Source organism: Cynocephalus volans, chromosome 4 (assembly GCF_027409185.1).
Source record: "Cynocephalus volans isolate mCynVol1 chromosome 4, mCynVol1.pri, whole genome shotgun sequence".
Lineage (NCBI taxonomy): Eukaryota > Metazoa > Chordata > Mammalia > Dermoptera > Cynocephalidae > Cynocephalus > Cynocephalus volans.
Window position 1 is genome coordinate 134,978,956 of NC_084463.1, and position 144,179 is coordinate 135,123,134.

The 144,179-nt window shown below is 38.6% G+C and overlaps 3 protein-coding genes across 11 annotated transcripts; 2 read left to right on the forward strand and 1 right to left on the reverse strand.

The window, feature by feature from the left end:
- The first annotated feature begins 5,158 nt into the window (after positions 1 to 5,158).
- RAG1 (recombination activating 1) lies at positions 5,159 to 8,290 on the forward strand. The gene has a single exon (XM_063094354.1). The coding sequence runs from the start codon at positions 5,159 to 5,161 to the stop codon at positions 8,288 to 8,290; it is 3,132 nt and encodes a 1,043-aa protein (XP_062950424.1).
- A 12,204-nt stretch (positions 8,291 to 20,494) lies between these two features.
- RAG2 (recombination activating 2) lies at positions 20,495 to 22,078 on the reverse strand. Its single transcript, XM_063094326.1, has one exon. The coding sequence runs from the start codon at positions 22,076 to 22,078 to the stop codon at positions 20,495 to 20,497; it is 1,584 nt and encodes a 527-aa protein (XP_062950396.1).
- A 355-nt stretch (positions 22,079 to 22,433) lies between these two features.
- Positions 22,434 to 84,772, forward strand: IFTAP (intraflagellar transport associated protein). Of its 9 annotated transcripts, none has more exons than XM_063095424.1 (9): positions 22,434 to 22,556; positions 24,163 to 24,258; positions 25,707 to 25,778; positions 37,705 to 37,860; positions 58,129 to 58,286; positions 59,409 to 59,480; positions 60,852 to 60,918; positions 74,003 to 74,187; positions 84,514 to 84,772. In XM_063095424.1, exons 4-9 carry the CDS (start codon positions 37,728 to 37,730, stop codon positions 84,676 to 84,678), a joined length of 780 nt encoding a protein of 259 aa, XP_062951494.1. In that variant the 5' UTR covers positions 22,434 to 22,556; positions 24,163 to 24,258; positions 25,707 to 25,778; positions 37,705 to 37,727; the 3' UTR covers positions 84,679 to 84,772. The 9 variants fall into 9 exon arrangements, with proteins under 9 accessions (XP_062951494.1, XP_062951495.1, XP_062951488.1 ...); XM_063095418.1 differs by lacking the exon at positions 22,434 to 22,556 and adding an exon at positions 22,587 to 22,674; XM_063095421.1 differs by lacking the exon at positions 22,434 to 22,556 and adding an exon at positions 22,678 to 22,753.
- The last annotated feature ends 59,407 nt before the right edge of the window (positions 84,773 to 144,179 follow it).

Consider the following 144,179-nt stretch of genomic DNA (forward strand, 5'->3'; position numbering starts at 1 on the left):
ATTTACAAAGAGGCATGCACTGTTCCAAGTATTTTTCTTTTGTAACTCTCACTATATATTTCATTGACTAAGGAATACACCACCAGTATTTCCATTTTACAGATGTGGAATGGAAACTGAGGTACAAAGCTATAGAACTCTGGTAGAAGCCAGATCTTATATTGGCAAGGTCATTTCCAATCCAGATATTCTTGGGGGGCGAACTGGCAGCCAGTGCTCCAGCACACACCTGTGCATGGCTCTACACCCAGGACCCCCAGCTAAGCTTCCTGAAGAGCCAGGTGCCAGCTGGAGCTGGGGGCTTCTTGCCTGTGATTGGCTGCCACCACTTGTGGTTAGCCTTCTGTGGTGGGGGAGGCTGGGAAGGACAGTGGAGGCTGATAAACGACACAGTGTATGCTCTGAGAACCAAGAGACCGAGGAGAGAGCAGAGAACACACTTTGCCTTCTCTTTGGTATCAAGTCATATCCACCAAATTGCAGACCTCCCAACACTTTGGCCAGGCAGCCTGCCAAGCAAGGTAACACTTGTACTTTAAATGCCTTGAGCCAAAATATTTATTGCCTTTCTATGTTTCGAATCAGAAGTACCTGGGCTTTTTTCCTTGCAGGAGGTGAGGGGAGGGAGTGAGGGAAGCTTAAATCATTTTTCTTTCTTTTTTTCTAATGTGTGAAAATAGGAAAGATAGAAGAGGCCAACTTTAGGGACACCAAAAGCTTATAGGAAAGATGCTAAATATCTGAATTACCGTAAATGAATGTTGTTGGCAGAGGAACAGTTGGAGGGGTACTTCTTAAATGAACATGCAAACAAATCGGCAGAAGAAAAGGTATGAGACTGTTGGAAAGAAATACTCTTAGTCCAGACATGAAGAATAATCAGGAGCAAACAAATTTCAGGGTGGGAAGAAATGGATAGTTTCCCAGGTACTGCCAAGTATTACCAGGCATTTCCTGAACTAGGTTGGACTAAGTAGGAGACCAATGTTTCTCAAAATGTGACCTGTGGGCCACTCCCATCAGCATCACTAGAACACTTGTTAAAAATTACTATTTCTAGACCCCATCCCAGATAAACAATCACACTGTCTGGGATCTGATGATCAGCATTTTGTTTTTTTTTTTTAAAAACAAAATTGCTAGTGACTCTGATTCATATTTATTTTGAGAATTACCATGGTAGAGATCCTGCTTTGAGGTTATGTTCTTGAGTCAGGATTCCTGACCAGAGATTGTGACAGTATGTACACTTCTCTTTCTGAAGTGCTTCATGCAAAAAGTTATTTGGAGAAGGCACAAGGATCTTAGGGTCATTTTGCAAATGCTTGAGACTTAAAAAGGCTTTTGATGCTGTCAACTTTTTGATGCATGGTGTTTGTTGAATAGTAGACAATGGTATTTGTGGAGTGAATGAATGAATGAGGGGGACAGGTGTAACAATGGGGGTCACACTTGCGTATGCAATGGTCACTTGCAAATCACGTACTGATCGAGTCAGAGATGTTTGGAGGGGAGATTGTGGGCCGAGTACTGGCGTGTCTGGGTGGGAGTGGGGGCGGTGCTGGTTCTCTAGCCCACCCCTTTGAAGTACCTAATGATATCACCAGAAACTACAGCTTCTGTCCTGTCCAAGCCACTGCAGACTGCTTTGTTAAAATGAATCCATGCCCTGTAGTGGAAGGGACCCCACTGCTGTGATGGCAGATGATGGCAATGCCAAGGTGGCAGTGCCCAGTGGGGACAGGGCTGAGCCAACACCAGCCCTTTAGTCTTTTAGATTCTGAAGCTGGTCTACTGCTGAGACTTTTCATTAGAAGAGAGGAGAGCAAGCCTTTGCAATATTTTTGAATGTCAAAAAATGACTACATGATAACTTTTTCATAATCCTAACTCCATGTTGTCTACAGGTTCATATTTTAATCCTTTTTCTACATGTTTACCAGAAAAGAAAGATAAGCTAAGGATGGAAATTTAGAAATTTAGAAAGAAATATGAAAAAATAACTATGGGTACATACAAATCTAGTCTTTACAACAGTTTATTCAAAATGAATTGATCACAAAATTAATAAAAATAATATGTGAATATTCAAATGATATAAAAATGAATAAAATAAAAAATAAAAGAGATCCTATTCCCAGTGACAATTCTATTTTCCAGAGATTAAACACTGTTAAGATTTCAGGGCATATCCTTCCAGAATTTCTGTACTTTTATGTGTACACAAATATGAACATATATGCATAAGTAGGGTCCTTCTACACTTGCTGTTGTGGTTCTGTTCTCTGCTTTTTCGTGTGGACATCTTTCCATGTCACTGATGCATACAGAATTTGCACATGTGCATAAATACGTAGAGAAAATCTAATTTTCTGCATGGTTTTCCATTGTATGTCTGGACCATAGTTTCATAATGCTTTTTTGGTAATTATATTGTTTCCAATTTTCAAAGTAACAATTTTTAAAACAAGTCTTCCTCTCTCTCCATATAAATACCATGGTATAACTGTGGGAATGTTTCTATAGAATAACTTTCTAAAAGGAGATTTATTGTAACAAAGATAATATATTTAAGTTTTTGGAAGACATTGCAAAATTGTTCACTAGACCTTTTATGCCAATTTGTACTCCTCCCAAGAATGTATGACAATATCTTAATTTTCCCATAAGTTTATTAATGCTGAGTATTAGCAATGGTTTTAATCTTTGCTAATCTAATAGATAAAAAAACTCACTAGATCTAGTTTTTAAAAGTTATGTCTTCTTCCAAAAGTAATACACGTTTATTTAAAAGAGTAAAAATCAGAGGTAAGGATAAAACATATAAAACATATATAGCTTCCACAGATAACCACCATTAACATCTTGGTGTACTCCCCTAAAAACAAGAGGAATAACACATCCCTCCCACTTCCTTCTTGCTTCTGGTTTGGATAAACTTTTAGCAGTTGAGTTGGAAAACAATCTAATAAATTCATCTGATTTGGATGTTAATGGCTAATAACTGCTTGGTGATGCCACTCTTTCCACGGGAGCATTCAAAATGTATTTTGGTAGATTTTGGCATAATATTTTAGGCCAGTGGGAGTAAGTGGAGAAATGTGTAGGAAGGGGAAAGAGTTCAAGGGGGTCTACCAACATGCCTGTGGTTGACTTACTCATTGTGAAAGGATGGTATTGAATTTGATGAGCTCCAGAGATGGTCATGCATTTTTTTTTTTTTTTTTTTTTTTTGTATAACTACTCAACATATTATCTCGGAATGCCAGAGAACAAGTGCTTTAAGAAAAAGGCTGGGAAATAAAATACCAAAGGGATGAAAAAGGCCCTTGGGGTTCAGTTCAAGCCACTGAGGCAGGAGAGACAGGGAAAGGCCTAGCACCTGCCACAGGAGAGAATTAGGAACTTAATTGAACTATAAGCAAATTTGATGTGTCTGTTGGGTCTGCAGTTGAAGTACTTTTTGAGGTTAATGAGACCTTTGAGATGATTTGGAACTGTTTGACTCTCATACTGTCCTGCATAAAGAACAATCTAACAGAATTTCCCTTTTAACCAAGTCTGGGAAATTTGCTTTTAATTGTTACGACAAACATCAATCTCTGAAGCACAATGCATACAAGATGGAACAAATCTCAGTAGTTTAAAGGAAATGCCTTAAAAGAAACTTGAGTAGCGGCAGTCAAGATTAGGATTTGCTGCCTTTACCTCTCCTCCACCCCCTATCACACCTCTGGTCAAAGTATGTTCATCTGAGCATTCGCCTCCATGAGTATATGACTATAAAAAATCCCATCAATTTGGTTGAATAATTTATTGAGGGAAAAACATATGTTGCTTGAATAACTAATGGGTCAAAAGAGTTAACACAGGCAAATTTGAGAGATGTGGATGAGATGATAATTGCTGTTTTCCCAATTATGCGTACTAAAGAATTTTGGGAAGATCGGGCTAATTGGGTCTAGAGAGTACTCAACTGGTGTTGTCAGACTTCTTTTACATCACTACTGATGTCTGCACTACAACTCAGATTGGAGGGTTTACTGACATCCCTAATTGCTAATATTTTTACCAGAAGAAAAACATTACTCCCACCTCTTTTTATTACAAACTATAGAGCTAATGACCATGACCAGTAGTGACTTTCAGGATAACCTGTGCAAGTTTTATCTAAAACCACTTGAATTTTTCATCTCAGAAGTCCTTCAGATTCTCAGTACAAGTCATGGTACACTATGGTTTATTGCAATTTGAGAGAATTCTGTGGTTTTTGTTACTAATGTAGACATGGCTTTACAATTTACACAGGATTCACTAATTAAAATTATAAGCATAATTACTATCCATGATACTTATTATTAGTTTGCATTCATAAAGCTCAAAATTTACTTCAACCTTTCAAGTAGTGAGTAATTAGTTTCTTTGGGTTTGTAGCTTTATCATCCCTTTATGACCCATTTGGAAGAAATAAACAACCAACCTCCTGGAAGACTGCTTTAAAAAGCTGGAAATATATTGTCCATCTAGTGCAATTAGGCTAATACAATGCAGAAAATATTACTTTTCTTTGGTTTTAGTAGCCAGTTTATCTTTGCATTTACTCAGCAAATAACTACTAAGCACCTAATGTGTACGAGGAAACTTGGGGAGACAAAAACAAAGCACTCAAACATTCTGTCTTCTGAGACAGTAAGGTTTTTGTGGGAAGGAATTCAGATTTTATATATACATGTTTGTATATATATTTTTTGTGACAAACATCAATCTCTGATGCATAATGCATATAAAATGGAAAAAAAAATCTCAGTAATTTAAAGGGAATGACTTAAAAGAAACTTTGGTAGCAGCAGTCAAGATTAGGATTTACTGCCTTTACCTCTCCCCTGCCCCCCATCCCATATATATGGTCATGTATGTACTAAGATACTAAGATGCAGGGTATAGATGACCATAAGAACTATCAGAACAGGGAATGGCTCTATTGTCTGTTGTCTGATGAGCACCTAACATAGTATATTAAAACAGGAAGTTTAACAAATCACTTTTTGAATGAATGAATGAATGTATTAATTTTTATTACTTCTAAGGTACATCAGTTGGATATGGAAGGTTTCCTAATCTGACTTTGTTTTCATTGTTCCCAGGTACTTCAGCTGCCATGGCTGTCCCTTTGCCACCCACCCTGGGGCTCAGTTCTGCCCCAGATGAAATTCAACACCCACATATTAAATTTTCAGAATGGAAATTTAAGCTGTTCAGAGTGAGATCCTTTGAAAAGGCACCTCAAGAAGCTCAAAAGGAAAAGAAGGATTCCCCCGAGGGGAAGCCCTCTCTAGAGCAATCTCCAGCGGTCCCGGACAAGGCTTGTGGTCAGCAGCCGGTCCTGACTCAAGCAGCCTTAAATTCCCATTCTAAGTTTTCCAAGAAGTCACACGATGATGGGAAAGCAAGAGACAAAGCTATTCACCAAGCCAATCTTCGCCATCTCTGCCGCATCTGTGGGAATCCTTTTAAAACTGTTGAGCACAACAGGAGATACCCAGTCCATGGGCCTGTGGATGGTAAAACCCAAGTCCTTCTACGTAAGAAGGAAAAGAGAGCCACTTCCTGGCCAGACCTCATTGCTAAGGTTTTCCGGATCGATGTGAAAGCAGATGTTGACTCGACTCACCCCACTGAGTTCTGCCATAACTGCTGGAGCATCATGCACAGGAAGTTTAGCAGTGCCCCATGTGAGGCTTACTTCCCAAAGTATGCAACAATGGAGTGGCATCCCCACACACCGTCCTGTGACATCTGCCACACTGCCCATCGGGGACTCAAGAGGAAGAGCCATCAGCCCAATGTGCACCTCAGCAAAAAACTCAAAACTGTGCTTGACCAAGCAAGACAAACCCATCAGCGCAAGAGAAGGGCACAGGCAAGGATCAGCCACAAGGAAGTCTTGAAGAAGATTGCCAGCTGTGGTAAGATACATCTTAGTACCAAGCTCCTCACAGTGGATTTCCCAGTGCATTTTGTGCAATCTATCTCTTGCCAGATTTGTGAACACATTCTGGCTGACCCTGTGGAGACCACCTGTAAGCATGTATTTTGCAGGATCTGCATTCTCAGATGCCTCAAAGTCATGGGCAGCTATTGTCCCTCTTGCCAACATCCATGCTTCCCTACTGACCTGGAGAGTCCGGTGAAGTCCTTTCTGAGCATCTTGAATTCCCTGATGATAAAATGCCCAGCAAAAGAGTGCAATGAGGAGATCAGCTTGGAAAAATATAATCACCACATCTCAAGCCACAAGGAATCAAAAGAGACCTTTGTGCATATTAATAAAGGTGGCCGGCCCCGCCAGCATCTGCTGTCATTGACCCGAAGAGCTCAGAAGCACCGGCTGAGGGAGCTTAAGATGCAAGTCAAGGCATTTGCTGACAAAGAAGAAGGTGGAGATGTAAAGTCAGTGTGCCTGACCTTGTTCCTGCTGGTGCTGAGGGCGAGGAATGAGCACAGACAAGCCGACGAGCTGGAGGCCATCATGCAGGGACGGGGCTCTGACCTGCAGCCAGCTGTCTGCTTGGCCATCCGCGTCAACACATTCCTCAGCTGCAGTCAGTACCACAAGATGTACAGGACCGTGAAAGCCATCACGGGGAGGCAGATTTTTCAGCCTTTGCATGCTCTACGGAATGCTGAGAAAGTCCTTCTGCCAGGCTACCACCCCTTTGAGTGGCAGCCACCTCTGAAGAACGTGTCTTCCAGCACCGATGTTGGTATTATTGATGGACTGTCTGGACTGTCGTCCTCTGTGGATGACTACCCAGTGGGTACCATTGCAAAGAGGTTCCGTTATGATGCAGCTTTGGTGTCTGCTTTGATGGACATGGAAGAAGAGCTCTTGGAAGGCCTGAGATCCCAAGACCTTGACGACTACCTGAATGGCCCCTTCACTGTAGTGGTGAAGGAGTCTTGTGATGGAATGGGAGATGTGAGTGAGAAGCATGGCAGCGGGCCAGCAGTTCCAGAAAAGGCGGTTCGTTTTTCATTTACTGTCATGAAAATCACTATAGCGCATGGCTCACAAAATGTGAAGGTGTTTGAGGAAATCAAGCCTAATTCTGAACTGTGTTGCAAGCCACTGTGCCTTATGCTGGCAGATGAGTCTGACCATGAGACCCTGACTGCCATCCTGAGCCCTCTCATTGCCGAGAGGGAGGCCATGAAGAGCAGTGAATTAATGCTTGAGATGGGAGGTATCCTCAGGACTTTCAAGTTCATCTTCAGAGGCACGGGATATGATGAAAAGCTCGTTCGGGAAGTGGAAGGCCTTGAGGCTTCTGGCTCAGTCTACATTTGTACTCTTTGTGATGCCACCCGCCTGGAAGCCTCTCAAAATCTTGTCTTCCACTCCATAACCAGGAGCCATGCTGAGAACCTGGAACGCTATGAGGTCTGGCGTTCCAACCCGTACCACGAGTCTGTGGAAGAACTTCGTGATCGGGTGAAAGGGGTCTCAGCAAAACCTTTCATTGAGACAGTCCCTTCCATAGATGCGCTCCATTGTGACATTGGCAATGCGGCTGAGTTCTACAAGATCTTCCAGCTAGAGATAGGGGAGGTGTACAAGAATTCCAATGCTTCCAAAGAGGAAAGGAAAAGATGGCAGGCCACACTGGACAAGCATCTCCGGAAGAAGATGAACCTAAAACCAATCATGAGGATGAATGGCAACTTTGCCAGGAAGCTCATGACCAAAGAGACTGTTGATGCTGTTTGCGAGTTAATTCCTTCTGAGGAGAGGCACGAAGCTCTCAGAGAGCTGATGGACCTTTACCTGAAGATGAAGCCTGTATGGCGATCATCATGCCCTGCAAAAGAGTGCCCAGAATCTCTCTGCCAGTACAGTTTCAATTCACAGCGTTTTGCTGAGCTCCTCTCTACCAAGTTCAAGTATAGATATGAGGGCAAAATCACCAATTATTTTCACAAAACCCTGGCACACGTCCCTGAAATTATCGAGAGGGATGGCTCTATTGGGGCGTGGGCAAGTGAAGGAAATGAATCTGGCAACAAACTGTTCAGGCGCTTCCGGAAAATGAATGCCAGGCAGTCCAAGTGCTATGAAATGGAAGATGTCTTGAAACACCACTGGTTGTATACCTCCAAATATCTCCAAAAGTTTATGAATGCTCATAATGCCTTAAAAAACTCTGGGTTTACCGTGAACTCTCAGACAAGCTTAGGGGACCCATTAGGCATAGAGGACTCTCTGGAAACCCAAGATTCAATGGAATTTTAAGTAGGGAAATTGCTTATGAGTTGGTTTTTGCAAATGAGTTTTCCCCTGGGTTGTATTGAGGTCTTCTCCTAGCACCCTTCACTACTGTGTGTGGGGCTTCACCACCCAAGAGATGTTAGGTTGGAGTGAGAGGATGCAGATGCTGAAACCATGTCAGGAATGAATAGCCATGAGCTGATTGCTGGAGCTGTTCAGTGAGTTCAGAAAAGCAACAGGAAAAATCAGTTATTTGAAAGCTCAGTAACTCAGAACAGCAGTAACTGCAGGGGACCAGAGATGAACAAAGATCTGTGTGTGTGCGTGACTGAATGAGTGACGTGAAATTCAAAGCCAAGGCTGTCAAAGAACAGCCAGTGAGACCAGGAAAGGAATTTGTCTTGTGGTTTTCATTTTTCCCCTTGATTTATTATATTTTGTATTGAGATATAAATGTTTTCTATTTCATTTTTGCATCATTCTTTATTTTATAACTTTCACATATTTTGGCTTATTTTACAAGGTTCAAAAGAGCTTTTTGGACTTTTCTAATAATATGTTACATTTGTATGGCACGGTGACCTTTACAAAGTGCTCTCAATGCATTTTCTTATTTGGTACGTTTATGCAGAAATATCCTACATCAAGAAAATTTTTTGGAAAATCAGTCTTTTTCTAGGTTTCAGTGGTATATCTGTTGTAACCATCAGAGTTTAGGAAATCATCTGCTGTCATAGATTTTTCAGTATTGAAGTTAGTTATTAAATCTTCTGACAATATATGCCTACTTAGCTAGTGTAGCCAAGTATGATTCTTCATTTTTACTTTTTAATTTCAAGTAATTTAGAGTTTCCAAATGCTTTTCCATCCAACCCGAAGGCCACAGAGGCTTTAAAAAATCTGGGTTTTCTCACTGTCTAAAAGTAGATTTAATGTCTTGCTGAAAATTTTGAAACCTGGGTCAATTTTACTAAATCCAGATTTTGTAGAGTCCTCCTCTCTTCAATGTGTTATTCTATTATGATCAGTTTACTTTCAGTGTATTCAGAATTTTGTAGCAGGATAACTTTGTACTTTTCCCACCTGCTAAGTTTAAATGGAGAGTACTCCTAGTACAGTGGAAGAGTTAGCATTTGTACAGTGGGTGTTTTGTTTGTTTGTTTTGCCACATTTGGAATGTTTCGCATTCAGTTTGCCTCACAACATCTCTGTGGGGTGGGCATTGTTATTATCCCCATCGATGGAGGGTTAAATGTTTTGCCCAAAGTTACAGGGATAATAAATACCTGATCTAGAATGTGAATGCAGGCCTTTTGTTTCCAAATTTCATGGTTTTTTTTAGCATAGAAATTAATCACTGTCTTTGTTTATAAGGTAGCATAAGAATTTGTGTAGTATTCACAACTAATCACTACAGTTCATAACCTTGGGATTAAATTTTGGGGGGGCAGGAGTGGGTGAGTTTTTAAGTTATTTGTGTGTTTTGGACTTTTTGATAGAAGATAGTAATGCTAAAGCTCCAAAGAGCCCCTAAAACCTCTGGTGGTTCCAGTTATTTGAAAACTAGTCTGCACCCTTAGGAATTTGGGATTTGCCAGTTGCTGGCAATTTAGAGCAGACATGGGATTTTATATGCTAGTGAGTCATAATGATATGTTAGTGTTAATTAGTTTTTTTCTTCCTTTGATTTTATTGGCCATAATTACCACTCTTCATACACAGTATATCAAAGAGCTTTGCAATTTAGTTGTCAAATGTGCATCAGTGACATTATCCTAGATGGTATGCAGTTGGTGCTTTTACAGGGATTGAACTCAGTATTTTCCATTAAAAAATGCAGCAGTTTTCCTTGCTTTTTATATGCAGAATGTCAAAGACATTGTAATTTAGTTATCAAATACACATACATATTTTAATATTATTTTTTTCTTGAAAACTATTAGTTTTGCATTCTGGAAGCTAATGGTCTTTTAAACCACCTCTTCTCTGCGTTCCACTTAATCCTTACGGTATGTCTCTGCACTAATAAACAGCAAAATTTACATAATTATCCTCCTCCTGAAGCATGCTGGTGCTGGTTTGTAGATATTTTCCCCCATTTCTTCTTGTTACTTGATTGGTGGCACTGTAAATACTTCCTAATATTAAATTCTCCTTTTCCAGTATTGTAGAAACTATTTTGAATGCATGTGACCAAGAGCATGATTTATAGTACAACCTTCTCTCAAGTCCCTTAATCAGATCACATTTTGATAAGCCTCAGCAACATCTGGCCACAGGAATTTCAAGATGTAGAAATGCTGCCTATGGTTGTTTTTTGCTCTCATTGTTGAGATTGCAATATCCTCGACCCTGGGTTTATGCTCAAGTTTCATTTTTAACAATGCCCTTTGCCGTTTTTTCGTGACCGGCACTCAGCCAGTGAGTGCACCGGTCAGTCCTATATAGGATCCGAACCCGCGGTGGGAGCGTCGCCGCGCTCCCAGCGCAGCACTCTACCAAGTGCGCCACGGGCTCGGCCCAACAATGCCCTTTGCAAATGAAGTCACACACTCCGGGGAAATTCACCACACTGAATGGAGCATTTTTTTTGAAGGATAGACTGGGACTTCAGAAGTGCAATGCATTTTTCTCCTGTGAAACCCGATTCTACAAGTTTTCCTGCCAACCCACTAAGGTATACTGCAGAGACCGGTGATAATGGCTAGTGAAAATTGATGAATGGTTGGTGAGGTCAAAAAGAGCCTTGGGATTAATAAACATGTACTGAGAAGTGAGAGCAGGAGGAAAAGATCCCTTTTCCTTCCAGGTGAAATGGAATTTAGTTTTGCCTCAATTTGTTTTCACAAAATTTAGATGAAGATAAATATTTTTTTGGTTGGGAGTATGGGTCTTGCATTACATCAAATAGAATTCAAATTCCACATAGCTAGGAAGCAGGATTTGTAAGTGCTAGTGGTGGTTGGGAGAACAAACCTTCATTTGGATTCAAGTGATTTTCGGTTGCTGATATAAGTGTGTCTTCAGTGATTGTATGACAGATGGTCTATTCTTTCAATGTGAAGATATTTTAAATAAGAGTAGATACTTGGTGTCCATTTTACTTTTTTTCTCTTTAACTACAGTAATTTACATAAATATACCTCAGAATTCATTTTTGGTAAAATTTTCTTTTTGTACAATTGCACTTCACTTTAGTTTCTTACAAATAATATTATATTTTGTTTTACAACTTTTGAGAGATCTTTTTTTTTTTTTTTCGTGTTTTAGGGAAAGTTCAGGTTCCAGAATGCAGTGAATTTATTTGATGCAGGGGACCTGTATTTTCATGTCAAATGTTTTCAAATTAAATGAAATATGGGTATCAATACTTTTATATTTTATTAGTTTCACTCTTTAATATTATGGTGATATTAACAATGTTATGTTTAAGTATTTCAAATAAAAATTTGAGATTTGAAAATAAAGTGTATTGTGATTTATATTAAAATAATGGTATTGAGTGCAGCATTTAAAAGTTAACAACTTTTTTCTTGAGGGAAATACAAAATAAATTTGGTGATCTTTGGAATAAAGGGCAATAGTATAATTCATCCTAAAGTAGGAAGACACAGTTTGGTTCTAGATACTTAAGGTAAATAGTAAAACTTTTGTTTTTAACTTTGAGAATCTGATGAAAATAAAGACCTGTTCTCCAGAAAATTCACATATTTATAAACTAAAAATTTTAGTCATGGTTATTGACTTGTCCTGGGCCATTCAGATAATGGCAGAACTAGAGCCCAGATTCCTTTGTCCAGTGCATTTCATAAAAAAAAATATATATATATAATAATAATAATAATAATAATAATAATAATAATAATAATAATAATAGCTACCACGTACCTAACTTTTAAAAATGGTAATCACTTTGCATATATTTTCTTATTTGATCCTTTTGAAGTGGGTGCTACTATTATCTCCATGTTATGCATGAGGTCACAGAAGCTTATCTCAGCCAGAAAATAGCAGAGCCACATCTTCACAATTTTCCCTCTAGCCTTGTCCAAATTCTCTTTGCACTACTCAGCCATCACCTTACCATCCCTTTTCAAGCATCTTAGCCCTCCCTTTGCTGGAGGCTTCCCGGCTCCCTTCCATTCAGGACTGAGATTCAGTCTGGTTGTCTTTGTAAAGCCGTAACAGTTTTTGAAATATTGAAATATGTCTAAACTGGTAAGTAAATAGCCTGTGCCCAAAGGTCCAAGTGCCCTTACACTACCCTAGCAGCCCTAGCCTATTCTTTAAGAATCCTGGGTTGTTCCATAATCCAGTAGGTAACAGGTTAACTTCCAGCACAGCTGGGGACCTTCTAGACCTGACTTTTTGAATATTGCTCCTGCCTTTGAGAATGTAGCATCCCTTTTCCTTCTAAGGCACAGCTAAGGTCTGCATCCTTCCTGATGCCCTTTCTAAATACTTTAGCCTATATTTTAAATAGTTATTGACAGGGTGTGTTCTATGAGCAGGCAATGTGTGCTTGGCACTGGAGATACAGTGGTGAACAACATAAACGGTTTCTGCTCACAAAGTGTTAGAAGGATGCAAACATTAAATCAACAATATGACTACAGTATAAAATGTGTGATGACACTTTCTAGTAGATATCATGAAGGAAAAGCACTAGATGTGACCAGAGTACAATAGGTGTATCGAGAAGTATAATACAATGATACAATTTAAACTGGGGAATCAGAGAAAGCATCTAGGAAATAGGAACATTTAAGTAGAGACTGGCAGAAGGGGTGGGTGAGGTCATGTGAGTTATCCAGGGTGGCAGACCTGGAGCAGGGTTAGTCTGTGAGAAGACTCTGGAAGACTCTAGGGGGAGAGCGATCAGCTGTGTTTAGAAACTGAAGGATGGTCAGTGGAGCAGGAGCAGCCTGAGACTGAGAGAGAGGCTGCACGAATCAGGCAGAGGCTTTATCATGCAGGGTAAATAGCTGGGGTAGCAGTTTCAAGCTTTCTTTGTTTACTTCAGTGATACACTGTCTACTAATTTCTACCTCTTGCTCTCTCAAATGACTTGTCCAACTCCAGGCAGGAGGAGGTGAAGGGAGGTTCCACAGTCCTTGATAGCCTCATCTTTTTATGAAGTCAGCATTTCTCCCCTTGGCTTTTTTTTTTATTTCTCATAGAAATTTCTCCCCACCCCTTCTCCTTTATATAAGCTTTTTACCCTCCCTTCTGATGATAACAACATATCACTACTTATTTTGCATGGCACTTCAAATGGTCTTTTCTACCAAAAGAAACAGAAATATTTTAGTCCAATTTCTTAATTTTACAATATATTCCATGTTGATAGTAGCAATCTGTTATTGCATAGATAGACTGAACTACACAGTTTCAATGTCACCAATTGCTTTGAGTCTATTATTTTATTTCCTATAAGTCTCCTGCCCTGCTCTTCCTCCTTGCCTTTTCTACAGTGAGACTGAAAGTTCCCTAAAGACAGGGCTCATGTTTTATATTTCTTTTGCTGATCCCATAATATTTAATGTGCATTTTGCATTTTCAATAAATGTTTGCTGATGGGTACCCTGAATAAGCCCACTGATAGAGAAACTGAACTGTGGATTCAGGGGATCTTCATTCTTAGTCTTTAAAAAGGAGTGTTATTTATAACTTTTCCTCAATATTCTCAGAAATTATTATGATTTAAATGAATATACATTTATTGAATTGATATCTGGAGACAGGATAAAGAATTAGTTCTCCTAGAAATAAGTGTGCAATGTTAGATGTTTCCTGACAGAATTAGGTCTGGGAAAATTTGATATCATCTACGGTAAATTCCAAGTCAAAAGCAATATTCTCTGCTAAAGTTTGGGAGCATATAAATGATTTGAAATTTTTGTCACTGTGTATTGAAATGGCTGCCTATTCTAAATTTACCATGATATCCATTCCAATCCTCTGTGAACTCTTTTCAACAAAAAAGAGAATAAATTTAATACAAGATCTCATCTTCTTCTGCAAATTTTGCTGTACTTTTATTTTCCAAGTTCTGTGAGATATTTTGATTGATCAAGATATTTAGAACACAAAGAATTTATTTCCACAGCTCATCCTTCATTTATTAAAGAATCATAAAGATAATAAGACAACAACTGCAAAAGTGAATACATTGCAGTCTGTATGTAGTGAACTTAATTCAATTCAGCGAACATTCATCGAGCAACTGTAATGTACTAGGAACTGTGCTTTCATGTTAATGACACGAAGTTAAAGAAGAAACTGTTCCTTCTTTTGAGGAGCCCACCATCAAGAGAGAAGGTAGCCACATAAATAAGTGTTCTATAAGTTGATAGGTGCTGTAAAGAGAAATGGCTTGGGCAGAAAGGCGAGTATTCCCCTCTGTGTAGACTGATGGCTTCAGAGAGAACAAGATTGAACTAAATCTTGAAGGATGATAGTTATTCACCAGGGAGAAGGATTTTTCAGATAGAGGATGTCTGGCATTGATGGAGAATCAAGAACAAGGGGGGATGGGGAAGAGAAGGATGGACCTAGAGAATCATGTCGTGCCATACTGAGGCATTTGGAATGTTTTCCCCATGGGAAATAGGGGATCACTGCAGAGTTGTCATCAATGAAACATCAGATTTTTACTTTTGAATGATTGCTGTGGTCTCAGATAGTCAGAGGATTGGGCAGGGACAGGATGGAGGCAGGGAGGCCAGTTAGGAAGCTGTCTAAATGGTCTAAGCACAAGGTGAAGAGGGCAGTGGCCATGGGTACACAGAGCATGCAGTTTTCTTTCTAGTTTAACAAGCTATGCTAGTACCTTTCACTACTACTTCAAGATAAATGAGCTATTTCATCTAGATGTTTAAATACAGACTGTATCTGATGCTAGCTAGATGCTCACCACATCCGTTTCCCATTTCTGGATACACAGCTAATGGACATTTCCCAGCCCCCTTGCATCTAGGTGTGGCCATCTGACTAGTTTTTGCCCATGGAATGTCAGAGGAAACGGTGTATCTCTTGCAGACTGAAACATGTACAAGTGGGTGTGCCTTCTCCATATCCTCTGTTTCTTTGCTTTGTATCTGAAGTCTTGAGGACACATATTGGACTTAATGATGGCAGAGTTGCCAAGTAGAAAAAAGCCTGGATTTCTGAGACACATTTTGGAGGACGGCCACTCAAGTGAATAACCAGATAAGAATACCTGCACTGGACTTTGCATGAGCAAGAAGTAAACTCTAATTGTGAGAATTAAATAATATAATGTAATTATATATGTAATTTAAAAATTTTTGAACACCAGACACTCTGCTAGACACTGGGGATTCAATAGTGAACAAACAGGTAAGAAGTCTGTCATTACGGAGTTAATAGTCTAGAGGTGAAAAAATAATAAATAAGTAATTATAACAAATTTAACAAAGTGTAACCAGTGTTATGCTAGACAAAGAATAGGTCACTTTGATTACCCAGAGTGGAAAACAGGTGCGGTTCACCAAGGAATTTAATGAAACTCAGTTCCAGGACACTTCGAATACCTACAATGTGCCAGACATTATGCTAAGTACTCAGTATATGGAAATTACAAAGACATCGTTCTAGTCCTCATAGAAATCATAGTTGGTTAGAAGAGTCAGACATTAGCATCCTCAGCAACTGGTACTTCACCGGTTTGTGTGTGACAACAGAAATCACTACAATGTGGTGAAGCAGCACTGAGGTGGGTGTAATAAACTCTCCGTAGCATAATACCGTGCGAAAGTACTTGACGTGTTTTCTTCCTGGTTCTTCCTTTTATCCTGGCTTTGGGTTTCAAAAGTCTGTGCTTCATGAGGGAATGGTAAAAACTGAAAATATTCACATGAAGTTTTAAAGAATGCCTGATGAGTAAGAGCTAGTCTATTATGCTCTCATTCATTCATTCATTCATTCAATATTTATTTGCTGTTTACTATGACCAGGAACTGTTTCCATGACTAGATAAGAATTTCTGAGAAGGGAGTTAGAGAGAATTATGGAGTGAATAGACAATGTAGGTCCCAGAAAAAAGGGATCTTTGAACCCTATACTTTGGGCTGAGCTGTGGAGTTAGGAAGAGCAATGGAAACCTCAGATAAGTCTGGGGGAGTCTGGAACAGACAGAATGTGCATCTTACTTCCCTGATAGAGCCCAGGGAGCCAGTAACATCCAGAAGTGAAATGGTAATGTGGTACGTTTAACCGGTGACAGGCAGGAAGAGAGTGTAATAAAGCAAACTGTGAGAGCAGCAGGATGTGCCTAAGAATGGTACAGAAATAGACAAGTCCTAGATGGTCTCATAGAGAGACGTGTGGTGAAGCTGGGAGAAGAAGAGGAAGAATGATCTTCTCATCATGTGAGCCCACCAGTGGCCTGAAAGCCACTTTAGAGCTAGACCTAATAAAGCCTTGTGGTTAAGACTGCGGAGCAATTCAGGAATCATCTTCAAAGACCGGTAACAGTAGGCTGGATGGGAGTGTGGATGTAGAAGCAGAAGCTAAAGAGGAGGAATGAGGACCGTAAAGGCCAGATATTTCACTCCTTCTCACTCTCACTCCTGACAGCACAGAATTATATTTCTTTCTGAAATTTTGATAAAAAGTTGGGTGAAAAAAGGGAGAGCCCTAAATGTATTGAAATTATATTTTCAACTCACAGGAAATGTAATGCAAAATATAATGTGAGTTATAGGAAAAAAACCAGACAGCTTTATTTCTTGCAACGCTAAATACGTAAACTGAGATTTGTAAGCACTCTAGCTCTCCAGGAGGTAGTGGGGTTCTGAGAAGCCTTCCTTGGGGAGGAAATATCTGAACTGGGATATAAAGACTGGATAGGAATGGGCTAGATGAACTAGGGAATTAGCAGGAGTTGCAAAGGAATGGGTTGCTCAAATCCTGGATTCTGAAACACCTGGGGGTGCTCCCTAGAAGAGTTATCAGTCTGGCATTTTTGGAGATTGTGAACAGAGTGTGAAGAGAGTAGTGAAACTGAGAGGTGAGCCAGAAGGGCACAGATCAAAATGGACCATTCATACTATGCTAAATGAAGGATACATCTTTTCACCAAACATCATGTATTTTGTTTTATCCATCTATATGGTTGATGGAGTTTGGATGTATTGTCCTCCCAGAACTCATGTGGAAAGCTGATCCCCAATGTGGCAGTGTTGGGAGCTGTCTGAGGCACGGGGGAAGATCCCTCATGAATGGATTAGTGCTTGGGGAGGCGGGGTAGCAGTGAGTAAGTTCTCACTCTATTAGTTCTAGTGGTCTTCGATGACGTCTGTTCTAAATTCTGTATTTGTCACTTGGAATTTGTAATTCGTTACAAATGTTTATCATCACAAAATCTCTGGCAAATCGCAAACACCATCGTCTTAAATAATTTTTACCAGAGCATCTGAATTTATTTTACAGTGGTAGAGTGTGGTGAAATCACTTTTTGAACACACAAATAACAGAATATGTTCAGATACGACTTTTCAGTTTATAATAACTTGTTTGACCCTTACAGGTGGAGCAGGATGTGATTTTATTTTGCTGATGAAAAATTGGGGTCCCTGACCTCTGCCTTCCTCTCCAGGCACATGCTACGCACACCCTGCATGTCGACCATGTTATGACCAGACTGATCTTCTTTTAGTTCCTCAAATATTACAAGCTTCATCTTGCCCCAGGGCCTTCAGACTAACTATTCCTCTTTAATTATGCTTTCTCTTCCCCTAACACATTGAACTAACCTGTACTTGTAGATGGGTATAGTCCCTTAAAGTGATCACCTTGGGAAGCCATATATTTATTTTTTGATAATACTCTAGATATTACTCTTGCACTCTTGTGCAAACAATTTCAGGATTTACTTTTAGAACTTATTAATGAGCCATATCAGAAAATCCATTTTTTTAGCTTGTACTAGCATTTTGTTTTTTGACTTAAAGTGGTAATGTAATACGAAGAGTTATACCCTGTTAGGCTTTGAATAACTTTGTGTGCTTCCAGAAATTAAATCCATCTCTAATGGAGGAAGGGCAGCTGTTGAACGTTTTCAAAAAAGTGAACCATAGATTCTGAAAGTGATTGAAATATGAACCTCTGAAATGTTTTAGGCAAAGGAAATATCGCTGAAATAAGTGTGCACTCTTCTGATGTGGCTTATTTGAATGTTTGTGTATGTTTATTAGAAAACAGCCTCATTATCTTAAAGTTACATCTGATGGACTCATTGGTGAGATGACTTAAACAAACCTATTTTTACTCAAATACATGGTCAGTAAAACCAAACCACTTGCTCTTGAAACACCCACAAACACAACAAAAACAGCTGTGCTGGTGAGATCTAAGTTTGCCTGTAGAACTCAGTGATTCAGGCTAGAATCTCTTAGATTATTATATTGTAAGCTCATTGACTACAAAACAAATATGGGACAATTATTCTTTTGCCAATGAGTCACTGTAGATAAATCAAGATAAAGGAATACATACATTCCTTGGGGAAAATCTCTCTTTTGGATTCTGTAAAGGATATTTTAGCTCCAACTTACACTGCTTTCATTTTTTTTTTTGACCAGTAAGGGGATCGCAACCCTTGGCATGGTGTTGTCTGCACCACGCTCAACCAGTGACTGCACCGGCCATCCCTATATAGGATCCGAACCTGCGGCGTTGGCGCTACCAGCGCCGCACTCTTCCGAGTGAGCCACAGGGCCGGCCCAACTTACACTGCTTTCTACTAACAAGTAGAAAAGAAATCAAAATAGAGTGATCCTGAGAAACTCAAACAGTTCAATTTTGCTTTTATTTGGGTAAACATGAATGTTAATAATTTGAATAAATCAATATAAACAAGACATTTTTTGTATTTTATTATTCTTATATAAGTGATAGAAACAACAAAAAAATCAAAATAATGGTACAATCATTTGTTCAAAAGGAATATTCATCAAGCAACATAATTGAAACAGAGTGAACATGATTTAGTTTATCCAAGTTAACTTCAGCGTCTAGGACATTGTACTACTAGCAGAAGAACTTGTGCTCCAGAGTTTCATCTCCTATGTGGTTCATCTTTCCCCTAAACATGGTAATAGGACTTTACACACATAGACTCTGAGTGAAGAATGAAGTATAAGAGGCTATTGCTGAAACTCTCAGGGTAAGGTAAAATGCTTTCCCAGAAAAATACTCCAGGAGGGAAGACATTTGTTTCTCAGGTCATCTAGTTATAAACTGAGGTCTTGAAGCCTCAAAATGAACAGTTCTTTTAACTGCTTTCATTCTAGCAAGTGCCTAATTGGACTTTAGCAAGTTCACTGATGTTGTAATAATTCACTGGCTGCAAACTCCACGTTAACTAGACACACACACACACACGCACACATTTCTTTTTACCCCATTTAAAATTTCCTGCCTGTTAACTTCATAAGATTCTTAAAACTTTAATGATTTGGGGAAATAATATTATTATTCTCCATGAGATTTATTTGGTGGCCCTTTCTTAGCGTATTCTTACTCATCTCCTTTTTTTCCAGAGTGCTAAGTAGCAATAGGCTTCAGTTTTTCATGAAAACTTTCTCAAATAATTGGTTCAAGCGACTGACTTTGGCTCATCATTTGTGCACGATATAATGGAGAGGTGGGATCCTTGAAGAAACTATCCTAGAGATAGTTTTGTTTATATATAACTTGCTCTGATCATGGGCCTAATCCAAGGGGCTGCTTAAAGAGTCCCTTGTGTGGGATACAATTGATCTCGGTTTTAATTTTTGGCCAACTACCAAATTGTTAAACTGCACAAAATAATTAATTTAATTCATTTGGGTGTTAGTTTCTTTATTGGTTAAATCTGTCTTAACTACTCTATAGGTTATTTGTTACCAAAAATCATATTAGGGATATAATCATATCTTGACTGTTATGACTGCTTCTATATTTAAGATTTCTTGAATGAAAAAATTCAGAACAGAAATTCTCATTTAAGATATCTTTGAGTAAAATATTTTCAAAATGTATAGCTTCTAGTATTTAATATCGCATTAAAACACTTTTTCCCAGCACTCAATTCATGTAACTAAAAGAAAACATAAGTATTTCCAACAAACGAAAATAGATATATAATTCTTATCATTGTTATGATTTTAAAAAATAGGTTTAAAAATAGAATGCATTTGATTCTTAAAGGCTTTTGCAAAACTAATCAAACAATCTTCTAAGAAAGGATTTCTTGGCAGGAGTCAAGATTTTCCCAGAACCTTTTTTGCGGAGGGATTTCATTGGAGGCTTTTTTAAGGGTAGGACTCTTTTGGGAGTTTGTAGTGCTCTTGCTATTTCCACATGCTCATTGCAATAATACTTGTTGCTTCCTTCTGACAGATGGATGAGCGTGCGTTCTGCCAGATCCATGCACTGGGCATGGACCCAGTGCCCATCTCCATGAGAGCAGTAGATCATGGCAGGTTTGTTGAGCTCAGTTGAATAGAATGGTACCCAAGTGTTGATATCCACATCACAAGTAGGGCAGCAAGTAATCCAGTAGCCTGTCTCAGACTCATCTTCCTCATCATCTTCATTATAGGTGTCAAATTCATCATTGCCATCAAAACTATTTGCTTCTGTACTGAAACAAAATTCTTCTGAGTCTTCAAAGGGAGTCGAGTCCCCTGGATCATCTGTTGATGTCTGACTGTTTGTAAATGTTTTCTGATTTTCATTCACATCATCTTCAGTGCATTTCAACATATAGAAATAGAATGCTTCTGAAACAGCCTGTTTGTTGTCTCCCGGTATGCCAAGAAAAACAATTCCATTTCCCATGTTGCTTCCAAACCATATCTTGCTGTGCTTAATATCTGGGGTCCAATCTGGGGTCTCCATCTCACGGATTTCTATCTTATTGTCCTCTAAACAGATGATGTTGCAGACCATTCTTTTTTGATTTTCATGCTGATAGCCACCAACAATAACAAATTCGTCATTATTAGTTTGAGTTAGGATTCCACTAGAGACAGAGATTCCCCCTGGCAAGACAGTGCAATTCACAGCTGGGCTACCCAGGGGGAGATCAACCCTTATTCTGTATAGATTGGCAGGGCGGATGTTGTTGGCAAGTGAATGTCCTCCTAAAATATAAATGGTATCATTCCTGGCAATGGAGACATGAAAAGATAGCCCATCTTGAAGTTCTGGAAGAATGTATGACGTAGCACACCCAAATTCAAAATCCACCAGGAAAACATGAGGCAGGCAGTCAGCTACACTATTCCATTTTTCTGTGGTTCTTTGGGTAGGAGGCATGTAAGACCGTCCTCCAAAGAGAACACCCATACTTTTCCCTCGACTATACACCACATCAATGGAATGACCATATCTGGCTTCAGGAACGTCTCCTACCAAGTCTTTCTCCGTGCACTGAAAAGTAACTTTTTTGTTGTTCTTGCAAACAACAGACATGACATAAATCTTATCTGAAAGCTCATTGTTTGGTGTTTTTCCTCCATGGATGATATACTGCTGCTTATCAGACTCCAAGCTGCTTTTGAATGTACAAGTGGCTGGGTAGCGAAGAGGAGGAAGGTAACAGGAATCCTTAGAGAAAGCTGCAGGCTTCAGTCTGAGATTGTTATGCTTTACATCAAAATGAAAAACTCCAGTAGGGCAGGATCTCCTGGGCCAGCCTTTTTGGCCAAAGAAGAAAACTTGCCCATCAAAATTCATCAATGAAAAGCCCGGTTGAATTAAGGCTATGTTATTATTGACTGTTATCATCTGCAGTGACATATTTTCTGATTGTGGGTAGATCTTTTATCTGAAAGAATTACAAAATAAAATAACTTAGATTATCTCGTCATATAAATCACTGTGTTTAGGTTCCCTCACGTGTAAAAAGCATATTAAAAAGTTCTTCTAAAAGTTTGTAGTGGGACCGAATGAGCAAAAGCCAGGGAGTCTGGTAAGCAAAGAGCCACAGAACCTTCTTGTTTAATACAATACAAACCACTGGGACATGTTTTAGACACGGACTGCCCTCCCTTAGATTTCTGGGAATTGTAGTCCTTTTTTTTCCTTAAAGCCTCACCACTCGTCAGCCGAAAGAACTACATTTTCCAGGAAACCGTTCTCTATGGGGATGTGTAGCTACGATAATTTGTCTCTGTTGCGCCAGGAGAAGAAACTCCTAGGATGTCCCTCTGAAAACAGACACCAAAAGTGCGAAGTGACTAGATGGGAGCCAAGGCGGAAGACTAGGGAATGGGAGGTGAGAGATGCTGACACAGACTCAACATCCGGTTTACGGAAGGCTGCAGCTCCGGGAGGGTGTCGGGCAAACCCCTTCCCGGGTATTGCCGGAATCCCGGCCGGGGATTCTTAAACAGGTGACCTCACGGGAAGCAGCCTGCTTCTGGCCAGGGAGTGGTAACCTGGAGACCGCAGTCCGAAGACGCCACGACGGAGGTGTCTTTATGGACTCCTCCCTGGACGCTTTGGAGCTTGGCTTATAATTGCATCTCTGAGGATTCTTGGGTTGCTGTGGCAGGGGATTGAAGGGGGCACCGAGGTTACAAAAGCTGTGACTATTTTACAGAACCAAAAGATGAGTCTCTGAATACCTAGAATGCCGGGGAGAAATCGCCTGTTAGTGATTTTCACCAATTAGTATTGGAAATACAATTGTTAGACGTCAGCGAGTGCCAGTTTAAAGGCCTTTTGTTTTCTTTATTGAGCTTACTCCTGTTTTTGGGGTTCTTTTAGGGAAAAGAAAGTTCCTAAACACATTTTCCCTCTCCCCTTCTGGGAAAATAGTTAGTGGCTGTTATTTCGGATCTCTTTCCAGCTCAGTCACTTTGAGGTAATTCTTTAGTAATTCTGTAGTAGCCGGCACTAAGCAAAGAGGTACTAGAATTATTCAGGATTATGTATCTGTATTATAACAAAAAGGGTGTTTGCCAGATGAAGTAAGCTTGATACATTTTAATTTTATTATTATTATCTGCCGTAGAGAGATAGGAAATACACTCCCTGTTTTGAGAGTGAAGTTTTAGGCACCAAATGTTAAAGGAAACACAATAGTACAGATCCCTTGACTTTCAAGAGTAAATTGTTGATATACTTCTAAAGCAGTATAAAACAGTGGCTAAGAGTATAGACTCTGGCTAGATTCAAATCCTGGCTCTGTCACTTGCTAACTATATGGCTTTGGGCAAGTTATTTAACTTCTCTGTGCTTCAGTTTCCTCATCTGTAAAATGGGTTAATAATAGGTTGTCAGTTATGATTAGTAATTTAATACATGTAAAGCACCTGGAACAGGGCTTTTCACACAGTAAATGATAGTTATTATCATGAATATTCTTATACTTAGCAAAAGTAGAGTTGGTAGTACACAATAACCTGCCAGGAATGGCAGCTGATATTTATAATATTGAAGATGACTAGAAGGGCCTTTAGGATCTGAGAATCTGGTCAGAGGGTTTAGATGGAAAAACTCTGAACTAATAAAAATTGTATATATACATATATATGAAGAAGGTGCTGGTAGTAAATTTAGTGTAATTAACAGGAGATATTTTATTATTCTTGTCACCCTTCCTCTAACCCTTAGTAAATTTGCAGGCTCTAAATTTGGATTCTCTAAATCCAGGTCCAGGCTCTAACACTTAGTTGCTTTGTAACCACCTTGGGCAAGTTATTTTCTCTCTGTTCTTTTTTATCTGCAGAATGGGGATGATATTATTACCTATTCATTGGGTTGTTTTGAGAAATAAATGGGCTAACATATATAAATCGTATAATACAATGCCTGGCACATAAGTACTCAATGAATATTAGTTGATACTATAATTTGTTTTTATCACTCCTGCAAAGGTTCCTTGGACCATTTAGAATCTAATGCCACTCTGATGAGATGTTGGTGGGGTTTTTGGCCTTGAAGCACTTCTGTGGAGCAGATGTAATTAATTGGTAAATAATATCTTGTATTTATGATTTTTAGTTTTCTTGGGGAAGTTCTCAAGGTGTGATCTTTTAATAATCATCTTATATGTTATTAAAACAAGTAAGATAATGGTAACTGAAAAGGATTATTACCAAAGTTAAGAAAGCAAGCCTTTCTCTTTCTCAGACCATGGTGGTTTGTAGATTCAGCAACTTGCCTTGGTTATGAAATAACCTGGACAATTGTTTTATTTATTCATATCCTATCCAAGTATATGTAAGAGAAGGCATCTGAGCAACTAAGAATGCTATCCAAGGGAACTAAAAAGAACTATTGTTGATCCTCAGTTCAGTAAATGAAAACAATTGGTGATTACACTCAGGGTGATGAGTGATTATTCTCAGAGAGTTGTCCCATTTTGGGTGGAGGGAGCACCAAAGCCAAAGCCTGCTTACTGCAAACACCCATGAAGACTGTTTTGGGGGTATGAAGCAAGCCATACAGGGGTCATGGGTTCCAGATTCAAAGGGGTTTTCCAAGAATGCTGCTTTTAAACAGCAAGCTTTTAAAATAACGTTTTCACTGTAGCCCATTAGCTTCATCTTAAGGTTGTTATGGGGATTTTTGCTTTTCATAAGTGAAAACATGATTATTATAGATTAAACAGAAACATTTTCATGAGCAAAACATGAGGAATATTGTCCATTTTTGAATCTAAGTCCAGGTCTCTAAAGATTTTTGAAATAGGGTTTTTGACCTGTTCTCCCTTTGGTGCTATGCTCTGGGCTCACTTCATAATTTCAGGGCCCTAAAAACAGTGGTAAAGTTTATTATTACTGAGATGAGTTACCTCCTCTTGTAACACAGTCCAAATGTGTGTATCTTTAATTTTTAGATTACTCATTTTAGCCAAATGATTTATACATTTAAAGAATAAACAGGAACATTGAAAGTGTTTTTACATTATTTTGCTATATTTATTTGGTTTTCGAAATTTTGCTTTACTGACTTGAACATGCTTTTACTGGAGTAGAATATTGTATCTCCTCCATGGTTTTAATATGACTATGCTAGTCACATCTTAGTTTTTTAAAAAAATTATACCAGATCTAAAATAACCTACCGAAGTGCTTTTCTTAAAATAGGCTAGATAAAAACAGGCAGAGTAAAGAAAATGAGACATTGTTCTTCAACTGAGGGGAGTTTCAAAGTCAACATATTAAAGATTTTTTTTAAAAGACAAATACAGGACCCATAAACATATGTTTTTTCCAACCTCATATTGACAATCCTCAGCAGAGACATTTTCATTTATTCACTCTGAAGCCAGGGCATAGTTAAGTAGCAGGAGAGGCCTAATGGTGTAAGAGGTCTAATTGTGTGAGAGGTCTAATGGTGTAAGAGGTCTAATTGTGTGAGAGGTCTGGGTTTGTAGTTTCCTGTGTCTGAACTGACTTTTTTTTTCTTTCCGAAGATGCTGTTCTCTGAAGTATTAAATCTTACTGATCAGTGTTGCCCCTGTTTCTTCATTGCTCCAGAATCACAGGTAACTGCAGGCATTTAGTGCGTGAATTAATATTATCTTGCATGGTTAAAAAGATTTTAGGCATACAGTATTTGATTTTTTGCTGACAGTAAAACCAGGATTAGATCTTTCTTCCTACACTTATGCCACAGAAGATATGCTAAGTTTAATGATAGTGCTCTGAAGGCATAGGAATTAAATTCTTGCAGCAGCCAGAGAACAGAAAGCCCCACATTTTCAAAATTCTACATCATCCCTTCCCCATCTAGATACCCAGTGCACTTGTAACTGATGTGCTGCCAAAGTATGGTATCATCCAATTCCCTTAATGTTTATAAACATAGGCTCCCATCTTTTAGCTTTGGTAGAAATGAAGGTTTTGGACCTACCTGAAGGCCAGAGGGGCTTCTCACCCCTCTCTGAATCTTTGCCGCTAACCCAGGTATTAAATGTCAGCACTTGGGGAAGATTCACTGACTTCCTGCTGTGACTCTGGTAAGCAGAAGGCTGACAGTAAAGAGAGTGTGTATGTGTGCCTACAGATGTTCTAATGAACGCTGATCTAACTGGGAGTAACTGACTGTGACCTTTTTTTTCCTCTTTGCTTTAGATGGTTGAGGGAGATACCCACCAGGGGGTAATCTCAAGATTTAACTATTTCATTAGTAGCAACAATAGAAACACACAATTTACTATATATTTTTAAAGACACACAAAAAAATCTGGTTGAAACCTGATTGATTAAAATTAAAAACATTTTAGAAAAATGGAAAAGAATGAATATAATTACTATGGTTTAATTAAATACTATTGTAAATCAAGTGGGAAATTATTTGTCCTAAAGCAGAAACCACTAACATCAGTGTTAGTAATTTTAACTTTGAATTGCTCTTCTGTGGTCTCATTTTCTCTAATGCAAGGCTCAGAGGAAGTAGTTCAAGTTATTGGAGGTCCTCTACCAACTTTATGTCAGGCAGCTACTGTGTAATATTGTAATGATTAAGAAACATTAACAGTGTAATGATTAAGAAAATGGGCTTTGGGGTCAAGGTGACCTGCTTTGCTCTGCCAGCTCTGCCATTTTTCCAGGTGGAGTCATCTTAACCTTTCAGCTTTTGCTTCTCCATCTCTGAAATGGGGATAATAGAAATATTTAGTTCAAAAGATTGTTGGGAAAAGAGTAAATGAGGTAATGTATGTAAAGTCCTCAGCCAAGGAAGATATTAAAATTCCACAATGACCTTGATAGTAAAAACCACCTTTATAATTTTCAATAGTTGCATAAAATTCCATTTAGTAAATGTAATATAATTCACCTAACCTCTCACTGCTATTGGTCATTTACTCAGTATCCATGTGCTTAGATGATAGAATGTACTGATCACAGGTAGGCAATATAGGTTTGAGTCTCAGCTCCGCCACTGACTAGCTGAGAGTCCTTTTTGAGCTTCAGTTTTCTTTTCTCTAAAATGGGGATGACACTTAATGTGAGACATTGGTACGTACTTTATAATAATTTGTTAGCCTGGACATCGATGTTTTATGCACTTTTCTGTACATGTGTTATTTTCTACAATTTAAAAACTTTTAAGAATATCATAAAAAAGTACAATAAAATGGGGACAATACCTACCTTGCTGTAAGGATTAATGGATATAAAATGTCTGGTATGTAGCGTGTACACTATAAATCTTACCTAATGATGATGATGCTATAAATATATTTGTATAAGTGATTAATTTTTTTTTTGCAAAATTTTAGGATATATTTTCAGAGTTGACTTTTTTTTAAAAAACAAATGTATAGCTCAGTTGCTTGGTTGGTTCTCGTCGTTTGAAATGTTAATCCATCTTTTGAAAAAGTATCATCTCTTCCAGTTACTTCCATGATGATTTTTTGTTTGTCTGCAAAAGGATATTGGATTATTTCCCTCATCTATTTATGGTGTTATACAATGATTATAATACTTGAAATTACAGCAACGTTAATTTACAGCTCTGGTAAAGTTGATGTATTGGATATCTCCATGGTAAATACAAAATAAGAAAGGTAAAATAAGCCATGGGTAGATTTAGGTAAGGGTTTTACCAACATCAAAAGACAGGCAATTTGTAGTATAACAATTAGTTACTGATTGGGTTAGTTGTCTCCTAAAGAGAGTGGAAATTGATAATGCATTTGGAAATGGGTTCTAAAACTCTGAGTCCTTGCCACACCACTAGGAGAGCATTAGACTTGCAGTGATCCCAGCCAAGGTCCCTGATCTACCAAAGTTCTCAGCACAAAAAACTAATATAAGATAGTATATGTATGAATTCTATGCCTATCCTAATGCTGTAAAAAGTTGCCACTGACCTTATTTCAAACACTCGTTAACTCATTGAGTAACAATGTAGTTTAAATTGTTTCTCCATTTATAAAATAGAGAATTTAGAAAAAAAAAAAATCACAGACACAGGTGTTGCCCATAAAGAACATACATGCTAATAGGATAAAGCAACTTTTGATTGTGCCTTCCATTCTTCCCACATGCAACCTTTCTTAAAAGTTCTTAAAAGTTCATCAAGACATCACAATTATAAGTTACTCAGCCCATTCTTAACCCTTTAGGCAGAATCAAATTCAAACTCCTAGTAGAATATATCGATTTATCTGTTCTTAAAGAAAATACAGTAGACAATCAAAGAATACAAGATAGTGTAATTACAGAATAAAATAAGCTTTATTTCACAGGAGAGGTAAAAGACTTAGTAACATGATGTACTGACATAGTAATTGGACAGAAATGGCAACATAACTGGAAAAATGAAGATGGAAGACAACTTCAAACCTGGACCCTTTGTTTTTACATTCAAACTACTGAAGCCCAGAAAAGTTAAATAACTTGATAAGGGTAACACAGCCTTAGGAGGGGGGATGCAGAGGAGAAACACTGTTTTGTGAACTTAAGACAGTGTGTTTCAAGAAATGCAGTATACCTCTCAAGCACTTCCATCCTCATTTTATAAATGGAGAAACAACTTAAACTACATTGTCGCTCAATAAATTAACAAGTGTTTGAAATAAGATCAGTGGCAACTTTTCATAGCATTAGGATATGCATAGGTAATTATTAGTCTCTTAACAAGTGGCTGACTTTTAAAGAAATAATATAAATAGTATTGGAAAGGGAGATGTTTGGCTTGTTGAATGGATTCCACAATAGGAGCCACAACTGAAATGCAAAGAAGAGAAAAGGGGAAGGAAAAGGAAATGTATAGAAGGAAGCAATCAATCTACATTTAGTATGATGAATTGTCAGGAGAAGAATATGACAAGTGACTTTACATTTTTTATTTAAAGCAATTAATTAAATATGGCCAACTGAATTAAATAGAATTAATTGGAACTTCCTATAGAAGTTCCATGCTCTGTGATTTAAGGTGGATTGTCGGCTTTAAAAAAAAATGAAGAAAAATTTCAGAGGAGTTTTGCAATATTGTGCTCGAAAAAGTTTACTTAAAATTTTAGTTTTGGAGAAGGAGGGAATTTGTGATTCTTAATTTTTACTTTTGAGTATAGGAACCATGTTGGCAGAAGTAAATTATTTATTTGTATGTGTGTGTATATGTTATGTTCTGTACATTGAGGCAAAATTGCAAATAACGTGTTAAGAGAAATGGGAAGCTGGGAAGTCACTGTGTTATCTCTTAAAACATATTATTCCACAGTCATAGGAATTTAGAATTAAAAATAGCTGGGAAACATATCTCTAAAATCTTATTTTGTTTAAGAGAACACCAAACGAAAAGGTCGATTTTATTTGCAAGATCTTGCATTTTGAAACACTTAGAAATGAATTTCTACAGGCAGAGTTGATTTAATTCAGTTGGTCTACACCTGCTCCTAACCAGCTGTGTGGGTTTTGCTTTGAAGTAGGCTTCCTGGTATTGTAAAAGTGCTGTGTGCACTGTGCAGGTGGCTGACAGGCTCAGGAAGTTGGAGAGAAGGGGATAAGTTTAATTAAGAGTGGATGCCTTTGTGTCATAGTTCTTATACAGTACAGATAAAATAAGCATTAATGACATTGTATCTCATGTGAAGGTGGAATTACATTTGAACTAATAAATCTTTTATGATTGAAATATTATTGCATGATTATAGATTTGTAAAAGTTGACTCAGAAACCCTACTGCCTTGTGGATTCACAGCCTTATCAGGGACCTTGAAAACAACATTCACCAAAACACTCACGTTATTGTCCATAACTCAGTAATGTAGTTAATAACATTTCTGATGCTAGTCCATCAGTTCTGAACATTGTTGAAATATGTGTATGGTAAATTTTTCCTATAAATGTACTAGGCTAGAGGTTGGTTAGTGAGTTTTGTTGGGGGGTGAAGGTAGGGTGTTTACATGTGATTACACACAACTCTAAATTTTTTAGAAAAGCAGATAAAGAAACAAAATGATATTGAAGAGACAGTCTTCCTGATTTCAAAAACAATGGATTTTCTGAGATTTGTCTTATGAATATACCCTACAGATTCCATGTATACAGTTAATCTGTTTTTAAAAATGATAGGGAGTGAGTGGGAGAGGAAGTTCAAATGCTTAACTGTTTGCATTTTTATTTGTTTAATGGAATTAGTAACTATGTAATTGGAAACAGTTTAATACTTAGTTGAGTGAGTCAATGCAGACATTTCTGGATTGATTTAAATAGCTGGGAGGAAGAATATATTTTGGGGAAATAAAATTGATTTTATACAATCTGCTGATGAACAGAAAGGCTTAATTTAATTTTTTTTTTCTAAATCTCTTTTGCCTTAATTGGCTTACCTTTTTTTCTCTGCTCCCCTCTCCCCTCTATTAAATGTTTACTTTTGAAATAGTTATAGAGTCACAAGAGGTTACAAAAACATGTACAGGGAGGTCCCATGCATCCTTGGTCTAGCCTTCTTCAGTGTTAACATCTTGCATAACTATAGTATAATATAAAAATTGGTAAATTGATATTGGCACAATCCACAGAGCTTATTCAGATTTTACCAGTTATATATACACTCATTTGTGTGTATGTATAGCCCAATTATATTACATGTGTAGCCTTGCATTACCACCACCACAGTCAAGATACTCAGCTCTACCACCCCTATGAGTCTAATGTTATTCCTTGATAGCCATCCCATCCCCTTCCCCATCCCTAACATCAGCAACCATTAATCTGTTCCCTATCTCTATAATTATGTTATTTCATGAGTAAATGGAATCATGTGGTATGTATGTAGCCAAAAGGTTGGCTTTTTTCACTGAGCATAATTTCGTTGAGAGTCTTCCAAGTTACTGAATAAATCAATAGTTTGCTCCTTTTTATTGCTTAGTAGTACTCCTGGATGTGGATATACCATAGTTTGTTTAACCATTCACCAATTAAAGGACATTTAGGTTGTTTCCAATTTTTGACTTTTACGAATAAAGCTGCTATGAACATTTGTATACAAGTTCTTGCATGAAAGTAAGTCTTTATTTCTCTGGGATAATTGCCCAAGAGTACAATTGCTAGTTTGTATGGTAAGTCCATTTTTAGTTTTGAAAGGAACTACCAAGCTATTTTCCAGAGTGGCTGAATCATTTTATATGGCTACCAGCAACATATAAGTTATCTAGTTTCTCTCCATCCTTGCCAGCATTTGATGTTATCACTGTTTTTCATTTTAGCCAATCTGATGGGCGTGTAGTGGTATGTCATTGTGGTTTTAGTTTGCATTTCTCTAGTGGCTAGTGATATTGAACATCTTTTCTTGAGATTATTTGCCATTTATATATCTTCTTTGGTGAAATGTCTGCATGTCTTTCGTCCTTTTTTAATTGGAGTTTTCAATGTTGAGTTTTGAGATATATATGTTAAATTTTGTATATTCTAGATACTAGTCATTTGTTGGGTATGTGATTTATAAATATTTTCTTCCAGTCTGTAATTTTTCTTTTCATCTTCTTAACAGGGTCTTTTGCAGAAGCAAAATTTTTAATTTTTATGAGGTTCAATTTATCAATAGTACTGCCTATGGACCACGCTTTTGGTGTCAAGTCTAAGAACTCTTTGCCTAGTTTTAGGTCCTAAAGATTTTCTGTGTTTTTTATGTTTCCTTTATAAAATCTGCCATTTTGCCTTGATATATTTTTTTCTTATTCCTATTTCCTTCATTTTAACATACTTTCTCTCAATTCTATATTGCTCTAATTTAAAAATAATCATGCAGTTTTTCATCAGAGTCATTCCTCTTATAAAAATGGAGTCCTGTATAGAATATGTCAGTTATAAACCTCTTTAGGGAAGGAACTAGATCTGTGTTTGTTAAGACAGCATTTGTGATATCTATATTCATGGTAAGCATGTACTGAACTCACATTTTTAAATTACATGAAGTTTTTTGTATGGATGTGTTCTCTTTCTCTTTTCCTTAAAGTGAGATTTTGTCAAAGAAAAATGTATAACTGTTAAGACATACCTTCTTCTAAGGCCTCTATGTGGATGACAATACATTTCTCTTCTGAGGCTTTGTGGTCAACAGTAATTGCAAAGCCTTTCCACCTCCCCCCAAATACTTCCTTTAATATTCATTTCAGAGGATTGTATATAGAAATCTAGATGCTTATGCCATCAAATTTTTTGGTGGTGAGGCTTATTGGTAGAAGTTTGTAACTTGAAGTACAGTGTATTGTTTGATGCTGTTTTTATCTCATCCTGATAAAAAACAGCAGAGGAGTCAAGGTACTTATTAAGTTTTCAAGATATGTTTTATTTTATATTTCTGACTTCATCTTTATTTCTTTTGTCTCTTCCTTTGTTTTCTTGTTTGTATTGGTAGGTCTCTAAAGTAATGGCATATGTATATGCTAAGCCTCAAGGTGTTTTGTATATTATTGCGGTACAGAATGTAGTTGGAGGCATTTATACACTCATCCAGGGTGAGCCTGCTGCTATGTGATTAATTTTCTGCTGGTTTCATGCATGCCTTAAAGTTCATAATCATGTGCATCTCATTGCTGTTTATGATATGAGAACCACATATATTGTTTATCATTAGTTGACAAAAACCCCACCTGAAGTTTCTTTCCCATATTCATTCATTTATTCTCTATGATCAGACTGTAAAAACTTCAGCTTTCTCTCAGAGAGTCTGAATTTCTGTCATTGAATTTCTTTCCGTCCTCTTAATGTGATCTGAAAGACACACACACACACACAAAATTAGAGAATGCAAAATTGTTGTAGTTCAGGCAAGGAAGAAGAAACCAGTTCACACCAGGTCTTTGCTGTCATTTCTGTGCAGTCATATCAAATCTGTGCAGTTAGAGTCTAATTTTGTCTTTTGGACATTTGACCATTTGCACAAATATAAAATGACACCCATCTTGTGAAGTACCCAGGTTGATGGTTTCATTTGCTTAGGCAAGGTGAATTATTTTGATAATATCCCGTCTTACCTTTCAGCACAGTCGTAGATTCTTATTTGAGCAGAGCTTTAAAAATTTAAGAAAGTGGTTTTTGATATATCCTGCATGACTCTTTAAAAATGTGTTATTAGTTTTTTCAAGTAGAAGTGGTAAACCTCACAATTTTTTAAAAACCTGTATGTTGCAGACATATAATCTTCTGTGCTGTTAAAAAAAGCAGTCAATGCACTTTGAGAGAAGACTAGCTTATGGTGATTTGCTTCTTAAAGTTTCACCACTCTTGTCTCAGAGAATTGCATTTTGTTTGGGTAAGTTCATTAACTAGGGATCTGAAGATAAACATTAAAGATATTCTAAGTCAGTGCTGATAATTTCATATACCATATTTTATAATACTATCCTTTCAGAGAGCACATAATATCAATTAGCTTAGGTGGTGGTTAGTTTCATTATTTGATAGTAGAAAACAGGACTTCAGGGAGATGATGTGATTTTTCTGACTCTCTCTCAGTGACTCAGTAACAAGAGAATCCTGTTCTTAACCGAGCCTGTGGTCTTCGAGTGAAATTTAGTAGTCCAAGCAGAGCAATGCATGCTCCCTGCATTTCCTTCTGTAGGCTATGATTGTGAAAGTGTTACTTTGTGATATATATACATTTACATATCATCACAATATGTTCTGGGTCTTTCATGTGGAGCTCAAAGCATGAAAACATAAAAACCAAACCAAAACAAAGACTCCTGTTATCCAGGAAAGTGTCTCTCTCTCTCTTTTTCTTTCAGAAAAATACTTCATGATAAAAACAAAAGTATTTGAATAGTAACTGCAAATGCATTGCTTCCTTCTAGAAAACCACTAGGATTTGCATAAACCACTTGACTGACTGGTAAATGATTATCTGCTCTGTCAGTCTCTGGGGACTTTTAACATTAGATTATTTGTATTTTTATAGATGAAGTTGTGAATTTGAAGATGGATATTGTTAAGCTCTTCAAATAATGACAGTCTGTGAAAATGGATATTCCCAAATTTTAAAAAGTCAATAAAAACATGAGATTGTAATAACCACATGAATAAAATTAAAGGGCTTGAAGAATTTTGAATTTGTGCTGTGTAAAGCCTGTTAATTACTTGCCTTTAGTACTACTGAGATCTTTTAAGGGGAAATACTTAAAACATACCAGTTTGAGAATTGGAAAGGAAGTCTAAAGGAATCTCTATTATCACTCTTAAAGCTTCCATGAGAAAACATTTGCAGCAATAGAAACCCCAACCTGGCTGCTTCTGTTTGGTATTTGTTCACTAATATAGATTACCACAGATGGTTTGAGAAAGAGAGTGAAATAATGCATTGTTGGAATTTTGCTGGGCTCCAATTCTGGGGAAAAGCAGGTTGATGTTGAAATTCTTGTAATTAAGTACATGTTCTACTGATAGTGAAATAATAGCGACCCTTGAGTTTATTTATCATTAGTTATTATCTAGGTACTGCAAGCATAATTTACTAAGCTTTGCATTGCTGAAGCCTGGCAGTGTTATAGATAAATTTGCATAAGCCATAACTGATATCTTTTTTCATATCTAATTTTTCTGGTACAAATGGCCAGAAACAGTTTCTTTCATTTTAAATTGGTATTCAGCTACACTTTTAATTTTTACTTAGTCCTCCACAACCCCAGATAAAATGATCTGGGGTTGCGATGCATGCGGAATTATCTTGATTTATCCTTAGGTAACATAAGTAGAGTGGTCAAAGTATAACAGGTCTTTGAGTAGGCAAAGGACTTCTAAGAGTAACCCATCATCATCATCATCATCATGGCTAACATTTCTTGAGGTGCCATCTATATTCATTTAATCCTCATAGCAATCCTGTGAAGTACGTATAGCTTCGCAATTTTTTATTTAAAACGCTTGGGGTCAGATGTGTTTCAGGATTCAGAAGTTTTTGGAGTTTAGGTAATGAGTGCATATGCGATATATTACATGAAATCGCCACAATGGGTCTTGGAAAGCACCTCATATGCAAGCCTATTAGTATTTCTAAAGGGAAACATATGAATAGTAACACTGAGTAGAAGAAATAAAAGCCAGAAATACTCTCATGTTCAGGCCTTGCCATTAAATGTATTTGGGCATCATCTTATGAAAACATTTTTGTTGTTTTCTGAGCTTTTTGGTATTTTGGAATTGAGGTTAAGGAAATATAGACTTGTACTATTATAATCCCTTTTTATAGATGAGGGGAAACTGAGGTCCAGAGAGGTCAAGTAACTTGTCCCATGTTACACAGTTAGTAAGTGGCAGACCTAGGCTGTGACTGTATAGCTGTTCGAAAGAACAGGCTAGATCTGTATATACTAAAGTCATGATATGTCCATAATAACTTTTAAAATTAAAGTTACAAAGAATAACGGATACAATACAGTCCCATTTTAAAAAAAATTCTGTCATTCTCTATAAACATTATAAAGGAAGATTTAGAAATATATTTACTAAATTCTTAGCAGAGTTTACCTCTGATAGGTGGGATTGACAGGATCAGGAGATCATTGAGTGTCTTTAATTTTACATTTCTATCTTAAAACACCGTGTTATTTGTATTTTTAAAATGAATAAATGGAAAGTGGGAGAAAAAATAAGAGATAACAGATTTTTACTCTGTTTCAGAAAGATAGAAGGTAGCTTAGTGCTGTTTCTTCCTATTATACAATATTGGATGGGAATCTTTCCTTTTTATTGTTCCCCTTGTGTTACACTGGCTACTGAGGTAGTGATTACTCCTCTGTTTTCTGTTGATAGTCAGTTTTCTCAAAACTACGTAAGAAAAATATTTAATACAGATCGAATGGAGTTTAACAAGACAAAATATCATAAGGGAAGACAAAGTTCACAGTGTGCAAGGACTGAGGCGTTGTGTCTTAGCTGACAGGCAAATGCAGTGTGCTAAATAACAGTGTGAAGCAGCCACCAGCAATGCACATGTGATCTTCAGCTCTGTAGCACGAGTGCAATATTTAGAATATTTAGGCGAGAGTTAGTCAAATCTCACCCTATATGGCTGTATCTGGAGTCCTGTCTTCAGTTCTGATTGGCATATTTTAAAGAGATTTGGACAATGTGCAGTCTTTTCCAGGCAGATTTTAAGGAGTTTTAAAGGACTTGAAACCATGTTATATGAGGCACAGGTGAAGTAATTAGGTAAGTTTAGCTGAGCAGTTTGCCATCTTCTAGCAATATTTGACAGAAATATTTTAGCTCAGTATTGATTGACCAGCTCTATGTGACATCCTGAGCTATTAGGCATTTGCGATACAAAGATGAGAAGCTGTAGACTCTGCTTTTCATGGGCTCTGAGTCTAGCAGAGGACACAGAAATGTCCACACCGTTTCCACAGCGTGATAAACGTTAATGGTAGACATTTAGTACAGAGGCAGCACAGAGGAATTATGATTAACTCTTCCTGTGGTCGTGGGAGACGGGAGGGCAAAGCCTTCAGAGAGAAACTGAATTCTCAGCTGGGTTTTGAAAAAGGAATTTGTTTCAATGAATGAAATGAGAAGTTTGAGAAAGAATGTTATGCCCTTGTTCAGATATTTGAAAGGATGTCATGTAAAAGAAAGATTGAAATTATTTTGTACAACCTCAGGGGCTCAGGGACATGTTGGGATAGGGCACAGGGAGACAGATTTAGGCTCAATTTTAGTACTTTTTAATAGATCTGTCCAGAAGCTTTTCTAGAATATTCAGCATTCCCAGTTCCTGGATGTTAAAAAGCACAGGCAAGTCAGTGGTTTGCCGGCAATCGTATGGGTGGGGAGGGTTATGTCACACAGTGGGTAGAGTGAGGCATAGTAATGTGCTTAAGGACATGGGTTCTAGGATCAAACTTCTAGAACTGGCACTTCTACCTACTGGCTCTGTGACCTTAGCTAGGATTGTCATGATAATTAACAGGACATAGTGCTTAGAACAGCATCTGGGGGCGGGCCCTGTGTCTCACTTGGGAAAGTGCGGCACTGGTAGTGCTGAGGCTGCGGGTTCGGATCCTATATAAGGATGGCCGATGCGCTCACTGGCTGAGCGTGGTGCGGATGACACCGTGCCGAGGGTTGCGATCTCCTTACCGGTCAAAAAAAAAAAAAAGAACAGCATCTGGTACATAGCAAGTGCCAAATAAGTCACAAATAAACATTAGCTATAATTGTTGAACTTTGAAGTTCCTCTTGCCTTGAAAGACTTTGAATTTCTAATTGTGTAATTGGGTGATGATATTCTTGTGAATTAAGACGATGATAATGAGGAAACTGAAGCAAAAAATAAAATTGTGATAGTTAACAATTCAACAGCAAAGATATCAATAAAACTCGGATCTCTTTTGAACTAGAGTTCATTGCTCTGGTAACTATCTTGATCTGTCCTTTTGGCCATAGCCCATCCAGAGCATTTTAAGAGCGGTTGGTACTACATGACTCTTTCTAGCTGGTGTTTTCCTTGTCTCATAGGTAAAGTGACCTCGTGAATAGGAATGCTTGCCCAAATATCAGGATTGAAGATAATGGATGAAGATCGATTAATCGAAGAAGTCTTGGATAAGTTTGTTAATTGTCATGAGCAAACATATGAAGAATTTCTGGGCACTTTTACTCATCTTTCTAAAGGTAAAACGGAGGAGTAAAACTTTCTACAGCCGTAGAGATAAAGAATTTTATTATAAGTTTATGTCTTTGCTGCCTTTTCAGAAAGAATATTTAATGAACATTCATTCCATTCTTTTGATTAGGTGGTTCTTAGTAGGGCATTTACAACAGATGCATATAAATGTCAGTGCCTTTATACATCCAAGAATTGTTATGGAGTCAGGGCCTCTGAATTTGATAACAACAAATGACCTGAGAAATCATTTAATGTAATCCCTTCATATTATTTGTGAAGAAAGGCAAGTGCACAGAATGGAGGTTGTTAAAAGTATACTTAAAACTTAGGAAATTCAGCATAGTATAGGCTGTGGAGTTAACGCTGCACGCATTTGGATCCTGGCATCACCACTTACTGGCTATGTGACCTTAGGTGGGGTGTTATTGAGTAAAGGGGGGATAATAATAGTACCTTCCTCAATGGCTGAGGAAAGCTGATTGAGATAATCCATGTAAAACTCTTAGCATAGTGGCTAACACATGATACTTGCTGAGTGCTGGATATTGTTGTTGTCATGCTGCTGCTGCAGTTTCTGTAGGTTGGAAACAACCCTTTAGACATGTTGGTGAAACCAAATGTGAAATCCAGCTTGCATTTTTCGTTATGTGTTTTGTTTGCCTCATACGATGTTGTTGTTTATTAATTGAGGCAACATTTAAAGTTGGATCATTTTACATGAAAATCTTGATTTGTGTTTTTTTCCGGGTCAAGTGAGAAGATCTGTTATCTGTTATTTCCCTCATGGCAATATCCGCTAGAGCTCAGGAGCCCTTACCCTGTGAGCTCCCTAGTTTGTCATGCTCTCTGGCACTCACACAGCCTAAAAATGTGTGCATACGGTCTGCTTTATTCACTTCAGTGGCTCCTGTAGGCAGCTGGGTTTAATCTTCATCCTAGGTTCTGCTTCACATTGCCATCAGTTTGCTCTTGACCTTGGTCCTTTGTGGGTCATCGGTCCACGTTTGTGAAACAATTGGTTCTTTACCTGGCGTTAGACTCACCTGAGGAGCTTTGAGAACATATTGATATCAAAGCCCACTCCAAAGCTCAGCTGGAGCCAAGGAATTAGTATTTTTTAAAAGCTCCTTGGTGATTCTAATGTGTACCCAAGGTTGAGAACAGAGAGTTTTGTAATCACCAAGTTTATGATACTCCTGATACTCTTAAAATACACAACTTCATGATTTTAAGTCATGATTCATGTATCCTAAACAAATGTAAAAGAAAGGTAGTTATAATGAACAAAAGGAAAAGTGATTCTTACCTACTTTTATTATGCAAAATAGAATATCGTGTATATCTGTTTTGTTTACAATGAAAAATGTGGACTTTAATTTTTGTTTACACTTAAGAGAATTTGAGAATTTAGGAAATATCTAGTAAACTTTGGGGCTGTCTGTGAATGATCTCTTTATATTTTGACGTGATATGTAGATCAAATTTATCTTGATAATGGCCAGATTATATTTTGGGTTTAGGAAGATACAGGCTTTCTTTTAGCCTGATGATTTAGTTCCTGCTTTCTGGACCCAAACATGGAAGCATAAATGGCTGGGGTGGGGGTGGTGATGGTAGAAACAAGGGTAAAACTGGCAGATTTAATAAATTTTGGTATCCTGTTTGCATTTTGATAATGCAGATTATATTCGATAATGCATTTGATAATGGAGATTATTTGTAAAGTTGATTTTATTTTTGTACCCTGAAAGAGTAAAAAACTTTTTGTAGGGACTTTGATATTTTCAGAGGGTTACAAGGTATTTTGGGGTGGGCGAGGTATAAGGGGTCTATTCTGTTTTCAGATTCTAGTATAATCATTGTATGCCAAGAAAAAACACTGTTGCAGTTGCGGTGACCTCACTTTGAGTTCAGTTTTGGGCCCCAAGTTGAGCTGAAATAAATGATGACGCAAGTCGCATAAACTGCATTTCCAAGCACACCCGTTTTTTCCTTTCAAAATATCCCTAGGCACTAATTCACATTATAAACTGATGACCTGAAAAAAATCCTGTTAAAGCACAAGGAGTTGTAAATGCAAAGATGTATCTTAAACCAGTAAGTGTCTTTTTTCCCTCTGAAACATTTAAATACCTTCTGAAAAACCAAACAGGACTTAAGGACGTGCCTAAGTGTTGAGTGATAGCCAGGAGAATTGATCAAGGTGAATATGGTTAGTTCTGTTTGAGAAAAGACATTAAAAAGCTGTTTCTGCAAAGTTCCTGTTTTTTCCTCTTCTTTTCAGGCTATAATTTGTCTCAGCGTGTTTGGTTGTTTTGCTGATATGTAGTGAATCTCTACTTTGGTAAAGTGGTTATCACTATGCATACTTATGTATATTTCTTGAGTAAGTTTAGTTTCTCAAGTCTATTACCATTTGCATGGACTGACTGTTCTATTTATTTTTATAATAGTTATATGCCAGAATGCTTACGGGATTCATTTTCTTTCCAAGAGTGTTAAAAGGGTCAGTAATCCTATTAAAAATATTTCCCTGGAAAAAATTAAATTATAGCCTTATTGAAAGAAATTCACATTACTGCTTCAGACTCTCGGAAAACAGTTGGAAACTGTTAATAGTGTAGCATAGTTCTCACTATGGTACATTTATGTTGATATGCTTTGCAGTTTTTTCTTTTTTAAAGTAAATCTAAATTTTTAAGCCATGGTACATATTTGATAATAAATACAATGTTCTATCAAAATGTTTAAAGAGACATTAATTATTAGTTTTAAACAGTTATAATTCAATTCTCAGTAGTGTCATCAGTTCAAGAGAGTAAATAAAGTTGTAAGCTATGTATTTGAAAATCAGCATGCAGATTTTCTTTTTCATTATTGATAAAGACATTATTATGTTGTTGACATTATTGTGGATAAAATAATCAGCTAAGTTTCAATCTTTTGTATCTGAGTTTCTTTGTAAACATAATTAATTTATAGGACTTTCTAGAATGTTTGTCTAGAAGAAAAAAAGGCTTCTTCCTCCTTGTTGGTCATATTTCTATTTTTTTTAGGTTACAAAAACACAGATGTGAATACTTATATTTGATTTTTTGTTAGTGTGTTTATTCATTTATTCATCCATTAATTCTGTGAGTGTCCTGTTATGGTTTAGGTATTATTTTAGGTGCTGAGGATTCAGAAGTAAATATGATATAGTTCGTGTCCTCAAGCACTCATAGTCCAGTGGGAGGGAGAAATAAGCAGGAAATTATACTAATGTATGAAGAAAAGCAGAGTGCTGTGAGAGGTCACAGGACGGCCACCCAGTCTATGGCTGGAGGAAGGGTGATAAAGTCTACCTGTCCGAGAGGATGCCTAGGGTGAGTCTGGAGTAACCACTGACCCAAAATGTGTCTTGGGTCCTAAGGCATTAAGTAGAGCTCAGGGAGGGTTGACAGATAAGAGCCAAAATCAACAGATGTTAAAATGCCTCCATTGGTGATGAAGTACCCTCATCCTTCAGACAATAATTCTTCAAGATGAAGATGTAGACTTGTTTTATAGTAAGGTTTAGAGTTACTTCTAAACTGCTGAGAGCAAAAGGCAATTTCTTTTAATTTCCTTCCACATCAAGATTACCACACGATCCAATTGGGGAAGCATTTGCTTCCGCCTTTTAGAGTGGTAGCTGAGTTACTACTCATGTTGCCGTCACACAGATATTAAGATAATTAAGAATTCAGTGACTCAGAAATTGACATTAAATCTTTTCAACTCCATTTTGTTGCATATGGTAGCCTTAGGGGATTACAGTAGTTATTTCCAATTCTCAATCTCTTTCTCTCATAGCACGCGCGCACACACACACACTCCATTATTGTTTTGTTTGTGTGCTTGTGGCTAATGATTAATTTCCGTGAAAGTTGCCTATTTTACCAACTGTTCAACATGAAATAGCTTGGAAATTGAAATGAATCTACTGTGATTTTATGATTGACTCTTAGATAAGTCTGTTTTTCATTCTCTGATTTCATTTTTGAAATACCTAGGATTCAGTTGCTATATTACCATATAATAACAGATTTCTATTCACTGCCATATTTGTCTACTTTAACCTATTTTAATCTGTGTAGATCAAAGGTTTTGTTTCAGATTTAGTTATGTAATTTGTAGTTTTGTTTATGCTATTCTCACTTCACTTGCAGTACTTTGTGCTTTTAGCATTTTATTGTTCTATTAACATATCTTTGAAAAAAATTCCTGCCAACTAAACCTCCCTTTTTTTCTTCATACTTGTTAATATTTTAATTAAATTCTCCATTAGTTAGAACGTTGTGTGTCTGAATGTTTAGGACAATTGGCCAGGCCTGTGACTTTATAAACTGGTGGTGTTCTGGCCTTTTGATAGTTCTAAACTCTTGGAGTTTCAAAACCACTAAATAGATTTTAATTTTTCTTAGATTTTAACAATCTTGTATAGTTATAGAGGGTTCAATCTATATTTACTTTATTCATATGTAGTTATTTAAGGAGCTATGAACTACCACCATTACAAATTTCAGGAATGTACAGTTACCATATGATTTGTGATCGTATAAGTCCACACTGTCCGATATGGTAGCTACTAGCCATATGTGACCATTGAGTACTTGAAGTGTGGCTAGTGCTACGCAAGAACTGAGTTTTAAATTTTATTTTTAACTAATTTAAATTTAAATTTAAAAACTAATATTAAGTTCAGTTACTGGAAAATTTTTAAAAGTGTTTGGGACAACTTGGGTGCCTGAATCAATGTTTTAAAATGTTAATTTTATGAAATATCATGTATTTCTGATGAACATTTGGCATCTGAATTGTGATATGCTATAAGTATAAAATATGTGGTGAATTTTGAAGACTTAGTATAAAAAAATGTAAATGTCTTAGTTCATTTTGTGCTGCTGTAACAAAATACCTGAGACTGTGTAATTTATAAAGAATAGAAATTTATTTCTCATAGTTCTGGAGGCTGGTGAGAGCCTTCTTGCTGCATCCTCATGGTGGAAGGTGAAAGGGCAAAAGAGCATGCACGAGTGAGGAAAAGAGGGAAGGGGGCTGAACTCATCTCCTTTCATGAGGAATTCACTCCTGTGATAATGGTATTGATTCATTCATGAGTGCAGAGCCCTCATGACCTAATCGCCTTTTAAATGTCCCACCTCTCAACACTGTTGCATTGGGAATTAAGTTTCTGATCTTGGGGGACACATTCAAACCATAGCAGCAAAATTCCCACTAGGGTGGTGGAGGAGGAAAAGGGAAGCAAATGAGATGCTGCAAGCGAAGGAATGAAAGATAGCATTTAGAAACAGTTGACTGACAGAGGGTTAGGGGGAAGAAAGAGACAGGGATGAGTCACGAGTACTTTGGCTGGGAGATACTGAGGCCTACAGAGACCAAGTTACTGGTTCAAAGTTTCACAGTTCTTATTTCAGGAGTTTTAACTTTTTTTCTTATTGAGTGTATGTTCTGTCAAAAGCTTAGAATCTTGGGTTGGGATTTGGTTTATACTTCTGGACTGATAAATTTTGAGTTGTCAGTTCAGCCAAAGGAATATCACTACTCATACTTGACAACTTCTAAAAAAAGTAATTAAAAAAGAAACTGGTGACAGGACATAAAACACGTTTCCAAAGTTGACATACCATTTTGGTCCCTGGAGCGATTTTGCATTTGAGTGTTAGAAATGCATCTTTAAAATTCCGTTGTGGTACAGAGAAAGGCTTTTCCCAATCAGAAGAATGGATTTAAAATCTACTGTAGAAAAACACCACAGAGAAAAATATAGAAAGCAGCTGGCCCTCTTACCAATTTCAGAGCAGGAAAAGAATTTCAGTAGAGCACAAAAACAGCTTTCTTTCATAAAAGAAAACACAACAAGAAAAATAATCCTTGCTGTGTAGCCTTTTGCAGTTATTTTCTGTCGAGTATTAGATAGAGACCAGAGGGCTCAACATTGTTTTGATACCCTTGCAACTGGCAGATTGCCTGCCAGAGGAAGTTGGAAACAAACTGACCAGTTTTGTTCTTCCAGGTGGCACTTAAGCCACATTTTCTGCACTGTTGTTATCATTTAATTCCCTACTGAATATTGAGTGGTGTTTTTAGTTTACAGGCCATTTGCAGTGTCTTTCTGTTTCCTTTTTTTCGTTAGCCACATTAAGAAAAAAAAAAGGCAACTTGGGAAGCACTTTTGCAAATGTGAATTTAACAGGAAAGAGCACAATTGAAAATAACACAGCAAATAGCAATAAACTTAACTTTACCCCAGAACATAGTCCACTGGGATGTTAACCTCAAGGGAAATTTGCAGAAGGCATCATATGAGGACTTGCTAATAAAAGTAACTAGGCAATTTGAAAAAAAACTTAATTAATCCAGCATTCCAAAGGAGAGAGTAAAGAAGCAGTGTTATCTTAAAGCTTTATATTGATGTGTTTTTGGTATTGCTGAAAAGAATAAAAGGGTAAGGAAAAAAGTTGGTACTTTCATATCGATCATAAATTCTGTATGTGACATCTTTATCACAGCCTAACATTAAATATCACATAGAACACTGAAGGAGAAAAACAAAAGTATTGAATGAAGTGAACTAACTTTTATAGCAGAGTCCTATGGAAGAAACAGCATCAGCAGCATTATTCTGTTTTTTCTCTTTGGGGGAATATCTGCAAACTTTAATTAAGCAATTTTCATTTCTTTCTCTATTTTTTTTTTTTTGTCATCACTAAATCATTACACTTAGGGAACAAATTGACAGATTATGAAACACAGAAAACTGCTGGTTCAGTTGCAGAAGGAAATTTCCCCCCCAAATTATGACAGATTTTAAGCTGATTGAGTCATTTTGTTTTAGAGATATTAGCATAAATCTTCAGCTGAGGTTGTTACAATTCGTATTCATTCCAAACACGAATATTTGGTCCATAGATAATCATTTGTTTTTTATGTCTACTGTAGTGTAGGTGTAATTGGATAAGGAAAGAAAATGTATTTAAATTTGTATGACATTTTGAATTATAATCATTATATTTATTTTTGGCGTTGTTTTTAATGCATAGTATTTTGTTACAGTAAATATCTTTTCTAGTGTGCTTTCTTAGTGAAGTAAGATATGAGAAATTTAAAAAATATTTGGTTTGTCTATAAATAAAATAATCATTTTCTTTGATTCTTTATATCTTTTCAATTTATATATATAATATATGGTATATATTATATGACTTATAAATTAGAGAGTTGAACCTCTATAGGCAAATGGGATTCACACTTTTATTAAACAGAAGCAGAGAACTACTAATAGCCAAATAAACTTTTAAGGTGGTCATTATAAACCTTTAAATAGCCGATTTAGTCAATAGTAAGTGGGTGTACGTTTGTTTTGAATGCATTTGTCTTTAACTGGAGACGTTATTTTTACTCATTGTTGTTAAATGTACTGTTACTTGAAGGAAAGGGGTAAATTACTCCACTTGAAACTGAGGCGGTCATAAGACTGTGTCCTTTGATTCAATTGAATGGGCATGTATTCAAATCTTAATGGTTTTAGCATAATGTTTGGTCAGCCATGGAACAATAATATTTTCTTTGAAATGGTCAGCTAAACCCAAAGGGATACAAACAGGAAACTTTATTTTAACCAAACCTGCATCTTATGTGAAAATCAAACCATGATCTGTCTAGTGAGTGATTTTTAGTGTCTTTTTTTTCCTGCTTGGATTTATTCCAGATGAGATAGACAAGTGACACCAGTCAGCTCACTCTTCTTGCAGCCCATTGCTCTCTTAGCACAGGGAAGAGATACCATTTTCATCTGTTTTCCTGATTTAGATTGCCTTGCATTAGATTTTGTAGTGTAAGAGCCACTGATTCGAGAAAAGGGATTGTAGCCAGTCACCTAATTCTGAGTATTAGGTTTAATCACTAATTATAGTGTCAATACAGTTCTTGCTAATATTGAGGTCATTTCAATATTTATTATTCCTGCTGTGTTTTAGGCATTCAGCTAGAATCTGGGAATACAAAGATGAAAGAAACAGAGTCCCTGCTCTAAAAAAACTTACTGGCTGATGTATTGTTTTCATTTATTGCTATCTTTTTATAAAGGACCACGTGATTCCTAAATGCTCTAGATGTGTGAAGGCCAAATAGCAAAATATATATGTTTATAGATTGTATAGTTAAAGGTTGATTCGTAAGGCAATATTAACTACTCTGCATAGTGCTCCTAAAGTAATATCCAGAATATTTCCTTTGGTTTTGGGGTCTCAGTTTTAGATTGAATAAACACTCTATGAGTTAAGAAAAGAGCAATAAGAATGATCAGAATGGTGGATTTTCAGACTGTTTTTGTTTTTTCTTCTTTTTTGACTTCAAGCCTTTTTTTTCCTTTTTTTAAAAAAAATGAGGGCTGTCTTGGAATTACCTGAAAAAATGAGAGAATGTGAAAGACATGTATAATTTAAGTCTACTCTTGAACTGCCCTAATTCCATATTTGAGTCCTTGATTATTATACATATTTACAAAAGATGTTATTTAACCTCAGAAAGTTTGCAAACTCATAAGAAGTATTTGTAAAGAAGAAGGGAAAAATTACTCCCTGTAACTTTCTCCAATCTAGGTGAGTTAAAGAGATTGTCTTAAGTAGATGTGCCTTTGTGCAGGTAGGCAGAAGGGCATGATCTCAGAGTGAAAGAAAATCTTCTGGGTTGAAGATATTTCATTTTATGAAGAACTTACTGTTGCTTTGTCTCCCACGGATTTGTCACCCCTTTTCCCCTGGGTGATGGAGCTGCCAAAGATTACTCAAAGCCCATCTCTTCTGAGCAGTGAGAAGCCCAGAAAAAGGGGTTAATCTCCCAGAACCCTCAAGAAAGAGGCATTCCTTCCATTTGGGAAATTAACCACGAATTGGGGTTCTCTTCCTGCATTTATTCTCCAGACCAAGAAGTTACAGGAAGAGAACATAGGTGAGGTTTTTTCTAAGTACAGTTTAACAAGTTTAACAGTAGAAGCTGGTAACATTCAGTAAGGTGACATTCTGTAATGCAATTTTCAAGAAGTTAAGTCAATCCACTAACAAAAGCTTGATTTTAGCAAATATTCTCTTCTTGCAGCAATTTCCCAGTATCTTTACATATCAATCAGTAACCTGTCTGTCTTTGAGCCAGCAACCTTGCTGTGTTACAATTCCTTATCTTACAACAGAGACTATAGCCTGGGGAAAATTTCCTGTCATTTGCAAGGTCAATATTTGAAACTGCAAGGCTTTGGAAAACCAGGCCCTGTGAAGTAACTTGCTTTATGCATACTCCACAGCTTACTGTACTACCCTTATAATTAAAAAGAAGAATCGATACCTTATCTTTATTTCTCATTTTGTTGTGGGCAGTGCTAGTGTAATGGAAAGGGTACTGTTCCATCTTTGGATTCAGAAGACCTGGGCACTAGTGCAGGCATATGCTAATTCCTTCAGACCACAGGCCTGCCACTTACTCTCTGAATCTGTAAACCAGGGATAATTCTTCTTGCTTGGTATGTCTCATATGGTTGCAGTGAGAATCAGATGAAATATAGGTGAAAGTACTGGATAAGTTTTAAAGACTCAAATGTAAAGTTTTATGATTAGGAGGACTATTTATGTTATAAAAGAGAAACATCAAGGTTAAATATTAAAGAAATCTTGAATCTACAGTATAAAAAAATGTAAAATATTGTCTGGTTAGTTGTTCACACTCTATTCCTTGAAGTAGTTAAAATCTACTGTATGTAGTTTATAGTGTATAGTATATATGTATAGGGTATATTGTGTAGTGTAAGACTACACATTTCAGGGAATTATCCTACACTGGCCTCTGGTGGATGGACTAAATACATGTCTACACATAACGATCAGCCAGGGTATTTACATGCTTTGACAAAGATAAGGTATCAGATTCTTCTTTTTAATTATCAATTTTTAGATTCTACTTTATGAAATTTTTACTTGGGAATCCTACCTTATGAATATGTAAAAATCACCTGGGAGATGCTTATTAAAATGCAGATTCTCAGGGATCTGTCCCCAAATTCTGATTCGGTGGTTCTAGAGTGCAGCCCAGGAACCTTGACTTTCAGACCAGCTTTGAAAAATAAGCCCTAAATGAGATTGAGGAGAGGTTTAGGGAGACATATGAATTACTCAAAATTCTGTGCTCTCTTTTGTATATACTGCATTCCAGGAATAAGGTCTACAGCTTTCATGAAATTGTGACAGCCCTCCTCCCCAAAGGGTAAGAATGATGATTTTAATTTAAATATGACTTTTATGTCACCATTTTATATTATTTAAAAGACATTTTGACTGTGAAAAAGTGACAGGTTATAGGAATAATTTTACTGTGATCTTGCAGATCTCTGACATAGAGGCTAAGATATAATAGTTTCCAGAATTTTAGGGTGGGCTTTGGTTCAGCATGCATCTGCCCCAAGTCTGAAGGATTATAGTGCATGTGTCTGTAGGCCAAAGCTACTGCATTAGAGAGAAATGACCTTTACACTTCTGTCTATTCTTGCCAGAAGAACTGTGTACTTTGTGAGTATTTTGCTATTAGCAAGTGAGTGCACACTCAAGAAAACAAGACCACACAAACTGTGGAGGCATCTTGTTGCCTGTACTTCTAGGAAATGCCCCTCCAATAATTTTGCTGCTTCTCATACTTTTTCTCATACCTTTTCATGTATTTCATACATGAGGGCACCTGGTAAGTTTTAAAGGCTTACTCAAGAGTAGAGTTTTATGATTAGGCTAACTATTTATGATTTAAAAGAGGACATCAAAAATATTAAAAGAATTTGACTTACAATATAAAAATCTAAAATATTATATATTTATATATAATATTTTTCCTTCTCCATTAATTCGAAGAAAGAGTTTTTAAGAAGGAAGAAAATGCATATAAATATTCTCCCTAGATTGAGAAGGAGCTTGGTTGGAGAAAATGCTTTTCATCTAAACCAAAAAATAAGCTTGTTTTTAAATTTTTTTTGTTTATGGTAGAAAAATTAGAAAATACCCAGAGGCCACACACATACAGCAAAATAAAAAACACACTCTTTCTATAGCAGTAGAATTTTTAGCTACTCTATGGCCACCTAGAATAAAGATTACATTTCCCGGTCTCTCTTGCAGCTGGGTATAGCCATTTGACGAAGTTTGTGTCAGGGAGATGTGAGGGGAACTGTTAGGTGCAACTGATGGGTCATATCCTTAAGTCACGTGCCCTGGATTCTTTTTAACCTTTTCTCCCTGGCTAAAAGTTGGCAATCATTAGAGCAACTCCCTTAGACCCATACATGGAATCCATGTGCTGAGGATGGCAGAGCATGCCACCAGCTTGGATCCCTGGATCATCAAGTTAATCAGAGCCTACCCATGTGCCCTAAACTGTTACATGACAGAGAAATAAAATTATTGTTTGAGCTGCTCTATTTTGGTGTTTCCTTGATATAGTAGCTTAAATCATGCCTTAACTAATAGCAGAGAAGTGATGTATGTGCGTTCTTTTTTCCTTTCTTCATCCTTTTGCTTGGAACAAGGGTGTGGTGGTGTGCCATCCTGGACCATGCAGAGAAGGGTGGTGCCCTGGGGATGGCAGACTAGTAGAATGATAAAAGGAGCCTAGGCTCTGAGATGAGTGTGGAAAAGAACAATCATATTCACCCTGGATTGTCTATATCTATACCGTCACATGAGAGAGAAATAAACTTTCATCTTGTTTAAGCTATTGTTACTTTAGGTGTCTCTTCTATGTAGGCAAACCTATAATCAATTAAGTAATAAAACAATAATATTTTGTCTTAGAGATAAATCATGGGTGTATGCATCCTTTCTGAATTTTTCTGTTTATTAATATGTACATATGTATGCAATTACTAGTTAAGAACACAGGAGTTGGAGACAACCAGGATTTGATTCAGCTCTGCTGCTAACTAGGTGGCCTTGGGAAAATTACTTAACATCTCTGAGCTTCAGTTTTAACATCTGTAAAATGGATATAATAACTTCTACCTCATAGACTTGTTATTAGGATTAAACAATTACATATATTTAAAACACACACTTGTACATGTATACTCATATACTTATTTATTTATATTTATAGCACTTGGTTTATAAATAGTAAGGGCTTAACCTAGTATTTTCATTCATTCATATATTCAGCAGATTTATTATAATTATTTTATAAAAGTGGGATTATACTATACATACTCTTTTTGTAACTTGCTTTTTCACATAATATTATATTATGATCTTCCCATGGCAATTAATATTATTATTTAACACTGTTTTTGATGACTGCATAGTAATCAGTTGTACGAATATGCCATAATTTATTTAACCATCCTCTTTTTGTTGGACATTTGAATTATTTTCAATTTATTCAATAAATGTTTATTGTACACTATGTGCTAAGTGCTATTCACATAAGTGAACAAAGTAGACAAAGATCATTGCCTTCAGAGAATTTGCATTCTAGAAGGGGTAACAGACAATAAGAAATAAATATAATAAATAAGAAAAATATCTGTTAGAAGATAGTAATTGCTCTGGGACAGAAAAAAACACAGAATAGCGTATAGGGGCTCATGTGTGCCGGCAGGAGGGTTGAGGGTTGCAGTTTTATGTAGGGTGATCTGGTTAGGCCTCCCTGGAAAGATACAGATGGGAAGAAGATGAGGGAGTTAAGCCTGCAGATATCTGAGGCCCAGGGAACAGCTGGTGCAGAAGCCTGGTAACAGCAGTGGCTGGTCTGGTTCAGGAGCAGTGAAGAGGCCACTGTGGCTGGAGTAGCCTGAGCAAAGGTAAGGAAAGAGGGAGCTGAGGTCAAGGGCATGGAAGTGGGGCAGACCAGGTACTGATAGCCTTCTAGGTCCTTATAAGGATTTTGGCTTTTATTTTTTTATTTTTTTGCACCCTTCGTGTTTATGGCCTTTGGATACATTTTTACACATGGAAGTGCTGGTTCAAAAATATGCAAAAGTGTGTGGCCTTGATTGAGTTAAAATTTTCAAGGGAATAGATTAGACATTTTTGGCTTTGTAGTAAAATCTTTGTCCACATACTTGATTATTTCTTTTGGACAAATTCTCAGATATGGAAATGCTAGCTTGATGATATGCAAAATGTTATGCCTCTGAGTGAGTAAAAGTTTTAAGGGAATAGATTGTATGTTTTTTATAGGCAGAGGCCATGTCATCTAACTTTCTAAACTCCTCTTCTAGGCTGGAAGACTGGTGTTAAGCACAGAGTGAATACTCGGTGCAGAACTTGCCGGTTAAAGGGTTGAGTATCAATCTACGTTCCAGTTCTAATTGTTATGTGTCCTTTGGAGCGTAGAATGAGTATTTTACCTTACAGGAACTGTGAGTGAGTTCTTGATGGTGAGGACCCGCTCTCCTTTGGCTTACATTTTAGTATGAAAAGATAGGCTACGAACAATTTAGAAAGGTAATTTCAGATGACTTCATATAAATATGAAGAAAACAGGGCCCTGAGAGACTGGCCTGATGCTATGTCTGTGAGAATACTGAGGAGATAAAGTGATAGTTGTATTTAGCCACAGTGAACACATGCATTTCTTCCATTGTCTGGGCATGGAGAGAAGCTGAAACTCTACAGTTATCCTTTGGTTTGTTTTCATCATGTTGTGGCACTGCATGGAATAGAATTAACGTTGATTGTCCTCGAATCAAACTAAATATTATAATCAAGGGGGTAAAAATGTGGAAACAATCTAAACGTCCATCAACTGGTGAATGAAAAAATAAAATGTGGTCTTATTCATACAGTGAAATATTATTTGACAATAAAAAAGAGGGAATACTAATATATACCACAGCATGGAGGAACCTCAGTAATGTTATGCTAAGTGAAAGGAGTCAGGTGCTAAAGACCACCTATCATATGATACCATTTATATGGAATATCTAGAAAAGACAAATATAGAGCAATGGAAAGTAGATTAGTGGTTGCCTGTAGTTGGGGGTAGGAGCAGGGAATAACAACTGCACGTGGGCACCAGGCACCTATTTGGGGAGACAGAAATGTTCTAAAAATTGATTTGTGGTGATGGTCATACAGCTCTGATTATTTACTATAAATCATTGAATTGTAGTACACTTAAAAATGAGTGAATTTTATGGTATGTAAATTATATCTCAATAGAGCTGTGGAGAGGTGGATACTTAGATTCTTGCACTGGGTCCTTCACCAGAGGAATGTGTGGCCTTGTGTCTGGGTTTGGCTCAAGAACTAGGAGCGTCCTGCTTGTTTGTAAATATTTCCTATTAAGAAAATAAATCAATTGTGCATAGACTTATGAGTTTTAAGTAGAAAAGGATCGTGGCGCAAATACAAATGAACTTCTTGGGTGCAATAGATTCTACCTTGTGTAGACATGTTGCCGGCAGCTATCACCCTGTTAGGGATTCTGGAGCTACAGGAAGCTGTGGTCACATATGCTGCATCTTCTTCCACCCTGGGCCACCTCCTTCTGTGGCCTGGACTAAATCATTTGGGGAGGTAAGTTCATCTTATGGGTAGATACGTGTGGCCTCTCTGCAACTAACTGTAATCCACTTGACTGGTTGCAAGTATGCTGTATTATCCACTTCCACCGCCACGGAGATTGTTAAAAAAGAAAAAAAGTTATCTAGGGCATGCCAAATTAAACATAAAAGAATGGTCCAAACTGCAGTGGAAAGATAAGGTGAATATTCCGTGATATCTAGAGGGAGAAAACAACCAGTTGGAAATAAGTGTCTTTATTTCTGTTCTTGAAACACACACAAAAAAACTTACTTTGTAAGTTCTTTTTTTCTTTTCTAAATCGCTTCTGTTCTTATCACTCCCATCATAGCTGCGGTTCCCTTTACTTCTCACCTGGATTACTACTGTTGCTCTGTACTTTCTGTCTCTAGTGCCTGAACCACTCTGCTGAATTCTATCCATTTCACCTCCTTAGAGCACTGCTCTGATTGTGACTTTCCAGGACCTAGCTCAAATACAGTTTTTGTCAAGCCCTCCAAATATACCCCATCCATTCTCTGACTTTGTACCTCCTTTATATCATCTACCATAGATACCTTGTATTTTGGTGGTTTGCATACACGACTTAACTTCTTAGTTTGTCAGCTTTGTAAGGGTAGTGACTGGGTCTTACCCATCTTTGTCACTTTGCACATAGTTGATTCCCAGAATATAAATTTTAGATTAAATGAGCTGTATAACTCAACCGTTGCACACATTTTCTTCCTGAAAATAATCTTCCAGCGATGTTACCCTCTTTTGACATTTTTGTCTCTGTAAGTGCCTAATGCTGGACATTTCAGAAATTTCAACCTACTGCTATTGTGTCCCTCACATTTTTCCAGGCCAGGGTTGTGCATTTGTGCCCTGTCAGGTTGATGGCTATGACTGTGAATAATGAGTCAATTATCATTCAACTTCGGGGAAAGCACAATTATTCCTGACCAGTCAGGCTGAGGTAATCCTCTCCTCCCTGTGCCCTTTCAAATGAAGAACATAAAACAGTTGGAATTCAGAGCACTGCAAAGGGAATTTAGACAAAACATTCACCTGCTGAATTTAGCTTCTTTGGATTTATTCTGATTTATGATTGATTGGTTTTTAAATTGCTTATTTAGTCCTAATGACTATTGCTCCAGGGGAGTCCAAGATACCAAGGAGCATGTGACCAAGAAGCAGTGGAATGAAGTAGTTTGACTGGACAAATCAAGAGCAAATATTATTGTCCAGAGAAACATTGCTTTAGGCAAGAAGTATAATATGAAAATCACCCCCTGACTTTCAAAGTACCCAGCCTTGTTATAAGCATGATTGCTTATCCCCTATTCTCTTTGTAGAAGGCTTTTTTGCAATTGCCCAGTGTTGCACAGAATTCTCCCCTCGTGAAGTTTTCTTTCCTTCTAGCAATATATTCAATATCTCATCGTGACTGAGAACGTGCTCTTGATTTATATTGCTATTGACTATAGTGCAGAAGAACAGACTCTCCAAGGTTGCTGGCAGGATTTGGTCATGAATTATCATGTTGGTTGTGCTGATCTGTGAAACCTCTACCACGAATGTGATAATACTTCTTAGCACACAGACATAGTCTGTCTTTTGTTTGGATGAAACTGAATTTTTGAAAACGTTTCTTCCAAAAATTGAATTCTCCAAAAACAATCATTTTTATCTGGAAGATTTATGACCAATATGTAGTGAGTGTCTAATTGATCAAGGCATCAAAAGTTTTAACCTTTTCAAGGAGGGTAACCTTTTTCTCTGGTCTGAAATTAGACACGATAGGTGTAGTGGGGGCCTTGTAAGGGTGATCTGTTGGAAGCTTGACTAGTATAAAAATGAAATTGAAGTTCCATTGTGATGGAGTTTGGATGTGTTGTCCCCTCCAAAACTCGTGGAAATTTGATCTCTAATGTGGCAATGTTGGAAACTAATTGAGTCATGGGGGCAGATCCCTCATGAATGGATTAATGCTCTCCCTGGGGGAGGGGATTAATGAGTGAATTCTCACTCGATTAGTTCCCGCGAGAGCTCGTTGCTTAAAAAAGACCCTGGCACCTTCTCTGTCTCTCTTGCTTCCTCTTGCCATGTGATCTGCTTGTACCTGCCAGCTGCCTGCCACTTTCCCACCATGAGTAGAAGCAGCCTGAGGCCCATGCCAGATGCAGCTGTCCCAGAATCATAAGCCAAATACACCTCTTTCCTTTATAAATTACCCAGTCTCAGGTATTTCTGTTATAGCAACACAAAACGGACTAAAACATGTTGCTTCAGAATAATGAAACCTCTAAAAATCTGAAGAAAAAAACTTTTGTCTCATCTGTATTGAAGTTTTGACTCAGAAATGCCCAAGGAAACATTCTTTCAGGTCTCAATAACCTACTTGTTCTCTGAAATTTTGCTGTTTGATTTCTAAACTGTATTATGTCTGACACTTATTTCAAAGCAAGAAACTTTGGGGATGAGATGAAAAGGTGGTAAGGACTCTGATGAAAAACAGAAACAGAAGAAGAGACGAATGCTCGGGTGGCACGATTGGATCGCCACCAGGATAGCTCTGGGAAGTAGCTCTGGCTCTCTAACCAGGCTTTTGGCCACTTCGGGTCCTGGGCTGTGCCAACATCTGCCATTCTGACATTATTATACTGAAAAATAACCTTTTTCCTATCTCATTGTGCCAAAAGACTTATTATTTGCAGGTTTAAAAAAATTTAAAAGCCTTTATAAGAAGCACTTCTGGGTCTTTGGAGGGATATAGTATGTATGCTTGTGAAACTAATTTCGAAGTTTGGAAAGGAGCTTTAAACTGTGGGTTTAATCAGAGAGGGATCAAGTTCTTTTCTTCATCTTCTGGCATTTTAAAAAATGAAAACTTTATGTTTACAAAGGGAGGGCATTTTAAGAGTGGACAAGGATTTTTGTTAGATCTGAGACCCCGATAATTGTTCAACATCAGCGTCAGAAGCTGGGACTTCATTGTATTTTGCTTTTTATTTCGAAGGAGCTTTATCTGGTTACCTGTGAAGTAACCTGGGTGTTTTATTGAAAATGATAAAGTACATCGAGTGATATTAGAGCAAATAGAACTTGTTCTTGTAGAACATCTGATATCTTCAGACATCACTGTGCTTTTCAAGAACTTAAGTCAATAGACTATTACAATAATGCTGAGCTGGGTACATAGGATTTTCTTAGTCAGTACTAGATTCAGGTTGTGCTTGACTTAAAGGGTAAGGAGGGAGAACTGAAACATTCTGCCTCTTATTAGAACAATGCACTGAGGAATGGTGGTAGCTGCAGGAAGTCTTTTTCCCTTCTAACTTTGATAAAGTTTGAGAAACCCTTTCATTCTCACTTAACTCCTGTTTCCAAGCATCTCTCTGCCTATCTTGCTCTGTCTTGCTACCACTACTTATTGTTGCCCTGGGTCTGATGCAGGACATCTTTGTGGCTATAAAAGAGGAAGAAGTTGGGGAGAGTGAGTCCTAAGACCATTTCTTCCTCACTTATCTGATCCTTCATAGTGCTGGTTACCCCAGCAGTCTTCTTAGCAACCCTCGAAATACCTTACTCAGTAACCCCTCTCCCTAGTCCCTCCACTCCCAGCAGCCAAGACTGGTATTTCACACCAAAGGTTCTAAGGATTTGTTTAGGCAAAAGGCAGGGACCACTTCTCCCTGTAGTAGCTCTTTAGGAGTTATTAGCACTGGTGCAGTAGGCAGTAGTAGAGAGCTGGCCTGAGTTTGCGTTTTTTATGGATATGACCTTTTTGAAGAGAAAGTGATGCATTCAGTATTTGTGTTTTTCTTCCCTGACTTATTAATGATGTATTGTAGACTAGGTCACCTTATCTCTGTTCCCTGATGGTATTTCTGTGTTAATGTCCTGAAGATACCTCCACAAGTCTTAATTCTACCAATGACGGGGTATTTGTAAGCAAACAAGGGATTCCAACTGGACTTGCACCAGGCTGTGATCATTGCTACAACATGAATCTCACTGATTTTGATGTCGTGTAACTGACAGCTCAAGAGAAACAAACATGACCACTTTGATGGATTAGGCTATCTCATAACCTCTTCAGTTAAAAACCTGCCTAAAGAGCCCACAGATTAAACAGTCTGTGCCTCTGGAACATTTTTATGGTGGAGTTTACTAAGGAAATGGAACACGATTCCCCAACTCAACAACTTCTTTCACTTGACTTTTGAATTCCTTTATCACTCTTCTAGTGATCATTGACATAGATTCTTGTATTTGCCATTGTCATTTACAGCAAGCAATTTCCAGTTTTAGAATGTACTCTGCACTTTAAGTTCTTCTGTGACTATTGTAAGCTTTTCTTCTTTGTCTCCTTTCTTTTTTCTTCTTCTAGTTTCTTTATTTGCTATATTTTTTTCTAAGTAGCAAAGAACAGTGATTAGGAGGATAGGTTCTACAGTCAGAAGGCCTGGGTTCAGGTCTCCACTGTGCTATTTAACAGCTCTGTAACCTTGAACAGGTTACTTAATCTCACTGTCGGCCTTGGTTTTCTTATCTATAAAGTGGGGATAGTAACAGTATCTACCTCTAGGGGTGTTGTGAGGCTTAAATGAGATGATTCATGAGATGCTAATAAGGGTTTCTGATACTCAATGAATGTTAACTCTTAATAATTTTAATTGTTACTACTAATATTAAAAGTAATTTTATGGCTTAAACCATTACCTCACAATCAGATGTTAACTTAAGGTGTGATATATCTCTCCCACATTTTAGCCTACATTTGCAGCTGCCTTTGGGTCATTTCCACGATGATTTCCATTGGCACCTCAAATGCAACATGGCCAAAGCTAGATTCATTATCTCTTACCAAATTCATTTCATTTTATTTTTCCCCACAATTCTGTTAATGGCATCACGATATCATAATTTTAATTTAATCTTAATTTAGTCTTAATTTAGGATGAATCTTAGACTCTTTTGTTAGCCTAAGGAGATAATTAAGAATGTGCATGAAATTAGTAGAAAGGTATTTATTGTTTATAATTTTAAATAATTATAATAAGTCAAGAATTAGTTAAATAAACTATTTTAGATTTATATAATGGAGTTTTCTATAGTTATTAAAATTACATAGAGGAATACTCAGTACCATGAAAAGAAAATTTGCTGGCAAGCTGAGTTATAATACATTATGTACAGTATGATTCTATTTTGATATTTAGAAGCACGTGGATGCACAAAAAAGATTAAAAAGATAGCTACTATAAAAATTTTGTTGTGGGTTTTCTGGCAGGTAGGATTATGAGTGGTTGTCACATTTTTCTCTTACAAATTTTCTAAAATTTATACATTGTTTCCATATAAGGAAAAAAAATCCTCAAATTTAGAAAAGCATGGGATAGGTAATATCTGAGAGACTTGCAAATACTATATTAACCTTTTAACAATGGCTAAGAACATAGCAGGCACTCAAATATTTGTTGATTGTTGAATAAAATATTGTTATCTTTCTGTGCATTTTTAGAAATAACTTTTTGAAGAGTGGTTAATGCCTCAAGCATTCAGTTTGCAGAGTTCTTTGAAAAGTAGTCTTTTTTTTTTTTTTTTTTTTTTTTGTGAAAGTTTCTCAATAAACACAAACCAGAATGGTAGTATGGTGGATATTTTCTAATACTATATGACTTATCATTTCAGAGGATGATGTGACCAAAATGGGAGCATTTGGAACCAATTCTTCAGGAAACATATTAACTTCAGCAAAATTTACTCATAAAAATGAATCTAATGACCGTTGTCTTAGAAATAAAACCATCTTTCTTCATACTTCATCACAATGTTCGGAAAAAGAACAGGTAACACTGTGGCACATTTATAGAAATAGTCTGAGGGAAAAAAGCATTCTTCATGAATTAAAAACAGGACAGACTATAAGAAACATTGGACAGTTATTGGATTGGTAACTCCTTATTCTAGGAGGAGTGCCATTGGGGCACTTTGTTGAAAATCACCATTACATTTCGTGATTTCAGCAGCCATTGTTTATGATGGTAACTGGTTTATCTTCAATTTTTGTTAAAAGCCTCTTAAGGATCTGCCATCTATAAATTCTTTTTGAAATTATTTGTATCTTTTAACTTACCCTCTGTTTGGGACCAAAGAGTTTCTTTTTATAATTCTTTGTGTAAAATGGCACTTTTCTTTTACCTGTCCTAGATTTCTTTCAAAGTTGAAGTAGAATCTGTTATCTTGTTTTCTCTAAGGTTTGGTCAGTAAATGTTGGATACTTTCTTCCTAATCTTCAAGATCGTATAGACTCTATTCACATTCTCCTTAGCTATGGTTTTAAATTATCAAGGAATCAGAGTTGAAGCTATTCTACTTTTAAGTCATTTGAGTTAATTTCTGCCTCATCATGTCTTCCCTGCAATATTGTTAACAGAATTGTATAAGAGATTGGGGTTTTATAAAAGGGAACAAAAATCTATATGTTAGAAATGTATTTATAGTAGAGGTCTTTAACTCTTTATTTCCAGAACTTGCTTCCAGTGAACTTTATTCCTAAAGGATTCACTCTTGCTGGCAATTATTGGCCACTGAGACTAGAGGCAAAGAATTGTTGAATGAAGTTGCTTTTCAGTAACTTGAAAACGTTGTATTAACATTCTCTGATTTGTCCATCAGAGGTTCATTGGGATGGGATAGGGGGTTGGAAGTGTTCCTATTTTACATATGAGAACACTGAGGTTTAGTAATGTACTCCAGGTTATACTGTGGATGAGTCTAGGGCATAGAAGTAGAAGTCAGACCTTCTGAAACCGATTCCCTGAGCACTGCTATGGTTTAGTGAATCTGATCTATCATGCATAGCTAATTAAAAACTGGAAGGGGGGTTGTATCATCTGAAGTGCTACAAGATCAGATCCTATTTTTGGTTATTTCATTTTCTCATCAATATGTCCTCACTGTATTTTCAGATAGTGGTGAATGAAGGCCAAAAAGTGGGCAGTTCCTTTCAAGGTGATCTGAATCGGGCAGGAAAAGTGAAGGTAAAGCACAATTCAATTTTCCTTCCGTGGTGAAAAACACAAAAAGACAAAAAAAACCCACAGGACTTATTTGCTGTCCTTTATACAAAGTTGGAGAATTCAGCAGATTTTGTCCTTACAAATTTTTTTTTTTTTAAGTTGATGTTTGGATATCTTAAATTGTTCTTGCTTGGCTGAGTTCTGGATATTTTTCCCTTAAAGCTTAAGAAATGAAAGGGGTGCTTTGATAGAGAAACGTGACTCCAGTCCCCCTTTGCATAAGGCTTTAGGAAAAATAACAATATAACAGATTCTCAAATTTTAGTTCTGAAACAATCACATGGAAGATAAATTTTTGCTGTCACTTTGATGCTAAGTAATAACTGCAGTTATATTCTTATAAGCAATGGAAGCTACCATTTAAAATTCCTATGTAGTAGCCATGGTCTGGGAAGTAGAGTTGGGGCGGGAGGAAGACCCAGCCTGTCTTTTGAATTCCAGTTATGAAATATAAATTTGTAATTTTAAGGTATTTTATTATGCATATGTTTAGATCATGAGCATAAAAGGCATTGCAACCTTATGCCTTTACTCTACCAGGTCTCATTTGTGCTAGTGGTAAAAATATTTTCTTATTTACACTCTGTAATATTCACCTGAGATGAATTAGTTCATGTATGAAATGTTACCATTTTGTTCATCTAAAATGTCTCATTGTCAGCTTGCAGTGGAAAGCAATATTCCACGTGGAATAGTTTTTCATTGAAATGCTGCTATTGTGTCTGTAAAGGTTATTTGCTCTGCTTTTTACCTTTGAAGTAATTTTCAGTTTTATTTGCTTGAAGAGAGAACACTTAATTTTTAGCCCTGCTCACCTCTATTGTGATTTACCCGGGGCAGGATGATTTTGTTTGGAACGAACCTTTCTCTCCTGCTTTTAGTTTCTTCTCTCTGGCTCTTGAGAATGCTATAAAAAAGCAGGCTGTTATGATAATAGCCAGACTTATCACCACCATTTGCTTGAGAAGCCAAGGCAATAAAGCAAAAACACAAAAAAGAGAAATACTATTTTGGATTGTTATGGTGGTGGTATATATTCTGGGATAGGATCTAGAACAAAGTCTCTTTTTGAAAACTCCCAAACCATTTTTTCTCTTTCAGTATAGAGATCAGACTATGGTGCCTACAGAATCTAGACCAACTTCCAAATTTACAACTCATTTCCAATGTCTCTGAGAAAGCACAGTAAACACAAAGGCCTTTGGGACTCAAGAGTTAATGAGAAAAGTGGATTTAGCTGCTCAGTTGAGTGTTGTGGAAGTGGATTCATTGACTCTTCATTGCATTTTTACTTTGTTTAATATGCATAAAATGATGTTAATCCTCTTCTAGGTAAACAATTTCCTAGATTTAGAAGATTTGGACATGGATGAAGAGATTAAGCCCCAAATGAGCAAGGGTATGCTTTCTGTTTCTATACTGCTTGTCCTCTTTCTAGAACTACAAATAAGGCTTTAGACAGCCTATCTTTTTTTTGGCAATCCTTACCTCTACCTCCCCTAAGATAGAAAAAACTAAAGTTGGGAAATTTCTTTTTCAGTAACAAAGATTTCAGCTGAAAGGTCAAAGCCTCTTGAAGATTGTAAAACCTTTGGCCTTAAATGAAATAGAGATGGCTCCTCCCGCCTTACAATTTACCACATGATTGATTCTTGGATAATTGTCTCAAGTAGAACTCTTGTAAACTTGACCCCTTATTTCCTAGAAGCACAATCTTGTAAATTAAGATTATTTTTGAGGGATTCATAAAATATCAATTGATTGTAAAAATTATAAAAATATCGGAATTGATTGCAAAAATAGAAAGAAAAGAAAATCCAAATGTTTACTTTTAAAAATATTTATTACATATGTAAATCAAACACTTAATATATATTGTAAATGTTTCTCCTGGGGCATTTTTTTCATGTGGTCTGGACTGAAAAAGGCTTAATGCTAGTCCATTGATGTTTACGTAGATGATGACTTTTACCTTTCTTGGTTAACATTTCTGTGTAAGCCTAGGTATCCTTTGTTGTTCAAAGGACTTTTGAAATACGTTCAAAAGTAGGGTTATTTATTTTGAGAACACTCATTCCTGATTTAATATTCAAGAATATCTCAAAGTCATTGTTAAATTTTAGGGAACGGAGGGCTGGCCCTGTGGCTCACTCGGGAGAGTGCAGCGCTGGTAGCGCTGAGGCCGCAGGTTGGGATCCTATATAGGGATGGCCGGTGCGCTCACTGGCTGAGTGTGGTGCAGACCACACCGTGCCGAGGGTTGCGATCCCCTTACCAGTCAAATAAAAAAGAAAAAACCAGTTTGTGATATTGTGTGGGTTGATTATAGGTTTGTGAGGATGAATTTGGAAAAAAAAAAAATTTAGGGAACGGACAGTTTCCCTGGAGGTTTCATTGTTGATATTTAGCAGTTGTTTACAGTCTTTTGGTAGTCATAAACATGAATTATGGTCGTTATTGTTGGGGGAGGATGGCTTATTTATAATCAGGCAGGAGTTAAAGTGACTGGGTGTAGTTGGTTAGGGGATGGTGACGATCTGTAAATTTGGTTGTGTAATCCTCTGCTCTAGCTTTTTTGACTGCTCGAATTTGAGAGGCTTTGGTAATAGGAAGCGATTAACCTTTTTATTCTGCTTTCAAACATCACACTACTCCATTAGAGAGATTGTTTCTCAAGCACTCTATCAACCAGTAGACTTTGTAGATTTTTTAGTTACTTGTTTGGTTTAATTGAGATTAGAGAGCTAAAGGAATCACATCCAGGGAGAGGTTCTCTAACTTTCATACCCTGGGTGGCTCTGAATATAATAAGAGCAGCTTTGGGTTCCAGTTGGATTCAAAAGAAGAGCTGAGGACTTGTCAGGAAGCTGTGTTTGTAGAGCAAGCACACAGTTTTGGGTTTTGGGTGATTTAGGGAAGGAAACTTGTTAAAATGCAGATTCCTGGGTCCTGTTCCCAAGAGAGAGTCTAATTTAGAATGTTTTTGGTGTCTAGTGATCTGCATTTTTAACCAATACCTCAGGTAATTCTGATATAGTTAGTGTGAGGATGACACAGGAGACATGGTTCTAGTCTGCAGGTAATATAAAATCAATTTTATAGGAGGGCACAGAAGTGTGTGTATTGAACATTTTTGTGATGGTTTAAATTTCTCACTTCCTGTCAGTAATGAGAAGGTCTGTACTAACATAAACCAACATAGCTAACAAATTTGATTTTTGTTATGTCATTTAAATTAGCGTTTTAATCTTTTGCATCATTTTGTTTTCTTTAAACATTTTTTCAAGTTATGTTTTTTAATTACCAGATTTATTTCTTTATTTTAAAAAACTGGATAAAAATATCTCACTGGTATGATTTTTCTGGAAATCAGATAACAGGCAGTCTTGCATTTGTGTATAAAAGGTTACTGAGGCTGAACCAAGTCTCAGTGGACTTGAATGAAGTAGTCAAGACCTTTCCACATGTAAAATAATGTGCAAAGCCTAGGCTGAAAATCGACCCAGGCTACAGCGATCTGTTCTAATTACTGAGAAGACCACCAGGGCTTCACAATTTTCATAATGCACAATCTGGGTCACTTGAAAGGAGAAAAGAAGTTAAATAGTTTGTGCCAAGGTGAATTTAAGTTTGGGCCTAATTTGTATTACACTTCAGGAATGTGAGCAGAAGGCAAATATTTATATCAGATGGGAAATGTGACAATTTAAATAGTCAAGTTGCTTGTATGATTTTGGCAGCTGGGAGGTTTAGTGATTAGATTCTGTTGCTATTGTTTAAGCAACAGATTTGCCTGGGGGCGATGCTGAAGTGGGTTGCATAGCATATTGTTTTTCTACCACTGACTTTATTTGTCCACCTTATTCACTCTCATAAATATTCTCCAAGATTCAGGAGCATGATTCTTCTCCAGTGTTTGGTTTATCATTTGGGCAGCCCAGGTAGAGAGAGAGTGGAGAGGTTTTTTTTCAGTGGAGCAAACTGTGCAGTGGTATCAAGAAAGTTATCTAAGGGTAACGTTTGCCACAAAATTTGGTGCCCTGTGTTTATTTGACATCAAGTTAGCTACTTTCTTTTCCTTTGAATTTGAGATAAGGTAGTTAACCTGGTGACTCATGCCTCAGACCAGCTGGCTCAAACTGTCATCCAGCAACATTATTATTTGGAGTAGCTATTACTTAATATGTGGAAGCCATCAGAGTAGGAAGGATCTTCTGTTCATCTTTATATTTTTGTCTCCTCAGTTAGCCCAACCTCTTCTCTGGCTGAGTGCAGTAGGCTGAAGAGACATTTTTTAAGGCCCAGTTCCCAGAATTATACTGTCTTACATAAGTCGCTTGGCCAATAGGTGTACTTATGCTGTGGTTGGTTGTCTTGAATGAGAATGGGCACGGATTCCTTCTCAAAAATTGGCAACCTTGTTTGGTTTTTATTTTCAAGTTCTCCAGTACTTCTAGTCATTTTTAGTCAATTAATTGGTGAGTGCATACAAATAAGGGCATCAATCACCTTTTTTGTTTTTAATACTTTCCTTATCTGCAACTTTGAAGCAGTGTTAGGCAGTCTATGAATGACCAAGGACACTTATTCAACAAATATTTAACCACTATGGATGGTGCCTGGAATATAATAAAGAACAAAGCAGACCGGGTTCCTGCCTTCATACAATTCATAATTTATCAGAAGAATCAGACACTAACCACATAAATATATCATTATAAGTTGTTTTAGATCTCATGAGAGCATATGGCAGGGGAACTTAAATTTTGTCTGTGGGATCACAGAAAGCTCTCTGAGAACACGAGATCCAAAGGATGAGTAATTATTAACTAGATGAAACGGTGGGCTGAGGGTCAGGGGCAGATAGAAGAGTATAGAGACAGCATATGTAAAGGTCCAGAATGGCATATGTAAAGGTCCAGAGCTAGGAGAAAATAGCACATTTGTAGGGAAAATATAAGAAAATGGTCAGGAGTCCCTCAGATGTTTAGATTCTTGTTGAGCATTTGATGTAAATATGCACGTGCACCCAGGTTTTCCTTGGCTATTGTCTGATGTACATGCGCATGGGCACCAACGTGTTCCTGGGTTGTCTGACTTGCACCCAGGTGTCCTGGGTTGTCAGACTTAAGTATAAGTGCTCTGATGCATGGGGGCCCCTGGCCCCTGGGATGCCCCAGGCAGGGGACCATGGGGAGGCCACTTCTGCTGCTGGAGGCTGTTGCTGCCGCTGCCAAAGCCCCTGGGATGTTCTGGGAGGCTGTCGCTGCCACCGCCGCTGCCGACTATTGCTGTATGCTGCTGCTGCTGTTGCTGTTGCTGAGGAAACTGAGGACTGAGCTTGTATCATCTGCCAACAGCTCCCAGAATCATTCCCAATTACCTAGTGTGGACTTGCGTGTGAAGAGTCTGGTGACCCAGCCAGGCGTGTGAGGGGTCTGTGACCCAGTCTGTACAATGGGTTTGAAGGGTCTTTGAGCCCAAGCCCTAGCAAGACAGTTGGCTACGTCAGCAGGATTCCGACAATTGCCTTTAGTTGCCTAATCAGGCAATTAGCATAACCATACAACATTTCAGCCAACTTACAGTTTAGATGTTTTGTTTGTTTTATACTTTGGACTGTTACAAATCATTCTTTCATTGCTTCAATGATCACTAAAAACACTGAGAGGGGAAAAAAAAAATCCTTGCTTCAAAATGTTCCTCTATTCCCACTCTTCCAATTTCTATATATGCTAATTTACCCATTTACTAATGTTCAACTGGAAAGCCATGTTAACTAGAGAGGCAAAGCTACTATCCCATGCTCATGTCCTCATGATTGCAGGAGGAGATTTCTATTCCATTCTTTTTTTTTTTAAGGGCACAATCAATAATTATAATTTATTTTAAATCAAGCACTCAGAGATTAAACACACATTTTCATGATATATTTTAGCCACAAGAATTAATCTCTTTCTCTCTTTATCCCTCTCCCTTCCTTTCTCTCTCTCCTCATTTCATTTTTTTAATTGGTTATGAATATTCATGGAGTACAAAGCTGACTGTCACCACTCGAGCCCAAGATCCATTCCATTCTTGAGAAGAGAACAGAATTGGGAAGATAATTCTGCCCTTTCACAATTTACACCTATTTCTCCCCAAGGGTAAGGACAGGTTTTGTCTAATTGGGGAGACTGGGAAAAGAAACTGTGTATATATGGGTCAGTCCCTTTGTTTTTGCTTTTAGGTTCATGCCATTTGCAAGTTGTGTGTCTTCTCTTCTGGGCCTGCACTTCCTTTCTCAGAGTACACACACTTTAGATAGGGCCCAGCCCTGCCTTAATAGAGTGGTTTTCAACCTTAGGGACACATTTTAATCACCTGAGGGGCTTTAAAAGTGTACTAATGTCTGGTCCTCTTTGGTGATTCTGTTTTAGTGGTCTGATGTGTGTCCTGGGCATTGGTGATTTTGAAAGCTCCCCAAGGGATTCTAATGTTCATTTGCGGCTGAGAACCATCTCCAGAGGGAAGACTGGAGGTACTGTTCTCTGAGCCCCTACTCTAAGGGCTCTAGGGGTGCAAAGCAGTTCTCATTACACCTGCTGGATAAATGGCAGCTGTGCAGACTTTCCCTCAGCTAGGATGGTCCAACAACTAGACTTGGAAGGAAGGCTACTAAATAGGAAGCCCAGTTGTGACTGTGGGGCAAGCCCTATTTTCATATTCACCTTTACCAGTGAGATGCTCATATTTTGATTCCCATCTTTCTGACTCCTGTATACATTTCTCTTTTATTTTATTTTTTACTTGGAGAGTGATATGATTTATTGTTGCTGCCAAATGCCTCATCCATGAAGCAAGTCTTCCCTGATCTTCCTCACCTTCTCCTTGGATGAGCAGTAACCTTTCTCCTTTTGCATTTCCACTTTCATTTATTCTGCATTTTTCCTCAAAGTGCTTTTTAGTTAATGTGTCTCTTGTAAGCAGCATGTAATTTATACATATGCATTTATACAAACATACACACACCTATATACATAACATATATATGAGAGTACTTCAAAGCGGTCACGGAAAATAGAATTAAAAGATAATACAAATATTTCCATGAACTTTTTGAAGACCCTTTGTGCATATATTCTAAAACCTTTGTCTTTAATTGAAGTGTGTTAGTCTATTTATATTTAATGTGGTTGCTGATACATTTGGCTTTAAATATCTTACTATTTTGTTTTCTACTTGTTCTTATGTTATTTCTGTTCTTTTCTGGTGTTTATTGTTGAAAGCTGTTGAAAATCATATATCTATCTGGTTGTTTTTCATTTGAAGATTACATATTTTCTTCCTTATTTGGCTGCTTTTAATGTTTTCTCATTGCTTTTCAGTAATTTCTTTCTTTTTTTTTTTTTTTCTGTCTTTTTCGTGACCTGGGTACTCAGCCAGTGAGCACACCGGCCATTCCTATATAGGATCCGAACCTGCAGCGGGAGTGTCGCTGCACTCCCAGCGCCGCACTCTCCCGAGTGCGCCACGGGATTGGCCCTTCAGTAATTTCATTATGATGTGCCTTGGTGGTTTTTGTTTGCAGTTCTGTTGCTCAGGGTTTGAAAAGATTCCTGTAAGTGTTAGGGAATTCTCAGCTAATTCAACATTACCTGTGCACGGATCTTTTCACAATGCCCTATACTTGTATATTTATCTCTCTTGCTCTTTTCTGTATTTTCCATAATTTTTTATTTCCTTTCTTGCTTTAGTCTAAATATTTTCCACTGTCTATATTCTAGCCCATTGATCCTTTGACTTATATCTAATTTGCTGTTAAAGTCATCAATATTTTAGTTGTAGTTTTAAAAAGAGAGCTGGAATATCTATTTTTATAGATGTCAATTCTCTGCTGAAAATCTCCATTTTTGTAATGTATTTTAAATATATTAATCAGTTATTTTAAAGTTCATGTGTCATAACTCAAATACCTGAGATCTCCTGTGGGTCATTTCTATTTTTAGTTTTCCCTTTTAATCTGATGTCTTTGTATACCTGGTAATTTTTGTTTGAACATTGTGTGTGACATATTGTTTATGCTCCAGATGATGTGATCTTCTAACACTTTCAGTATGCTTTCTTTGTCTTTGGTTTTTGATAATTAGATTATGATGTGCCTTGGAGTGCTCTTCTTTGGATTGAATTTGACTGGCAACCAGTGATCTTCCTGTACCTGGATGCTGTCATCTTTCTCCATATTGGGACATTTTCAGCCATAATTTCCTTGCATATGCTTGCTACATCTCTTCCTTTTTTTTCTCCTTTGGGTATGCCAAACCTGTGGAGGTTATTTCACTTGAAGGAGTCCCATGTTTGCTGTATTTCTGTTTTATTTTTTCTTATTCTTTTTGCCCCTCTGATTTGATTTTACATGTTTTATCTTCAAGCCCACTAATTCTTTCCTCAGTTTGATTAAGTCTCATGTTAGAGCTTTCTATCAAGTTTCTCAATTCAGAGAATGTATTCTTGGTTTCTAGACTTTTTTTTTTCTTTCTTTTTTAGTGGCTGGCTGCTATGGGGACCTGAACCCTTGACCTCGGTGTTATAACACCATGCTCTAATCAGCTGAGAAGTAGCATTTTTTTTTTCTTTTGCTGGCTAGACAGTATGGGTGAGTTTTTTTTTTTTTTAATTGATTAGAGTTTTTTTTGTCAAGTTTCTCATTCTGTTCCTCGCTGTTTTCCAAATATCATTTAGTTTTTTATCTGTATTTTCTTATGACACTCTTTGAACATCCTTAAGAAGGTTATTTTGAATTCTCTGTCAGACATTTCGTAAATCTGTTCCTTTGGATCCATTGCTGGGTTTGTTTCCTTTAATGGTGACATATTTCTCTGTTCTTACTCAATCTTTATTCTTTACATTGATGCCTGGGCATTGGAGGAGACTGTTATGCTTCTAGGTTACATAGGTGTTCTTTAGTGATGTTAGACCTTTACGGTTAATATCAGAGCTTTGTCTCTGATCTGTGTTGTTGTTGTTTTTTTTTTTTCCCCCCAGTTCTGTGTTCAATTGTTAGTTACCACCACCACTTAAACTCTGCAGTGGAACTAATATGTTATCCTTCAGTTAATTCCAAAATTGGGGGAAGCTTCCTATGGGGACCTGTAGTTGAGCTAAATTGCTGCTTTGCTGCTAATTCTCTGAGGAAGGCTTTTTGTGCGGCTCAGATTTAATTATTGGCCTTTTAATCACTTCTGGGTCTTGTGAAGTCAGATACACCTGGGCTGTGTAGGAATTCTGGCCTGGGACTGAGTCTTTACAGCGAACTGTACCTCCTGCAGTTCTTTCTCCCTGATCAGTCTCCACTGGGTGGGCCTGTGTCAGTTGGAAGGCAGATCAGCTACCCACACTATGCCCCAATGTTCCCCCAGTGGGCCAGCCTCCCACTGCACTCCAGGCACTTCAGATGCTTCCTGTGGAGTGGGCTGTGTGCCAGCCCCTTGTGATGACTTACTGGCCTCCGAGTGGCTCCTTTCTTCAGTCGGCTGCAGCCCTCACTATATGGGTTCACAGGAACCCTGTCAGTGGTCTCACTGGCATGGGGGCTGGTATGGTGTGCTCCAAGGTGCTTTTCTCCCCTGTGGACTCCAAACAACTTTACACAAAGGGCACAGCTGTGGCTCCTCTAGTCTCCTGCTCTGTGTGTGCTGCAGCTTCTTCCTGCCCCTTGCTGGGGCTGGTCCCTCTTTCTCTTGCTGTGGCTTTTCCTGCCTTCACAAACTCAGGGGGTCTCTCTTCCTCTTTGCCCAAGCTCCAGTGGTCCAAGGTTGGCAGTCTTTGCTTTTTAATAATTGTAGATTGATCAATTGTGGGAGAGACTGATGCTGGGTACTCTCTATTCTGCCATCTTGAGGATGTTCCCTAAGTAGTTGATTTTGTAATTTATCCAGCTTTTCTAGTTGTTCTTGGTTGGAGGGTTAGACTGTAATTAGCTAGACCAGCAGACTCCTGAGGATGCAGTCTGGAAACCCCTGGGAAGCCCTGAGGTCTGCAGGTCAAGTGTGTTGATGTGTGCACCGATGTTGCAAAGGCAGTGAGGGGTGAGGATGCTGGCACCTTAGTGTGAACCAAGGTAGTGGTACCAAACTATGCTAGTAGTTGCGATCTTCACTGTCATGAATTTATAGTCAAAACAATTGCCAGTTTTCATTAAAAATGTCCTTGAGGAAGTAGTTAAAATTATTAATTTTATTAAACCTGATCCTTGAATATACCTCTTTTTAATAATTTGCGCGCTGAAATAGTAAGTATTGATAAAGCGCTTCAGTTGCATGCTGAAATACAATGGCTGTCTTGTGGAAAAACACTTGGGCAATTGTTTGAGTATATGCTGAAGTAGTTTATTTTTCTTTCATGGATACCATTTTTACTTGAAATAATGACAGACAAACTGTAGTTCTCAAATGACAGACAAACTGTAGTTCTCAAAAATGAATGAAGTGACTGTGTCTCCTCGAGGCAGAAAACTGATAATATTCATTGCCAGTGATAAAGTTGGAAATGGATCAAGTGAAAATTAGATTTTTAGAAAACTTGTATCCAGTACTATGAGCTTGACAGCTTCTGAAAATTTAAAGGCTTTTCTGGTAAAATTGGTGATATTAACTAATGTGATTTATATACTGTATAATTAAATATGTCAGTGTTTGGAAGATCTGCATAACAAAGTGAACCAGTATTTTCCAAATGACACCAATTCATGGTGTTACAAAATTATGCATAGGAGAAAGATCCATTGAATGTGCAAGACAGACCAATGGATTTTAAATAACAGTATGAGAAATTCACTGATATGGTTTCAGATTGCTCATCGAAACTAACCTTTAAAAAACTTTATTATTTGTCAGGTTCTGGTGTAGTATCAAAGAAGGATATCCAGAATGAAATAAAAAGACTATTAAAATATTCCTCCCTTTTCCCACTACATATCTGTGTGAGACTAGATCTTCTTTATTCAATTGAAACAGCATATTTGAAAAATTGAATGCAGAAGAAAATATAGAATCCAGCTTTCTTCTATTAAGTCAGGCATTAAAACAGATTCAAAAAAATGTAAAACAATGGTTCTCACTATTTTCTTTGTTTTTAGAAAATAGACTTTTTATAAAAATATTTTAATAAGTAATGAGATTATTTTTAATGATTCAATAAATAAATATTGGAGTATTTGTCAGTTTTAATTTCTAACATGGTGAGTGTTGACAGCTATAGCCTTTATAAACAAAAGCTCTTTGGGGTATTGAATAATTTTTTTTTTTTTTAAGATGACCGGTAAGGGGATCTTAACCCTTGACTTGGTGTTGTCAGCACCACGCTCTCCCAAGTGAACCAACTGGCCATCCCTATATAGAGATCCGAACCCGTGGCCTTGGTGTTATCAGCACCACACTCTCCCAAGTGAGCCACGGGTCGGCCCGGTATTCAATAACTTTTAAAAACAAGAACCACTGACCTATACTATCATAGGTGGAAACTATGTATAGAAGAGGCCTGGATGGCTAAAGCATTTATCTATATCCTTTTTGGATGTAGATGCCCAAACTTTCAGAGAATTTTGGCCATTTTACATGGCAACATACGTTAATTTTATCAATATGCCAGGCAGATTAAATATTATTGTAGTCTGAATTACCAGATGTCAGGTAGAGTGTGTTCACTTTTTGATGTTGTATTAAATTGTATGGTTATAGCCTTTGACTTGCTGATCATTGACTAAATACAGAAAGACAAATGGCATGAGCTGATAGTTTATAAATATCAGAAATTCTTAACATGTAGTTGAGAAAGAGGAGATTAGAATGTTTCAACCAGTCTTGTCATACAGCCTCAAGATTCAGTTGCCCTAACTCTACAATCCACACCAGCCAGGATGGTGGCACTTAGTTACAATAAAAACAAGGCCTTTGGTTGTTTTAGAAACAATGGTTAATCAGATCAGATTAAGTCTCTTAAAACATTTCTGTTTTAGAAAGTTTTACAAAGAACTTCAGAAATTTCATTCCTCACCATCAGTGTGAATCCATTTCTCCCCCAAGAGAATATGAGTATATAAACAACCCACCCATGGTTGTAAATGGCTGAAAGATAGCAAGAGTCTTCTTCATACCATGTGCCTTACGAGGCTCTTCCCATCCATATTGGTTTCACTCTTTTATAAATCTGTTATCTTCAGAGTTAGAGCCATATAATTTTATTGTTCATTTTTCTCTGATTGATTTTATATGCGAAAGTCTTATCCCTGTAACTACATTTAATTTCTGAGGGTAAGGACTATACTTATTTTACATCACCACAATGTCCTATTGAGAGGTAGACTCTTGATACTTGCTGTTCATTTTAAAAGCTGAGGTGCAGGAAATTCATTTTCTAGCTCCATGTACTTGTTGAGAATTCGTTATATATAAGATACTGTGTTAGGCATCAGTAGATATTCATTGGTGCATTTTGCATTTACACTGAGGTAACAAAGGACAAGAAATTACGGTGTGGAGGATACTGAGTCTTGCTTTGAAAGAATTTTTTCCCTTAGCAGGAGAACGGTTATGAAAGAAACCACTTTTGTTGAAAATCTTATTCTCTTTGCCAACAGATTAGGGAATTGAAGAATTTCAGTAAAGTAATGGCAGAATTGTCCTTCTCGCTGCACAGTACTGTCAGTTAGAACTGACGTAGTCCTGAAAATTAGTCCTGAAAGCAGAACTGATTTTGATTTCACATTTGAACTGATATTTGCACTGGCAGCCAATGGGTCTGGTAGATGCTGGTTTTCACATTGAGAAGCCTAAAACTTTTCTCTTCTTGTTGCTGGCAGGTTCCTAACCCAGCTTGTACTAGTCCTAGGCTGTTATACTAGGGAGCTCAGTGAGGGATTTGGCTTTGAACTCTTAAATAGGTACATTAGAAAGCCAGTCTTTCCACCAACTGTACTGAGTTTAGAAATACTACTACTCTGGCTATAAAATGTTTGGGAAGTACATGCAATGCTGCCTAACCATACTAATGTGCTATAGTAGTAATGTTTCTTGGCCTTGAGTTTGTATGTATAATCTGATCAAGTTAATAAAATATGTAATGAAAATGCTTATTTAAGAGAAGGTCATAATGTGACATTGTGAGCTAAGAGCAGGGCCTTTAGACAGACTAACTGGCTCTGCCATTTCTAACTGTGGGATCTTGAAGGAGGTTGTTGTCAGTGTTTAGAACTCATGGCCTGTGAAATGGGAAATAATACAGCTCTTGGAAGAATTAACTGAGTTAATGCATATAAAATGCCGGGCACGTTAAATGTTGGCTGTTATTGCTTTTATATCTGTTAATTAATGAGATCGCATTCTAAGATTTTAATAATTATTCATAGGAGAACTACCTTCTTAATCATCTCCCTGCTTCAGTTCTCAGTTTTCAGGCTATGTTCTGTGTTGCTGGAGTCTTAAGATTTTCGTAGTTATATCCTTTGTGAAGGTGATAACTACAGTGGTGAGAGATGCATTTCAAATATGTTTCAGTCTTTGAATATCAATACTTGCTCAATTATCTCCCTATATATGCTGCCATTGGCAATAGCCAAGGCATGCCTGTTGTTAATTAATCACTTCCACTGGGAACTTAATTAGTGGCTTAATTAGGATCATCCTTGAGTAGCAGGCAGTCACCCTGAGCCAGCTCCAAGTTATTGGCTAGCTCTAGCAAGCCCTTCTGGTCATACGAAGACTTAGACAGAGGAGGAAACCTGCTGTGCTTCCATTTCATTTTTTTCCTCCTTAAAGAAGCCTGTGTAAGATCATCAGTTGTCTATGATGCATCCATGTACTATAATACATGCGAAAACAAGGGAACATATCCCTTATTTACTTATAATGGGTCGATCAGAAAACCAAAATTGGTTATTAAATTCTTATGGTTGTGCTAAACAAGCAGAAAACATGTTATTGTTGAAAATTAGAGCATGCATTCTGAATTTGACAGAGTATTTCATTTTTCTGCTGAAAGTTACTTTCCTTCTGGCATCATTGTTTTTTAATATGTTTTTTTTTGAAATATTGCCATATTGTTGTAGGACAAAATCATCACTCCATTTTCTTCCTCTTTACCCCCTCAGGAAAATATGGGAAAGTGAAGCAAAAGTAGCATCTTCTTGCCTTACTTTCGTATAAAAGTAGAAACGCTGGGGGTGAGAGGCCCAATCAAGTTACTGCAAAAACAGTATTTCCCCCAGACTTTTTGGATGGACTGTAACTTTGCAACAATAAGATAAAAATAAATGCACCGATAGCTTCTGTTTTATAGAAAGGGGAATCCGTTGAGTCAAATCCCCGAATGAGGACAGACATCTTGAAATGGACCTACTTTACCTGAGCATATTTGCTTAATTCTTTTGATTATTATAGGCTTTTAGAGGATTTAGGTTAATTGTGAACTTGGGGAAAGGGTCAGTTAAAATATTTTGTCTGCAACAGATTTGCTGCTGCTTCCAGGAGAAGTGGAACAGGACGTAAGCACCAGTGTTCCTTCTTATTTTCCTTCCATGGGCCAGCCTCTCGCCCCTGAAATGAAGCCAAAGCCCGCTGTAAAAGGAATGAACAAACCAATGGAAGAGGTCCTGCACTGGGAATTCAATCAGTCTCGACACTGCCTGGATTTGGTAATTTGTTCATTCAGAGAAATGCTACTATACCCGTGTGCTTTTGTATTTTTCTCAGATTTGGGAAAATTTAGAATTCAGGTTGATTAACTGGTCCCACTCACTGCCATCTATCTCTAATGTGTCTATTTCTTTTTAAACACATAGAGCAATTATGTTTTTATGGGGAAATTTTTTTGTTCTATAATGTATGAGTGCTATAGGACAATGCTACCTAGGGACTGTGGACAGTTTTCTTATCTCTTTTAATCTGGCCATTCTTCTTTTTATTATTGTTTGTAAGGTCCTATAAACCTTTTGTATTAGTTCAGGTAAAGCCACACTACTAAAACAGAGAATCCCAATAATAGTTCAGTGACGGAAAGGACATAGAAGTTTCTCTTTTTTAACAGTCTGTAGAAAGCCCTTAAAGTGAGCAGGAGGCTGTTCCCTGGGGTCATCAGGGATCCAGGTTCCTCCTCTCTGGATGTCTATTATCCTTAAGGGCATTGTCCTCATTTGCATGTTCCAAGTGAGATCACCATCATACCTGGAGGGGCAGGGGAGAGAGCTTGGGGGCAGCATGTTTCTCCAAGGCTTAGGACTCAGGGCCCTTCATTTCTGATCACATTCTATTGACAATCATTTAGTCACATGTTCATATCTAGCCATAAGGGAGGCTGGAAAATGTCACCTAGTCATGTACTTCAAAAGCAGGGCAAAGTGAAATCTCTGCCACACCTTTACTCTCCCAGACATATAACTTGAACGTCACCTTTTGCTATCACTTTGCAACTCTTCTACGTATACTTAACAAATGTTTACAATAGAGGCTGTTGGTAGTGTTGGGTAGTGACCTTTCTCAGATCAGGCACAAGAAGTTGTTAAGGGCTCTTTATTATTGCTTCCTAATAAAATCCCCAGGGTCCTTCTTGATCAATTGTTCAGGTCTTGTCATTTAATTGTTTAGGACTTGTCATTGGAAAAAAATTCTGTTATGGAATCAGTCTTTCAATCACAAATAATCCACACATCTTAATTCTAAATTGCCCTTTTCTCATGGTACTTTTATTTACTGACATGACAAAAGTATATCCAGGATGCTTGCAGGCTTATATTTAACCCCTAAATTGGTTATCAAATGAACTAGAAGGAACGGCTACTTTTCAATATGATTTTTAGTTATAGATTGCTTTCTCTGAGTTGTAAGAAGCTAAAATTGCAAGGTTATTTCTAACAGAAATCTGTTCCTTTTTAAGATTTGTTGATGTTCTGGACTTCAGTTGTGATCATACAAATTATTGAACCAGTCAGTGGGCACAGTGCCTAGTACCTTTATAGAAATAAAATTATGTTTCAATACAATTATAGAATATATATATTCTAATACAATTATAGGAATTGTTATGAAGTGGTTTTAGTTAATGGGTTTAAAAAAAGCTGGTATCTATCAAACAGCCAGTAAAATGCAAGTTAAAACTTCATATATGATTATACCTTTAAAAATAATATAAATTTCATACCAGAAAATATGAACATCTTTTAATGTAGCAATCAAAATGATTTAAACAGTTTTTGTGTTGGCAAATGCATGAGCCATGGATGAATAACTTTTGCTATTTTTTGAATATCCAGAGTAATATCTTGGTTGGGATTTTTATTTCTAACCACTCTTTGTTAGAGAAGCTTTTCAGGATTGTCTAGAATCACAATATTGCACCAACTCTGCCTCAGTTTCATAGTGTTAATCTTATTTTAAAGCATCCAATGCCAGTAAAAGAAAATAATCATCAATTTCTAGCAAATATGTCCTGTAAGCACATACCAAGAGGCAATTTTGGGGCTAGAGATGGTGGTTTCTTTCTGTGACTTAAATCTGAAAAGATGAAAATATATTCTGTATGTCCTGACTTCCACTTAATTGCCTATTAAGAATCCACCAACTTTCTGAATATGGAATGGACCAATTTAATTTTTTTCGCTAATTTTATCACTGATTTTATACATGTGCATTTTTCCCTTAGAATCAAACGGTTTCCAAGAACCTTCCACATTCTGTTTGTGAATAACTTCTTGCCTTGGTTATTCTATTTTTATGAATTTTGGAAGTTTTGAACAGCTTTGTAGAGCAAAAAGCGTTCACATTAGGAAGATGAAAAATTGTGGTTCCTCTGCCTCCTCCCTCCCCCCGACCCTAGAAGAAGTCATAAAAGAAACTTCTGTGGTATTTTAATAGGAGATACCCTGTTTTTCCTATTCATAATAGGACTCTAAAAATTTTCACCTATAAAGACAGTTTATTTACTGAATTACTTTGTATGATAGCCTATAGCTAAATGCTGCCATTATGGATTTGAGCAATAGTTTTGTTTTCCTAGGGCCGGCCCGTGGCTCACTTGGGAGAGTGTGGTGCTGATAACACCAAGGCCACGGGTTCGGATCCCTATATAGTAATGGCTGGTTAGCTCACTGGGTGAGCGTGGTGCTGACAACACCAAGTCAAGGGTTAAGATTCCCTTACCAGTCATCTTTTAAAAAAATAACAAAAAACGAAAAAAATGACTGAGCTACTGCTGGAAGCCCCCTTGTCTCCCCTTCAGGAATGAGGGGGGTGTCATGGGTCTAACCCTGCCCTCTCTCCCTCCTTCTCCCACCATATTTTCTTCCCCCTTTTTCTTTCCCCCTCCCCGCCAACTGCTCCGCAACATCTTAGAATGTAAAAAAAATACTATTATTAATAAATAAATAAAACTTAAAAAAAAAAGGTTAACCTATGAGCTAAGTTTTGAATCATGATGGGAAGGAGTCTTCTATGTATGAATGAGAGAATATTCCATGCAGTAAAAAGCAACAGCTTATATATAAGGGCAGAGACTAATGAAAAAAACACGACATAGCTTTATTTGGCTGGAACAGGGGTCCACAAATTATAGTTTGCCAAATCTGGCCTAGCCTATTTTTGTATGGCCCACAGCAAAGAATGTTCTTTTCATTTTTAAAGGGCTGGCCTGTGGCTCACTTGGGAGAGTGTGGTGCTGATAACACCAAGGCCATGGGTTCGGATCCCTATATAGGGATGGCCGGTTGGCTCACTTGGGAGAGCGTGGTGCTGACAACACTGAGTCAAGGGTTAAAATCCCCTTATTTAAAAAAAAAAAAATTATTTTCTTTATTTTTCCTATATGGTACTGTGAATGAAAATTATTCCTCCTTTAACAGTGTCTCTGTTAGAATAAGTCACATGAGCAATTTAAAGGAAACTAGAAGGGCCGACCCCGTGGCTCACTCAGGAGAGTGTGGCACTGGGAGCACAGCGGCGCTCCCGCCGCAGGTTCGGATCCTATATAGGGATGGCTGGTGTGCTCACTGGCTGAGCGCAGTGCGGACGACACCAAGCCAAGGGTTGCGATCCCCTTACCGGTCACCAAAAAAAAAAAAAAAAAGGAAACTAGAAGTTTTCTAATAGTGTACAAATTTTATTCTCTGAGAGGCTACAAAAAGATTTCAATTAGATTTGAAATTAGACACCTGAAATCCACATATTTCTCTCAGCTTCTTAGGCAAAAATAACAAGTTAATAACTTAATTCACAGTTGTTTTTTGTTTAACAGCAGGGGATTTGAAGTTCCCTTGCACAGATTCTTTTCTGGAATAAATCAGAATTTCAGTTTGCATTCTTAAAACCTTGGAGTCTTATAGCTTAGAACCCTAAAATGAACCTAACTTGAAAGAAGAAAATTCCCAAAGTGTGCCACAATAGCCAATAGCTTAAATACATACATAGAAATGCAGCCTTACTATTATATTTTAAAAGCTGTCATTTGGAAGATCACAGTGATGTCTTCTGAATTGCAGTGTACACCTAGCTTCACTTTGAATTTCTTATGTGTGCCTTGTCTTAGAAGACTCTAAATTCCCTCATGCATATCTTCATAAGCTTACTTAATTAAAATGCAGAAAGTCAGAACTAGTGCCAAGCTCAGTGCCATGCATATAGTAGATATACAATAAATACTATTGAATGAACAAATAAATAAAGACTTTACCACTTATTGGGAGTGATTTTTCTAATACAGTAACATGGTTGGGGTCCTCTTCTTCTCTCTTTTTTTAAAAAAATGTTTTGTTTTTATTGGTTATGAATATTCATGGATGCAAAGCAAATTGTCACTACTCATGCCTAAGATGTGATTGCCAGATCCATACTGGCAGCATGTCCATTACCACAAATTGTGATTGTACCCTGTGTCCCCCACCCAATTATCCTCTTCATTATCCCTGACCTTCCTCCCTATCTCCCTTTCCCCACTCCACTTTGTATCCCTAGGTATGTTCTCCCTCTGCAAGTCCAATGCACTACTGTGGTCTTTCTTTCCTTTCTTCTTTCTCTCTTAGCTCCCACATATGAGTGAGCACATACGGTATTTATCCCTCTGTGCTTTGCTTATTTCACTCAACATAAGTTTCTACAAGTTCATCCATGTTGTTGCAAGTAGGAGAATTTCATTCTTTTTTTATGGCAGAGTAGTATTCCATGGTGTATGTATACCACAGTTTCCTTATCCAGCCATCCATTGATGGACATTTAGGTTAGTTCCATATCTTGGCTATTGTAAACAGAGCTGTGATGAACATCAGAGTGCAGGTATCCCTTCGACATGATGTTTTCCATTCCTTTGGGTATATACCCAGAAGTGTAATCACTGGATCATATAGAAGATCTATCTGTATTTGTTTGAGAAACCTCCATACTGTTTTCCATAATGGTTGTACTAATTTACAGTCCCACCAACAGTGTAGGAGCATTCCCTTCTCTCCACATCCTCACCGGCATTTGTTATTCTTTTTGATTATAGCCAGTCTAATTGGGGTGAGATGATATCTCAGTGTGGTTTTAATTTGCATTTCCCTGATGACTAGTGATGTTGAGCATTTTTTCAAGTACTTATTGGCCATTTGTATGTCTTCCTTTGAAAAATGTCTATTCAGCTCCTTTGCCCATTTTTTAATTGGGTCATTTGTTTTTTTACCGTATAATTGCTTGAGTTCCTTGTATATTATGTATATTAATCCCTTTTCAGATGCATAGTTAGCAAAAATTTTCTCCCACTCTGTCCATTCCCTTCAACATATAAATATGTTCAAGTCTCTCCCATCCTTCACAAAATGAAACAAGCAAGGGAAAACAACCTGCCCTTCACCTTGGACCCCTCTCTGGCGACTGTCTATTCTTTTTCTTCTCCAGAATTCAGAAACCATTAGACTCAACTCTACTAGTTGACTCTGCTTCCTTTTCCTTCATTCCTCACTCAGTATACTGCAAAATGCCCTTGTCTCCAATCACCAGCCTGAATGTCTTCAGAATAAAGGCACCAGTTATTTTATAACTGCCAAATCCTGTGGACACTTTTCATTCTTTATTAATGGACCTCTCTACTGTGTTTGACACCACTGATCTTCCCCTGACACTCTTACTCCACTGGTTCTCACTATGCTGTTCTCTGCTGATTCTTTGTGTATTTCTCTAATTGTTCTTTCCCTGCCTTCTTTGGGGTTTTTCCCTCCATCCATCTTTTATGAGTTGGTGTCCCTTAGGGTTTCATGCTTAAACTATGGTTCTTCCCACCTTACATACTTGGATCCATTTTCATCTTTAAGTTACTACCTTTTATGATTATGTTTCCAAATTGGTATCTAGCTTCAGAGCCTTTTTTCTGAGCTTTAGTTTTGTATATTCAGTTGCCTGTTGATTTCTCCACCTGGATTCTTTCAAGTACCTTCAAATTCAACGTGTTAAAGGCTAAGCTTTTTTCTTTTTTTTAACCTGCTTCCCTTCCTTCATTCTCCCTCCTCTTCCCATTCCATATCCAATCAGCTGTTGAGCACTGCTGATTTTGTTTCCAAATTTTTTCAGATCTCTGTCACCACTGCCCTGTTCTCATTATCTCTCACCTGGACTGCTTCAGCAGGATACTGAATAGTCTTCTGACTCCAGGCTGATCCCCGTCAAATCCACCCTCTATTTAATCTTCAAAGTGACCTATCTAAATGTAATTTCCAAGAGGGCAGGGCATCCTTCTTTTTTTGCTCTAGCACCTGTTTCATTATTGAAGTGCTCAGTAAAAATTTCAGTGAATGAAGGAATTTATCTGAAATGCTTAGATGACCAAGCGTCTACTCTATTAAAAAAAAAATTCTTCGGTGATTATTCATCATCTCCAGGATGATTTGGGACCATCCTGGTCTCTAGTCCCTCTCTACCTTACACTTTATGGGCTGGCAATGCTGAGTTACTTTTAACTCACAAATGTGAAAATCTGTGTCTTAATTCTATGGCCTGCCCATGCAAACTCCCCCGGACTGCAAAGCTCTTCTTCCCTCAACCTTGTTAACTAATATTCACCGTTTAAAATTCTGGTTAAATATCATCTCTTCCAGGAAGCCTTCTCATTTTTTTTTTTTTCCCCAATCCCCTCCAACCTGGTCTGGGTTAGGTATCCCTTCCTTGTTCCTATCACCCCCTGACTATACTATTTATCCTTACCAGTTTTACTATAATGATTTGTTGGTGAGTTCATCTCATTTGTCTGTGATTTCATAGAGGTCTTTATCTTTGTATCCCCAGCAGCTAACACAATGCCTAGAATTTGATAGGAACCTAGAGTGGAAAGAATGGAAAATATTTGAATGATTGCATGAGGCTATTTCTCTGACATTTTGACTCAGGGATGTAATGGCCACATCGAACTATATTACCCAAATGGTTTTGTGTCCTCAGTATCATAATTTGGCATTGCAAATACTAAATTATTGTTATTCTTGGTTTCTTGCTTTTCTATTTCAGCATTTAACTGATTGCCTAGGAAATTAATCTAACAATAGCTGCTGTTAATAACTCTTAGTTTCTAAGTGAAGAAATTTATATCTTTAAGTATATTTTTATAACTTTAAATATATTATGAATTAATAATCCTTGTGTTGGCATTATATTTATTGACTTGCTGAAAACTTTAATCCTTACTATTATTTTGGTTAATGTCAAGTGACTGATAAAGAAAAGCATGCTCCATAACAAAGAAGAATTTAAACGTATGGAAAAAAAAAGTTATAGGAAAATAAGATTTTTCCTTTCAAGAACAAATTTGTGTATATCTAGTACTGTAACATTGGATATTATAGCCATAATGTATACTGGGACCTCAGGGAAGGGAGAGGAGTAATAATGCAATGGTTTGAGCCATATCTGGGAGAGCTAACTTGGCTGTGGGAGTTAGCCCTGATTGTCGAGTTTAGAACTCCAAAATGTAAGCCTTACTTTATCTGGGTTGTAAGACAAGGTGAGTAATAATGAAATGATGTGTGGGGAGGGTAGTAGGATTTTCTGGAGCATGGCAGTACTTGGGAGTAAGTTAAGCTTCTGCACTTTCCCCTCTATGCTTCTGCTTCCCTTTTTTGCATGCCTCTATTCAAGAGCATGGCCCTTGATACTTAAATCGTTCATTTACTTCTGTCTTCTCCTTGAAGTTGTGAAACCTTGTGGACACAGATTTTACAACATTCGTTTTGTGTTCCCAGTATTGAATACATAAGTGTTTACTGAATGAACAAGCAAAGGGGAGGGAGGTGGGAATGTGGAGGTTGTTTGTGTTGTGTAGAGGGAGGTGGGGCACAGTATGGTGTTGCTGGGATTTGAGCACAGCAGAGGGATTTGTCTAATTTGAAATTGCATTCTAGCCTCCCTGGGAGACAGGTGAAGGAAAAGCGACTGCATCTAGTGAGGATGGCTAGTAAGGTCTAGGCAGGTTTTAGAGGGCTCAGGGTGGGGCTCAAAGTCCTAGTGCAGTGAGCGCATTCAAGTGTGGGTGGCCTGAAGCTTGATGGACATGTGATGACAGGCCTTTAACCAGGCATAAAAGGGCAGCAAACATCGCACTGGACTGAATGCAGTGGTGGAGATGGGGGCCCCACCTCATACTCTGCCAGGATGGGTTAGAATCAGCTCAGCGTGGAGTCATGGCCAAGCCTGCTGGCCTCAGTACTTACTGCTGAGTAGAGATGGAGAGAGCAAGAGTGCTTATATTCCAGAAGTGAACATCTTATGTCATTGTCATTCATTTGAGCTGGTTTTAGCAATATTGCCCCTCTGTTACTTTGGCTGTGGTGATGATAAATTTAATCTCAGAAAGTGATCAAAATGAGCTGATCAGTCACTCTGCAGGCTGGTTTACTTCCTGTGTGCAGCTGCTCTTTCAGAGACAGTCATGGTCTTACTGTATCTTTGAGTACACTTTTTATGATAGGCTGTGGGAATTGTTCAGCTTATTCAGAAAAGGTCTTTTCTCCCATAGAGCTATGACTTGGTTTTGTGAAAGTTGTCAGAATCAAAATAGAGTCACATGTGTGAAACACCCTGACAAATAGTGCTGGGGAGGGCCATATACAAATGCCAGATCATTAGAACTACCAGAAAAGAATGCAAAAACCACAACCTTACACCAAGAAATACTTCTGCAAGGACATCTGCCCAGCAACTGCCTATCCAACCTTGGACTGGTGTCATGCAGTCCAAGAATAATTATCTCAAAACAATTATGTAATCATCCTCATTTTTCCTTTAAAAACCTTTCTCTTCCTTTACCTCCCTAAATCCACCCATAGTTTACTATGATACGTGTATTTCCATTGCAAGGCCCATTCACAAATAAATATCATTTTCTTTTAGAGAGCCCCTCTGTTATTTAGGTTGACAAATTAGTGAAAACTTCACAGGTGATTTTTGCTGGTGTTTTTGTTGAGCAAATGAAGCTTTGTCTGAAGCAGATTGCACTGGATTCAAATGTTAATTGTGTAGCCTTGGGCAAATTTCTTAACCTTTCAGAGCTTCATAAGATTGGGGGTAACAATGACTACTGGCAGGATTGCTTGAAGATTACTGCTAATGCCCACATCATTCCTGGGGCTGGCACATATGGGAATTCACTCAGGGCAGCTCTTATTGTGACCTGTGTCAGGAAATAATGCAGGTACTTTCTAATAAAGAGGAAATAAAAGAGTCTCTGGAATTTGTTCTTTGCTGGTTTTACTAAGAACTGATAATAAATGGCTGGGTGTTTGCTGTTAGCACTACACACCTAACTATGAGGCATATGGTACCAAACAGATAGGAGATAGCTACGTTTCATGATTTCTTTTCACCTTTAGTAACAGCACATAGTTTCTGAGCTGTATGCTCCATTTTTACGAACATTGCAAAAACCATTCAACGAGATTATCTGCCGTGCAAGAATATTTAAAGTTGGCTATAGCTTCAGGGCATTTTTTTCGTTTTTGCATAAACCATAGTTTTCAATTATTTCAGCATCATCGTACATATTATAGAGCTACACAGAGATGCTGAATGGTTTCATTGTATCACACACCATTTACTTTTGGAGAGGCTTTTTAGGGGATGATACAATGAGATTTAAGCCATTCTCTTTTTTTTTATTGGAAAATATGCTATTTATTGGAAAATAGGCTTCCTTTAGGAAGTCTTTAAAACTCACAAATTATGAATTGATACAAAATTATTACATCTCTTTGCAGCTACTGTTACTTATAAATAAAATTATAATATTTTAAAACTTCTTGGTAGAAAAAAGAGATCCTAGACTTTTTAAGATGATACTATTTGTTTTAATTCCTACTGTTATTGGCCAGAAGTTATTGGTATTATCTGAAGAAGTATATTAAGTGTAGGTATTTTTATCTTTGAAAATTATGTTTTATTAATATAGATCTTTTGTAGTAAATGGTGAAAATGGATTTAAGGTTGATCAAAATCTTAAGGTATCTTTTCTCACATTTTAATATAACTCTTAGTTTTCCCATATGTTCTAGCCCTGACACTACAAATGGTAAGAAATGTAATGAAAATGTGCAAGGGAGCCACAATTATTTGAAGTTGATACAACAAGCAAACAGAAAGGACATTGTTGGGGGGGGGGAGGGAGAAGGGAGGGAAGTTTTGGTGATGGGGAGCAATAATCAGCCACAATGTATATCGACAAAATAAAATTTAAAAAAAAAAAAATGTGCAAGGGAGACTTTCTGATTTTTGCTTTGGGTGGAATTAGTTAATGATATTCATTCAGATACAGCATGGTACAAATGGGGCGTATTAAGAGGCTTAAATTAGGTCAAATTGAGTAATTGAATTTACTCCTTTACTTAAAAACAGCTTAATCAGCTGAGTGTGCTGAAGTCTAAAATAGTTTAATTAAATATTAATCAGGAGTTTATGTTTTCAACTTCATCTTCATTTACAATGATTGTATATGTTTTTTCCTCTTTTTTTACCTTTTATAGATACCCAGAGATGAAGTTCAACCCTTCTCACTTGATGAAGAATTTGATTATGACAATGTGGCACTAACCCCCAAATTCACTGCTGCAGAGATAGAGACCATCAAAGAGCTTTGCAAGCAAGAAAGAAAGAACACCAACACAGATGTAGAGGAGCCCTGTGACTGATTTGCTAAGGCATCTCTGTGTTTATTTTTATTTTGCTCTTATTCAAGCAACATTAGAATAAAAGATTAACCTACTATAAGTCCCTTTATGGAAATGTGCGTATGTGCATTCATTTGTTGGAGTTGTCTGTCATTAGGGAGATAGAGCAACAAACAAGACTGAAGAGGCCATGGCCCTTACAGAACTCTCTCCCATCACGTTGTTGCTGCATCCTATGACTGGCTGGGGAGATGGGAGTGGGAAATGGTGACAGGAGGTCCCCCTACAGAAGGGTTCATTTTGATGAGAACACTGCACCAGGTGATGTAGGGTATTGGTAACAGATTGGAAACATGATCCCACCTTCTTACGGTGAAGGACAATTGAAACATGTAAAAGACGTAGCACATAGAGAAAAATTGCTTATGTGAGTAGGTCGCTGGTCCCAGCTATCCAGAGACAGTGGTATCAGCATGAGAGTTGAGAGATTAGGCTGCTGGGATTGATTGGGAAGGGCTTCACTGAAAAAGAAGGCATCCAAGAATTGATTATATGTCATCTATTGAATTCTTGCATTTTGGTGTTACCATTAAACCGTGATGATAGTTCTAAAGTACAAGGTATGATGTCTATCTCCAGAAGCTTAAAATTTGAAAAGAAAAGACAGCTAGAGAATGTAAAAACATATTATGGAGTGCTAATTTTGTAGAACACCCATAAATGCAATGAGGGAAGGAGAAAAGAGGGGTAAAGGCACAGAAAAAGGGGGAGTAATATGTACGAAGCAATTTATATCATTGAAGAAATCAGTAGCAAATCAAATGTATTCATTCTTAATAGCTTTTTTCCTTTTTTTCTTTTAAATAGACTATTTTTTAGATCTTAGGTTCACAGCAAAATTGAGGAAGAGGAAAGAGACTTCCCATATACTTCCTGCCTCCTCCCCCCAGACTCTCCTACTAGCAACATCCTACACCAAAGTAGTACAATTGGTTTTTTTTGTTTTGTTTTTTTGCTATCCTCTCTCTCTCTTTTTTTAATGTAAGAACACTTAACTAGATCTACCCTCTTAAATTTTTAAGTGCACAATGCAATATTGTTAATTATATGCACAATGGTGTACAGCAGATCTCTAGAACGTATTCATGTATAACTAAAGCTTTATACCCATTGAACAGTAACTCCCCATTTTCCTCTCTGTCCATCCCCTGGCAACCACTATTCTACTCTCTGCTGCTATGACTTTGACTCTCATAGATACCTTTTATAAGTGGACATCTAGTATTTCTCCTTCTGTCATTGGGTTATTTTACTTAGCATAATGTCCTCCAGGTTCATCTATGTTGTTGCATGTGGCAGGATTTCCACACTTGCATATGCCACATTTTCTTTATTCATCCTTCAATGGACATTTAGGTTGTTTCTATATCTTGGCTATTGTGAATAATTCTGCAGTCTTGTGCTTGTGATGGTGTGTGTATGAAGGATCTTGTGTGAGGGTGTGTATAAGTATTCATAAAAATACCATTTATATTCTTCATAAAAGAATGCTCTTGATTTGATGTTGCAGTAAAGTGATTTCTACATTTATTTTTATTCAACAAACTTTCATTAAACACTACTTATGTGTTAAGCTTTATGCTAGGTAATGGGAAGGATACAAATATATTAGAGATGGTTTAATTTAGTGGGGAAGAGAGATGTGTACACAAATAATTACAGAGAGGTGCACTGTCCAATATAATAGCCACAAGCCATGTTCTAGTGCACTAGAGCACATGAAATGTAGCCAGGATGAGTGAGGAAGTGATTTTTAAATGTTATTTACTTCTTAAAAATATATAAAATAAAAACTGATTTTTGATTCAGTTATTAGAAAACTTTCAAGTACAGGGTACTTCAAAAAGTTCATGGAAAAATACAATTAAAAGATAGTGCAAATCTTTCCATGAACTTTTTGAAGGCCCCTCGTACATTTAGAACAACTTGGGTATGTGAATTTACTTTTTAAACTAAATTCAGTTAAATGTAAACACAGTTCAATTATTTCTGATGACAGCTTCATGCCTAAATCTAAAATATGCTGTAAGTATATAATACACATTGGATTTTGAAGAGTTAATATGAAAAATGGTAAATATCTTGTTATATTTTTTGTATTGGCTACATGTTGTAATGATACTATTTTGGATTTACCTAGTTAAATAAAATATATTATTAAAATCCACCAATTTCTTTTTACCTTTTTATGAGGCTCCTAGGAAATTGAAATTTACATGTGTGGCATGCATCTTTTTGTTTGACAGCAGTGCAGGAGAGGGTAATCTATTGTAAGAGTGGTGTGTACCAAGAGCTCCTGGGACAAAGCAAATTGGAGTTATTTAATTATGCCTTGGAGAGCTTGGAAATCTTCACAGAGGAGGTGACAGTTGAGCTTGGTCATAAAGAATCAGTAGGAGTTTTTGAGGCAGAGAAAGGGGCAAAACATAATCAGAGGGACTAGCATGCAGAAGGCATAATGGCATATGATAAACTATGGCTTGTTTGAAGTAAAACCACGTTTTCTGTGGAATGTGTATGGGATCAACGGAATAACTGCCAGAGAGGAAGTTGGGAATGTAGACTGGGGCAAGATTTTGAAGTCCTTATGTGCTGTAGACTCCGTTCTCTAATTGATGGGGAGCTATTTAAGGTTGTTTAGCAGAGGAATCACAATATCTGAAGAGTGTTTTGGAAAGACACCTCTAGTGTGAGTGTGAAGAGTGATACTACACTCACACTAGAGGTGTGGAGGTGATACTACATCAAGTGGACAAGTTTAGAGGCCATTAGGATAGTTTGTGTGGGAGATGATCACAGCCTGGAGTAAGGCAGTGTGGGTGGAAGTGGAAGGCATGGATTTGATTAGAGATTTGGGAGCAGAACTAGCAATGATTGTTGGTTGATGCAAGGTGGGTATGAGAGAGCAATTGTGAGGTTAAGGCAAGATTTTAGTGTGCAATATGTGTACATGCTGACTTGAGAAAACCTTTTAATAGTTCACAGGATGGGGGACTCTCTTTTGACTCAATATATATAGCATTTTGGAACTTTAAATAAAGAAAATACTTCATTTAAAGACATCCCATGTTATAAACTTAGATAGTTTTATAGTAGAAGGAACAAAACCATGTTTTTAAGTGCTTTAAAAGAACTATATTTCAGTAGAGTCATCATTTAACCAGGCAGGGAAGATGGCAGGTGTATGTTACTATGGAACGTTCTATCTGTAGGGTTGGTATACTATGTTTTGGCTTCATTCCTCTTGGCAATTTTTGATCCCTGCATTATTTGGGACAATTATGCATTACAGCAATGGTGACACTGGAAGATGGGTTCCTCTTAAAACCTTTGAATGAGGTCATTTTGTCCCCTTCGTACCATTACATTTGCCCTACCTAGTAAATATTTTTCCATGACTGCCTTTCAGTTTTAGAGATCCCTTGTATGGATGGAAAGGGTGTGTTTGACATTGGCTGGCAAACCCTAACCAAGTAAGCCTGTGCTTGTATTGATGGATAATGGTTACCTGGCAGTGTCAACAGAAGTAAGACTTAATAAAGAGCAGAATATAAGGAGATGCCTCTAGGTGTGTACTCCAAAAAGAGAGGAAAGAACATGGACATTCTAAAAGTATCTTGAGATAATGTGACGGTTGCAACATACACTAGCTTGAAATGAAGATGTCACTTCAAGTCTGCAACACCAGTCTTAGCTTGTTTAGTGTGGTGGCACACTGAGTGATCTTACTATTTTCAGGATCCATCTCGTGTGTTGAAACACAAGAAAGAGAAAAAACATCCAGCTCTGATATTGAATTTCCTTGATTCCTTGGTTAAGAATCCTCTTTTCCCACAAATGAGATACAACTGCATCCTCATTTTAAACAAGAATTTTCTCCTATGTGTTAGGTGAGTGTATGGTTGGATTAAAATATGAAGAAGACAGTTAAAGAAAAAAATTTTCATTTCATTTGCTTGTTTTTTGGAAGTTGATTGTAAGTAGCATGGGAAGTGACATAAAAAAGAAAACCTTACTGAGAATTTTCTAGAAAGATATTTCTTCATATGTGGAAGAGTAATCCATACTCCTTTCCCTGGCTTAGCTTGCTTTTACATCATATGGCCCCTCTTATCTCTCTGATCCCATCTAGTACCATCTTAATTATTTCTTATTGTGTTCTGGCCAGTTCGTATTCTTTTTGGTTTTTTAAACACTCCACCTTTATATTACCTTTAGGGCCTTTACTGTTCTTCCTTCTAACTGGTCTTCCCTGGTCTTCATATGACTGGATTCTCCTCATTATTCTGGCTTCAGGTGAAATGTATCTTCCCAGAGTCTATCTCTGACAGCCCTATTTAAACTAATCTTTTTCTCAGAAAATTCTATTCCTGTCACTGTGCATCCTGTTACCCTACCTGATCTTGTTTATTGTTTGACTCTCTCTTACGTTAGAGTGTAAGCTACAAGAGGATATGGACTCAATCTGCCTTTTCATTTGCTGCATCTCCAACACCTGAAAAGAGTAAATGCCTGGAGTAAAGTAGATGTTAAATAAGTATTTGCTAAATGAATCAAAATTAAAAGTATAAGCTTATTAGTTTGAAGAACTTGAAGGTCTATTTCATCAGTTCAATTTGGTTAAACATATATTGAGCACTTTTTCTATTCAGGGCATATATAAGTTCTTATTTCCTAGACTGATGGTAATCTCACAGTCAATGCAAATTTGGGAAGCCTAGCTTGGTTGGATGAAATTATTCCACATTCAACAAGTTCCTTTTTTTCCTCACCTGACCCCACGGAGAATTGAGATTGTTGGTCTTGTGAGAACTTTACCCACTTCTCAATTGCTCTTTTGAAAACTTGGTATGACTCCTTACATTAAAAATCCTGTTTAAGAGCAATTCCTGGGATACAATACTGATGTTACCAGGATTCTGCATTAAATAAAGATCCTGTTAAATAAAAATCCTGTTTAAGAGCAATTCCTGGGATAAAATACTGATGTTACCAGCATTCTGCATTAAATAAAGAGTATTAACTGATGAAAAGAGAAAAACCAGAGAGGGAAAAGAAAACAATACATGAAGAGTGAAGCAGGCAGGAGGAAGAAAAATTCCATTTTGGTAGCTGTCTGTAAAGCAGAATCCTTTATCCATTCATTAAAAAATGTTAATGCTCATAAGAGTCATCAAACTTAAGAGGTGAACTTAAAGCTGAATTCCCCTGTTTTCTTTATATTTTATTTATTCTGAGTGCAGTGTAAGCCATGGGAGGATTTTAACAGAGGAGGGACGTGGTCTGACTTATATCTGAGGGGCGGTGGGTGGAAAGCGAGCAGGGCTATGCTGTACTGGGAGGAGGTGAAACGGGAGGGTGTGCAGGGCTAGACTGTGAAGGGCCTTTTTGTTTTTCCTCTCTGTAATTTTATATGATCTTCTTGTTATCGCCAGTATTTGGAAAATCTATGATGATATGTGTTGGTATACATCTATTTTCATCCTTCGTGCTGGGTACTCAGTAACCTTTTGTTCTGCAAACTTATGCTTTTCAATTTTGGAAAATTTTCTTGAACTTTTTTGATGTTTTTCTTCCTTCTGTTTCCTTTTTACTGTCTTTCCAGAATGTCTACGTTTTGGTTGTTGAATTCCTTGGATTACTACCCTAATGTTTTTGTGCTCTCTTCTCTCCTATTTTTGTCTCCATTTCGTCTATTTTCTGAGGGGTGTTCTTAACTTTATCTTCCACATTTTTATAGCATTGTGTGTATTATTTTTTAAATGTCTTATTTTTAAATTCACAAAAGAGTAAAGCCATTTTTACTTTAAAGAAGGAAAACAGCAAGAAAACACATCTCTGCCAGAGTCGCATCAGGACTAGAACATCAGAACTATGAGGGTGAACACAGCATCTGTCTCATCCTTTGTAATGCTGAGCACTGTGCCTCTGGATGCCCAACACCTGTGTTTACTGTGCTGAACAAATGAGCAATTGAAGTAGAGTGAGCTGAGAAAAGGGTCTAGGAGATTCTTACCGTGGTGGAGAAAGCCTTACGTGTGACCAAATTGTAGCTAGGTAGGTTCTAGGATCCCTGACACTGAGAAAAGGGATCCATGCATTATGGTGGTGAGTCATCTCTGGATAGGGTCACCTTTGGTATGTACAAGGCATTCATGTGATAGGAATACCATCCTTAAAGCAGCTCTTCTCTCTCTTCCTGATGCTCCTTTTTCTATTTATGACACCACATTGATTGCCAGAGTCTATTATTTTTGCCTCTGCTCTACGTCTTGATTCCTCTACCTCTGTATTCCTCCTGCCATTATTCAGGCCTTCATTTTTACTTATCTCCTTCTGGAAACCATCTTAATTTCCAATCAGTCTCTAAATGCCTCTATTCTCTCAATTCTAGCTTGTTTTACACATTGCTTCCATACTAATCTTCATGTTGCTATCATGTTTCAAAACTACCACTATTTGCTCAATGACTATTGAATTACAAAAAAGTTCCAAATCAGCATTCAAGGACTTTTTCTCATGCACCACACGATACAGACCAAACTGACTACATGTGGCTCCTGAGTGTTTCCTTCTACCTCCATGCTTTTGTTCTTAGTGTTCTTTCTTTCTGGATGGTCACCCCCTCAGTTCTGCCCAGTGAATTTCTAGTCGTCCCCTGAGATGCATCCCAGGAATCACCTCCTTCATGAAGCCTTTTCAGTTCTCCCAACCAGCTATAATTTCATCTTCCCCAGAAACCTGATGTGATTTTGTAACACTTGGTACTTGTCACATTCTGCTTTGTATTACAGTTATTTGTGTGCATGTTTTCCCCCAACCCCAAGAACAAGGACCAAATCTCATTCGTCTTTCATCTTTAGTGAGCACTATCCCTTGCACATTATGGTTCTCATCACTGACTTCATCTACTTATAAAATGCAAGTCGAGTGCCACAAAGATGGGTCACGTTGAGATTTATTCATTCAACAAACATTTATCTGATGTCCGGTTTCCTTGTTACATTTTGTTATAGAGACAAATAAGGTCATGATTTATTAATCCATTGAATATATGGTAACAAACTAATGAAAAATGTCTGCACAATCTGTACCAGAATGTTGATTTATTGAGATAACAATCAGAAAAAGTTATTCTATCTAGTACAAAAATGGGAGGAGAAAAAGACTCAACAGTATAATTCTAATGTAAGTACATTTTTCATGAAGGAATATAGGAAGACATTTTAGTAGCAAAATAATGGCAAGTCTGTAATAAAGATTATAGTACATGATATGTAATTATAATACTTTTTGTGTCTACAAAAATGTGCTGTGCATTCTTTCTAAAAGAGTTTTTTGTTGGTTCCACTTCAGATGGTAGTGGATTGTTATCTCTGTAGTGCACACTTAGAATATTGATATCCCCGTTAAGATTAAAAAAATAAATCCAATAACTCCAAATTGTGTTAATATTGGCTCTATTCTCGGAAAGAAATTAGCGTCAATTTTTATTTACATTGAAAGGTATTTTCCAAAGACAGTTTATGTGCAAGTGGCGGTAATGGTGCTTGAAGTAATTAGTGTGTTTAACAACCAGGCAGAAAAACCCCTTTAATTATTCAATTATTCTCATCTTCTCCCTGCCTCCCTCCCTTCCACCCCCTCTCTCCCCCAAGGACGAGAAAAACTGGAAAGGATTCAAATCATATACAGATTGTACAGATTGGGACTTTTTTATTTTTTAAATCACATTATCAGGTATCTTGGCAAAAATGGTTTCCTAAGTCCTTTGTGTTTAAGAGGGTCAGTGTCCCCGACTTGTAGAGGACTTTGCTTTGGAAAATTAAGGTCAACTGGTTTCTGCAGAGCCTTTAGTTTCTAAAGATATTTTATGCCTTTCTTTAAATATTTTGGTTATAGTGTCATCCTGTTATTGATGCATTGACTCTAATGAGTTTTGGTGACTCAGTGTTTTTGTATATATATATAATGTTTCTATTTTTTCCAGTCAATCCAACTTATTTTCAAATGTTTATAAATTCCACAGATTAGTCTGTGTAGCTTTTTTGTTTTTCTGAAATTGGCTTTGCTGACCTTTCTTAGGGATAAACATGCAGCATTTGTCTTTATTCAGCTCTTTCTTCCTTTTTCTTGTTCTGGCCTGTGGGCTTTGTCTGTAGCATCTGGGTTCTGCTTCCCCAAATATACCGAGTATACGTGTAGCACAGCATCTCTGTGTGTGTTGGTTGTTTTGTGTTTAAACAGCTGAACACCTGGCTGCTCATGTGCAGGTGCACAGAACTCAGAAGAAGGGGTTTTAATTTAAAACAAACAAAAATAAGAATATATGCAAGTTGCAGATGAGGGCTTGGGTGTTGGACTTAAGAAGCTTCTGAGATGAAAAACAAGCAAGGACAAGTGAGTCCCTTATGCGTCAGGAACAAAGTGCTTTTGTAGTATGTGTTTTCTGAAAAATGTCTTCACTGACATAATGGCTTCTGTATTCGTCCTCGTGAACAAATCTATTATATCTTATTTAGTATTGTCTTCAAGTTGCAAGGACCACAAAGAGTTTTACACAGATGGTACCCAAAGTGATCACTTCTCATTGTGCTGAAATTAAGCTCTAATATACTATACATCAAATAAATAACCTTTTCAATGCCATCATAAGAGTTTAGAATGAGATGAAATAAATTTTGCAAAATGTGTGCCCACATGTTTATTTTTTCCCAAATAGGACTGTCATTATATTTTAATACAATAATTGATCAAAATAGAAATTATTAAGAACATACTAAGTATAAATTGAATGTCTACCACATGTTCAGCATCCTCTTAGGTGAGATGTGGGAGGATAAAAGGAATGAGTAAATACTACATGACATCACAGAGAGGCAAATTTTGGTAAAGGAAAGAGAAGTTAATGCCAAATATCCCAAGAAACTTGGTGGCGAACTAGGAATACACTGGCTTGACCTACTGCTTCAAATAAAGTCTTCACTTTTTTAGCTAAAAGGAGAAGTAAATAGACTCTAGACTTTCTAAAAGTTGAGCTCAATGTTCCTTTGGAGAGAGATGGCTTGTTTTGATGAAGTCGCATCACTGGCCAGTCCCTATGTATGTGTGTATTTCCTAGGCCTGTCCTGCTCCCCTGTCAGACGCTTTGCTGAGCCACAGATGGCACAAGTTCATCTTGCGGTGGTGAAGGGTTGACATCAAAGGCAAAGAAACCCTTGGAACCCATCCCGCTCAGCCCACAAGAGCAGCTTCTCTCTGCCACGTTGATGAGAGCTGGAGATAACAGGGGCATTCCCACCGCCGCTCTCTCTTGTGGGCACCTGACAGTTAACGCAGGTGGGCGTAAGGTGCTGCCCGCCTTTTGAAGGCTGTCTGTTGAAGGGGAATGTCACCTCTCTGGGATCGCTCCTCTGCTCTGCCCTGTGGAGCTGCTTCTGAGAAGCAACCAGGTGATGAATACCTGCCCGGCTTTTCAGAAAATCAGAGGTGGCTGTCGAAAGACCCACTAGTGTTCAAAGGCTGCCGGGTAAGATAGTGGTGAGGTTTTGCGATATGTGGCCATTTGAGGGTCCGCCTTGATTCTTGTTTTCTTCAGAGGCCAAATGAGATTGCTGAGCAGCTGGGTCATCTATCTCCTCCCGTAAGCTAGAGGGGAGGGAGGCAGGGTCTGTTCGACTTGGGGTGTGCACAGCTAAATGCACAGGAAGAGAAGTGAATGTTAAATAAGTCTGCTATTCACCGAGCAAACATTATTCTGTTTAAATTACACCGTGCTATTTTATCTTGACCCACAACCAAATGAAACTCATCGTAATACTTTATCACATACAAGACAGTTGGTTCATTAATAAAACCCTAGGAAGGAGACGGGGGTAAACAATGAGAACTCCCACACACTAGCACCATAATGCCCTACGATATTTTTCCTTCTTTTCATCAAAATTCTCCATGGAACTAAACCTGCAGTAAGACAGCAAACAAATCCTCAGCTTTTTTCATTGTATTATTTTTTGAAGTGAATTAATTATTTTTCATCCTGCTAAGTAGCAACCAAGCACAAATTCCTGGGCAGTGCTGGGAGTTTTTCTTATAGACAGTAAATATTTATTGAATGCTAATGATATGCTGGGCACTGGCACTCAGGAGTTTCAGCAGTGAATGAGACAGAACACATCAGTGATAAATGCTACGATGAACATCAATCTGAGCAAAGTGAAAGAGCATTTGTGTTGATAAAGGAAAGCCTCATGAAGAAGATTACAGGTAAACTGAGACCAGAATGACAAGATAAAACCCTGCAATGACTTGGGGAAAGAATGTCCCTATTTGAGACAGAAGCTAGATTAGAGACCCTGCAGTGGGAACAAGTATGGTGGTCAGAGGATCATGAGGAAGCCCTGTGTGGCTGGAGTGTAATGACAAAAGACAAAGGTTATTGGAGACTAGGTTAGACAGGAGGAGGGTAGGTCCAGAGACTGTATGACATTGTAGACCATGGGAGAAAGTTGGATTTTAATCTCAGTGCCATGGGAAGCCATTGCATTGTTTTTCAAGCATTTGATGTGCTTTATGTTTTAAGAGACCACCTCTGCTTCATGGGGTTAAGTTGGAGTCAAGAGAGGAAGGAGGGAGACCAGCTCAGAGGCTGGCATTGCAGCACCAGGTATGAGAGGATGGGGCTTGGGTTGGATGTTAATGGTGCAGGTGGAGAGAAGTGGTTGGATTCCGGACTTGCCCTGGACATAGAGCCGATGGGACTTAGCAAAGGGTTGGATGTGGGGAGGGTGAGTTGATGAGAGGAGGTGTGGCTGAATCCCAGGCTTCTGTTTTACAGGCTTCTCTTCCAACCTCCAAGGGTTAAAGGCAGGGTAAAGACAAACAAAACAAAACAACAAAGAAAACATGTTGATATGGGATTGGGATTTGTCTGAAACTTCCAAAAATAGCACTGTTGATGACCTATGAGGTTTCCTTCTCTGTTAAACATCATATTCTCTGACTTGGATGTTACGCCTCTCAAGCCAGGTACCACAATCTTCCCTCTTTCCAAGTTAAAGTCTGTGGATTATTTAATAATGCTATTACTTTGCAATAGCCTGGCTTCATTCTCATTCATCTCAGCATCCGAAAGAGGTTTTGAGCCAGTCACGTAAATATCATCATCTATAGACATAGAGATTGCCTAATAAATGTCTGGAAATTAAACTGAATAGGGATTTAGGGCAATAGTACTCAAGGTGGTCTGCAGTCCTGTGTGGTTCTGTGAACTCTTTCTTATGAACTGGTTCTTGCTGGTCCAAGGCAAGAGAACTTTGGAGATGAAGAGCAAGCGTTTAGAAACTTTATAGCAATTTGAAATTGCTGTGACATCCAAGCAGCATTTCATTTTTCCAGTAATTTACTTTTATTGTATTTAATGAAATATCTGTCTGAGACGGACTGGACATTAAAAACAACACAAAACAAACGGATCTTTTACCCCAAATAGTCTGAGAAGCACTTGTTGAGCACAGTAGACAATGTTATCGCCTTTCTAGGTGAGAAAGGTGTGTGTGGTGGCATCCCATGACAGGTCAAAGGCATTTGGGGGAAATCGAGCTGGTTCTTTCTCATTGCTTCTTTGGCTTGTTCCAAATATGAGGTGGTCATGAGGAATCTAGGGCTGTCCTGGCATGTGTCACCTCTGTGGGTATCTGAAGAGTGGAAATGAGAAGCGAGTGGAGGAATTGCAGGAGTCCACACTATGAAAAAGGACACAACTGAGCTCGAACAGGCAACAGAAGACATGTGTGGAGAGAACCAATGCTGTCTATGTCTCCTTCCCAGGAATATAAGCTGCTCCCAAATGGTGATTTGGAATTGTTTTGCCATTTCAGGAAGCCAAACAATTTGAAGTTGGAAGGCACTTCTGAAACTTTCGTTTCATTCCCTCATTTTACAGACAAAGTCACCGATAACCAAAAGATAGCCTTTGAGAGGACAAAGTCCCATAGGGTCCATAAGCTCAGGATAAAGGGCACTTGCTGATGACTTTTTTCCACTAACAAAACCAGCTGAAGTCATGGGTGTTTTTTTTCAGTGCTGTGATTTTGATCAACTTTCTTCATAATTCCACATCTCTGTGAAATTGGAGTTTGTGAACCCATTTTTTAGCATCTTGTTTTAACGTAAACTGAAGTCCTGTTTAGTTGCATAGGCTGGACAAATATAATTGTACGCTATAGCTACTTTCCTCAGTTTGCACATCTGTCACTGGAAATATTTGCCAAGAAACCTCCGTGCAGTGCCTTTCCTGAGGAGAGCAGGCAACAAGTGTGACTGGTCTGCACCCCCCTCTTTATTCACTTCCATAAGGATTTTGTGAGCATTTAATTGTTTTATTGAGAGTTTTCAGGGCTTAGTAAGAGGATGAGTTTTTTTTTTTTGGCTCCAGATTTTGTTAATTTTTAATTTTCGATTAGATTTGTCTTAAAGACATATATACAGTAATCCTAAATTCATACCATATGCTCAATGTCATTTGAAGCAGTTTTTCCAAAGGCAGCTTAATGAGAAGAAATATTTAACTTTCCCCTTCCTTCCTTCCTTCCTTCCTTCCTTTTCTTTATTATATTTTATTTTGTCAATATACAATGTGGTTGATTATTGTGGCCCATTACCGAAACCTCCCTCCCTCCTCCCTCTCCTCCTTTCCTCCCAACAATGTCCTTTCTGTTTGCTTGTCATATCAACTTCAAGGAATTGTAATTGTTATGTCCTCTTCCCTCCCCCCCCCAGTTTCTTTGTGTATTTATTAATTTATTTTTAGCTCCCACCAATAAGTGAGAACATGTAGTATTTCTCTTTCTGTGCCTGACTCATTTCACTTAATATAATTCTCTCTAGGTCCATCCATGTCATAGCAAATGGCAGTATTTCATTCTTTTTTATAGCAGAGTAGTATTCCATTGTGTAGATATACCACATTCTCTGTATTCAGTCATCTGATGATGGACATTTGCGCTGGTTCCAACCCTTAGCTATTGTAAAGAGTGCTGCAATGAACAATGCAGAACAGGTATACCTTCGACTTGATGATTTCCATTCATCTGAGTATATTCCCAGCCGTGGGATAGCTGGGTCATGTGGTAGGTCTATCTGCAATTGTTTGAGGAACCTCCATACCATTTTCCATAGAGGTTGCACCATTTTTCAGTCCCACCAACAATGTATGAGACTTCCTTTTTCTCTGCAACCAAGCCAGCATTTATCATTCACAGTCTTTTGGATATTAGCCATCCTAACTGGGGTGAGATGGTATCTCAGTGTGGTTTTGATTTGAATTTCCCAAATGCTGAGTGATGTTGAGCATTTTTTCATGTGTCTGTTGGCCATTCATAGATTTTCCTTTGAGAAATGCCTGTTTAGCTCCTTTGCTCATTTTTCAATTGGGTTACTTTTTTTTTGTTTTAAAGTTGCTTGAGTTCCTTGTATATTCTGGATATTACACCTTTGTCAGATGTATATTTTGCAAATATTTTTTGCCACTCTGTTGATTGTCTTTTAACTCTGTTAATTGTTTCTTTTGCTGTACAGAAGCTTTTTAGTTTGATATAATCCCATTAGTTTATTTTTCCTTTGGTTGCCTGTGCTTTTGGGGTCGTATTCATGAAGTCTGTGCCCAGTCCTACTTCCTGAAGTGTTTCTCCTATGTTTTCTTTAAGAAGTTTTATTGTTTCAGGGTGTATATTTAATTCTTTAATCCATTTTGAGTTGACTTTGGTATATGGTGAGAGGTATGGATCTAGTTTCATTCTCCTACATATGGATATCCAGTTATCCCAGTACCATTTGCTGAAGAGGCAGTCTCTTCCCCAGTGTACAGGCTTGGTGCCTTTGTCAAAGATCAGATGACTGTAGGTGTGTGGGTTGATTTCTGGGTTCTCTATTCTATTCCATTGATCAGTGTGTCTGTTTTTATGCCAGTACCATGCTGTTTTGGTTATTATAGCTTTGTAGTATAGTTTAAAGTCAGGTAGTGTTACGCCTCCATCTTTATTTTTTTTGCTCAGAATTGCTTTGGCTATTTGTGGTCTTTTGTTATTCCATATAAATGTCTGGATAGTTCTTTCCATTTCTGAGAAAAATGTCAGTGGAATTTTGATGGGGATTGCATTAAATTTGTATATCACTTTAGGTAGTATGGACATTTTCACAATGTTGATTCTTCCAATCCAAGAGCATGGGATATCTTTCCATCTTCTTGTGTCCTCTTTAATTTCTCTCAGCAGTGGCTTGTCATTCTTGTAGAGATTTTTCACATCCTTGGTTAACTCAATTCCTAAGTATTTTATTTTTTTGGTTGTTATTTAAATGTGCAAGCTTTCTTGATTTCTCATTCTGCATGTTCACTATTGGAGAAAAGAAATGCTACTGATTTTTGTGTGTTGATTTTGTATCCTGCAATTTTGCTGAAATCATTTATCAACTCCAAGAGTTTTTTGTACAGGCTTTAGGCTGTTGGATTTATAGGATCATGTCATCTGCAAAGAGGAAGAGTTTGACTTCATCTTTTCCAATCTGGATGCCCTTTATTTCCTTCTCTTCTCTGATTGCTCTGGCTAGTACTTCCAACACTATGTTGAATAGGAGTGGTGAGAGTGGGCATCCTTGTCTAGTTCCTGTTCTTACAGGAAAAGCTTTCAGCTTTTCCCCATTCAGGATGATATTGACAGTGGGTTTATCATATATGGCTTTAATAATATTGAGACACTTTCCATCTATACCTAACTTGTAGAGAGTCTTTATCATGAATGGGTGTTGAATTTTATCAAATGCTTTTTCAGCATCTATAGAGATGATCATATGGTCCTTGTGTTTGATTTTATTGAGATGGTGTATCACATTTATTGATTTGCATACATTGAACCAACCTTGCATCCCCAGGATGAATCTCATTTGATCATGGTGTATAATTTTGCATATATGTTGCTGTATTCTGTTAGTTGGTATTTTATTGAGGATTTTTGCATCTATATTCATCAAGAATATTGGCCTGTAGTTTTCTTTTTTAGTTGTATCTTTACCTGGTTTTGGTATCAGGGTGATGTTTGCTTCATAGAATAAGTTTGGGAGAATTGCCTCTGTTTCAATCTTTTGGAATAGTTTGTAGAGAATTGGTGTCAATTCCTCTTTGAATGTTTGGTAAAATTCTGCTGTGAATCCATCTGATCCTGGGCTTTTCTTTGTTGGGAGCCTTCTGATGACAGCTTCAGTCTCTTTTATTGTTATTGGCCTGTTCAGATTTTCTACATCTTCTTGGCTCAGTTTTGTTAGCTTGTGTGTCCAGAAATTTATCCATTTCCTCCAGATTTTCAAATTTGTTAGCATATTGTTGTTTATAGTAGTCTCAAATGATTCCTTGTATTTCAGAGGTAATATCAGTTGTAATATCACCTTTTTCATTTCTAATTTTTGGTATTTGGTTCTTCTCTCTTCCTTTTTTAGTTAGCCATGCTAATGGTTTGTCAATTTTATTTATCTTTTCAAAAAAACAACTTTTTGATTCATTGATCTTTTGTATCATTTTTTGGGTTTCAATTTCATTAATCTCTGCTCTGATCTTAATGATTTCTTTTCATCTGCTAACTTTGGGTTTGGATTGTTCTTGTTTTTCTAGTTCTTTAAAGTGAAGTATTAGGTTGTTCAATTGCCATGTTTTCATTCTTCTGAAGTAAGCATTTAATGTGATAAATTTCCCCCTTAGTACTGCTTTTGCAGTATCCCACAGGTTTTGGTATGATGTATCATTGTTTTCATTAGTTTCAGGAAATTTTTTGATTTCCTGTTTGATTTCTTCTTGGACCCATATGTTATTAAGTGGAATGCTGTTTAATTTCCATGTGTTTGTATAGTTCCCAGAATTTCGTTTGTTATTGATTTCTAATTTTATTCCATTGTGGTCTGAAAAAATACATGGGATAATTCCAATTTTTTTGAATTTGTTGAGACTTGGTTTGTGACCTAATATGTGATCTATCCTGGAGAATAATCCATGTGCTGATGAGAAGAATGAATATTCTGAGGTTGTTGGATGGAGTGTTCTGTAGATATCTGCCAAGTCCAATTGGTCTGGAGTGTTGTTTAGACCTTGGGTTTCTCTGCTTATTCTTTGCCTAGATGATCTGTCCAATATTGATAGTGGGGTGTTCAGGTCCCCTGCTATTATGGTATTAGTGTCTATTTCCTTCTTTAGGTCTAATAGAGTTTTCTTTATAAATCTGGCTCCTCCAACATTGGGTGCATATATATTTATGATTGTTATGTCTTCTTGATGGGTCAATCCTTTTATCATTATGTAGTGGCCTTCCTTATCTCTTTTTATGGTTTTTAGTTTAAATTCTATTTTATCAGATATAAGAATAGCTACTCCAGCTCATTTTTCATTTCTGTTTGCATGGTAAATCTTTTTCCATCCTTTTACTCTTAGTCTATGTGAGTCTTTATAGGTGAGGTGGGTCTCTTGAAGGCAGCATATAGTTGGGTCCTCCTTTTTAATCCAGTCAGTCAGTCTGTGTCTTTTGATTGGGAAATTTAATCTTTTTACATTAAGAGTTGTTATTAAAAAGTGTTGATTTACTCCTAGCATTTTATTGATTTTTGTTTGGATGTCTTAAGTGTCTTTTGATTTACTGTTTGTCTTCTGTATTTGTTGGTTCCTTGGGTTGTAGATAAACTTTTTTTTCCCTCTTCATTGTTGGTATTTTTATTTTACTAGTGGGTTTTGATTTTTTTTGAGTTTTTATGGCAGTGGTAGTTATTTTTCAGGTACCAAATCCAGTACTCCCTTGAGAATTTCTTGTAAGCGTGGTCATGTGGAAGTGAACTCCCACAGTTTTTGTTTATCTGAGAAATATACTATTTGCCCTTCATTTTGGAAGGATAGCCTTGTGGGGTAGAGTATTCTTGGCTGGCAATCTGTCTTTTAGTGTTTTGAATATGTCATTCTATTCCTTTCTGGCTTTTAGGGTTTGTGATGAAAAGTCTGATGTTAGGTGATTTGATGCTTCTCTCTTGAAGCTTTTAAGATTCTCTCTTTGTCTTTGAGTTTTGCCAATTTAACTCTAACATGTCTTGGAGGAGATCTTTTTGGGTTGAATACGTTTGGGGATCTTTGAGCTTCCTAAATCTGAAGATCTGTGTCTTTTCCTATACCTGGGAACTTTTCTGCCACTATTTTGTTGAATATGTTTTCAATGCAATCTCCTTTTTCCTCCCCTTCTGGAATACCTACGACTCGGATATTTGAGTGCTTAAGGTTATCTGATATCTCTCTTAGATTTTCTTCAATGTTTTTAATTCTATTTTCTTTTTTAATGTCTGCCTGTGTTATTTCAAACAGACCATCTTCAAGGTCAGAAATTCTCTCTTCTGTTTCTGCAAGCCTTCTGGTTAAACTCTCTGTTGTGTTTTTTATTTCATTGAATGAATTCTTCAGCTCGGCAAGCTCTGCTACATTCTTTTTCAGGGCATTGATTTCCTTGTACATTTCTTGTTTCAGGTCCTGTATACTTTTCCTTGTTTCATCATGTTGTCTAGCTGAGTTTTCTTGTATCTCATTTAGTTTCCTTAGAATTATCACTTGAAATTCCTTGTCAGGCATTTCAGGGATTCTTGTTCTATAGGATCTAGAGCTTGAGGGTTATTACCCTTTGGTGGTGTACTTTTTTGGTTTTTCATATTTCTGGTATCTTTCCTTTGATGTTTAGTCATTGTGGCAGTGGATTTCAACATCCACTGGTTTGACACTATTGTCTGGCTAGGATGCTGCTGGGGCTGCCAATTTGGCACAGCTGCCTCAGTTTCTGCTCAGCTGCCCACTGGTACCTTGGGTGCATGATCACCTTGGGTCCTGGGCCTCTCCGGGGAGGTGCCTCTCTGGTCAGTGCGCACTCAGCTGGGCTGGGGATGGAGTCAGGCGGTGGCAGCGAAGCCTACCTGCTGTGTTGCATGCGGGCACCACAGGGCGTGTGGTCTCTGCAGATCTTGGGCCTCTCTGGCTGGATGCCTCTCTGATTGGCACACACTCAGCCAGGCTGGGGATGGAGTCAAGAGCATGGTTTTGAGCAAATTTCTTAGCCTCTCCATGTCTCACTTTTCTAAGGTGTAAATTAGGTTAATTCCTACCTTGCAGGACTGTGGTAAAGGTAAGATAAAGTGCGTATTCAGTGTCTAGCACAGTGTCTGGTACATGTGCTAGATGGTAGAAATATTAGTGGCTCTTTTTACTTATCAGTGCCTCTTCTGGTTCCTAAGGGATACAAAGTCCCTTGAGGTTGAGTAGTCCAGAGAGATGTAGGCATGACAGTCCATTCAAAGCTCAAGTAAATAGAATGGTTTACGTAGATCAGCATTTCCAGAGGTGAGTTTAGAAAAGTAAGGCCTTGAGATGCTCTAGAATAAAAAGCCACTATGATCAAACATTTGAAATATCTCCTTTTGGAATTTCAAAGTACATATTAGAACATTAAAGCTTCTGAGAAGTCCTGTAGTAAAGAAAGATCTTTTTGCTTAACTTAGTATGGAGCATTCTCCAAACTCACAGTCTCTCTTTAGTTTTCTTTTTCATTCCCTCCTTCCTCCTTCCCTCCCTCCCTTCCTTTCTTCCTTTTTTCTGTTCCCAGAACACCCTAAGATTTTGCTGGTTTTGACTAAGGGACACTAAGGCCTACTTTGAATGTCTGAATAATCCAACCCAGGAACTCATCTAATAAAATCCCCATAGTTCTCCAACATACTTAAGTGGAAAAAAAATGCCTAGAGAATGTTCAGTCTTACTCTTTGTCAATTTTTCTGAAAGATAGCTTTCTCTTCTGTGGCATAGCTCCAACTTGATTGGATTTTCTGGAGTAGAGTTTCTTAGACTTTAATATGCATGCAAATCCCCTAGGGAACTTGTTAAAATACAGATTCTGATCCAGCAGTTCTGGGGTGGGACCTGAGATTACTCTAACAAGTTCCTTCATGATGTCTGTCAGAAAAGGAGGCTCTCAGACCTCACCCTAGATCTACCAAGTCAAAATGTACACTTCAACAGGATCCCCCAGGTGGTTTGTATGCACATGAAAGTTTGAGAAGCACTGGTTAGATGGGGGTTCCTCAGACTCAGCTCCTTGACGTTTGGCCTGATAACTCATTGTGGGGCTGTCCTGTGCTCTGTAGGATGTTAAACAGCATCTCCGGATTCTTACTCACTAGATGTCAGTAGCATCCCCTTTCCAGTTGTGACAAACAAAAATCTATCCAGAAATCGACAAGTGTGCCTTGGGGGGAGGGGCAAAATTGACCCCAGTTGAGAACCACTGGTCTAGATCCATCAAACTATCTCCTCTTTCTTTTCTTGGGTCATTCAGAGATATTTTAAACGAGATAACCAATTGACTATTGCCCATCCATAGCTCCCAAAGCTGTTGTGCATCAGAATCATCTGGGGAGATTTGCAGATTGCGGCTCACTAGGTTTGGGGAGAAGCTTAGGAAACTGTATTTTTTTTTTAATAAAGGTAATAATAACAATCTGTGTCAGGCACTGTTCTAGGAGCTTAACATACATTAACTCATTTAATTCTCATGAAACCCTGTAAGGTAGGTACAGGTATTATTTCTATTTCGTAGATTAAGAAATTGAGCCACAGAGCTACTTCTTAAGATTACAGAACCACTACTGGAAACTGGCTTGGGGAAGGAGGCACCTGTCTTCAGAGCTACAACATGGGAACAGTGTCACAGTGTTGGAGGCCTGAAGGGTGGACGGGATGGGGACATATAGCCCCACTCTCTCATCCTCTGGATAACTATCCATTTCAGCACTCAGAAAGATGGGGCTACTGTCATTTTCAGAATTGTGTCCTTAGGCCAAGATTATTGCATTCTTCATTTCATCTGGGCATAGGGATATATTTTGCCATTTAGGGCATTTTGACCTATTCCCTCCAGAAATCTGATAGAATTTGATTGACTTCTTTTAACCCTATATTACCCCCCACTTTCAAAAGTGTTTGGTTTCTATTAGATAAAAACTCATATCTTGAGTTTCCAAATAAAATGGGGGAAGTTTCCAAATAAAATGGAAACAATATTTACTTCCTAGTGATACTTTATGAATGAAGAAACAGTCATTTAAAAAGATCTAGGGTTTAAATGATCATCATTAGTGTTACTAACGTCTTTAGTCTATTATGGATAATTATTTATTTTCACCTAGCCTGGTACAGAATGATAGTGTTAAAAGCTATGATTAATTACAGTGATGAGAGCTGAATTGTGGGCCACATGAAAACAAGATAAAATTTTAAAAGGCATTAGTGCAAGATCCCTCACTTAAGTTCAGAACATCCAGGGACACCAGGAATATTTCCTGGAATTATTTCCAGGATTAAAGCTGTTAAAAATAATAAGAGCTAGCATAAATAAACATTAACTATATTTCAATCATTGATATAAGGTTTTTAGATTTTTTTTTTTTTTTGGCAGCTAGCTGCTATGGGGATTCAAACCCTTGACCTTGGTGTTATCAGCACCACACTCTCCCAAGTGAGCTAACCAGCCAACCCCTCTTTAGTTAGATACACTAACTCACTTAGTCCCTCCAACAACCTGATGGGATAGTAGTATTATTACTAGTATCTTAACATATGAGAAAACTGAAGCACAGGAAGGTTTTGTGACTTGTCCAAAGTCACACAGCCATCAAGTGGCAGAGCTGGGATTCCAACCCAGGTGTTCTGGTTCTGGAGATGAGGCTCTGAGCCACTCTTACTAGTTTTTGGTTGGGATTATATCAATTCACTCTAGTGATGTCTGTGCTGACATTTTCTATGTCCTACATTAATGTTTAAAATGTGGAACAAAGGAGTGATAATAATCATCATTTGTTTTATTGACAAAATCTTTCAACACACTGGTTCATGGAGGTGTGGGGAAGCGAATGACAAAAGGGACCCTTAATTGTGAAGATATCAGGCAAATGTGAGTAACGACTGCTCGTGGCACGGTAACGTTGCTCTCCTGCAGTACCTCCACGTCAGAGGGGGGATTCACAGGAGTGAGGCAGGAGCACATTTTAGGGGTCATAGAAGTGCTGGAGCAGAGATTTGGGAGCAGGGAACCCCTTTTATCATCCCTGTTTGCAACAGTCTATCTATTGTCTAAATAAGGCTCTTATTTGGCTCTCAAAAGAGGGTACCGATCCTTGTCGTGGAGGTAAATATCGCCAGTGAATGCCTTTGGTTTGAGATAGTCGGAAATGAACAAACATCACTAGCAGGTTTCCCTTTCTACTGCTTTCTCGTTCTAAGGACTGCTAATAATCTTGTCCCTACCTGAACTATTGAAATGCATGACTCCGAGATGTACTTAAAGAAAGAACATGTCCTCGTCATTCTTTTTGCCCTCTTCTGAGTATTCAGAAGGCGCTCTGGCCAAGGATTCCAGGAACTCTGAATGTAGCTGCTGGCAGCCCTATAATAAATTCACTACCTAAGTGCCCCTAAGTTTTCCATAGCCTGAGAGCTTTTTTGATGGAAAGTGTGATCTCCACTGGAGAATTATTTCAAAACTCTGCTGAGTTGAGATATTTTGGAAAATCCAGTCTTTTAAAATCCTCATTTAAAACCTAAAAAAAGATACAAAAATCAATTAACTTCACACATGAAAAAATTCCTCATATGGTTAATCTTCCTTTATATAATTTCTTGATTATGTTTGGAAGTAAATTGCCTTGATTATACCTTGGATGGAAAGGAATGTCTTTTAATTAATTTGAAACATGCTGTAGTGATGCTGATTTGTACCATAGAATGATAAATTGGATTGAGAGCAATAAGTCTCTCTGATAGAAATGAGCTGCAGTTAAATTTTTATTTTATTTTTGGCTGAGTGATGGATTCAGAACTCTGCTTTCTTAAAGGGACGAACCAAAGAATTTGTGCCTTATTTGAAAGTCAGGCTGGGTTATATTGGCTTTTGGTTACATGATAATGTTAGGGTGCAGAAAGATGTTTCCCCAAAATATGGTGCTTTGACATGCTGGAATAAAGAAGCAGCTTCCAGGTCTCTCTGATTGCCCCACCCCCACTTCTCTGTCACTCTCAAAGCACAGGATGAAGCTGTTCCCTTATCTGCCTGAAGTCCAGACCCAACAAGGAAGATGACGATTACCTCTGGTTCTTTATCTGAATTTTCATTACCTTCACTCCTACCGCAGGAAGGAAGACTGGAGTCTGTCTATGCACCAGGACCAGCCTTGGTCACAGACCATTGCCTTTTATTCCAGCACCATTCAGTATTTTGAAGAGAATCATTTATCAGTCATTGTCTGCTCTAGGTTGTAAGTAGACTTTGTCCCAGACCATGGTATGTTCTCCAAGCCCACTGAACCCCCCTAAAAATCATTTATTCCTACATCCTACACCCCTACACATCTCTCCTTTTTTCTATGAAGAGGAGTATGTAAGCTTTGTACCCCACTGGAAAATTGGGAAATTATTCTTTTGTGATTTCCCCATGCATTGCCCCATCTCTGCACATTAAAGTAATAAAATTTGTTATGCTTTTTCTTCATATTAATCTCTGTTTACTTGATTTTTCAGATCCCCTTCAGGGAATTGAAGAGGAAGTTTTCCCTTGGTCTCTGCAATAATTTGTGAGATCATTTTACTAGCTTTTCCCATTTTCTTTTCTTTCTTTCTTTTCTCCTTCCTTCCTTCCTTCCTTCCTTCCTTCCTTCCTTCCTTCCTTCCTTCCTTCCTTCCTTCCTTCCTTCCTTCCTTCCTTCCTTCCTTCCTTCCTTCCTTCCTTCCTTCCTTCCTTCCTTCCTTCCTTCCTTCCTTCCTTCCTTCCTTCCTTCCTACTTTCCTTACTCACTGCCTCCCTGCCTCCCTCCCTCTTTCCTTCCTTCTATCTTTTTACGACAGTCATAAGCTGAGGCACTGGCATGCATATACAAAACTAAGAACTCTGATATATTTTTTTATTTCTGATTTGTATTTGTCCTTACACCAGCAGCATCAGCATCATCTAGGAACTTTAGGTAGACAAGCAACTTCTCAGATCTTAACCCAGACTTACTGAAGCAGAAACTGAGGACAGGGCCCAGCAATCTGTGTGTTAGTAAGCTTCCCAGGTGATGCTGATGCTCCTGAAAGTTCTGGAATCCTTGCAGAGGACCATTTATAGCAGGCCATGTGAAAGGAACACAGGAAGGCAAGGTTTTTATCTTACTCGAATTAAAAGTTATCTGTAGTTTGCATTAGATAGGTAGTCAGGAGTTCTGCTAGTACATGTTACCCTCAATTAATTGGCAGGAAATTAAGATACGTGACATAAAGATATCAGATAAGCTTCAGTTTAGCCCAGATAGTAAAATCTTAATGACATGAATAATAGAAGGAAACAAAAGCAAGAGTATTATATATATGTGTGTGTGTGTATATATATATATATATAAATAACATTTATGTTCATTTCTCTCTGGGGTGCATTCTCTAATATATGAGGACTTGCCTGGCTTTCTGGCAAATCACAAAACACCCAAATTTATTAAAGCTATAAAAGCCAAACTCGAGAGAAAGGAGACGTAGTGCAATTTGCCTGTGTGACCCGCTTCTTATGCTGGCCTCTACGGGACCAACTTTATTTTTTTGTCAGTGCTTTGCAATTTTGGATGCAAATTGGAATTACCTGAGGATATATTAAAGCGATATCTATTGCGACAGAGACTTGGAGACCAGCAGGTGTGAGTTCACCTGAGAGTCTGCACTGTGAGCCAGTGGCTCCCCACTCTTCAGCAGGGGCCAGAATCTGCCATGGACCCCAAAGGGGAGAGAGCTTCAGAGATCTAGCTGATGTTTTAGTCATGGGGATTCTAGGTGGATTATTTGAAGCAGTTTGGAACTTTCTCATTTAGGAAGTCTTCCCTAAGTTTTTAAAAAAAATATATAAATATTTTAAAATTTTGACCCTTACTTGTACATATTTTTAGGGTACAGCGTGTTGTTTCAATACATGCATATATGCACAAGGATTCACTTAGGGTAGACAGCATAGTTTTGTGCCCTTTAGTCCACCACTTCTCCTCCCCCCAACCTCCTCCTCTCCTGGCCTCTAGTAATCATTGTTCTACTCTCTACTTCTATGAGAACCACTTTTTTTTTTTTAGATTCCACATGAATGAGTGAGACCATGTAGTATTTGTCTTCCTGTGCCTGACTTACTTTGCATAACATGATCATTTCCAGTTCCATACTTGTTGCTGCAAATGATGGAATATCATTTCTGTTTATAGCTGAATAATATTCCATTGTGTATATAAACCACAGTTTTTGTTATCCATTTATCTGTTGATGGGCATTTAGGTTGATTCCATCTCTTGGCTATTGTGAATAGCGTAGCAAATATACCTTAAATTTGGCCCGTTCCTGAAAGACAGCTCTAATAAGTTGGTTCCCCTGGTTACTGAGACAAACAGCATTTGTGATGCAAATAAGCCTCCCTCTGGAAGTCTGCCTGAAAAGAAGCTGGTGGAATTTGATTTCTTAAGGGCTCTAATTCTTTCTGGGGTGGGCCCTTCCTGATGTCTTCTGGGGCCAAGAGCCCATCTCTGCTCATTGTCCCTCCCCAGGAGGACTTGCTGCCGTACAGTCAGAAGGACCAAGTCAAGCAAAGCAAGAAACCGGACTAGAAAAGCAAGTTTGAGGAGCTCCAGGTGAAATGCCTGGCAATGGGGAAAATCATGGGTGCTGTTAAAGAGATCATAACGCAGGCTCAGAAACAGAAGGAGCTTGACAGAGTTGAAATTACCTGGGGCAGATTCTGAAAGAAAAAGATCAACTTCTTACAGACCTGCACTCCATGAACAAATCTGTCTTTGATCTTTTCAAGGAATTTGAGCAATAGAAGGTAATTAAGGGCTATGGAGTTCAAGAGGAATCACTGAGGCGGTGTGTTGAGGATTACAGATGGAGGATCTAAGAGGAAGGCCGAGATGCCAAGTACTGAATATCTGCACAGAGGAGAAACTCAATCTAGCAAGGGAGAAAGTGGCAGAGGTCGGAGGGAGGCCTGGGTGGAGGCAGTGCCTTCCAGGGCAGCCTGCTCAAGGAGCAGTACTGGATCCGTTCGCTGGAGAAGGCCATCGAGCAGAAAACTAAAGAAAACCACGACAGTCTGTGATGACCTGATTTCAGAGGTGGAAAAACTTTGTGAAGTCACTGACCAGTGACCTTCTCTCCCTCCTCCTCTCTGTCCATCTGTTCACCTGACCCTGTCTGCGAGGAGATCTCTTGTATTTTCTTCTCTCTTTTATTTTCTTTTGGTGGAAATCTAAGTGATCATCAAAAAGACGAGATCTATAGAAAATTAAGTATAACATTTTGATTTCGTGATCTATTTGGCTTATTCTATGTTGATGCCAATCTTTTTTTTCTTTTAAAAAGCACAATGGAAAAAAGACACAGAATCCAGAATAACACTGGCAACGTTTAGTCCTGTGTCCTCTAAGTCTCTGTATGTAAGAAGACTTTTTGTTCTTAAATTAACATCTACCACTCTCTTAAGGACATGTAATTAAAACAGACATGTAAAAATCATTTGAAGTAAGATTTATTTTTTAGTACAATATACTTCATATACACATTCCTTGCTCAGGAACAAGACATTTTGCATACAATTTAATTAGAGGGTGTTTGCTTGGTAAAGCCTTAGGTGACCCATGAAGTAATCAAAATAATTATGAGCACAAATTGCAGATGCAAATTGAGACCCGGTAGGTGTCCTCCTCCACTCTGCTGATACCCCAGGGAATTGCTGGTTCCTGACAATAGGTTGTCTGCGGCCATGAGTGCCACGGGGGTGCAGCGGTCGCTTGCTTTCTCTTTGCTTCAGTGCTTTCTTTTCAAGCAGCAGAGACTAAAAAAATAAAGAACTACACAATAGCAGAGGAGGAAGGGAAATCAGGAGTCAGCGGAGTGCCTTTTGAACTACCAGCTGGAGCATTTATTGCCATCACCCCTCATTTGTGCAAGTCAGATCTTGCCCATTATTATTCAAGAATAGTCTCTCTTCCCATCAGACTGGAGTTACTCAAGGCCACAAACCAAGTCCCATCTCTCCTGCACCTCCTGTAGTACTCCGATGTTGAGCATGTGGTGAGTACTCGTGAGGATCTAGATTATTTCATGGAGGAGCTGTGATAGTACAACAGGGTGATATTTTTGAAAAAAAATTTTTTTTTTTTGCACTTTCCTACATATCATCTTCTCTCTAGTTGACTTGAAGCATCCTCCTACCTGTTAGGATGGTTACAAGAGGGATGCAAAGAGAAAGTTAACATCCCGGTTTTGATATTTAAAGTAGTGCTTTTGATTCTGAAGTAAGACTAAAGTTCCTTATCAAGAGAGAAAAGGGTGACCCTTTCCTTTTACTGTCCCCTTTCTTTATCATAGCAAGAAGTAGGTCTCAGTGGATTAAAGTATAAAGATTTTCCACACATGGTAGCTGCTCCCCCTGCTGGGGACAGGTAGGGCACATAACTTGATGCCCAGGAGGAGGAGAACTTGCAGAGGAAGCAGCAAAGCCAGTCTACCCCTTCTGGCACGGGGGGATTGGGAGAAGAAGAGGGAGCAGGGAGGTGAGGAAGGGGTGAGACTCGTGGGTTTTGATTTTTTTTTTCCTGGGCCTGAACCCCGGAGATGGGCAGTGTGCGTGTGTGCGTGCGTGCACGCTCATGTGTGCGTAACACCAGCAGCACATCTAGGATTCTGGGTGTGGATTTGTTTCACAGGTTGCCCTTGTAGCATCCCGTGGGCAGCTTCATCAAAAGACACTGGTTAGCACAGCCTGCTTAGGCCCAGGAGGGCCTGGGTTTGGCTTTCCTAAATCTCCCTTAATTCTCAAGTGACTGAAAGGGACCCAGGAGTTCCTCCTGTCCCCAGGGCCAGCTGCTGAATTTTGCAGAGCCAGACTGAGGAACCGGGCAGAAAGGGGTTGCTTCAGTGGGCAAAGGAGCCATGTTGCTGAGGACAGCAGGGCAGGGATTCCTGGCCAGGCCTTGGGTATGTCCACTTTGCCAGAAAGAGTTGAGGTTGGGCTAGTCTCACATACCCTGAGTTACACCAGCCACAGGTTTTACAGAGGCACCAGGATACACAGTCATGTCTTGGTGGCCTCCAGGGGTCAGCCTGGCCCGGGTCCTCTGCAGCCAGAAATCCCCTCTGCCCTCCTGAGGTCACATGAGCCACACCCTTCCTCCTGTACTCCAAGGTGCCATCGTAGCAGGAGCAGGAGGAGGGGGACTCATTTCTGAAACATCGTACATTTATCCAGGTCATCCAAGCAGAGTGTGATACCCACCAAGACTAAATTACTAGGCTGGACAAACATTTCTCTTTTTTCTCCTGCCATCAACTGGGTGAAAGCCTTTGAGGAAGACCAGATCAATCACAGAAGGATAAAAAGGCTATTTGTTTTTGTACATCTGAGTACAGTGTAAGTGAATATTGATCCTGCTGCAGTGTGTGTGCTTTTCATGTTTCTTAAAATTCTCTAGGAATGAACATTTCCTAGCCTTCTCTGCAAGCTCCAAAGTTAGACCCCAGTTTATAAAGGCATCAGCAGAAGGCAGTGCCTTCCATGGTGGAGGGAATGTGGGAGAAAAGCTCTTTCCTGGCTGATCCAGAGGAGCTGAAAAGGGAGCATGAGAGAATTGGCATGATGGTTTGACCGAAGCTGCTAGCAAGTAGATTCACACAAACGAACGTACTTATTCTCTTAGAAAATCTCCTACTGTGCCTTCGAATGGTCAGCCCAAATGTTTACACAAAGTGCCAGCTTGTCTCCAGGGATGAGGACAAAAGCCGTTTTGAATTGAACTTCTTAATTAGGAAAGACCAAAGCTGTCATCTATATACTACGGAAGTAAAAGAGGGTCTCCATCTCCTGCTGCAAATAATGAGCTTTTGCAGACACTTAGAGTGTGTGTGCATTTAGCTTTGAAATGCAGCATTAAAAAAAGCAGTGTTTTGAAAATTAGAAAGAGCATAGACATATAGACATAGAGGATATAGCCAAGCCCTGTCATGCCGAAGGGCCAAATATGGGGATAACTATAAAAAATAGGGTAACTAGATTTTTCTTGGATGGATATTAAATCCAGTTTTCAGTCTTAAAGCATACAACAGCTGTCAGGTAAAGTTGTGTGAGGGGAGCTATCATATGACTAGTCATTAGAAGCATGCTGGTTGAAGGGTGGGGTAGTTGTGATTGCATTTATTATTCTGTGACAGGAACTTGCATGTCTTTTCATGCAATTGTGGGGTATACTAACATTTATAAAGCAAATGTATTTCACAGGGCCTAGTTTCCAAAGCCATGTAGTTTCAAGTATAACCTAATTTTAAAAAATTACATATAGAAACATTAAGCTTGCAAAAGACAGGAAACTTTCCCCAGGCTAAAGTCTCTGTTGTAGATAAGAATTGTAACACAGCAAAATTGCTGGCTTCAAGGATAGATGCCCTTGGTGCAATTAAACCTAATGACTGTTGCCATGACAATTATCTTACTGTTCTTTTTGTAACCACCTATGTTCCTTTTCTGTAATTTTCTGGCCTGGAGAATAAATACTGAGAGAAGACCCCAGTCTTGGTTAATTTTGCAAGGAATGCCTCTCTCTTGAGGGTTCGTGGAAATTAACCCCTTTGGGGCTTCTCACTGCTCAGAAGAAATGGGCTTTGAGTAATCCTTTTTGCATCTCCATCACCCTGGGGGAGAGGTGACACCATGCAATAGCACATTTAATCCTCTTAATATCCTCACGAAGTAGAGAATTATGAATGGGTTCTATTTATAAGAAAACTCAGTCTCCAAGAGTTTAACTGACCTGCCCATGTCCCCAGCCGGTAGGTAGGAAGGTCAGAATTCAAACCTATATCTGATTGAAGACCCATACTCTTCCTGCCATACCACACTGCTGCCTCTAGGAGAGCCGAGGAGATCTCCCAGAAAAATCCAACAGTCGCACTTTGTACTTATCCTCTGTAGAACAGATCTTGTTCATAAATATATTTTTAAATTAAACATCCATCTTCCCTCCTGGACAGTGACCAACATGGCAACTGGGACTGTGTTTTATTATCTTATCTAAAACACACGGCACAATGCTTGGCACGTAGCACATGCTCACGTTATTCTCTGGCTGATGTAACTAACCATAGGCTACGGGAACCCAGAAGGTACACTAATGCAAGTTTTGAGGATTGTTTTTTGCAGATCAATATGTTTACTCATATGTCTTTGATTCATTTAGAATTTTTCTTACCCTCAGGTTATAGATGGCTTGTGATATTCTTTGATATTTACAGTAACTAACAACTCCCACATGAGTGATAAAGAGGGAGGAGATGTTAAAGAGCAGGAGCATCAACTCCTGGAGTGAAAATTGTTAGATTTTTCTGCATTTCTCATTCTTTTTTTTTTCTCTTAAAGACCAGGATAAGATTTGGTTCCTAATGGTTGGGCATGGGCTTTGTGAAACTGGGAGAATCCGAATAGAAGCAGAATCTATGATTGAAATTTCTAGGCCACACTTAAATGGCCAGCAGATGAGATTGAGGAATGACATGGAGGTTAAGGAAGGAACAGTGTGGAGAGAGAACAGAATGAATTTCAGGAGGGTAACCTGATTACCCAGCTATGTTGTGTGCTCTGTGTCCATCTGGAAATAGGCCTTGCCCCATCTGTAGATAGACCTTGTCTCTTCTCTACTGGCTAATTTCCAAGCTGAAAAGGCTTAGAAGTAGCTTAGAAGTCAAAAGTTAAACATGTGGGGGGGCCTGGGAAGAAGTGCGTCCTATTGTAAGGGGGTGGGTTTTATTTCTGCCTCAGCCATTTCCAGCCTGGAACCACATGGGGGCACTGTTGCATCATTCCCTGCAAGATCTTTTCGCACGCCCGATTCCAGGTAAATCAATTGCGAAGCAATAAATTGGGAGATGCAGAATCCTGTTGGTTTAACCAGCGAACATTATACTTGTATTTGGTACCACTGATTGTGTTTTACATGATAAAATATAGCATACTCCAGGAAAAGTAATACATTTTCACCCCTTGTTAAAACACTCGTGTAATTCAAGCAAATAACAAACACAGACGCTGTCTGAATTTTAGTCTCATAGGCCTGGTTTTCTCCAACACCAGACTAATTAGTTTTATTCTATCCAGCCAACACCTGCTTGAGAAGAACATTTAGTGTCATAAAACAAACCACCCACCAAGAAATAAGGAAACAGAAAAGCCCACACAGCAACATGATGTTGCCAAGCTCAGCTCTAAAACAAAGCCTTACAACCTACTCTGGTGGATTCTCTTGGAGAAAACTTTATTTTCTAATATAAACTTCTCCATAAAAAAATTTCTGTTTGGAGCATAAAATTTTCCTACGCAAATGATATTGTTGGGAATCTTTCCCCTTTTTATTAGGAGTCCATCTCTGAGCACATGCTCAGCCTTGAGTTCTTTCAGGAAACTCTCGAGTTCTTTGCTTTCCAATTGTGTTTGGGGAAAAGAGACTAAAATAAAACTTGGTGGTTGGGCGGGTAAGGGGTCGAATGCTGCAGGGTTTGGTGCCTTCCCCAGTACAATGGGCTTAGATCAAGTACTAAATACCTTTCTGTAGGTGTTTTTTGTTTTTGTTTTTTGGTGGCTGGCTGGTATGGAGATGTTTCTGTGGTTTTTAACGTGAGGTTACAGGTGTTAGAATTGTTCTCTCTAGAAAACGTTCAGGTGTGAATGAATTGCTTTCATGCAGGGGGCTGAGGGAAAGAATGCTGCTGTATCAGTGGTTCTTAAATTTTAGCAGGCATCAGAATCACCTGGAGGAGTTGTTAAAACACAGATTGTGGAGCCCCAACCCTGAGTTTCTGATTCTGTAGGTCTGGGTGGAGCCTGAGAATTGCATTTCTAACAAATAACCAAACGATGGGAATGCTGTTGGTCCAGGGACCACACTTTCAGAACCCTTACTCTAGACCTGTGTCCCAAAGCTTGGGCAGCTGGGTGACTCTCATGTGGGTGCTTTGCATAAGAATGTTGTGAAATACGACTCAGTGGCATGGACAGCTTGCTTTAGGATCTAAAGGTGCGAATTCAAACACATGTGCCAAAATTTAGGAGCTGGATTTATGAGGCCAGTGACTTAAACTCCTAGGACCTTGTGAGGAAAATAGAGTTAGTTTAGTCAGCCTTTCTCACCTCATACCTGGCTGGGTATGATTCAGCATGTCCGTTGTAAACAAGTTACGTAAGAGTAGCATTAGTGCACATGTGCACCCACATACCCCTTGGCTTGTTGCTGCTGTCGTGTACTTTGGTATATAAGACAAGGGCTTCCAACTGCTGGCGGCAGAGCGCTTGTCTGAAATAAACCATGTCCACTTTGCCAGTGGCTACTCAGTTTTTCTTTTGCTTCCCTGACTCACAAGCTGTGCAGGACTGGGTAGTGGGGTCTGTGACCCAGCCCGACAAACCTCAATTTGTCATCTAGAAAGTAAGATTATAGTCAGATATCAAGATGTGAATCCTGGCTTTTCTAATTACTATGTGACCTTGTACAAATTGCTAAGCCATTCTGATTCCTCCTGGGTAAAAAGAGAGGTCTTTATGTTGAAGTTGTTTTGGAAATAAATTATTTAATATGAAGATGCCTCTTGTAGGATTTGCTGCTCTCCCCTACTTTTCCCCCTCAATTTATATATGCACTGAAATAACATTATAAAATATAAAACACCATAGAAATGTTAGAGTCAGACTGGGTCACAGACCCCTCATATGCAGACTGGGTCACAAACTCCTCATTTGCAGGTCATGAGTTAGGTAGTTGGAAAAAGATCCTGGGAGCCATTAGCAAGGTGACATGCTTTATTCAGATGTGAGCTCAGCCCCCAGTGGATCAGAGCTGTTGTCTTTTATACTAGAGTCAGATAACCAAGGAACACATGAGCACGAGTCAGATAGACAAGGAACACCTGGGTGCACACGCACAGTTAACATGTTTACAACAGACAGGCTGAGTCATTGTGAGGAAAATGGAGTAGTTTGGTCAGGCCCCCTTGCCTAGGATCCGGTTGGGTGTGGTGCAGTGCATCCTTTGTAAACAAGGTGTGTGGGAGTAGAGTTAGTGCACATGTACTCTTCTGGCTTTTTGCTATTTTTGTGTGCTCCTTCGGGTGTGAGGCAGTAGCTCTGAACTGCTGGTTGGCAGAGCTCACGTCTAAAAATAAACCCTATTGTTTCTTTACTCATGGCTCTAAGAACCTTTTCATGTTACCTAGCTCATAGAGCTGTGTGTGAAGGGTTTGTGGCCCAGTCTGGGCACCGGGCTCGAGGGGTCTGTGAGATCCAGCCCTAGCTCAACAGTCATGCTCAGCCAGATGTGAAGTGAGGGAGCCTGACCATTCTGTCTCCATTTTGCTCACAGTTAATATTTTACTTGTTAAGGACAAGCCTTCCTGGACCCTTTAGATGGTCCATTTTCATTGACCAGCTTAGTCACTTCAGATAAATTGGTTATTTTCTTTTCATAATCTCATAATTGTTTGATCAAAATCACTAGAAAAACCAGAAGTTTGCACAATATGGTCCAAAACTTCCCCTTCAATCCCCTAAAGATTTTCTGAAAAATCTACCAATAAACATATTAATATGAAAAAAAGTCACAACAAATTTTATTATGTCATAGTTTTACATGATACAGGAGCCTTCAGAATGAAGACTCAAAGGTATAGAGAATACTGTCCATATTTATGCTTAGGTTCTATGCAGCAGGGAGAGCTGCGTAGAACTGTGATTGGACCAGAAAAGTATGATTTAATGCTAATAGACTGAGCGTGGAAACCAGCAAGGCCCTGATAGTTCCTGGAATCTTCTCCAGATTGGGTTGGTCAACTCTGTTTTCCTTCTTCAGCTTTCATTTTTAAAGGTATAAATAAAGAGCCAGAAGGTGGATGATTAAATGTAATTTGACTCGGAGAACAGGGGTCAGCTGGGTCATCAGATCCCTTCTGGATCCCTTTCCAGATCCCAGGTTGGTGCCCAAGCAGAATTGACTGACCGGTTTCCCCATTATGGAAAGTGTCTACTTGACATCAGTACAACTTGTTATAAAATGACAAAATAATTGGTCATATAACCATTGGTTTAAAGACTTTAAAGATGTAATTCTGTTTCTGCCAGTAACTCCTTGTACAACCTTGGGTTAATCATTTCCCTTCACTGAACTTCAGTTCCCCCATCTACAAAATGAGGGGTTTGCATGAGACCAGGCTTCTTAAGTAGCAGTCTGTAATGGCCTTCATGGATCACCTAAGACTCCAAATCTTGCAATGGTGCATTTTTATGCAGGGAGGACCCATAGCTCTAACTAGATTCTTAAAGAGGTCTGTGGCACTAGAACGTTTAACCTCAGGTGTTACTGAAGATCGTACTCAAATCTAAGCTTGCATCTCAGTCATGCTAAATAATTTTGACTAGGTTTTCACTGGACAAGTAAGATAAATCGCCTAGCTCTTTGGTTGTATAGATACTGCTTATGAGTTATACCATTAAAGGAAATTAACCTTGTAAACAATAGTGAAAGTTTGAAAAAAAGATCAATGGCCAAAGAAAGGATGAAACCGTAGAACAGCTTCCTGGTAATATGCAGTAGTAGCTTGGTGAATGTATCACTGCCTATGGGCTACAGAAACTGGGCTTTATCAGTATACCTAGAATTGACCAGATTTAAGGTGATGGGTACTCACTAACTCAGTTCACGTGAAATTGATGGATAAGCTGGAAATCGAATGTGATTATTTGCCATGAGAAAGAATTCCTGTCTGTGTCTGGATGGCCCCCTTTCCAGGCTTTGAGCTTCATCATTAATGAGTAGATTGTTGAGTAAGGATTCAGAGAAAAAGGATGCAGATAGCTTTAAAGAATATTTCCTTTGGTTCGGGGTGAGGTCCCCGTTTGCCAACGTCATTGATTATGTTTCAGTGCAGAACTGGGTAGACTATCTATTTCCTCCTAGTCAGTGTTGATCTATTTGATTTGGCTGTCAGTGGGAATCCCTGTTTCCCAGTTCTTTGGGGGCCATGATTTACTTTGCCCGCACATACCACCTACACCAGCCAATTATTTTTGTTAGTGAAAATATTTTTAACCATCATTGTGTGCAAACCCAGTTCAATTGATGAGAAATAAAGCATGCTTTTCTAACCACAACACCTTTTAGTTTGTTAATCCATGCTGGAAGCAACTTGAGTGTCTAACTTCATATAACATAGTAACACACATTATTCTTGAGTTTCTTTGAACTATTTCAATGAAACTGAGAGGCTTTTGTTCAAATACACTTTTTATCAGTTGTTCTCACTATTAAGAGTCTGTAGATATAAAAAGTCTCTTATCTAATTCCTGGGGTCTCTTCTATTTCCCATGAGAGGAGACTGACTACTTGTTCCTCTACTAACTTGTCAGATGAGCAAATCTCTTACTCTTACCAGTTTGGGGATGAAATATTTTCCCCGTGCATCCCATATAGGCATATTGAAATGGTCAGGACATTTCTGTAGAAACTTGCCCACCCGAGCAGGCACTTTGTAAATTAAATCAGGAGCTGTCATAGAGTTCTAAGTATTCTGCCCTTGAGAGAGAGAGATGCAACACACCCTCTAAATGAATCTCTTGGCAAGCAAGCCTGGTGTATAATAGCATGCATTTACACAAAATACTCAAGACATTTTCACTGTTCAAGATGATCTCACCAATTCTCACCTGGCGAACCTATATTATGATTTGATTTACAAAAAAATTATTTACTCAGAGCTTGTCAGAAACATACACACTTTATAAAGTGAAACAGCAAGCTGGAATTCATGCTGCCTCATTCTTGGGATACAAGTGATGCAAAATCCGAGGAAGAAAATGTCAGTCACTCAGTCCTGCAAAGGAGGATGCTAAATATAGTCAGACACCTCAACTTCTGATTTCCATGCACTTCTCCACTGTTTTACCAAAGTCAGGCAGGAAGCTCAGACACGAACCAGGTGAGGATTGCTTTCTCAGGCCCTCAGTCCTCTTTTCCATCCTTGTTTTCCATCCTTGATGGTGGACCTGCCCCAACCACTCAGGTCATTGCCTCTAGGTACTCTCTTTCAACTCCCTGTAAACACCAGTGCCCTAGAAAAATGGCTTAATTTATTCATTCTAAGGCATAAATAATCGACCATGGTTTGAAATATGATCTGTTCTATCTGGTGTTTTTATTTAAACAGAAAAAAAAATCGAATACATTTCTGGTTCTGGAATTTCATGCCATAGCAAAATGGTACAGAGAGAGTGGGGTCTGGGAGGATGTGCTTGCTCTGCCCCATTATATCAGACTTTATCTCACATTTCTAGGCCTGAATTCTCTGCATTTGCTTCTAACTGTGCAACTGATAAAAATAACATAATGGTTACTACCACTCCTCTGTGATCAAGTGTGCATTAACCTGTGGGCTTGCTTTATAGTAATTAAGTGATAAAACCTCTGAGATTGGTGTGTGTATTGAAGGTTTTTGTAGTTGATTAGTAGGGGAGTGAACCAGAGGAGTTTAATCAGCCACTGAAGTTGTTAGGTTTATGTTTATACCAGCACCACATTTGCTATTCTGCATTGAATGAAGGAAGAAGGGAAAGAAGAAAGGGAGGGACGAAAAAAGGAAGGAAGGGAAATTTTCATTCATAGACATGTGGTACACATACTATTTTAGTTTCATTGAAGGTTGGAGAAGATTTGTCTTTACACTTAATCCTAATGCCAGGCTGTGCTGCGAGGGCCTGGGCTCAGCTGGGAGTGAGTGATGCTCATGAGGAGGCTAAGGTCAGAATTTCCCTCAGGGTTAGGGCCAGTTGCTTAGGCAGAGACAGCTGAATGCCCTCACTCAGTCGTACTGGAATCATTGGCCCCAGGGAATAAGGATGAGAGGATGTGGATAGGTTCATATAATCCATCCCAATGTTGGGAAACATATGCAAAGGTATGGTCCATTGTTTGGGTGGCAGTGATATCACCTTTGTATGTAAAGAATAGCACCTTCTTCCTCCCTAATTCACTCACTCATCAAATACTTATTATAGCTCATTGTATTAGTCCATCTCTGTTGCTTATAACAAAATATCTGAACCTGGGTAATTTATAAAGAAATAGAATATTTATTGCTTACAGTTCAGAGGCTTGGAAGTCCAATGTCCAAGGAACACTGGTGGTGAGGGCTTTCTTTGGTGGTGACTTTAGTGACGCAGGACATCATATTGCAAGATGGCAGAGCAAGAGAGAGACTCTCACATCCTCTCCTTTTAAAGCCAACAGACCCACGTCCATGACCACCATTAAATGATCGATGGATTAATCCATTTACCAGGGCACAGTCCTCACAACCTAATCATCTTTTCAAGGCCCCGCCCTTTGACTACTGTAATAGGGTTTCCCAGCCTCTTAACACTGTCACGGTGGGGACCAAGACTCCAAATCATTAAACTTTGGGGGACACAATTCAATCTGTAATACTCATACTCTATACTGGGTACTGGGCTTCATGCTGAAGGAAATACTAAGATTGATAAGAAGTGGATTCTGGCCTCAAAGAGATTACAGTAAAGTGAGGGGCAGACAAACAAATATTTAGAGTACTTTGCCATATATTGATTAAATACAGTAGAGGGAGTAACTGATTATTTCTGGGGGGTAACATAGATGGCTTTTAGAGGAAGTGTCTACTGAGTTGGATCTTCAAAAATGGGTAGAAGCTAGTGAGGTGGAGGGGCAGAAGACTGGGATATTCCAGCTGGAAGAAACAGCCCAATATACAGAAACCTTGGGACAGAATGGCAATGGCCTGTGTTTTTCCATGGCTAGAGGCAGGGCGATGGTGTAAGTGGGGTGGGAGGAGATGAGATGGGAAAAGTAGGGAACAAAAGGGGGTTTCTGGAAGAATTTTGGAATATACCTTTTAGGCAATAGGGATCCATCAAGTATTTTTTATCTGAAAGGGGGTATGGTTTGTGATCCAATTAAATATTTAGAAAGAGCCTATGTCAGCACTATGGACAGTGGAGGAGGCTGATGTCATGGTCCAGGTGAGGGAAGAGGGGATCCGAACTCAGTTACAGCGAGTATGGCATTCAGGGAAAGCTTTAGGAGATGCTTAGTACAATTGGCATGACCAGTTGTATGGATGGCTGTAGACAGGTGGGGTATTATGGCAGAAAAGTATTAAAAAATTCCTAAAAAAGGAAAGAGAAGATATTGGGGATATTTTTCTCAAAGAAAGAGGAATTTGTTTAAATAAAGGTCTGTATTAAGTGTTCTAAGTTGTTTTCTTATCTCTGAACTCCTACAACACTGATTTGAAACCATGTTAACTTAGCATCGAATTGCAATTTCCAGTGTCCTGGACAGTGGGAATACAAAGATGAATAAAACAGAGTCCTTGATCTCAAGGAGCTCACAGTCTGTTCAGGGAGTCAGGTAAACATAAAATTGCAACAGAGTGCGGCATGCTGTCGCCCAGGTGTGTGTAAAGAGACAGAGGACTGACACGGCACGGTAGGATGTGTTCAGAGCATTGCATTAAGGGTGTGGTGTGGGGAGTGACACAATTAGATCTGGTTTTACAAAGATCAGGGCAGGCTGGAGGGTGGATTGGAGTGAGGCCCGTCTAGAGCTGGAAGACCAGTGAGGGGACATATGCTGAATTTGAGCTGCAAGGCTGGCTCTGCAGCATTGTGGAAAGGAACTGTGCCTTCTGAGTTCTGGACATCTTGCTAAATCCTAGTATTGCCTAGGAGACCAGTCTCATTATTTAACCTTGGCCTTCCTTTTGGCGATTTAGGGATCCTGAGGAGTTCTGTCTTCTTCTCACTCCTATTGGTAATGACAGCATTGGCAATAAAGGCTGGACATTGGCCCTGCTGTGAGAAGACAGAATAAGGATGAGGATGAGTGAAAAGTGGAAGACAAGGTCCGGAGGGTGAAAGACTGGAAGACAAGGTCTTGGCAGTGTGTTCAGGTTGGGTGCTGCTGGGGCAAGTTTGCATGAGGCCGCCAAATGCCTGGGAGGTGGGAGGATGCGATAAAAGCCTGGATGGCCTTGAAGGGTGGATGGAGAGGAACGTCCCTATATTTTGCCATGGTCCAGCCCTAGGTGGCCCTTCACATCAGATTTTATATTATAACAGTAGTAATACTAACAGCCACAAATTATATAGTCTAAGCATTTTAGGTTATTAGCTCATTTGATCACTGTAACAACTCTATGAGGAAACTGCAGCTCAGAGAGGCTAATAACGTGCTGAAGGTAGAGTGAGTAAATGGTAGAGCTGGGCTTTCGAGTTTGGCAGCCTGGCTCCGGGATCTACGTGCTTAATCACCCAGCTGTCTCCCAAATGCTATTGGTAAAGAAAGACATGAGCCCTTAAATCCCTGGATTATGTCTGTTTCTTTATCCCAGTAATTCTAAAGTAAGTCATTCCAATGCTATGTTTGGTTTAAAATAGAGAAGAAGAGGGAAGGGTATTATCCTCCTGTCTATGAATTCCAGGTGAGAGCGGATGAGGGTGGAGGGAGATCACTGGGAGCAGAAGGATTCTGGGGTGTCTAACACGCTGGTGGACTTTTGGGGATGAACTGACTGCTGTCTGAGGAAATCCTGTCTTATTAGATCTAAAGGTGGTGTTATTGAACCTGTGTCTTTCCTTATCAGCCTGCTACTGGAAATGGTGGGCAGCTGAAGCTGAGATAACAAAGGAGAGGATTAGAGGCCCCTGGGACCTAACCAAGTCATGGACCTGGAAGATGAAAAGGTGAGTCTTGTTTGAGATTGCATCTCCTGGGTGCACTTCAATGCCTGAGCTTTCAGACAGAATTTTGGTGCACACACATTTCTTTATTTTTAAAAGGTAAAACATTGATTGTTCTGGAGACAAGAAACTCTCACCTTACCTGTGAACTAATGCCTCAGTCGAATGTAGGGATCAGTCTCTCCATGACTTTCTAACCCCTGGGCAATGTTTTATAGCAATTACCTGTACAACCAGTTGCTATAGTTACCTATTGTCTCTGCTTCAAGAGGAGAAATATCTAACTCAACTAGGTAGCAGGAGAAATAGGTGCTGAGATTTGACAAGAAAGAGTAGGACATGCAGAAAAATATCTTTATCTACATAATGACAAGTTTTAGTGCATCTAGCCTATTCACAGGATAGTGATCATGTGTCTCTACTCCTTTTTTTTTATGTGAATCACCCCATTTCACAGGGGAGAGCCCAAACAGCCATTTAAAAATAGGTGACCATATTGCCATGGTTGTAACTGACTGGACCAGGGTGAACACCTGACCCAGTCTGGGACATCAGATTGTGTTCCTTGGAAATTGGGACTGAAGATTTTCTGCCCAGTTGGGTGGATAATTGGCAGGACCTGTCCTATGTAGGCTTGGAAGTCTGTGATCATTTTCTATCTAATGAGGAGAAGAGGAAGCACATGTGTGGAGAGAGAATAAGCCTATTTCCACAGGGAGCAAAGGGGAAAAGAAATATGTCTTAAGAGATACTCAGTTCCTGGTTCTTGGTCCTTCCTGAGGCAAGACTGCATTTCTGCCTTAGAGCTTCTTTCTTTCTTTTGATGATGATGATGATGATGATGATGATGATTAATTTTTTGTTCTCACTAGTATGAGTTAGTTTCTGTCATTTCTTCACTAAAACTCATCCTCTACTCCGTTGTAGGTCATCCTCAAGACTGCTGTTATGGGTTAAATTGTGTTCTCCCCAAATTCCTACGTTGGAGTCCTAACTCCCAGTACTTCAGACTGTGACTGTATTTGAGACAGTCTTTAAAGAGATAATTAAGTTAAGATGAGGTCATTGGGGTGGTCCCTAGTCCAGTACAACTGGTGTCCTTATAGAAAGAGGAGATTAAGATGTAGATATGCAGAGAGGGATGACCACGTGAAGACACAGGGGGAAGATGTTTATTTACAAGCCAAGGAGAGAGGCCTCAGAAGGAACCAAACCTGCCCACACCTTGATCTCAGACCTCTAGCCTCCAGAATTATAAGAAAATAAACTGCTATTGTTTAAGCCACTCCATCTGTGACTTATGACAGCCCTAGTAAGCTAATACAACCACTTTCCAAGACATGAGACTGTAATTTCTCCTCACTGTGCTCCCAACAAGAAAGAGTTGATAATGGAGTAACTGCTGTTTTTTGTTTTTTTGGTCTGTTTTCTTAATGATGATCCATAAAGACAACAGCAAAAAGGTCTTTCACTCTGGCTAAAAAGTAAGCCAATAACTGGTATTCAAGGCCCCTGAAGGAGGGCAGCTCTGGAGGAATACATCTTCTTAATGCTCTTAGTTGACTTAAATTAAAAGTGTTCAGCTTCATGCCTTCCCAAGGAAAGGTGCTAAACTTTAAATATACATGGGAAAATGATTGCTTTTTTACTCACTGGAATGAACAAGAACTCTTTCTTCAATTCATTTAAACTTAGGTGAAAACAAAATGAGTCACTTTGCAGGAAGTACAGGGGCCTGCAGATTCTTCTGACTGCCCTTGAGTTCTGGGGTCAGTGTATGAAAAGGCTTTTCCATCAATTATTGTCACATCAGAGAATTCTGTAAAGTGTTCAGACCTTACTTTTAACCAGGGCGAGGTATTTAGGGAAATGCTGTTGATTTCCAAAAAAGTTGAGAGGAGAGCTGAAGGCCAGGAGTGAACGAACAAAGAAGATGTTGATTTAACTGAACCACGGAGGTGTTTGAAAGGTCGCTGCGCAGAGACAAGGTACAAAGGAAATAGGAATGGTTTGTAGACTCAGACATCAACACCATGTGCAAACAGAAGCAGTCACTGGAAGGATCCTGCATTTGTATGTGTGCCCCAAGGCAGTTTTTTTCTTGAAAGGAGGAAAGGAGAAGGACTTTATTTGGGATATTTTCTGAGGTTCTCATGCTCCTGAGAAGGGGTAGCATTAGTTACCATGAGCACAGACAGGCAAATAAGTTTCAACTCATATGCTCTGAATATTTGGGACATTATCTTCCTGGAAGATTGTGTTGAGATAGATTCTGAGGGTGCATTCAGATTTAGTATGAAGGAGTATCAATGAAAAATGATTAATGAATGAATACATGAATGTTGTATATATGCCACTCATGAGACAAAAGTCACAAATTGATAGCCCCTGGTGCAAGTGGGGCCTGTGAGAGGTTTTGTTTGGCCCAGGTGATCTTCTAAAAAAAAAAAAAAAAAGTAGAGAGATTTCATACATATTCTTTAAAAAAACCGTAAATGTCCACAATGAACCTTCTCCCCTCCCCACCAGATCTGGTCCTCTCCGGTGTCTTTATCTCAGGGAAGAGCAGCTGCTTCCGTTCACCTGTAGAAAACAGGAGCCTCTTGCTCAGTGCCAGCCTCTTTCTCATGCTTTATCCAGCCATGTCCATGCTGCCTCTAAATATGTGTTGAATCTGCTACTCCTCTCTGGCTCTACTGCTCTCATAGACCCCACCACTCCCATTGCTTTTCATCAGAACAGTGACAGAGGCATCCTAACTGTCCTCTCATGTCCCTCTGTCCCACTCCAAACTTTTCTTCACACAGCAGCCACAGGCATCTTTTTATAAAACCGCAAACCGGTCATGACTCCTCCCTGCTTCAAACAGTTCAGCAGCCTCCTCTTGCTCAGAGATTCAAGCCCCGCGTTGCATTGCCCACACTTGCACCCTCCCAGACTTGGAATGTGCTCTCCACATGCATTGCAAAGCTAGTCACCTCCTCTTCCACCTTTGCAAGTCCATCTTCATAGGAAAGCAAATCACTCCAGTTCCCAGCCAAAAGAATGACGGGGGAGATGTTTCTGTAAGGCATAAAGAATAGAGACAAATTATTCTGCTTTTCTTCGGGTGAGACTTGATTTTTAAATTTTTCTTTCAGTACTTGCTGCGATTGTAGCAGTAAATTCTGATTCTTCCTGCTGCTTAATGTCAGCAGCCTATCTTTACTTACAATGGATGGAAGAAATTGTTTCATGTATTTGAACTGAATATGTGTAAGTGGCCCAGGGCCAATCTGAGGGTCAGCCTTCTACTTCTAAAAGCACATTTTATTCCTAAGGGGCAACAATAATCAACCACAATGTATATCGACAAAATAAAAGTTAAAAAAAAAATAAAATAAAATAAAACAGAAAAAAAAAATAAAAGCACATTTTAGAAACATCTGGTTTGGGACTATCAGTCATCTTACATTCAGAGGACTGGCTCCCTGCGAGTTTACTTTTTTTGGTTGTCTTTTTTTTTGTTCAGGTCAGATCCTGTACCCTGAGTGAAAATTCTTCACTGATTAATAGAAGTAGATGATAGTCTATAAAGGTGTGCTGTCCAGTGTGGTAGTTACTAGCTATATGTGGTTATTTAAATTTGTTAAAATGAAATAAAAAATTTAGTTTCTCAGTTGCAGTAGGTATTTTCCAAAGTATGCACACATGGTAGTGGCTACCATATTGAACAGTGAAGGCAAAGAATATAATCACAGAAAGTTCTATTGGACAACACTGCTATAGAGCTTCCCACAGCAGGGATCTTTGCTTGACATATATGATATGCCTATAGTAACATGTGTTCTTTCAATTAAAAATAACCAATCTCCTCCTGTTTTAAGTGAGAGTTGCTGTCACTTGCTTTCAGTAAAACCATAAGGAAGGAAAGTCAATCCATGTGGTCTGGAGGGAAGGAAGTAGGTCATATGGTAAAACTTGGAAGGCAGTTGAGTTTGAATAAAGACCCCCTTTAGTGGTTCCAGAAATATAGTGTGAGAGAGCTGGGTTTGGGTGGTTTTTCTCCCATACCTTGCCGGCTCCTGTGTGAACACGGGATTATCATGTGATTTATGATCAATGAAAAACGCAGTCAAGGGCCCTTTTCACTTTTCCATAGGATTGGACCAGTCATTACGGAGAAGATGAGCAGCCCTCACATTGTGGGGAGTAGGACAACTAGACGCAGGTGACGTGCATCCTGCAAAAACATCCTGCCTCCTGCACACACTGCTGCCCATTCCCAAGCGTCTTTTAAGTCAGGTGCCTTCAAAGCTGCCCACTCGTCGTGTTGCCACTTGTTTTTCCCTCTGTTTTCCTTCCGTGGCCATGGATGGTTCTATTTTGGTGCCTGGCATAGTTAGATGAATAGATTATTTTATAGTTCAGCTGAACTATCGTTATTGTTCTCCTAAATAATGATAATGAGAAGAGTCACAGCCAATGTTTATTAATGATTTACTATGTTCCTGCCTTTGCATGGAAGGCTGTTTATGCTTGATCTCATTGAACACTTGTGAAAGTCTCTGAGGTGGTTTACATTGCGGTTGGGAGTGCAGGTGCCCATCCTGGCCCTACCATCTGCTAGCTGTGCCTCTGTCTCCTAATAAAAAGCAGTTCATGGTATTTACTTCACTCTTTGTTAGGATTAAATGAATTACATGGAAACTACTTAGAATAGTATTTGCATATAAGAAGCACTCAATAATTATTCTTACTACTGTTATCCCTATTTTTACTGATGTGGAAACTGGGTTTGTGGAAGCTTAAGGAGGTTAATAGTGTTCCCAAGGCCAAATATTTAACATATGGAGGACTAGGGCAGGAACCCTAGCCATTCTGATGCCAAAGTCATATCCTTAACTCCAGCTGACTCCTTGCTAATGCATGACTATATCCAGCTATGCCAATATGTTACCAAGTACGATCATATATATGGAAGTGACTTAGAAATTATTTAGTCAAGGTGAGATTAACATCCTTATTATCATCAACAAAAATGACTATGTGTTAACTTCATTTGTTTCAGATTTATAGTACCAGTAGTTTTTTGTTTGATTGTTTAGTTTCTCTTAAGTAGATTTATTTTCTTTATTTCCTTAAAAAAGGAGGTTTTCATGTCTGTGACTCTTAGCAGAGGTGCTGGAGGGTTTCCAAATTATACTAAAAATTACACATTTGGGGATAAGTCCTGAAGACCAGAAATCTAGGCTTTATGGAAGTAAGGATACCAAACAATCCTAGGTACTTATTGGTGATTATTCTCAGCAAAGATTTGTTGATGCTGATGGTGTCAGGAATTGAATTGGGTACCAGGTATACAAAAACAGTTTAGATATGGTTCCTAACCATATGGCACAGAATTTAGTGGAGGAGAAAATCTATGAGCAATGTTTTATAAGTTGTTTGGGGAATTTAGGTTCATAGCAGAAATGACACAATCTTGGTCTTGATGGTGAGTCGTTTCTGAGGAGAGAACAAAAGGTGTTCTAAATAGAAGAAAGAGAAAGAATGAATTTCAGGGGCCTAAAGGAGTTCATTTTGATTAAACAATTAATGGTTAGAGCTTAGGACACACAAAGACAAGTTCTGGAGATGAACTTAGGTGGGTAGAGTTTTGAGAATCATGTTAGGAAATTTGGACCCTATTTCAGACACTAGCGAGCTATCGAAGGTATTAGACAAGGGGGTAACTATTTAGAAAGGTAATTTGACCCCTGTGTGAAGGGTAGATAGGGAAAAGGGGTGAGCCTGGAGTCAGATCAGTTAACAGAAGATTTCAGATGTCCAAGTAAGAGTGACAAGGGTCTGAACATTAAGGGAGAGGATGTATTCAAGAGATGAAATGGGCAGGATTTGGTGACCAAAAATAGCTAGGGAAGAGGAAGAGTTCAAATATCCCTTTATTTAGTGCTTACTATATGCCAGCACCGTGCTGAGCTCTAGCGATACAAAAACAATTAAGGAATAGTTCCTGTGTTTCAACAGCTGAAAAGAGAGAAAAGTGTGAAAATAAATACATGCCATGCAATACTATGTGTGCAATGACAGACATGTGTACAGAAGTAATACCTAGGAGGCTGCCAAGAACAATTCTAAGTTTTGTAGCTCCAGGAATTTGGTGGATATTGGTGTCTTCGAATAAGAGAGGAGAAATGGAAGAGGAGTAGGTTTCCGGAGGTTTTTAGTGCATTTGTTCTGATGTCCACAAGGCAGTTGGAACTTAAGATATTCTAGCCATATTCAGCCACAATCAAGCTTTTCCTGAATTTGCAAGAGTTCCAGAAAAAGAAAAACATTCTCTTCTTTGAAAAACCCTGCTGGCATGATATCTACTTTCAGATATTTTTGTTATGAATGTAAAGAGAGAGGGACTATTAAATGCCTCTTTACCTCCTACAGCCCTGACTTGGGTTTTAAAAATTCTTTCTATACTAATTATGAGGGTTCTGCCTATTTATCCTGAAAACATCTGGTTCAATTATTATTAGTTTTTTTTAAAAAAAATAGAAATAGCACTGAATGCTAAACTTGTTTTTATTTTGCAGGCAAGAGGATACTATGCTAAGAGGGTCTCATAATTAGCATTGCCTTCTAAAGGTCAAATAACCTGTACCTTTACAGTGACCTATACCTAATATGGGTTAAACAGTAATTTATATGTAAGTGGAGAATTATATAAAATAGTTCATAATTTGCAAAGATTAATGAAAGAGCAGAGTGCAAATACATGAACTATCTGGAAAGCAAATGCTGAAAATAAGTATAATATCAAAATTAGCTTAGAAACTGTTCCAAACTCTGTATTATTATTCTTTTTTTAAATAGAAAATATTTTCTAGGGAGTTCAAATAATTTGGTCATTACTCAGTTCCAGCACTCATTTGGAGCCTCAAACATGCTAGTTCATTAAAGAACAATTATAAACCTGATGTTAAGAATCAAGGATGACATATGATTATTGGTTTTCCATACGATAGTAGAAGAGAAGCTTTATGCATCACTGTGTTGAGGAGAGAAGAGACTATAACTTAGAAATGAGCATAAACAGATCTAGGACAACACTTTAAATGAGCATAAAGAAGGCATTTGAGGCCAGCTGTATTAGTGCGGACAGGTGGTTCTCAGCCTTTTGGATTCCATGGTAAATAAAGGCAAGTAACCTTTTATTTTGTCAATATAAAAATGCACCATCTACTATTACCCTAATGATGAATGGACATTTTAACACCCAAATGTAGCAAGGATGTTGTGTGGCAGTGATTGCTGTGCATTCAACAAAAGCCACTGCCAGACTACAGTCCCCAGCTTCCGCTGCAGCACAGAGCTGAAACTCAGACCTCTGAGGATGGGACATTGGCCAGAAGTGCTGATATCTCTGGGAGCTTGATGAGGCTCATTCTGGGAATGAGGGAAAAAACTGGAAATTGGAGCCAACTGTTTTTAGAAGCAGCTGCTGTCGCCAGGAAAGAAGTGGTACTCAGGTGACATTGACAGGTATAGAAAAACAAAACAAAACCACAACCATAAAGCCCACAAAAATAAAAAGACAAATAAGCCAATGAGCATGTCCCTTCCATTTTTACCATCTCCTTCAAGCGCCCCCTACTGGCAGAAAACAGAAAACAGCTGTCAAAGCAGAATGTTTGCAGAATCCAGCCCTAGCAACGTAAGGCTGGGTATAGAAAGGTTTTGAGAAGAGACAATAGTACCAGCACAATGCGCAATGCACTTTTATTGCATTAAACCACTAAGATATTTGGTATTTTTACAGCAGTTACTCAAAATGGATCTCAAAACTAAAGTTAAGTGGAATAAATTTAGTTTTATGAAAACCCACTACCATTTCTTTATTCTTTTTTGTTATTTCATTAAGGACTTGGTGAAAATTCACCTCCTGGCACTCTTTATTGGGAAATGTGTGGAAACTACTGGTGTGGATAATCCCACCCTCTCCTCCAAGTACTTGTTTGTAGTCTCAGATGTTCACAGAGTTCTGTGTCTGTGTGGGTATATGTGTAGGGGTTGGGGGCGGCTGGATCCACAAAAAGCTGCATTGGGGACCAGGCGACAAGGAGTGGCACAGAGACAGGGAAGAATTTATATTCTCTGCTCTTTTTCATGGGCCCTGGCAGTACTTTGGCAATCCAAGAATTGAGGGATTTGAGTGCATCCCCTGAAGACACATGAGCTCGCCCACTGGCCTCCACTCCTTGTCTTCTTTCCCTCTGTCACTGCTTCAACTACGCTGGTGTCCTGGCTGGTTGTGGGACAGGCTTACGCCTACCTCAGGACCTTTGTACTCGCTCCTCGCTCTGCCTGGGAAGTCTGCCCTCAGATTTCATTAGCAAGTCCTTCTCTTAGCACTCTGAGTAACCCCCACCCATTCACACTCATCCTGGATTCTCTAATTGCCATCTGACATGTTCTGTATTTTTTTATTTATGGTCCGCATCTCCATGCTAGAATATAGGTTCTATGAAGGCAGGTTTTTTTTTTTTTTTTTTTTTCCCATCTCTTTTGTTCATTTTATTCCCAGTGCTTAGAACAAGTCCTGGCCCATAGTAGTTCCTTGATACATATTAGTTGAATTGATGTTGTTGTTGTTGTTGAAGGGACCCCTGACATGGACATGCTACTCACTCCCCATGACCTTTCTGAAACATACCCCCTATTCTGTAAGTCCCCTGTTTAAAATTCTTCAAGTGGTATCTCTTTGCTCTAGAAATAAATGATAAATGCATACATGGCCTGCAAGGCCTCCTCCACCTGTCTCCATTAATATTTCCAGCCGTGCTCTTGTTACTCATCTGCTTCCACTCATTCTCCTGCCAGACTGAAATACTTGCGGTACCCGTGGGAGCCGTGGTCTCGCTTAGCTTCTGGGTTTTGCACACGACCACTCCTCCTTTAAAGATGCTTTTCACCCTTTTCCTCCTTTAGGATCCGGCTTCAGACATCATCTTTTCTGGGAAGACCTTTTACCCCAAGGCTGGGTTAATGCGATAGTATCCAATGTCTCCTTCATCGTAGCACCCACTGTGGTGTATTTTGACGTTCTACTTTATTATAATTTAAAACAAGACTGTCTTAGTATGCTTGGGCTGCCATAGCAAAATAGCATAGGATGGATGGCTTAAACAACAGAAATTTATTTTCTCACAGTTTTGAAGGCTGGAAGTCCAAGATCTGGGAGCCAGCATGGTCAGGTTCTGGTGAGGGCCCTCTGCCTGGCTTGTAGATGGGCGTCTTCCTGCTGTGTCTGCACATGGCCTTTCCTTGGTGCATGCATATGGAGTAAGAGAGAGAGATCTCTCTCTTTTCCTTTTCCTAAAAGGCCAGCAATCCTATCAGCCCACCTTTATGACCTCACTTAACCTTAATTACCTCCTAAAAGCCCTACCTCCAGATATAATCACATTGCGAATTAGGGTGTCATCATATGAATTTTGGGGGAAATAATTCAGTCCATAACAAAAATCCTACTTTGAATTCTATTAGTTAAAACAATAGTTATCAAACATCTGTCCAACAGGGACTAACATAAGTGTTTCCAGAAGAAGGCAATTGGGGATGAAATGGGAAAGAAAGGATGAAGCTGAGTTATCAGGTGGCCAGGGGAGAAAGGGAAGGTTCTGTCTGGACATATCTGCTCACTGGAATGCTGGGGTCTTATGGGAACTCTCTACCAAGGTCACACCTAGTGAGGATAAGGCTCAGTGTGCAAAGGCTGTGGCCGTCTTTGGCAAGTTTCAAGTAGTGTTTGGTGAGAAGATGAGTCTAGGACGGCGGTATTACAGGATACGATCAATTAGAAAACAAACAAATATGAGCTCATAGAAGCAGAGAGTAGAATGGAGGTTACTAGAGGCTGGGAAGTATCGGGGACAGGTGGGAATAGGGACAGGTTGGTAAACAGATCCGCACTTAACAGCTAGATAGAAAGAATAAGATCTAGTGTTCTACAGTAGTGCTAGGTGTCTATGATTAATAATTCATGGTATCCTTTCAAATGGTAGAAGAGAGGAGTTCAAATGTTCTCAACACAAAGAAATGAATGTTTGCGGTGATGAATATGCTAATTAGCCCGATTAGATCATCACACATTGAGTACTGCATTGAAATATCACTCTGTACCCCCCAAATATGTACAATTATTATGTGTTAATTATAAAAAAAAAGAAATAAAAAAGAAGGAAAAAACAAACAAGACTGGGGGTCCGTCAGTTATTGGAGATTTACAAGCAGGGACCAGATCCAGCTCTCAGAGGCTGGAACCAGGTGGGGTCAAAACAAAGCTTATACTAAGGGTGTTTGGCGGGTAACAGGGAATTCAGGTTACTGTCCCAAATACTTTGTTTCAAGGGTACTTGTTATGGTAATGGGGAATCTAAGGAGAAGCTCAGCCAGGAAGGGCCCTGGAGTGCTGTGTGTTTGGGTTAGGAGGACACACCTGGGAACTTGTCAGTGGGGGGCCTGACACAGCTCCACGGGCTCTGGCTGGATCTGGATCCCAGGCTTGGAAACCTTACGTAACTCCTCACGATGATTCCTCTAGTCCCATGAGCCTTTTCCTCATAGTTATAGCTTCTTGGAGTTTCCACAGTAACCTACAAAATGCAAAAAAAAAAAAAAAAAAAAAAAACCAAGAAAACAAAAAACATAGCCATTTCATATTAACTGGCAATTTTATTATTATCAGGATGTCAAGATCCTCTGTGAGGAGAGAAGTATAATGTGTCAAGCTTTGGTCTCTAGAGATCACAGGAGTCTCTTTTCCCCAGGAGGAGTCCTCTCCTCTAAAAGGAGAGAAGAATTTTCATGTTAAAACTCATGTCAGCCAAGACAAATAGTACTTCCAGACTCCTACTGTCTCCGGTCTTCTATAGTCAGACCCTCATTAGGCTTTGAATATGCAAATTGTCTACCTTTTTCCATACCATAGGGGAAATGGAGATTGTCAGGATGCCTTAACAGAATTATCTGGTATTAGTGGAAAGAATAAAGCATTTATTTGCAGATTTGTAGGGCAATGAAATAAATCTGCTTCATAACTACCAAATCTCAGGCAGTGGAAGGAATATGGATGAGATTTCAGAATTGTTCCAAAATTGCCTTATGGCTTAAATTGTTCCTGCTCACTTGACGATTTCCACCATTCTGATTTGCTCTTCAGTCCTCACACACCCGAAATGCCTGTAAACCACGACCAACTTACCTTATTCTGCTGGAAGCAGGATGGCAGAAAGGTTAGGAGTCCAAAGTGACATTCGGGCTTATGCTCTTTAAACCTCAACTTTCTTACATGGAAAATGTACAATAAGCATCTGGCTTTTATAGGGTTGTTGCTGTGGATTGAATGTTCCCCCAAAGCTCACTGAAACTTAATCCCCACTGTGACAGTGTTAAGAGGTTAGGAAATCCTATTATAGTAAATGAAAAATGGAGCCTTTAAGAGGTGATTAGATTGTGAGGACTATATCTTTGTGAATGGATCAATCCATTCATGGAGTAATGGGCATGTTTCTGATGGCTTTAAAAGGGGAGCAAGTGGGGAGGTTGGCTCTCTCTTGCTCAGCTATTTAGCCATGTGATACCCTGTGTCACTGTAGAGCCACAACCAAGAACAAGGCCCTCACCACGTGTGTTCCCTGGAGTTTGGACTTTCCAGCCTCTGAAACTGTAAGAAGTAAATTTTGTTTTCTTATAAATTACCCAGTTCCAGGTATTATGTTATAAGCAACAGAAACTGACTAATACAGTTGTAAATGAAAATGCATGTAAACTGCCACGTAGTAAGCATCCGGTAAATAAGAGCTGCTATTACCACATTCACATGTCCCGTATTGGAGTATCCACGCCAAGAGGACAAGAGATAATCTTATTTAACTCTGGGCAATCACCTAGTCTGTAGCACATAATAAATAGTCACTGATTATTCAACAAATCAGGAACTAGACAAGCTATTGCTCCAGCATGACCACCTCAGGCCACACCTGTCCCTTAGCTCTCTACTAAAAGTTGGGGATTTTGAAGCCTAATTTCAATGAAAATAACAAGCATTATAAAATATCTTATAGTACGTTGTGTAAGTGCAACCTAAAATACTAGTACAACATAATTTTTCATAACATATGCCACTAGTACATGTACACTGAACTATTGTATTCAATGATATCAAAAGTTTTTTAATGTTAGCAATAATATAACTGTTTTAACTTGTATTGGCAAGAATCATCTGACATGCTTGTCAAAATGCAGAATCCTGAGTCCCATTTCTAGAGATTTTGATTCAGTAGATCTGAAAAGAAGCTCAGGAATTTGTATTTTAAAAAGGCTCCTTAGGTATGATGTAAGAGGGTTTGGATTAAACTTGGAGAAATATTACCAGGTTCACTGACTTACAAGTTGAACCATGGATGGGAAAACCTATTTCTATATATCAGTTGATGTCCAGGGACGACAACAGAGCCATTAAAAGTACTGTGGGAACAAGGAGTTGACCGTAGAAATTCAAACTTATACAGAGTGGGGTGGGAGGAACTAAGGAAGTGAAAGTCTGGGAAGGATGGTTGGAGAACCAGAGAAATCGTCCCTACACATGATCGTCCTGGTGCAGGCGGGCAGGTCACGGCTTGCAGGAAATCCCTACAACTTGCACATGTCTGGCTGCTGAACTGGAACTACAAAAAAGGCCGATAGGGAGATCTGGGGAAGGTGCTGCTGCCCCTTGAGGTTGTCTTAGGGCTGCTCTTATTTGGTGGGGCCAGTGTTAGAAGGAGGAGGTGGACCCTGCCAGCCATGTCTGTATCTGTCTGTCACCATGTCTGCCCACTGTGACCTTCTGAGAATAATAAATTATTCATTTCTTTTGCAGGTTCCTGTTTTGGACACATCTAACCCAGATCAATACAGGGAAGATGCTTCTAGATAACACGGTTTCCAGTTTTAGTCGAATGGACATAGCACACTCTGATACATCTTAGTGCACTAAAAATTATATGTTTGACAGTCTTCCCATCCTGCTGCTTGAGACCTGAGAGACCTGAGTGCTGGGCATTCACTTCTCTTGAGTTTCTGTGTATTTCATGAACGTGTTAGAGAAAATTCCAATGTCTTTATTAGTGAGAAGGTTGCAACTTTTTGCAAACCTGAGCCTATTTGGCATGTTGGAAAAACATGCACATTGAGCTGCATCTTTGAGCCAGCCTGCCAGCAATAAGTAACTAAAAGACAACAGATGTAGATATGACATGAGTGGAATATGTTTAGAGTCACATCATTAGGAAAATTGGCATTTTAGTATTCAGTCAATTGCAAACAGAGAAACATATGTGTTAGGTGTATCCTCAAGATGGGCATGACTAAGCAGCCTCAAAAATTGCCTTTGTGAATGAACAGCTCCAGGGATGGTGGAATTCTGCTTGCCAGGCAAAGGTGGAGGATGCCTGTAGTGGACTGCATAATGGCCCTCTAAGATATTAGTTCTTAATCCCTGGAACCTGTAAATGTTACCTTGTGGTTACAGAGGAAATAGGAGTATGCTACAACATTCTTAAATTATTTTATGTTTGTCAAATACATTACAAATGGAAAAAGGGTCTTTGCAGGTGTCATAAAGTTAAGGGTCTTGAGAGGAAGAGATTATTCTGGATTATTGAATGCGCTATAAATGCCATCATAAGTGTCCTTACAAGACAGAGTCAGAAGAAGATTAGACAGAGACAGAAGGGGAGGAGGCAGTGTGCCCAGAGATGCGGAAATTGTAGTGAGGTGGCCACAGTCAAGAAATGGCAGCAGCCACCATAAAGTGGAAGGGGCAAGGAATGGGTCCCCTCAAGAGCCTCTAGAGGGAGCATTGTTCTGCCTATGCTTTGACTTCCCAAGGATACTGATTTTTGGACTTTTGGCCTCCAGAACTGTGAGAGAATAAATTTCTGTTGTTTTGAGGCACCAAGGATGTAGTAATTTGTTACAGCAGCCACAGAACACCAATGTACAAGTCCCTTTTCCATCACCAGCTTTGCCTTCATCTCCACTCTGGAGTGGAGCTCTCTGTTTGCTGCAGTAGCGGCACTGGTGGTGGCAGGGTGAGAGCCAGACACACTCAGCCACAGCAGGGGACAGCTGGGTTTCTGGCACTGTACAGCCCAGGGTGGAACGTCAAACTTATTTCCTTTGTAGGAGCAAGTGTCATTGTCAGAGTCCTCCATATTGGAAAAAACCATTTTGTTCCATATTTAGCCCAGTGTCCTCAAGCCCTTCATTTCTAGGCTCACTGTTTCCTTATTAGACAAATAAAATAACTCAAGCCCCAATCATGCATAACTGTTGGACTTGGTGCCATCTGACATTTTGGGAAGTGGTTCCATGTTTTGTTTGCTTCTTGTCTCTTCCACTCTGGAAGATCAGTCTAGATGGCTCTGCTGGCCCTTTTGCTGTCTAGTAGCACCTTCTGCTGCTGGCTGCTGTCTTCTCCTGTGCTTCTAGGTAGGAACCACAACCCTCTCTTCATTCTCAAGGCATATGACGGAGTGAGGTGAGGTCCATGCAGCTTGAGAGTGTTACTGCCTATCTCCTGGGACCTTGTATCAATTAGCTAGGACTGCCAGAACTAAGTACTACAGACTGGGTGGCTTAAATAATAGGAATTTATTTTCTTACAATTCTGGAGGCTAGAAGTTTGAGATCAAGGTGTGGGCAGGGTTGGTTTCTTCTGAGACCTCTCTCCTTGGCGTGTGGATGGCCGCCTTCTGCCTGTGTCATCACCTGTGTCCTAATTTCCTCTTCTTATGTTAATCACATTCCGGTGTACTGGAGGTTAGAACTTGAACATATGAATTTGGAGGTGAGGGGCGTTCAGCATAGCAGACCTCACCTCAACTTCTTGTACTGAGGAAATTCTCGTGAAGGGCTTAGTACAGTGTTGGGCACATAGTAAGCAATATATAAACAATGACTGAATCAAGTGTAGCACAGTTATGTCTGTTTTCTCATATAGCTATAAAACTACCACATTTAGAAATACATTATATATCTAATTCTATTATAAATGTATAAATAGAAATATATATGAGGATATTTCAAGACATTTGTAGAAAAATAGAATTAATAGATAATACAAATCTTTCCATGAGTTTTTTGAAGTAGATATTTTTATGGCACTTTCCTTGGTAAAAATTTCAGTGATTTTATTCAGGTAATATATCTCAGTGGCTTGTTTTCTGTTCCTCAAAACCCTTGGGGATATCCAAAACATAAGGCAAACATTTTTAATTTTCATTCATTCATTGAACAAATATTTATTGAGGGTGCTGTGCTAGCCTCTGGGGTCACAGTGTTGACTAAGACTGGGCACTTACAACTCAGTTTAAATGTCCTGGTGCAGCAAGTGTGGTGTGCCAGTGGAGGGTGTAGGAAAGGCCCTGTAATGGAATAAGCTTGCTCACAAATTCTTTGACACTCCCCTCCATTGAGAGGAGGTACCTGTCTTCCCTTCCCTTGAATCTGGGCTGATTTAGACTGTGTTGACCAGTAGAATATGGCAGAAGTGATGCTTTGCCCAGGATTTAAAGAAGTAGCAGCATCCTCTTTAGGAACACTTGCCCTAGAGAAAGCCAGCTGCCATATCAGAGGTCTGACTGTCCTGAGAGCCATCTCCAACTTTCCCAGCCATCCCATCCCATCACCATCCCAGCTCAGGTGGGATGTCATAACTTGCAAAACTGTGAGCTTCATAAAATGGTGGTTGGTTTGTTCTACTAAGTTTTGGAGTGATTAGTGACATAGCAATAGGATCCTAATTCAGACTTGGAAGATAATTAAGAAATTCTATATGCCGCATTTCCGACTTTAAAGCTCAGAATGCATGTAGACACAGAATTCTTGGACAATGCCTGTCTGCATTCTTTTCTTTCTCATGTAAAGGATAAAGGTAAGTGCCTCTTCAGGCCTCAGGTCTTACAGTCCCTGCTCTGCTGATGAACTCTGTGGAAAGTGCTGATTTTGAACCTTATATGAAACTGCTACCTGTGTGAGGCCTGTTGGTCTCCTGGGGGCTGGTAGTGCAATTTGCTCTGGTGGCCGCCCTCCAATTGCTCCTCGGGTCATTACTGCAGGCTGCTTATGCAGCCTTTCCTCCACTCATGGTTCCATGCCACAGAATGCTACCTAATTCTGCTACCTAATCTGCTTTGCTAGAGGTCCCGCCCTTCTCTCTTGTTAATTATTTTTCTCTGTCCAAACCTACTTATTTTGCATTACTGGGTCCAAAGATCCCTCGGAACATTATTCCTCCAACTCTCCTTCATGATACGTTGCAGAAAAGCAGCTAATAGAGAAATTCAGGGTATGGGGCCTGAAGTTAGACTGTCTGGATTTGTCAGCACCACGCTCTCCCAAGTGAGCTAACCGGCCATCCCTATATAGGGATCCGAACCTGTGGCCTTGGTGTTATCAGCACCACACTCTCCCAAGTGAGCCACAGGCTGGCCCTATAGACTGTCTGGATTTGAAGCTTGATTCTGCCTCTTACTCACAGCATGGCCTTGGAGCCTCCGGGCTTTACTTTCCTTAACTACAAAGTAAGGAAAATGGCAGTGTCTGCCTCACAGGGTCTGTGTGAGGATAAAAGAGATCATTCAGACAGAATGCAAAGAATAGTGCCTTGCATGTAGCAAGTGTCCAATAACTGTTATCGACTTTGATTATTCGTATCATGCATCTGCAGCATGATAATAATCTGCCTATTTATCGGTCTGCTCACTAGGTTCTAAATTCTTCGAGGACAGACAGTGTCCTGAGTACTATCACCTCCCTAAGTGCCCTGTACAATGTACAACATACTTAAGGCTCTCGGTAACTGCTTTTTGAGTGAATGAATGTTACAAAAACCACTTAAGACTGTGGTTTGTCAGTGGAGGGTCAGTGATATCTTCATAAGAGAAAGGTAACAAAAGTTGAATAGCAGCTTTATTTTGTAGAATATACTTTATATTAGTCTAAGAATCAAAAGATCAGAATGTTGATTGAGAGGATAAGTATAAAACAACTGTATTCTTATATATGGTTCTCATATATGGTTTACTGCTATTAATGTGTGCTGAAGATACTTGATAATGTAAAACAGTAATGATAAGCTTCCTGAAGAAGCTGGGGTGTAGGGACCTTGAACCTGAAACACCTTGATTTTTCATGCTGCATACATGAAAGAAGAGCTATTTATTTGTGCATAGGGCTGTGCACCTTGCTGAAGAAAAGATTTAAAGTGACATACGGAGAATCATATGACAATTCCTTCTAATAAAATAAAATGAAGGGAGGTAGTTGATTCCTAAAATGTAAGTTAAAAAGTTAGATGAAGATAGGAGTGAAGTCTGTTTCCAAAATGCTTTCAGTGCAATCTTACACATTTTCCAGAGGTGGGTCACAAATTTAAAGTTGAACTTCCTACCAGTTTTTATGTGAAAAGCATAAAATAACAAGTCACACTTTGGAATAATAATGCCAACAGCTAGCATTTATCATGTGTTTACCTGGTGCCAGCCATGGCTCTAAGTGCTTCGTGTACATTAACTGTTAATCTTTACATTGGCCATAGGTTGATACTTGGCCCAGGTAATGTGGCTGGTACACAATTTAAAAACAGGCAGACCAAGATTTAAAACCAGGCACCTTGGCTCCATGCTTTACAAATCTACCAGTTGTTTAAAACAAGAACAACTAGATCTCATATTAAGAACTTGGAAGAAATTTTTCTTGTTGGTTCTTGAACTTTCCCAGGAATCTCATCTGAGAAATATAGGAGAACCTCCAATCAGAAAAAGAAATTGGGTACTTGCTTGTCTAAGACAATTCTTAAAGTGGATCCTAGACTAGCAGCATCAGCTGTACCTGGACACTTGTTAGAAAAGCAATTTCTTGGTCCTCTTCCCAGGGCCACTGCCTCAGAAGCCCTGGGGGTGGGGCCCAGCAGTGTGCATTTTAACAAGTCTCCGGGTGATCCTGATGTCTGCTCAAATTTGAGAACTACTGCTTCAAAGAGAAAGAGGCTTCTGATGCAGGAGATGTCTGACTCCTCCTGACTTTGGTTGGAGCTTTAGGAGGTAGACAGCTCATGAAGTCATGGTGCCAGCTTCAGAGACCAGAGAAACTGAACTCATACTCACTACCCTAGCAAACCAGGAGATGCTATAAAAACTAGTGACTATGTTTCCAACCAACCCATCAAGTCACAGGGGAGAGTGCAACAATAATAGTGATGCCTTCTCCCATGAATGAGTAGCAAAGGGTTTGACAAAGTGCTTTCACTTATGTTTTCTTATAAGACTTCTACAACACCAGTGAGAACTAGAACTTTCCAGCAGAAAAAACAGAGGCTCATAGAGTTTGACTTGCCTGAGGTCATACAACTGGTACATCTCAGAGCCGGAACTTGGGTTCTATCTCTTCTACCTTGTTTCTCTACACTTTCCTCTCCTCTCCACCTCCAGCCAGCTACCTCGGTCCAGACCCACAGTCTTTCACCTGGATTATTGCAGTGGCTTCCTTACCTCTCTGCCTGTGTTTGCTCTTGTCCCTCTCTCATCATTCTACTAAGTCATGCATTCAACTTTTTTTTTTTTTTTAATGCCTGCTATGTGCCAGGTACTATTCTCAGTGCTGAATTATAGCTGTGAACAAAGTTATAGAGCTGGTACTCACAGAGATGGCATAGCAGCAAGAGGGATCTCCTTAAGATTTTAATACAGATCATGTTGCTTTTAGGTCCAAAACTGTCACGGGCTTACAACTGTACTTAGAATACAATTCACACACCTTGCCTTGTCTGTCTGGTCCCTGTTTCTTTTGACAATCTAATCTTCTGCTCTCTCCCTTACTCCTTATGTTATGGCCACACTGGTTGACACTTGTCTCCTTGTGGGACCCAAGAACTTCCCCAAGTTTGGTTCTATGAACATCCCACTCCACTGACTGGAATGCTCTTTCACTTTGTCCTTGTATGCCAAAATCCTTCTCTTCCTTTGGGTCTCAGACTAATTGCTACCTGCTGAGAGAGGCCTTCCCCATCCAATATAAAATATCTGGGATAGCTGTCTCACTCAGATGTTGTCACCTGGCTGGAATGGCTGGAATAGAAAGAACTCCCTGGGCCTCTTCACAGCTGGCTTGGGTTTCCTTACAGCATGGTGGTCTCAGGACAATCATATCTATTACATGGCAGCTGGCTTCCCTTAAAGCAAGTTTTTCAGGAGAGGATACTGCTACTTCTTTAAAGCCTGGGCAAAGCATCACTTCTGCCATAGTAGAGTCATAAACGGTCAGCCCAGTGTCAGAACCACCCCAGACTCAAGGGGAGGAGACACACAGACATTCTTTCAATGTAGGGGTATGTCAAAGAATTTGTGGGCAAGTTATTTTATCACAGACTCTTTCCTACAGCCTCTACTGGCACCCTGTACTTACCAAGCCATTTAAACTGAATTGTGACTGCTCAGTCTTAGTCAACATTGTAAGTCCAGAGGCTAACACAGCACCCTCAATAAATATTTGTTCAATGAATGAATAAAAATTAAGAAGGTTTGCCTTATATTTTAGATATCCCCAAGGGTTTTGGGAAACAGGAAACATGCCGCAAAGCTCCATGAGAAACCAAATCTGTCTTGTTCACTGTTGCTTCATCTGTAGTTGGTTCAGTACCTGGCACATGCACTTACATTAGGTCCTCAGTAGCTATCCATTGAATGAATGAATGAGTGAATAAATGCATGCACGTGGATCCTAGTTCCACTGCCCTTTCAATGGTACCAAAGCCGACTGTATGTGAATCTCAAGCCTTTTTTCTGTACCAGCTGCAGAGCCATCTGCATCTCTGCACTTCCTGTTTTTCTTACACCGCAGCCCCAGGGAACTTGTGGGAACCATACCCCGGCACTTAACACCATACTTCACACTTGTCTTCTCAGATACTTGAAGCAGGGGTAGGAGTGGAACATTGTGTGTTTTAAAATTCATTCAGCTCAGAAAAAAACATGTCTTCTAAGCTAAGAAGTCTCTCAGCTGTAATATTTAGACTTCTGGAGCTTATTCAGCTTTTTCTTGTAGGGGCACATTGGAAATTGGACAAGGACTTGGAGAAGGATGTGGTAAAAGCCCCAAATACATGGAGATCATTTCTCTGTGTCCAGAGGAGAGGCAAAGGGGGACTCTGTGAATATTGCTAGGGATTACTGAGAGAATTATAGTCAATTCGATAATGGCATTTTGCTTTTCAGCTCTAGAAGATGATTTCTTCTGGGGGCTTTTTACTCTGGTGAGTTTACTTTTGAGTACTTTGGATTCAGGCTTTGCTTACAAGGGACCAGAACTATTGCTTATAAAGAAAGGGATTCCTGTGAATCTTTATCTTTGATTTAAACTTTCCTCCTGAGCTGTAGGCCCTTATATCAGACTGTATACCACAGATCTCACCTGGATATCCCACAGCTATTTCAAACTGCACTTACCCAAAATAGAATTTATTCTGTG

Bases quoted from the DNA above. Each gene is read 5' to 3' on its own strand.
- RAG1 (XM_063094354.1), top strand. From the start codon at position 5,159: ATGGCTGTCCCTTTGCCACCCACCCTGGGGCTCAGTTCTGCCCCAGAT.
- RAG2 (XM_063094326.1), bottom strand. From the start codon at position 22,078: ATGTCACTGCAGATGATAACAGTCAATAATAACATAGCCTTAATTCAA.
- IFTAP (XM_063095424.1), top strand. From the start codon at position 37,728: ATGCTTGCCCAAATATCAGGATTGAAGATAATGGATGAAGATCGATTA. The intron at 37,861-58,128 runs GTAAAACGGAGG...TTATCATTTCAG, and splicing joins TTTTACTCATCTTTCTAAAG to AGGATGATGTGACCAAAATG. The intron at 58,287-59,408 runs GTAACACTGTGG...CTGTATTTTCAG, and splicing joins AATGTTCGGAAAAAGAACAG to ATAGTGGTGAATGAAGGCCA.